At 29.7% G+C, this 135,208-nt stretch overlaps 1 protein-coding gene across 1 annotated transcript; it reads left to right on the forward strand.

Annotated features, from left to right (window-relative positions):
- The first annotated feature begins 14,546 nt into the window (after positions 1 to 14,546).
- Positions 14,547 to 121,462, forward strand: Abcd1 (ATP binding cassette subfamily D). Its single transcript, XM_075372661.1, has 11 exons — positions 14,547 to 15,526; positions 74,487 to 74,725; positions 92,843 to 93,015; positions 97,388 to 97,562; positions 99,644 to 99,756; positions 105,883 to 106,033; positions 107,352 to 107,595; positions 109,580 to 109,810; positions 111,669 to 111,794; positions 115,605 to 115,674; positions 120,907 to 121,462. The coding sequence occupies exons 1-11, from the start codon at positions 14,889 to 14,891 to the stop codon at positions 120,931 to 120,933; spliced, it is 2,187 nt and encodes a 728-aa protein (XP_075228776.1). The 5' UTR covers positions 14,547 to 14,888; the 3' UTR covers positions 120,934 to 121,462.
- Positions 121,463 to 135,208: the final 13,746 nt, after the last annotated feature.

A 135,208-nucleotide genomic window follows, 5' to 3' on the forward strand; every position in this document is an offset into this window, starting at 1 on the left:
CCTTCTTCAGACAACGCGACCATTTAAAAAAAATCCTCGTGTAAATCGGTCCAGTAGTTTTTTAGTCTATAGCGCACAGATATACCAGTACTGCCACATATATATATATATAGAAGAACAAAGTCTGTTTGTATATTTGTTTGTTTGTTTCGAAAATATCTCGACACCGGCGCCACCTAGCAGGTATAGATTTTGCAAAAATGTTTCTTTCCACGTAACTAATATATATTCTGAATATAAGTCAAATCGTTCCATAAATACAATTTTTCTAAATATCTCAACTCCAGTGCCATTTATCGGGTTCATTTTTAACAAAACTATTTCTTTTCACATAACTAATATATATATTCTATATATGAGCCAAATCGGACCGTAAGTACAATTATTCGAAATATTTTGACCCCAGCGCCACCTAGCGGGTTCAAACTAATACAGAAACCTTCGCGGGTGTGCGCACAACTCACCAAACTTTCATCGCAATCGGATGAATGATATAGGAGTGCATAAGGGACAAACATTCATTTTTATATATATAGCTGATGAAATAATAGAACTTATATGAACTCGTGATAATGATTCAGTCGGTCAATTAACTCACGTGTTTATGACGTCACCACCCTATTGCTGGGTGAGTCATTATTTGAAAATACCACTATACGGTAACTTTTATACAGCGATTTTTTTTTTTTAAATCCTATTACTTTTGTAGGTTCATATTTGATGATAAATTGCGGTATTTATTTAGATATAATAATTATCATTTACTGAACAAAACAAAGAAAAAATATATACAAAGGAATTTATTATTCATACGATAACCTATCAGTATTAAACTTTAACAGCTATCGAATAAATTGACGATCGTCCCGTGTTTTTAATTTATTTTGTTCGATAATTATATGATAAAATAATTTCATTATTCATATTTTTGTAAAATTATTATATTCATTCCGTTGAATGGAAAAAATATGTAATCGACTTTTATTTTACATTATTCATATCTTAAAGTTTTTCTCAAATTATATTTAATTATACATTTAATAGAAAATACAATTTTATTATATTACATTCCTTTTTAATGTTAATTTTTGATTTATTATTTTATGTAAATATAATAAATTAATTCAAATACAAATATACCGCAGTAAACCTCAAGGGAATATTTTAAAAATTATTATATAATCCGCAAAAATCGAATATTATTTTTAATTACATCATAGTCTTATTTCAGATGCTATTATTATTATTATTGTTGTTGTTTTTTTAAGGATTATTAATTATAACTTGTTTTATTTGAAATGTATTAGTAATATTGTGATTTTGATTTTATATGTTTTCATCTATGTGTTTTTATTATCACTCAGCTACCGTATTTAAAGTTCTAATTATTATTTTTTTTTTGTATTTGAATAATTTTTTTTTTTGTCTTCAGTCATTTGACTGGTTTGATGCAGCTCTCCAAGATTCCCTATCTAGTGCTAGTCGTTTCATTTCGGTATACCCTCTACATCCTACATCCCTAACAATTTGTTTTACATATTCCAAACGTGGCCTGCCTACACAATTTTTTCCTTCTACCTGTCCTTCCAATATTAAAGCGACTATTCCAGGATGCTTAGTATGTGGCCTATAAGTCTGTCTCTTCTTTTAACTATATTTTTCCAAATGCTTCTTTCTTCATCTATTTGTCGCAATACCTCATCATTTGTCACTTTATCCACCCGTCTGATTTTTAACATTCTCCTATAGCACCGCATTTCAAAAGTTTCTAATCTTTTCTTCTCAGATACTCCGATCGTCCAAGTTTCACTTCCATATAAAGCGACGCTCCAAACATACACTTTCCAAAATCTTTTCCTGACATTTAAATTAATTTTTGATGTAAACAAATTATATTTCTTACTGAAGGCTCGTTTCGCTTGTGCTATTCGGCATTTTATATCGCTCCTGCTTCGTCCATCTTTAGTAATTCTACTTCCCAAATAACAAAATTCTTCTACCTCCAAAATCTTTTCTCCTCCTATTTTCAAATTCAGTGGTCCATCTTTGTTATATCTACTACATTCATTACTTTTGTTTTGTTCTTGTTTATTTTCATGCGCTAGTTCTTGCGTAGGACTTCATCTATGCCGTTCATTGTTTCTTCTAAATCCTTTTTATTCTCGGCTAGAATTACTATATCATCAGCAAATCGTAGCGTCTTTATCTTTTCACCTTGTACTGTTACTCCGAATCTAAATTGTTCTTTAACGTCATTAACTGCTAGATCCATGTAAAGATTAAAAAGTAACGGAGATAGGGAACATCCTTGTCGGGCTCCCTTTCTTATTACGATTCTTTCTTATGTTCTTCAATTGTTACTGTTGCTGTTTGGTTCCTGTACATGTTAGCAATTGTTCTTCTATTTCTGTATTTGAACCCTAATTTTTTTTTAAATGCTGAACATTTTATTCCAGTCCATGTTATCAAATACCTTTTCTAGGTCTATAAACGCCAAGTATGTTGGTTTGTTTTTCTTTAATCTAAATTTGAATATATAATTATTTATTATTATTATTTATTATTATTATTATTGTTATTGTTATTATTGTTATTATTATTATTATTATTATTATTATTATTATTATTATTATTATTATTATTATTATTATTATTATTATTATTATTATTATTATTATTATTATTATTATTATTATTATTATTATTATTATTATTATTATTATTATTATTATTATTATTTATTATTATTATTATTATTATTAGAAACAAATGTTTCTAATGTATGGCCCACGGATGTCCTGAATACGCCATTTTTTGGATCTTTAAAACATAGAAATGAAATTGCTCATGAAATTGTCGATGAAAACCCGTCGGAAGAAAGGTCGTAAACAGTACAAAATCAAAACAAAAGACCTTTCAATCTATTACCAAAATTTTTGTGGTCTGCGGAGGAGTGAAGATATTTTTGTAGCTATTGTAACTGCTGATTATGATATAATAGCTATCACGTAGACGTGGCTTGGGAATCAGAATCTTGGTACTGAGGTATTTCCTGATTCCTTTATTCTATTTAGATCGGATAGGAAGTACAGTAAATCAATCAAAGGTGGAGATGATTCTTTAGTGGCGGTAAAGAATGGTTACACAGCCATCAGAAGGTCAGATCTGGAAATTGTTTCTGGAAAGTTTTTTGGGCAGAAATACCGCGTGTTGATAGTAGAAACTCTTATCGCAAATCATTATTTCTCGCCTTTTGCGCATCGCACCGACTTAAAACAATATTTTTATTGACTTCAACATCTTATTGATCCTACGAAATACGAGATTTTGATGGTTTTGAAGATTTCAATGCACCAGGAATTTTACGGTCTTCAAGAACTTTTGTACAGAAAATCCACTTCTTCGGTAAGTTTAAGGTAAATGAGATTATTAATTTCTTTGATTACATGAATTTGCATTTTTTCCTCCTATGACTCGGCATTACATTTTTATGAGACGTAATTGGATCTGATTTTCCCAAACGGTGCTATTGATTCTAGACTAACAACTGGTCTAGTTAAACCAGATTGCTTCCATCCTCCCTTTCTAATATTAATCAAAAGTGTTCAGATAATGCACCGTAATTTTAAATCATTTAATCTTAAAAAGGCGTGTGTTCTACTGTAGCCGAAGCTGTTCAAAATTTGCAGAATGTATTCTCTGATACCTTTAAGAAAAATGTTCTGATTTTTATCAAAATGAATTCAAAATTTCCGAACTGGTTTTCCCAACAATTAATATATGCCATCAAAACAAAAAATAAAACTCGCTATCAATGTAAACAGCCCCAGCTCTTATCTGATTACAACAATTTCTCTTATCTTCGTCGTAAAGTGAAAAATATAATCTGTCGTAACAAAAATAATCACATTCGTCAACGAGAAAAAATTTGTCGTCCAAACCATCCACATTTTGGAAATTTATCTCTAATTACTCATCCCCTAAATGTTCAGTCTCTGCAGTTATTTACGGTAAAAGCATCTCCGATCCTAAAGCTCTATGTTCTTTTTTTTGGTGAATATTTTCATTAATCAGTAATTGTCTGTCAGTAATTTCTGCCCTATCGGTTTCCTCAATTCCTTCTCTAAAATACTTATTTTTAAATTATTTATAATCATATATACAATAAACTTTGTCATCAAATTTTTGAACTCCAATATGAAGTAATTCTTTCACTTCAACGAATTTAAATTTCTTTCTTTCATCTATTAGTTCAGCGGTCAAGTGTAAAGATCAGATAGACGCTGTGTACTTAGGTTAGGTTCACCAGCCGGCCGCCGTGGCGCGAGTGGTAGCGTCTCGGCCTTTCATCCGGAGGTCCTGGGTTCGAATCCCGATCAGGCATGACATTTTTCACATACGCTACAACACCTTCATCTCATCCTCTGCGGAATGAATTGCTTGACTGCGAACCCGGAGGTAAAAAAAAACCAAGGTTAGGTTCACCAAGGTTTTTGGTAGGATGCCTCATTTCTTATTACTTTGTAAACTTCGCAGCTATGAACTTAGCGAGCGGTTTGTGTCGTGGTTCTCATCTTATCTTAAAGAGAGACGTTTTACAGTCCACTACATCGGTGCATAATCTGATGCATTTTTTCATACCATGTATGAATTTTCCAGTTGTCTAATGCGGGCTCCTTATTGTTTCTGCTTTTCATAAATGATGTTTCGGAAGTTATATCTGTAAAACACCGATGTCTTAAAGAACCATCATCGAATCTGTTCTGTTTATGATCACCATCGCCTCCAGAAGAATATTTACGCTATTCTCAAATGTCACAGCTGAATTATATTCTTCTGAATATCAACAAAATTCTTTGTGTCTCCTATTCCCGAAAGACAAACACGTGTATATTTCATTACTCCATGAGTCCCGTATTATAAGAAAAGAAATCGTGATTTCTTCTACTTGACTTCGAAATAAATATATGAGTAATCATATTAATAATACTGTTAATAAGACTAAGCGAAATCTCGGACTTATAAAATGATTATCCAGAACTTTCCAAGAACCCTCCACATGTTTGCTACTCTGTACATATCGCATGTCGGATATCATCTGGAATACGCTATAACATCCTGGAACAGAACACGCGCTTACATCGACGTGGATATTGACGGCTTCCAGAATAATTTCATATCATGGTTGCGTCATAAATTCCAGTTTAATCACCTTCAATCGACTTCAGTATGTTACCACTTTTATCTGTGAAAAGAGACTTCAGCGATGCCCTACTATGTTACAACTTAAAGGGTAATGGTGCTGCATCGAATATCGGTTTCTAAATACCTGACAGAAGACTATGCAACTTTTTTTCCTTTGGTTCTCGCAATGCAAAGATCGCTCGCTCCAGTTCGAAGGTGATTTTTTAGCACTGCTTCCACATTATGAAACGATATGGATTTCTTTGAACACAATTAAAACATTTTCAAGAAAAATCTGAAGAGAATCTGTTTCTAACTTTGACTCTGCTTGTCGTCTTAAGGCGTCGCTTCGTTTGTTATTGTACCCTTGTTCTTCTTACCGTGCATTACTAGTAGCTATGGTTGTTTACTTTATGTAAATTTAAAAAAATATATACTATTATTTTCTTTTACACAGCTCAAATGATGGAAAATGACCTCTTAAGGCTTTAGACTTAAGCAAGGATGGGGGTCTGCACTTTTGTTTGCTATGGGAAGCTATTAACAATTTATTGGCTCAAATATCGCATGGCTGCATTGGAAGACTCCGAGTAAAGCGACTCTTTAGAGCTTTTAGCAGCGCAGGTCAGAAACGCTATACTTCGTCATCAATGCGCACGTATACCAAATTAAAGATTTCTGCACGGTGAGATAGAGGTTAGGTGAACGTCTAGGGTTTTCATTGACTCATGTAGAGTGTTGGATATGTAAGACTCCACAAAACATAGATTTACTATCCTTCCTTTCTTCCTTCATCTTACAATTATAGGCCTATAGGTAAACACAAGTTACCCCCTGCGTTAAGGGAGTAAGTGCATTACACCCTCCAAAAACTAAGGCCCTATCAGCAGGCGAATTCCTACTAGACCAAAAGGCACTAGCACCGAAAGGCCATCGGTCGGTGAACTGAAGGGGAATCGCGTCGGGAGAAAGACGCAAACATCTTGCTAATATCCCACGAAATAATCCAAGTAACAAAACCCGATCTACAAAGGACCAGAACTCAATCTCCAACTCGACCGTCTTAAAATAAAACCAAACAGGTCTGTCATTAAACGTTACCCGCCCCATAATTAGAAAGACCAGCAACAAGAGACCGATGTCCAGGTTCTGCGATTAATAAGGTGGTAAAATAGCCACCGATACTCTTGAGTCCCGTTCGGGTATGTCACTTTTTCCCCTTTTTTATTTAAAGAGGTGGAAAAACCCCATTTACGGGCGCCTAAGCAGTGTCGGGCTCTCTAACAGGTTCCAGAACGTAAACAGGTAACAGGACGTATGTATACCTGCGCACTACCGACTAAACCTCCACCTGTGGCTTTCCCCTTCCTGGGACTGCTTATAAAACCATTTCATCAGAAGAAGGGACAATCGCCCACACACACAGTCGTAAAAAGAAATAAATGTCACACACCTCACAAACAACACCACTGGAAGCAACACATACACACGTCAAATACTAACGCCGACAACATGACACAAGAACCCTGCAGAAAACAGGACAAAGCTTCTAACATCCACAACACCCACGCGTTACACACCCACAGAGCAGTCAAGACAGAAATCTCAAATAGTCATACCGCTTACCAGCGGCCACCATCGGACGCACGAGCAGAGAATCCCCGGCCTCATCGCCCCCAGGCGACCCCCATACGTACGGAGGACCCCCTAGGCACTCAGCCGAGAACCTCACCTAGAACACCGATAATTATGGGCACCATTTTCATCCAACTCTGCCTCGGTTCTCCTCGATCTCATTTCCCAAGTCCTGGTACTTGGAAATCCTTTCAGCTTATTTCCATTTTATGACAACGCCAATAATCCAGCTGATCTTCTCCTGTTTCATGACCGCAACGATGACAGGGCGATAATGCTCCACTGCTTTATCTGTGAGGATATTGCGATCACAACTGATCTTACAGCGCTCATTCTTCAACACAGAAACCGGAGCGTATCTTAATTCAGTACGCTTATTAAGGAGTTCTAGGTCTGGGACGATCTTCTGATGGAGGATTCTTGCTAAATTGTTGTGACGGGATGTGTTGTACCCTTTCGGAGCTAATTACTGGCATCCCCGATCACGTGCTTCTTTGACTCATTCGCGGCGTCACACAGACGATAGCGGTTTGAAAGTAACGCGGTATCCTTGACTATTCGTTTCTAATTAACTTAAGATGTCGAATAATAATAGTTATTATGTTAAAGATAAAAATAAAACTTTGTAATATAAACACAATGTCATTTAAAAGAAAATCTCAATTTGTATTTACAATTTAATGAGTAATTTCAGCGTACGGTTAACCTTCATGTCTTATATATCACATGAGTATTACGAATTAATAATAAATAACATTTATTTTTATTGCAGTGTTTTGTTTTTTTTTTTTTACTGCCAATTAGCATAAGTTAACATAATTTATGTCCAACAGGATTTTTTTCGAAAAAAATTATGACGTAGAAAGTTTAACATATTTTATACCAAAAAAAAAATTAAAAAAGTTATACTGATTATGCATGCGGATTATTACTCCTTTATTATTTACAAGAAAGTTATTTCTACCGCTTACATTTCATTAGCAATAAATTAATGCATTACTGTAAATATTTTCATTAAATTTAATTGTTTTTAAATTTATAAATTTATCTTCTTACTGTAGTACAATATTTATTTATATTAAATTAAAGTAAAATGCGGTGTTTTTATTTTATTTATTTTACTTTTATCTTATTTTATTGTTATATCTTATTTCATCTCTTTATAGTTATTGGCCTACTTTAATTTAAAAAATTGATGTTTTGTTGATTAAAAAATTTACAGTTCTTTAATTATTAAGTCTGTCAGATAATTTTTTTTTTTTTTTTTATAAGGTATATTATTTATTATAATTATATTAATGTAACTAATATTTTTAAATATTTTTAACGTAATATATTTATTTATAAATAAGAAGAGCTATTACATTGAATTTAATCGAAACAAAATTGTAAAAACCTTCGATCATTTTATGACATTATTTTCACAAGCCGGTTGCTTTAAGTTCAAATTGGAATAAGTTAAAAATATGAAATTAAAATAAATTACCATTAGAACGATTTTTTCTTGCTTAAAATTTTATGGAATTACAAGAAACGATGAAGCATTTTACCATTTCTTTCACGGCAATATGTTGAATTGTTTGGAATCACAATTGAAATTACAAGGAAACGAAGAAGATGGCTTGGGACAGAAATGGTTGTAGACAGAAGTAGAGTAAGAGACTTGCTGCCACGTAGAAATCCAGATGATTACGCTGATGAAATTATGTGTAAAATAATTATATCGTTACCTAATTAATTAATAAAAAGCTAGATTACCCGTGTTTTCGGGTAACAGATCTTATTTATTACGGTATAAAACTAATAATCAAAATTTAAAAAAAAAATTTCATATGAAAATTGCTTTAAACTTTATTTACGTTGATTCTTGTCCTCCAGATATCTTTACTGAAATCTATTTACAACCTGTATACAAGAAAAAAAAATTGTTGAAAAAAGTGGGAAAACACCCCTTATCTGAAATTTTTTTAAGCATTTCTTTATAAATTGTATACAATCCTATTTCTTTAAAATGATTTGCTATCATTCATCCTGAGTTTTTAAATTAAAAAAAACCTTTACCGAAAAAAGAAGCGAATTTAGGTTTATGTCTTATTACATTTTTTAAAGTATATCTGAACGATTAAATGCTAAAATTTATTTTTTTTTTATTTACAAGACAGAGCGGCCCACAAATTAAGAAATATCAAACATTGTTGGATTTTAAAGTTGTAAATCCCTACGTCCAGTAAATTTATATTTTTGAAGTGTACTTAAAACAGGTAATCCTGTATTAACTGTAAACCAGACAATAATCGAGATAACGGATAAAAATCGACGTTTACTTACGCCCCAATTTTATATTTACTCACTAAAGTAATCGGGTAATATATATATATATATATATACACATAGAATCGACCTCAAAATTCAGTAAAAACTTTGATAAAATATCCATAAAGATCGACCCCAGTACGTTTTTAATTTTAATGAACATAAGTGCGTGTACAAACGTTCAGACTAGTACAACATATTCTGATCTGTATGCCGCGTTAGAAAGTGAAGGAGCTCCTTTCTCTTAAGTTCAAATAATACTCCGGACTATGCAACGTGCAGCTAGTACATGAAACTAGTAAAGTAGTAGTCTTGTTTGGTAAGAGTGATTAATATTATCTTTCAAATACAGTGGATTCCGGTTAATACGACCACCGGTTATTCGGGTCATTTTTGTTAAAACAGAAACATATTGGTACATGTAAAATTACGCCGGTTAAACGGTCCAAAATGTCGCTTATAAGGCCCACTAGCTCGTTCGTTTATTTCTTTTACTTCTAATCACTATTTTATTATTGATTTAATTCGCTTGACTGTTGTTGAATGTTGTATTGAGGAAGGCATTCCTTCTATCACTGATCTGCACAGTAAGGTAGTGCATGGCGACTAAGTGACATCATGCAGTTATGACGAAGCAAATGTTTTTAATTTTCTTCACTACGAGTCCGTTGTTTATTGTGTATGGTACTTTTGTTATCGTTTTTCCGTATTTACTTTTAATCGTTTTTGCTTTTCTTTTTACTTTCGTTAATCGTTTAATTTCTTTGAATCACTTTTATCTTTTTACTTCGAACCGATGATTTAGTTAAAAGTCGGTGTTCATAATTTATCCGATTTGTCGCCATGCCGCCTAAAGGTATGACATTGGCAGAAAGAATAGCTTTGCTAGACAAAATAAAAAGTTATCCACCAAACACTAGTCGGCGTAAACTTGCAGAACTACTGGGAACATACAATAGCTCGGAGAAACTACAGCAAGAATAAACTCTTCGTAGTGAATGGTCTAAAGAAAGTGAAGGAGAAGGAACTTCTCAAAAATGAAAACAGGAAGAAAAGGACCCATTCGTTAAGAAAGTTTAAATGAATGGTTTTCTATCGTTATAGTCGAGAAGTAAGTGTAAGCGGTCCTTTGCTAAAACAAAAAACAGAAGAGCTTGCAACAAAACTGGGACACTGTGATTTCAAAGCAACAAACGGTTGGTTGTCGCGTTGGAAACTGAGACGTAAAGTAAAATTTAAAAAAGCTCACGGTGAAAAGGCAAGCGCCGATATTGACAGTCGAATCGTGGCAGAATTCTAAACTTCCTGAAATAATGAAGAAATATCTCTCGATGACATCTATAACACAGACGAAACGAACCTGTTTTATTACGCTACCCCGGATGGGTCTCTCTGTTACAAACGCATCGCGTTACCTGGCTCAAAAAACTATCGAATCGAATTACTGTGTTTTGTCGCACGAATATCTCTGGCAGTGACAAATTAAAACATCTTGTTATCGGTAAATCAGGTAAATCACGATGCTTTAGCGGGTTAGAATGGAAAGTTTACCGATGCACTACTATTTTAATAAAAATCCTGGATGACGAGTCTAATTTTTCGTGATCGGCTGAGTGCATGGGACAACGAGTTACAGAAAAAAATCAAGAAATATTTGCCTGTTTATTGATAGTGCTGCCCATCCTAATGTAGATTTACGAAACATTCAAATTGACTTTCTGCCACCGAATACGAGTTTAATTCGACCGCTTGACATGGGAATAATAAAAAAATTTTAATTTATTTATCGAAGTAAACTAATAAGTTACATTTTACAATAAATTGAAGGAAATACGTTGCCTTCTTCGGTTAAAAAGATGTTAAGTAGTATGTTAAGTAGCACTATCAAAAATTGCTTTGCCAAAAGTGGTTTAAAAGACAATGCCGACGATGATACTAAAACAATCGATGTTGATGACGATGATTAAGTTTTTGTAGCACCAGGTTCAAAATTTTGAAGAGTTTTCAAATATAGACGAAAAAATACAATGCTATGATGAGAATGAAACCGGTGATGAAGAAATAATTAAAAATATTACTGGTACTCAACAACAGGATGAAATTGAAGAAGATTACGATTACCTGCACAATTCATTGACGGATCTCAGCAGTATTTTATACAAGAAGGTAATGAAGGAAGCCCGCCGCTAGAACTACGTGTCTGTGCGAAATTTGTAGAACGCCAAGTATTAAACGGGAGACGAGAAAGCAAAGAAAAAGAATTTTTTCAAAAAATTTAAACAAGTAAGAGACATTAAAGTATTTTTTTTTTTATTTTACTGTATTTTGAACCTTAATTTTGTTTATCAATCGTTTTCTTTTAATTATGTAAGATTACAAAAACTATTCAGTAATGCACTGTACCAGATCAGTAGTTCTTTTTAAATGTAAAAGGCCTGTTTTTATATGTGGCTATGTAATGTAAAATAATAATAAATAACGTATTGTATTTTCTTAAACACATTCGGTAGAGTATTAAAATTTTTATTACGTTGTAATTTATAGTATTGTTCCTGTAATCTTAATATTAGAAATAAAATTCAGAATAGAAAATCGCTAATTCCAATTTAATAATTAGAATACACCCGTATACCGTATTTCTTCATAGATCCTCATTTTTCGTTAATATCACCTAATAGGACAATTGAGTCCCGGTCCCGAAGTGGTCCGATTATCCGGAATCTACTGTATATAAAAGCTGTATATATTCGTAAACACAAATGAATGGAAATTATAAAATATTTAATTTAATAAAAATTTATTTTAAGAATGGAAAACCTATTTTCGAATCTTGAAATTCTTTATGATTAATTAACATTACTTCGTCGTAAGTCATGATACAATATAAAGACAAAATATATAAGTAACAGGCATTTTTATTTTTTTTTAGCCAATGATGAAAGCGAATGATATAGGCGATTAATTTCTGTAATTTTTTGCAAAAGGATTATAACATGATATAAATGCTATTAAGAATGTATTTGTAGTTTTAATAACTTCATGCGCATAAATATATCATAAAATGGTAAACAATAAAATAACCATTAAGAGTGTAAAAACTATTTTTATGGCAGTTTAGATTGTAATATGTACTTATAGAGTTCTTTTATAAGCTGAATATCTTTAAAGGTAATTAAGAGCTTTTCATCGATTATTTTTGTATTTTATACCTACACGCGCATAGTAAATCAGTTTTATGTACAAAAACTTTTGTTTACAGTAATTTATGCAGATATCTATGATTTATTGTATGTATCAATAACGGTTTAAAAACGAAATTTTTAGATAACAAGCACAGTAATGTCCTCTTCATTTTATTAGAAAATTAATTTTGTCCTATCCCTCGCGTAGTTTTCGATGAAGTTTATACCAAGTATCATAATTAGGGGGTAAAATGTACTGAATTTCCTAAAGATATATTTATATTTGCATCATTCCACGCGTATAGAGATCATGTTCCTATTGAATGAAGGTATAATCTAAGGTATATCCCGGTTCGAGGCCATACTTACCGTTTTATATTCGCTAACAGTCTACCCGACTTAGATGCACGAATGCTCAATTGTCATATTTTCAGTATTACTGTAAATAAATCTTTACTGGAATAATCTAAAATGTATTTATGCTAATCCTCATACGCAATATTAATACGATGCATATATCAGCCTTGTATAAAAAAGAATCTCTGCTATACTATTCGGAGACAATCCTGAATACGCCTGAATATCCTTTTTACACTACTGCTATCTAGCAGTACAAAAATGTATGCAGATGCGGGTTTTTTCCATTCATACCAGAAGTGAAAGGAGAACTTTATTTATCTCATATTGATTGAGATGTCGAGTATGAAAAAAAATACTTTACTCGAATGACATTCACGGTAGAAATTATAGCAATTTCTTTGATGACTGTAATAAAATACTAATACTGTCGACGTAATCGAATAAAATGTTTTGTAATATAATTGTGGAAGAATGTAGATAATTCAATTTTTCCATACTGAAACATATTTGTAGAATTTTTAAAATTATACAGTTCAAACTTTATTAATCCTGAACCATTCAATTCCTTGAAAATGGTCTAGTAAGTAGATTAACTTTTCCAGTGCCTACCGACTGTAATGTCCTGTAGAATATGTTCCCGATATCATATACACTTTGTATGTGTAAGATTAAGTTGTTCAGTAAGTAAACCAACTTCTAAATATCATGAAAATTATTCTGCTGCTCTTGTACAACAGACAATATTGTTTATGTTATATTGATACATTGTCTTGTACGACATTTTTGTGTGCTCTTGCCAAAAGAATTTTTTTTTTTTTTAATATAATATGGATTAAAATTTTGTTTTAATTCTGCATGTTGATAATATTATTTTGACACGTTTTGTATAAAACAGGAAAAATGAAGAATAAGGTCAAGGTTTTAAAAGATTAGTAATTATTTCAGTCACCTTTTGAACCTATTATAATTATTGGTGATTAAAATGTAATTGAAACAATACTTAAAAAGGAATTATAAAACACATTAATGTTTACTTGTAAAATGTATAAATGTATGTAATAGTTCAGATAAGTAAATTTGACTTACATCATTGAAAATAATTCTGTTTTTTTTTCATCTGACTGTTATTAAATAATACATACAGTTAAAAAAAGTAGATTTGTATGACATAATTGAATCGTATATTAAAAAAAAATTAGTTAGTGGCGGCTCATAGCTAAAATTAGTAGGGTTGCTGCTCCAGAAGATTTTTTTCTGGGCCTTTTCAAGGCCACGGTTAAAGTTTTCTGTAAAATAAAAGAACCGAAAAAATGAATCAAATAGAACAGCTGGAAGCAGGAAAATAATCTTTGTCACATTCAAGAATATGGTACACGGTTTTTAAGGACAACACACGCGGAGTAAAAAAAAACTATCTTCCACCAACACTCCAGAGTCGGACTGCGGAAGCGACAGTGCTTTCTCTCCCTCGCAGCCTCGCGTGCAGCTTCCTGTGTGCGAATACGCACAATAACCAAACACCCACACCGCTGGAACTGTGAATCGCATAGTTCCATACAAAGATTTTTGTATCTGTTTCATAAACTGGGGAATGGGTACTGACATTAAGCTTAAGGATTACATATTGTACAAGTATAAAAAAAGAATTAAAGAAAAAAGGACTTATTATATTAAATGTTATCGATAATATGAGATCGAATAGGGAGGGTGCTTCAGTTTCACAGTGCCTATACGCGAGCCGCCACTGATTTAAGTATACTTTAAAAATTAAAGCTAAATTAAGTCAGGTAAGGCAATCTGTGGCTGGATGGCGAGAGCGTTTCTGACATCACTGAGTTGAGTCGTGGTGGGAGTAGTCATTGTCAGATAGTATGCGAAACAACCTCATTGGTTGTGGATCGTTCACAGAACGATTCAGTTAAGGTTAGTCGAGCCGAAGCTGTTGTCGATCTGTGGCAGTGTCGTTAGATCAGCTGTGTGAACTGCGACTACGACTGTAGTAGTGAGCGAGACCTTGCCTTGCGCTGGGCTAGTCGAGACAATGGTTCGAACGCATCGTTTGCGATTATTAATTCCGATGCAAATTATAGAAGTGTGATAAATTATCGTGTGAAATACCAGTTTTGGTTTAAAACTATATACACTGGTAGTCTGATGTATTACATTTCCGTATAACCTTTCTTTAAGTATTAGCGTAAAAACGTTAACCTCAAAATGCCTTCTGTGATATCAAAATATATAGATGAAACTACACGAAAATATAATATACCTAAAGAGTATATTACGAGAGGTATCGCAGCCGCACTTGTAATATCGTACGGTGCCAAAATAAGTTATCCGTTAGTAAAAAAGGCGTGTTCTAGGACTAAACGGTTAAAAAAAAATGATTGTATGTGGAGTGGTAATGGTTTAACGGAGTGCAGTAGCAATATTTCGGATTCGGATGAAGAAAAAACGACGAATAATAATAAAATTGCTATACCTAACGGAAATGTACGTAAAGGTAAGAAAGTTATGATAAAAGAACAAACGAAAACTGACAATATAGTACAATCACCGGGTTTTAATAAAGAATTCATTATACAATTGTACAAACTTATACGATTAATGATACCTAGTGCTTACTGTGTAGAAACAGGACTTTTGGCTGTGCATACTTTAGCTTTGATAACGCGAACATTTATGTCTATTTATGTTGCAACTATGGAAGGGCGTATGGTTAAATTTATTGTTAAAAGGGATGTGAAAAACTTTGCGATTATGCTTTTGAAATGGCTAGGTGTTGCATTACCTGCTACGTTCCTAAATTCTACAATACGTTATCTTGAAAGTAAACTTGCTCTGGCGTTCAGGTAAGATGAAACAATTTTGAAATTTTTATTCAATAAAGTTTATGTTTTTATTTTATTGCTTGTAGTAAAATGATGAATGAGATGCTTTCATACCTATATAATGCACAAAGCATATTAAATGCAGATTTTTTTTTGTAATGTTTTATCATTAATAAATGTAACTAACTCCACCTGATTTGAATTAACATAGATAAAGATAAAAATTGCTATAAGAGTTAACTTGGTCAAATTATAGTAAGCATTTACTAAAATACTCTCTTCTTTTTTGTAAATAAATCTTATAAAAATCTGTTTATATATGTAGCCTTTATAAAATTGTTTTAAAATTTTAAGAAGTAGTTTCAAGTTTATTAATTTTTTCAAAAGTTTCTGGTGTGGTGTTCCTACAAGTTAAAAAAGGTGGAAAACAATGTAAAAAAACTACATTTTGTGCCCTGTTAAACATTAAACTATTTAGTGCAGAACATTTCTCACCAATTTGTTAAATCTTTTAAAAAAATAACCATTCATTGCCAACATTTGTGTCTGATATTCTTCAAATAGAGTTGTTTATGGTAGATTGACAAATATCAGACCAAATTGTAGAGTAAAAAATTATACTAGTATGTTTGTACTGGTTACTAAAGGTTCATGCAGTTTGAACTTACTCTTTATGAAAGTATTGTATGTGCATGACTGGGAATTTCCTCCTTTTTTTTATTATACGAGAGGTTAATGAAGGAAAACTGAAAGGTCACTTTTATTTAATTTTTATGCATTATATAGGTAAAGGATTAAATGCTACAGAACTGCTAAAGAATATATAAAATAGCCATTCACAATTAAGCAAAATTGAAATAAAAAATTACTGTTTAGTTGTTGCACTGCATAATGTCTACTTGGTTTCATTAATAACTTGTTTTATGTTTAATTTTCTTTTTTAGTGAATGTATTGAAACTTTAAAATTGTCTTTTTAACTTTTTTTAAGTACTTTTTTATTGAACTGATATTTGTAAGAAATAAGTAGAGTAACTGAAATTGTTGCTAATTTTTTTTTATGGTTTTATGTTTTAAATTTATGAGATTACATTAATAACTTGTTTTATGTTTAATTTTCTTTTTTAGTGAATGTATTGAAACTTTAAAATTGTCTTTTTAACTTTTTTTAAGTACTTTTTTATTGAACTGATATTTGTAAGAAATAAGTAGAGTAACTGAAATTGTTGCTAATTTTTTTTTATGGTTTTATGTTTTAAATTTATGAGATTAATAACAAGAATAATTTAAGATTATGGGGTCAAAAAATGTTTACTTTTACTTGTATTTTTTTTTCTATTGGATCAATAATTAACTATTCAGAACTTAAGTGAATATATGTGTATAATTTAATTATTTATATTTAAAAAATTTTTTCACAGTTTATTATATCAAATATTTTGAGATTTTTGTTCTACTTAAATTACCTGTTTAGTTGTTTCTCACTTTTTTCTGAATAAAAAAACACTCTTAGTAATAAATTTAGTTGAGTCACACTATTAGTAAACTGAATATTAATTTTTTTTTTAATGATTATTGGTCATTTGAAAATAAATTATTTAACTGCAATAAATTGTCTGTGATAATCAGTTAGAACCTATTTATTTTTTGTTTTTATTACCACATAAGCTTGAAGCTGGTCTGTGGGATGTGAAAATAGATTTTTGTAGTGTATGAAAAATGCCATTCCTGACTGGGATTCAAACCTCAGACCTCTGGATGATAGACCAGTCTATTTTGGCTTTTAATGAAGCCAAAATCGACTTATCTTATTATTTTTTGGTAGTGACGTGAATGCCAGGTCTTGAATTACTTGAAAAACATTTTCACATGAAATCAGAATATGATAGATTCACTATTGGCCATATTTGTAAGTATTTTAATTAGTTTTATGGATCTAAGTTCATAATGTTTCAGTCAAGTTAAATACAAGCTTTTCAAACATTCTAAAATTTAAAAAATGATTTACGCTAAATAAACAGACTTGAGTGTCCCATATTTAAAGCTGTTACCAAGAGCTTCATCAGGATGATATTACAAACATCCATAAGAAATATGGCTGAAATGACAGAATGATATCTCTTACAGAACAAATGTAATCTAAATCAAATAGAAAGTTATAAGTAGTGATACAATTTATCTACAATCATTTTCTTTTTTGTACTTTATGTATGTAAAAATTTTAATTCCTATTTCTGCAATATTTTGACTAGAAACACATTCATTTGTATTATGCTAGTTCAGACTAATGTTATATTTATCCTTTAACATCTCATCATTTAATGCTTCATTTCTTAATAATATTAATAGTATTTTTAATTTTTATATTGGATTAAATGATTTTTCATGTATTACTGTAAAATAATGTGGCTTCCTAACTAAGCCCAAAGAAACAGTTCACCACTTGGTAGAAAAAATATAGCTGTAAAATTAAAGAAAGTATTATTTATTAAGAATAATAAGAATTAACAAACATAATTAAAATAGAAGTGGGAATCACCCAATAAACATTAAAATTATTAACAAGATGATAATTAAATTTAATCAGGAAATTAGGTATTAAACAAGAATGTATAAGTAAAATTAACATGTTTCAAAATAAATTAATAAACACGGATTTAAATGTTTTATGAATAAGGCATGAGATTCTTCATCTACATCCCATAAATGATCCTTGATACATTGCTGGCTTGGAATAAAATTGGAAAGAACATTTTGATAGATTTATTGATAACATATAGAAAAAACTGAATGAAATGTATATATCTTTTTTATTGATTTTTTGTTAATAAGTAAAATTTGTTTTAAAAAGTAGATAAAATAATTTATATAAAAGTATTTTTTTTTTCAAAAATAAGCTGACAAATTTGTATTTTCTGTTAAAATTACAACTACATATCAATCAAAGTATAATTAAATGAATATATTAATGTTAATTGTTTAAATGAAGGAATATATTAAAATTGTTAAATGGATAGATTGTGAACAAATGTAAAAAATTAGCAAGTGTAATAGTAGCCAACAAAAAGTTCTGTTGTGAAATAAATATTTTTATTTTATTGTTTATATTATTCATTTTTGTGACATTTATTGCTATGGTGATTAGCCATTAGTTTGATTCCATCCAAAGGAAATTGCAAATCGTTTTTTTTTTTTAATTTGTTGATTTATTAGTGCAATATTATTTAAATTTCTCATATTTAATGGTACTTTCCCTTTACATTATAATAGTTTTTATTTTCTAGGGTTCCAGTTCATAAGATATTACATATATTGTAAAACCATGACGTTAGGAAATGGGTTTTACAGCCTTATGAGGTTCTGCGTGTATTATTATTTTGTCAGTTTATTTTAAAAGATTGATTTGTTGTAATAATTTTTTAAAAACTTGTTTTCCATAGAGATGGACATCAAAATTGAATGGTAACATCTCTGTGTTTCATTCAGATAATTCTGGGTAAAATTTTCATTAGCATTGGTATTCTTCACATGTTACATAATTCATTTATGTTAAAAAGAAAAAGAATTAGAAGGGAAGCGTATTTGTTGAACTGAATAAATAAATGCTCAAGTCATTAGCCAGTAAATACAAATATATGCCATTATTTGAATAAACAGAAACTACATTGAATATTATTTAACTCAGGTGATCTCAATCATCAGTTTATTAAATGTGGCTTCAACCATTGAAATTCTTTCCATATTTGATAATTTTTTAACTTTTATAGTGTTATTATATGGGGTGATTCCAGGTATTTTGGAATAATCGGGTTATAAGGAATGTAACTTATTGTTTCACTTTGTAACCATTATGGTCTGCTTTATTATATTTTAACAATAAAGAATTAATATAAATGTATTACCTGCACTACATTATAGCTGTTAGATTGCATTGTGTTCAGTGCAAAATAAGGAATTTTTTTATGAATTAAATAAATAAATATGGATTAAAATTAAATAAAAATTTTATCAATTTTATTCATGAAAAAAAATCCTTAAACAATTCATTTATTGTACTTTTATTTATACAATTCATTATTACTTATTGTTTAAAATGACACTTATTATTTAAAATTCTTAAAAAATGAAACTATAAAAATTAACCTAATTAATTATACATAAAGACTAGTTAAGTAATTTTATAATATTATATACATGTTAATAATTCAAGTTATGTTGAACATGTAGATCACCATAACTTACACAAGAAAATATAAAAAGAAAATTGTGCGAATAAAATAAGGAAGTCAACAAAAGATTCAGTTTTACTTTTCTTTCATGGTTTGATCGATTAACCAAGTCATGACAATCGTTGTGTGAAATTGTTAAATTGCATAAAATTTTTATTGTCATACCTTGCTTATCCAGACAGAATTTAACTGGAACAATTGTACATCTACCTGCTTCTCCTTGTTTATATTTTTAATCAAAATCTTTTTTTCACTTCTAAAATAATATAATAATCGCCTATACACTTCCATTATTTGTTAAATTTCCTTTATCTTTATAAATAAAAAAAAAGAAATAATTTATACTAGAATATTTTCCATTGTGTTCTATATTTTTTTAAGAGATATTATCATGAATCTTGAGAAACCATTGCAATTAATTGAATATAATTAATAAAAAAAATGTAACAAATCTAAAAACATAAAAAATATTAATGTTAAGTAAGAGAACATTTTTTTCATTATATTATATTTTGTTCAAGTCTTCCCAAATCAGCTGATTTGGAAGTCGAGAGTTCCAGCATTCAAGTCCTAGTAAAGCCAGTTATTTTTACACTGATTTGAATACTAGATCGTGGATACCGGTGTTCTTTTGTGGTTGGGCTTCAATTAACCACACATCTCAGGAATGGGTGAACTGAGAATGTACAAGACTACACTTCATTTACACTCATACATATCATCCTCATTCAACCTCTGAAGAATTATTTAAACGGTAGTTACCAGAAGCTAAACAGGAAAAAGAAAGGTTTTAATACCTATCCGACCAGGTTGGCCAAATCGTTAAACTCGCTATCACAAATCAGCTGATTTTGAAGTAGAGAGTTCTAAGGTTCAAATCCTAGCAAAGGTAGTTACTTTTATATGGATCTTAATACTAGATCGTCGATACCGGTGTTCTTTGGTGGTTGGGTTTCAATTAACCACACATCTTAGGAATGGTCAATCTGAGACTGTACAAGACTTCATTTACATTCATACATATCATTCTAAGTTCATCCTCTGAAGTAATACTTACGGTGGTTCCAGAGGCTAAACAGAAAAAAGAGAGAGAGGTTATAATACCTTGCACAATTACTGAAAATCACGTAACACTGACAAATCAGAATAGAAGTTAAATATTTTTGCTTTTACTGTATGTGGTAACTTTTAACTGTATTGCATATAACAGTATAACAGTGTAGTTAGCAAAATAGCTGCTGCGATATAAAACATAGTGTCATCTAAATTAGCTATCATTCTGTTCAATTCTTAGCTATGGTCAGACACTTTTTCTTTATTTTCAACTTCTGTTTGATGGATAAAGGGTGCTAGGAAAGTTTTTGTAATATGAGTTTATTTTTTATAATAATTTCCACTACATATTATATACTTCTTCATCCTTCGAAACCGGTCTTTAAAGAAACCCTGCCTTGTTTCATCAGAGATCTGCGCATACTCATCATCTCAAACCCTTAGGAGGTCATCATTGCTCATAAAATTCCACCCTTTCAGTCTGTTATTCACCTGGTGCAACAATGAGTAGTCACGTGGAGCGAGGTGAGAACCGTAGGGATGGATAGTGCTGTAATAATTTTATTCCAATGGTAGCCAAATGCTCACCCTGATGTGCTGGAACATTATTGTAGTGAAGAAACTATATGTCCCTCCCTGAGTTTAGACACAATTTCTTCAGAGCTCAACAGCTTTAGGCAGGCATTCCTCAATATACCACTTCTTTGTAACTATCTTCAGAGTATCCAAAACATCTCATTCTAAAACACCTGTCATCCCAAAAATATGCCTACCATTCTCTTCTTCATTGATTTGGGTTTTCATACAGCCATGGGCTCCTTTGCAAACCCACACCTTGTTCTGAGCCTTAGTCCAGGTGTCGTAATAGTACAGCCAGGTTTCATCATCTGCTACAATACTGTTCAAATAGGCAGATTTCCCATTTTCAAACTTTTTATCATTTCTTGGTACCAATAAACACAACACAGCTGATCATCAGTCAAGTTACATAGCACTCAAAGGGTACAAAACTTTCTAACGAAGGTGATCTCTCTGAATAGCATGAACTGGTGATGCAGTAATATCCAAAGACATATATATTTGGAGGTTGGTCACACACCTGTCTTGTTTCAATCATTTTTTTGTACTTCACACCAATGTTTTTCCCTCAGTCACAGACAAAATCAACTTGACCTTGAAACATCTTAAAGCCAAAATTTCCTCTTTCACATTCTTGGTACCACCTAATATTGTTATATGATGAGGACAAACCTCTCCAAACACAAGAGTCATTTCCTTTAAACCCTGATACACTCTTAACCCATGTGCAAAATTACCCAGTATTTAGGTTTTGACCATGACATCACTACCTCTTTTCACTAGTGCAGCTAAGAAACAAACGATATTGAGGTAGTGACTAGAGCGGCTACAGTGTAGGTTAGAACCTGTCTAAACATGTACTAACTTGCGATGATCCGTTTCGTCATAGTGCAAAACTTTTCTAGTGCTCTTCGTATAAAGAAAAGTATGCCTAGAATCTAATAAGAAATACAATGGCATATCTTATACTAAAAGTTTTCATAATAAAAACTCCAGGTATTTAAAAAAAAACAGTTACTTCTATTATTCTTATGAAGTGATTTGACCATTGTACTTTAATATAAATGCTATACTTTTTATCATTTGGTATTTTAACTAGTTTGATTTGGTGGACATTTTAATTTCTTTCTATTCATCGATCTCTTAAACAGCATACATCTTGAATTATATAGTTCATGTATTTTAATATTAATCTTTTGTTACTGTTTTTATTGTTTACACTTGTTTTAATTCCAAATTCAGCAACCTTTGTTGTATTTCTATTTGGCTCACCTTTATTTACAAGATGTTTCTCAAAATCATGTTAAAACATTTTCATTTCATACTCAATTTTCACCTACATAATAATTTCAGTACTTCTGTAGTATTGTATTTAAAAAGTCTACATTCTTGTTTTTTTCCTGTTGACCATGTTTCACTTACATGAAATAAATTTATTTCATGCAAATAATTTTTTTAATTTTTCTGTAATTTTTAATTGCAGAGAAATTAAGACATAAGATTTAAGATAGAGAATTTAGGCATAAAATCTATAGTGGCTTGTAACAGCATGCCTTTTTTTGGCTGGCTTGATGCTATTCTTCATTCCTTTTTTTCTTTTCTTTTTTTTTTCTTTCTAATTTTGGATCTCAAACATTTACAACTTTCAATATCCTGGATTACGCCTTTCTTATACATCAATCTTTGTCTTCATTTATAATTTTTATCTTCTAGACATCCATATATTACAAAATTAAATAAATCGGCATCCTTAAATGCATTTGTAGCTTATCAATCTAATTTGTCGCTTTACAAGATTCTTCCAAAATGTCTTCTCTCTTATTAGTAGACCTTTTCATTTCATATGTTATCTACTCACATAATTTTCAATGTCTTCCTGTAACACCACATTGCAAAGGCCTCTGTTATTATTAATTTTTCATTACATTATCATAATGTGGTATTCTCCTCTCAAATATTTTCAAGAGTTTCTAATTCTTTAATGCCAGGGAACTTATTTTTTTCATAGAAACTCTGGTTACGTGTACTAATTTGCTTTTGATGTTTGCGTTACTTTGTTAAACCTCAGTAAATTAAAAAAATTCTTCCCCTTCAGAATTTTCTTAAAATTTTGAACATCTTATTCCATTCCCAATTATCAAATATTTTCTCCAAATCTACAAATAATGATGCCTGCTTTATTCTTTATAAAACTGCTTTCTAAAATTAATCCGATGGCCAAAGTAGCCTTTCCTACACATACTATTTCTGAAACTTTAACCTTTTTTTTTATCTTTTATACATCTACCATTTATTAATTTCTACCTGAATAAAATTCTGTACCTTCAGGTATATTGTATTCTTTATCATAATATTAAACTTTATATCCTTCCATATTTATGCATAAAGTTTATCCGTTTTTTTTTTTAGTACTAAATATTCCTCCTGCCATGAAGCAATACCATTTATTAATTCTTTTTAACTCATTCTCTATTTAATTTAAACTGATAAATTTTCACTAGAAAAAATAAAATTTATAAACTCTGAAATAAATTTTATAAAATTTGTTGTTAATTTTTTTTCTAATTTAATAGTTTTGAGTTAATCTATTACCCTTAAACAGTATTAATGAGTATGTTATTGAAATGTTAGTGTTTAAATTGGTACTATACCATTACTTACAATTAAAAAAATTTTCTGTTAACAAATTTTATAAGGTTTGTTTCTTTTTGTTCATTATTTATTTATTTTAAAATTTATTTTGATTGTTAGTTTCTTATTGTCATTACAAATGACATTGTAAAACATTTATGTATGACTGCATTCATGTGTAATCAGCCAAGGTCATTGTTAAGAGTATTACATTGTGGTTATATTTGTAGAAACTATGGAAAGATATGTTGTGCATGGCAAACAGCTTTTATGTAGATAAAAAAAGTAGTTCTATTTTCAAAATTAAAAAAATATATACAGCATATTTTCCTACTCGTACCTCATACTTAATATTGGGTTATTTCTGTGAATTTTTGCTGTAATTTGTAATTTATTTTTGTCAGAATAAAATAATACTTTAATAATCAAGATAATTTTTATTTGTCTTTCATATTTCAGTTAAGTTCTCATTATTTGATTTACTTTTCTTCTTTTTTCTGGTACACTGATATTAATGATATGTTGTAATTTCAAGCTTTACATAACTTTGTCCAGTCCTATGTTTTTCAACTCTAATTTTAGTTCTAATTATTTTACCTTTTCTCTATAATGATGCAAAAGGAGTGCAAAATTATTATGTTAATTTCAGTATGTATTCACACTGTTGGAAAACGATAACTATTTGAAAAATTTTTGTGTAGTTGAATTATCAAACTTTCAAAGAATTATCGCTATTTTCCTATATCTAATAAGAGAACCACCGGTAAAGATAGATTATGAAAAATGTTTCCTATAAAATGTGTTCAAAATTATGTATTTTTTAAGAGCTTATTCTTTCAATTTTTTTTTCAGCGACTTGTGCTTCTAAATGTGATATTATTCTCAGAATTCTGTAAAGATTCATCCTGAGTTAAAAATAGAGTTAAAAAACGTATTTTTTTAAAAATTAAGGATTTTAAAACAGTTCAGTAGCTCCTGTGAAAGTTTATTGTGTTATATTGATAATCAGTATTTGACCAAAGCTTAAATTTAACTTATTCTCAATAAAATCCTAATGTTTGGTAATTTCCTATTATCAGTGTATCATAATCATTGACTAAAGATAGAAAATAATAAATATCAGTTTTGAAGTATGGCATTACTTAATAATGTTTGAAGACAAAAGAAAAAATAAGTAGGTTTGATAAACAAAACTGTTGGATCTTGGACCCAGTGTTGACTTAATTATAGAAAAATTTGTTGTAGATTGTAAAATCATTCAGAGAATACAATTTGAATGCATGGAAGATATAGTTTTGAATAAGGTTGCTGCAGATATGTTAATGTTAAGTTATTATAGGAAGATGTTGAGAAGTATAAGTCAGATGATTAATAAGAAAAAATAAATAAAAATGATTTTATGAACTGCTTTTATCAACTGACATTGCTGTTGTTTGGAGTTCAAAGTTCCTAGAGATATTTATCCTTGATGATATTTTTTTTAAAGGTATATTCATTATTATTTTAGACATGTTTAGTTGCAGTATAATTAATTAATAATTCATACAAGAGTGACTGTGGACTGTGGGTCTCCATAGTATTGATATGTGTTTTTATGCCATATTGTGGTATCATACATGACTAAAACTGTGCCATGATCAGCATGCTTTTTTTGTACTTTGTAATTTTAATCTAGTGCATCATTGTATACTTTTTTTAAATATATTTAGTCACAACACTCGGATATATCATTCCAAGATAGTCATTTTTTTAATCTAGCTGATTAATTATATGCTGACTTCATGGTATTAGAAAATAAAGTAACTAATTTTTTTTTTTAACTTTGTATCTTGCCAGTGAACTTAATATTTCATATATATATATATATATATATATATATATATATATATAAAATACAAAATATAACCACATTAATGCAGAATAGATAGTGTTATCTTTATTCTTATTTGATTCTCCTGAATTTTTTGAAACTTATTTCAAAGGAGACCTGCCTGTGTTCAAACAAAGGAATAAAAAGATGTTAGTGTAGTTCTCATAAAATCAGTTAAAGATTTCTTTAATTGTAAGTTGAAATTTTGCTAATGATGGATTTCACACATTTTATTTTTTTTGTTACTATAATATTTTAACTGATTGTAAAATATTGACTAGATCTCTCTCCCTTTATAACATCTTTATATTTTTATTAAATGGAGGGTTTTTATATTAAGGTAATTTTTTTACCCCCTTTTCATATTTTTTGTTTGTTTGAAAAGGTGGAATTTTATGCGCACAATTTTATAATAAATTAAAAAATTACTTATTTTTTAAATAATAAGAATTCTTTTTGGAGCTATTTTGTGACTCATCAATGATGATGAGTGTATTTTTTTTTTAATGTAATCATATTCTATCATGCTGATGAATTATCTTTTTTCTTTGTTACCCACCTTTTCTCAGATTTTTTTAGGGATGTGAATAATTTGTCAGGCTGGACTCCTTTCTAGACTTATCTTTTTACGTATTAATAATTACTTATTTAAATGGACATTTACTGTAACTAAACTTCTTAGGTATCAATATACCTAATCCATTCTGTTTATTTATTTGAAAAAAGACCTTTATTAGATATGACATTTGAATACATTAAGATATTATGGATAAAAGTCAGTTTTTGCCTTATAACTATAAAATACTAATTTTGTACTTCTTTCACTGAAACTTTTTTTGGGTAATGGAACCTCTACTGAATACATATATATTAATATAAACCTGATAAACTCGTATGGCGACTTTTTTATAAACGTTTAAAAAAACTAAATTCCCCATATGTTGAAATAAAATTAGCCTTGAATGAAATTAAGTGTACTAACTTAGCATTTACATGGTGTATGTAATTGCAGTAAATAAAGTGATATTTTTTTATTTTGTATATTATTATAATTATTTATTTTATTTTTTATCGGTGATTATTATCAGAGAAAAAGTTTTCAAAATTAATGAAAGACATAAGTCTATAATAAAATTTAGGAAATCATTAAATTCTTTAATTATTTTTTAATTTATATTTCTATACAAAGTTTCAGCATATGTTTGCTGTAGCCCAGTTATCACGATTTTACTAATATTTCATATGTATAAAAATGTATTTTATGGAACCGGTCGGTTATCTCTCAATATTGAGATGGAAGTACGTAAAGTATTTATTTCTTCCTTTATTTTATATAAAAAAAGATTTTCTTACAATAAGGTGATTTTTTTCTGTGATTTATAAATGAATGGGTGAACCATAAGCCCTATTTTAATTCAACCTTTTGGCATTTTGTTTGTTTATATATTTGTGATTCACAATGGTCAAATGATTTTTCCAATTTTTGTGAAATTCTGCAATAAGGTACCTTGCTATTAGGCAGAACGATGTATGTGTAATGATTTTTCATAAAAATGTCCATTTGAAACTGGTTGCACTAACTTTCTTAGATAATGCAAAATAGATGTACGGTTTTCCCTTTATTTGTGATGCAGTGTTTCCTTTTATACACTCTTCCTTGGGTAGTATGGGTACTGTTTCATGTTTGCACCATGATTGACTTTAGATAGCACTGTTTGGGTTGATTATCCAAATCAGTTACAATTGACAATTGTTGGTATCAAAAGTACCAAAAGTTAATTTCAAATCCTTCACAAGTTAATTTATATATATATATATATATATATATATGAAAATTTGTACTTTGCTCTTTTACTTTACTTAGTTTACACACTTATACTACAAGGAATATTTTTTAAATCATGTTTTTTTTTTCATTTTGCATGATTAATAGCAGAATAGAGTTTTATACATAAATTATATTTTTTATAATACTAATAATTTTTGGAACACCCCGTTATCAAGGAGCTGCAAAATTAAGTTACATTTTTTCATTTCGTTAAATAAAGGCTATAACAAAAAAATATGAGTAATAAAAATACAAGAAATTTTTAGTTTCTAATTCTCTCTATTCCCCTCCATCCACCTCTGTAATTAATTTAAAATTTCACTTATGTTACATATATTACGTGATTTCCAAGTTGTACAGCGAACCTTGAAGTTTAGGTTAATATTAATAAAAATGAGAAAAACAATGCCAACAAGTGTATAAGTTCTTAAAGAAACATGTTGCACTACTGCATGATTATGATGTTTTTGTTTTTTTGCATAGTCGGTTGGATTGTAGTGTTACATTTGCCTCTGAATCTCTAAGTTTGAATTTGTATTTTATAATGGGTTAGGGGGATTAATCTTTACCAGAAAGACACTATAGCCTTATTGTACTACAATAAGATTAATATCTTATTGTAGTACAATCGCTGGACAGAACAACAGAATCCTACATAGGTGGCCTAACATATTACACCAAGGAACCGTTGGCTTTACTGATCCTAGTGTCTGAAGTTGAATCTAGCAAGATTTGACATAGCCCTAAGAACTGAAAAAAAGGAAGAAGAGATTGTAGATAAGTAAAAGAGAGTGGGTAGTGAGAAAAGACAGTTTCAAGCAGAATTGTAGTAAGAAATGAACAGTCCCATCCAGAATATACATTCAAGGCTACTCAAGAAGCTTCGAGACTACTCAAGAAGAAGATTGGGCAGTACCCAATCTGCCCAATACCCCAGAGGAGATGTAGCCATTTTTACCTAAAAAAGAAACAGCAAATCATTGTTGATAATTTGTTGACCAAATTAAATACATGCTTTCAAAAACAGAACATCTTCACCCATCTGTATGGTATGTTCACACCAAACAATCGATCATCAACCTGGAAATAGTGTAAACTACTCATTAAATTTTCAGTTCCAAATACCAGGTATTAAGTTTGTTATATATACTTTTTAGAACTCTGCAGTATTTTATATTACTGTTGAAGACTGAAGTGAAGTAACTATTGGAATATGATCATGTATTGTTTGGCCTTTGGTTTTGTTAAAGGAGCTCTGTGTGTGTGTGCGCGCGCGCGCGCGCGCGTATTTTCATTTAAATCGAGTAATGTGAAAATCTTGATATCCTGTGTTAAATGCTTGAGAACACTTAGGTAGAGTGTTTCTATATTTGTGAAAAAGGAAGAAATGTAAAAAGTAAAATAAAAAAAAATGCATTTTAAATTTTAGAAAAACATTTAAGAAAGTTTATTAAAAATGAACCTGTCGCATATAATGGACCTATTTTTGTTAAACGTTTTTTTGGTGTTCATTAATTTCCTTATCTTCTTGGTAAAGTTGCTTTTTATCCAACTTTTACATGGTGTTGACACAGAACCTATTAAAATTGGCAGTGCTTCAGCGATATGAAATTTCAATCCTTTTAATGAAAAAAAAAAATGTTTTTTGGGATCACAGCCATCTATTCAGAAACTTTGGGTTTTGAATTTTGCGGTGTACACATTTCCTTAAAAAATATATAATATATATTTTTCACTCCTTAATAGAAATGTTCGTTATGTCTATAAATTTCAGTGGAGTGTTTAGATTTACATAATTTACATCAGCTGACCGCTACTTTTGAACAGTGACTGTTTTTCTTTAAATTGTACAAAAAAGTATTTTCATCCTGAATACCCATGTACCAAATTAAAGAGAAAACTAGGAATAATGTTAATATTAAAAAAATTTGTATTTTCTGATGTCAGATGACTTTATCCCTTTAACTTTATTTCATGTGCGGTAAAGAAGTAAATATTATATCATTGGTGGAGGCATTAATAAATGTAACTATGTAGGTATAGTTGTGGGTAGAGTTATCAGTGTTGATAGTTGTGTTTGGAAAAGTTGTGAGTTGCTTTTATGTAAATCTTAGAGAGTATATTCTGTTGTAATAACAAATACATTAATAAACTGTTTCTTGTTTTAAATGCAAATTTTCAATCATTTTTACTGGAGTAAACGTAATTCAGTAATATTTTGATTTTTCTCCAATTTACTAATGTAAATTCTTCTTATGATTTACTGGTCACCAGCTATTTTTCTGAAACATAATAAACGTGGTTTATAAAAAATATGAATTGTGCAGTTAAGCTACTATTGTTTTGTAACTTTTCCATAATATGTAACTGTGATGGAGTTGCTTCTTATTGTAATTTAGATAGATAGATTTTATTAATTGGTGGATTTAATTTTTTTTTATATTTTTGAATTGGGCAGATTTTATTAAAAAAGAAGCTTCATTTATTTTGAATGATTTTGTTGTATAATGTTATAGTTCTTATGTACAACAGAATCTGTAGAATGTATTTTACTTAACTAATTAATAAAATTATTACAACTTGCCTTTTATGGGAAAATACTTTTACTACTGTTCATTTTATTTTTCAGATATTATCAGAAACAATAGACAATATGACCTTGAAATGGAAATATAATATAATCTGGGGTATAATTTTCTACTAATAGCAGTAATTTTGCTATCGGTTATATTTTAATAACTGGAAAATTAAAAGTTATAGATAATACCAGTGTTCTTTGGTGGTTGGGTTTCAATTAACCACACATCTCAGGAACAAGTCGACCTGAGACTGTACGAGATTACACATCATTTACATTCATACATATCTTCCTCTGAAGTAATACCTTACGGTGGTTCCGGAGGCTAAGCAGAAAAAGAAAAAAGTTATAGATAATTTACATACAAACATATGTGTGCCTGCCTGCATATTTAAATATCTTGGGTAATAATTGTAATAGTAGTTTTAAGATTTAATTTATCAAACATGGTACCGCTGATATGTTAAATGAATAAATTTACTATTAATGTAATCCACCTTACCAGCACGTTGATATGTATTCTAGATCTTTCAACATACATGGAAGCCATCATCTGGAGTTAAAATTAATACATTTAAAGTCAAAAGTTTTAAAAATCATAGTTAAAATTTAGAAACTACTATTAATATTTTTAAATTATAATTATTTTTTAAAGTTTTGACTTTAAATTATTAATTTTAACTCCTGATGGTGGCTTCCAAGTAAGCTGAAACATCCAGAGTACATATCAACGTGCTGGTAAGATGGATTACATTAATTGTTAATGTATTTATTAATTTTAAGATATTGAATTAAAACCGGAGATGCTACTTTTTGGCTATGTTACCGTTTGATTATATAACTAATTTTTTTATTAGTTTCAGTTTTGCCATCTCTTGTATGACTGGTTTTTTGTACTTTTCCATTCTGAACCCTTTTATCTTTATTTTAATGATTTTTTTACTCTACAATTACTTTATCAAATTAAGTAAGTTAAATTATTTAAACTAGTAGTTTCTGAGAGATTTTGCAACAGATTTTTTCTTCAATTCATTTTAAAAATTTCTTAATATGAACTTATTCTTTAAAAAATGTTCTATATTATGTTATTTCATCAGTTCTGTTCTTTGGCTTCCTTGTTAACTTTTTCATTTTTTTTCTATAAAAAACTAATTTAATAAACATTTAAGAAAAAAATTTATGAGAGTTGAATTTTGTAATAAAAAAAATAAAAATAAAAGCTTGATTGGGATTCAAAGTGAAAATTTTCTGGACGTCCCCTAGCTTTCCAGTACAGCCATCAATCAGACATATTCTTACAAGTTAAACTTGCACAGTTTCCTAAATGGTCCTGATTCACAATGGTATCTCCTTGTTTACATATTACATATTTTGGAAAGGGGTAGATACCACTTTTAAACAGGTGTTCGGAAACCACAATCCTTTTGTGCTCACATCTGATTGAATCCTGCCTTAAAACTAAATTTACTACCTTAAATGCACCTTTAACATGCAAATGGTTATCTTTCTGAGCCTTTTAGAAACATAACTCTTAACTGAAAACTTAGAACTGGTGTAACCATCACCTTCAGTACAGACATGTAGCCATGCTTTTTGGATGATAGGTGGTTTCTGTTTTATCTAAAGCTAAGATTTAAACAATGTCTTTTACTACTGGCTTCTGAATCCTTCCATTTAAATCAAGTCTTGTTAATTTTATGACTAGACAAATGTTCAGAGGAAATCGGAATCTAAAAGATATGTGTATATATATATATATATATATACACACACACACACACACACACGGACACACACACATGAGGTTTGTCCCAAAGTAAGTGTGTACTGGTTTTTTATTTAATTATCTGTTGGACTTACTTGAAATTTCAAGTTACCTCCTTTGAAGTATGATCCTTGGGAAGCAGTTCCAACTTTTCTACCACTGTTCATAGCAGTATCGAAAATAATTTTCCTTAAGCGTGTGTAGCTCATCGGTTACATTTTTTTTTGTTTTTCATTGTCCTGAAATGATGGCCCTTCAACTTCAATTTCAACTTAGGTAATAGTAGAAATCGCACGGAGCTAGATCTGGGCTGTAGGGATGCGGTGGAAGTAGGGGAATGTCTTTCTTCGCCAGAAATTCTTGAATTGAAAGTAAAGTGTGAGCTGGCGTGTTATCATGGTGCAGCATCCAATCATGTGCAACGTCCGTTTGGACTCGCCAGACCCGTTTTCGAAGTTTTTCCAAGACATATTTGTAAAAGGTGCTATTAACTGTCTGTCCTGTAGGTACAAATTCTTTGTGCACAATGAGTTGGCTCGCACCACTTCCACATTTTCATCATTTGTTGACCAGGTTTGTCTTTCAGAATGAGGGTGATCTTCAACATTTTCTCAGCCTTCTTTGAAAGCTTTCTGCTACTTAAAAACTGTAGTTCTCAATAGAGTGGCATCTCCATAAGCTTTGGTTAAAGAATCAGATGTTTCTGTGGCAGACTTGTTGAGTTTCACATAAAATTTTATAGCATTACATTGTCCAATATTTTCCTCCATCACAAAATAACGAGGTTGTAAACAATGACCATACACAAACAGCAATAGTGCACGACTGACTCAACCAATCCAGTTGAAACAAGTATGAATGTGCAGCCAAGATCCACTACCTATGTGCTGTTATACATACAAGTTATATATACATAGTTGTTATATATACAAGGACGTTTTACGTCCATACCTATTCGTCCGTAGGAAAATCAGTACACTTACTTTAGGGAAAAACCGTGTATGTATATATATATATATATATAAACCTTTTTATTAAAATTATACATTACCATACTAAATATGGTTATAATTTATATTATGCAGTTATTAAAACTTCATACAGTTAAAAGTAGTTAAGAACCTTTAATTAAATGTAGCACTTATGAGAAATATTTCATCTTCAGTGTAAATAATTAAAAGCATTATTATGTAAGAATTAAAATGTCAGTGAGATAATCTTTATCAGTGTTTATTGCTTTGTCTATCTACCATGCAGATAATGGAATCCCATTATCATTAATGAAATTCTATTATAGTCCATGGTAAAGAGGTGATAGAAATGGAGAGAGGAAGTTATAAATTCTGACAAAACAAATTCAGTTGATATTTTTAATTTTAACGTAGTAATGCCTTTAATTTGGCAGGTGTAATTTTCATGATTGTAATTATTTATTCTGAGAATAAAATACAAGTATTTAAGATTTTATTATTGTATGTTGTATTTATATATATATATATATATATATATATATATATGTATATATATATATATATATATATATGTATATATATATATATATATACAAACTTAATTACATGTGGTATTTGAAAAACAGTTAATGTACTAATCGATGGATGAAGCCATTACTGATCAAAATCCATCAGAGCAAAAAGAAAATATAAATCAAAATAATATACTTTGTTTTCATTTTCATTTTGTTAGGTAATTAACGCTTTTAATATTTTTTAAAATCAGTATTGTATTTAACAATTTATCATTTTTTCCTCAACTATTTCAATAAATAAAAGAGATGTGTATGTATCTGGTACAATGATTGGAGAATGACTTCAAATTATTTATTTTGTTTAATTATTTATAGTGCAGTTTTGTCTGCTTTTAATTAGCGTCTACTTATTGAATTTAGATTAGAGATTAAGGTGAAACAAATTATATTGTTATTTAGATTCACTTCCTTGTTGTTTTTTTAATTTATTTTTATTTAAAAGGATCAGTGGGAAAAATGCTAATAAAGCAGCACAGTATACTATTATGAGTAACTGCTGAGTAAGATAACATTTAACTAGTAACCAAACTTGTCGCAACAACAGCTTTTAGTAATTGAATATTTCTTGTTTGGTACTGCTAACTCTTACTGTAATTTCTATAATCATTTATGTTTATGTGTGTATATATATATAACATATATATGTATGTATATATATATATATATATATATATATATATAAAATATATAATTTATGTGTATATATATATATATATATATATATATATATATATATATATATATACACACATACACAAATGTATGTGTTTATACATTTTATATATATACATATATATAAAACTTGTATTTTGTTGTTTGTTGATGTGGGTCACTGAATTACATAAGTCATCTTCTAATCGTAAAAAGTCATTGTTTCTATAATTAATGTTATTAGCTTTACTACCAGCAGTGAAATATTATTATTTTTAAGGTGTTATGTTTTTACTTCGTCAAAATAATAACTATTTTAAATTTATGTCATAATTAATATCAAACTTTTTTGTATGTGTGATGATTACTGGTGCTCTTTCAAATTTATCTATACACATTGCAATATTATTATTAGATAAAAGTTAGGATGTGCTGTTATTAAGTTAGTAGTAAGGTATGGAGAAAATTGAATTCTCCCTTTTGATTTTAAAGGTCAGAAGATTATTAAATAAATTTTATATCATTATTTGACATAAATTAAGAAGTGAGTTAATGAGGAGAATATGGGGTTATAATTTAACAGAACGTGATTTAACAGAATTTTAGCTTAAAACTATATTTTCATTATGATAGTTAATTTCAGGTATCTTCCATTAATTAATGCGACTCTTTCAGCCTGCAATCCGATACCAGTTTATACATCTTATTCGATAAGTTAATAATTGTCATAAGAATAAAAAGATATATCGGATAAGGGGTAATACTCTTAGCCGATTCCAATATTTTTATTAACCGGTTCAATTAAATAATTTGAGAAATTTTCAAAATTACTGTTTGTTCAAACTTTTATGTAATTATTTCCTTTTGATCATTTTTTCATCCCGACATTTGTTTTTTTTGTTTTGTTGCCAATCGTTTATTTAACGTGTTGCACGTTTCTATTTTTGTTTTTATTCTGTTTATATCTATTATTAACTCTGCCTGTTTAGTTCATTAAATGAAAAGAAAACCATATACAACCTCACCTTGTGTACGCTTTACATTCTAATTGTTCTTTCCTTTTAGTTTTATTAGTTATATATTTATTTAAAACCATTTTATAATTGAAAGGAGGGAGTAATCATTCTACAATCATACCGTCTCAGAATGTCATGATAGTTCACCGTCTTGTACCGGGCGCAAAATCCATGTTAATGCTCATAAAGGTGTTTTAATTTTTGCGATATTATTTCTCCAGGCTGTTATTTTATATAGCAAATGAGAAATATTGATATCTGTAAAAAAATTGGCCGCTGCATATATATATATATATATATATATATATATATATTATGTTATTTCTTAATATTTTCAGTTAAACAAGAGTACCGCTAGAAGATGTTTGAAAAATGTTTCTAATTAGTTTCACCGCTCCTAAAGAATACAATTTTATTTTATTTTTTTAACTTTTTTCTGTTTTAGGTTAGTCTTAAATTTTCAAAAATTATTTCCTCTCTTATCTGTTGAATGGAGATTGTAGAGATCGGCCTCAAAGTCACTTTCTATGTAAAGAAATAAATTGTTTGTCGTGAGTCTATGTAAAATTTGTATACGTAAATATTATTTTAAATTACATCTTTATGTGTTCCTTCAATTTTTGCGTAGAATTTTATCAGTTTTCAAGCGCATTTAAATGTTTTCTTCCATGTTGTAGGATTAAGGTCATAAAAACCTTAATTGTCTGCTATCAGACAGCAGGTTTCAGCTCGGCATTCTTTAATCGCTAATGAGAGATCCTTTCCTTGATTATGTCCAAAGGAAGTAGTCACAGGTCGGTAAGTTTCAACTCCTAGATTACCACATAATTTCAAAGCCTCTACCAACCCGCCACTCCTCAAAATGTTCATTTAAAAAATCCCCTTACTGATCGAGCATAATGAGCTGGAACTCCGTGTTACATAAAATGTCTGTTACTTCCATACCAATCGTTCGAAACAAAGAGGAAAAAAATACTCTCAAGTTTGAAATCCAAGTCGCGAACTGACCTGGTGGAAAAGGCTTTTTCCCACTTTCAGATGGTTACTTCCTTATCAAAACCGCGCTTAATGAATCTGTTTTCATTTGTGTTTTGACATATATGCACCCTAATATTAACAAGTCTATCTTCAGTTGAATACTTAGCTGTATCTGCCGTTTTAACTTAATGCTGTACAAATCAAAATTCTCACTGAATACTTGAAAAATAACATCAGTTTCTAACAAACATTGTATTTTGTTGAATAAATTAAAGACGGCTGAATAATCTTTATAGTAACGGATGACATGCAATGTTACTAACCTTTATGTTATATCGGGCGATTCAAAAAGGACTTCACTACTTTAAAAGCGTATAAAAATCTATTAAAATAACTTACAGATTCGGTTAAGGATCATTTCATAGAAAAACTCTTCAAGTTTGTCGCCCAAAATTCACTTTGGTTCGATACGGCTTCCATTTGTAGCGTGACATACACCCCACCTGAAATAAATTTCATTCCAGACTGTAGCCAACAGGTCGGGCGTTACCTTTGAAGCATTTCCAGATAAACATACCGTTTACGGTTGCCCTCTGGAACAAGAACGGGCCGTTCAGTCTTAGTTTACTTAGGGCACAAAACCAGTGGTGACCTTACGGCTATCACAAATGCGCTGCAAAATTTCTCGAGGGTTTTAGCTACCCCATATCCGACAGTTATGGGGGTTCACCGTGCCGTCGGTGTGAAACGTTGACTCGTCACTAAAAAAACTACTTGTTAAAGGATTCGTTTAAAAACGAATTATAATAAAATTGTAATCTTAAGCGAACGAGTAAGTTAATGTAATAATAATGAAACGGTTTGTCAACGTGTAATATATATTAGATATATTAAGCGATGTGTATTTTTCTGTAGGGTTGCCTATTTGAAATGTTATTGGCAGCGAGTCAAAGGTTTGGTTTTATTAAAATTGTACCTTCGATGTAATATCACTTTAGAATAAATATTAATATATTAAATTTAGCGATTATGCATATGAACAGTGTAAGTTGTACGAAGAGAAGTCCATATATATAATTATATGAAATTAAGTGTTATTTTTACTTGTACCTAATATTTTATCTAAAAGGTTATTTAATTTTTAATTTATACACTTCCTGTCGTTAGATGTACGATGTAATTTACAGATTTTAATTTATTACGTTCCCTATTACCGCGTATTACTTTTTCCACGCTTATATAATGTTTAAATTTTAAAACGTATCGAGTAGAAAGTAACGTAGTTTTTATCGGTATAGTACAAGGAATATGGACTTGTTTACTGCGGTTAATACTATTTATGCGTCAACAAATTACAGCCGGTTTATAAAATTGTTGCATTTCATTTGATTAAAATGAAATACAGAAGCGTTCTCTCGGGGGAAGAATAAAAAGTTTTTCCTATTTTAATCGGTCTTCGGTTCCTCTTCCACGTTTTCTCTTTCATTTTTTTTGTTTTATAAATTAATTTTTGGTTTTTCAGTTCCTTTTTACTTTCCTGTCTAGCGCTATAGCTCTAGAAGGGAAAGTATTGTTCCGATTCGGGCGTATGCGACTTTCACCGGATCTTTCTTTCACAGGAACCCAAAAAATCGGACTTAAAATTTTCTGGATGTTAATGTTTGAATGTACATGTGTGTGCTCGCTATTGACCTCTAAATCACCTTATATCTCCAGAACTACTGGACCTAGTTTGACCAAACTTCGTCAGATTACTTCTATATATGGATTCCGTGAAATTTTCAACTTAAAAGGTCATGGAGGTGAGTCTATAGAGCAAGGTCACTCAGTATCTCGAGATTTCGACAAATTAAAATGCTGTTGTAGTCTTCTATGTTGTGACGTCACAACGAGCGGTAGAATTAAATAAATGAATAATATTCAGTGTAAAAAAGTAACTCGGTCTCGCTGGATCTCAAACTCGATCGTCCGGTCGACTCGGTACACGGTGCGTTAAGCCTCGGTGTTACACCAGTCCGCCGACCGTACAAGCGAAATTTTTTCTATCTAAGTTATGAAATTGCATTAGTTTAGTTAGTGCCGACCGTCGCCGTTAGTACTGCCACACCCGCGCGAATTAAATACGGTATCCGCGCGCTCTTTAGTTAGAATCGTTGAATTAAATAAACGAAAAAATATTATATTTAAATAAAATGATTAATATTTTAAATCGAGTTGTGTGTGTAAGCCGAGCATCAGAAATAACCCGCAGTCCTACAGCTGTGTTGTCAGCTTTTTTATTTTTTTGTTGGTGTTTTCGAGTAGTTTTTTAACGCGCATCATTTTTATACAGATCAGTCGTAAAGTTGAAATATTTCTGTAGCGAAATAAATTGACAAACGACCGTAGTATAACTTGACTTTCGTACTACTTTTTTTCCTGTTTTAGTCTCCGGGAATTACCGTTCATATATTACATCAGAGAATGAATTGAATTGAAAGAGGATGATATGTACGAGTGTAAATGAAGTGTAGTCTTGTACAGTCGCAGTTCGATCGTTCCTGAGATGTGTGGTTAATTGAAACCCGACCGCCAAAGAACACCGGTATCCACGATCAAGTATTCAAATCCGTATAAAAGTAACTTTCTTTACTAGGACTTGAACGCTGGAACTCTCGACATCCAAATCGGCTGATTTGCGATGACGAGTTCACCACTAGACCGACCCGGTGGGTTTTAATGAATGTACTAACTTTTATATTTTGAATGAAGCGCAAATTTTAACGGATTGCATTAATGAACCGTGAACTGTTTGCCTCTGTCACTGTGTTAGCTTGGTTTGAACTGAACGATACAAGTCAATCGAATGAATAATATTACAGTAACAATAGAATTAAATTTACGCTAAATAAAATCAAATATTAAATAAGTTTAAAAAAATTTCTGTTCAATAATAATGGGCTTCCGGTGAGGAAAGTGTTTGAGGCTAGAGTTGGCACCTCTTGCGAGGCTGGACCAATTATCATATCGACTGGTAACAAACGGAGTGCCCCTGGGGCGCTGTTATATATCTGCAAACAATCGTCCGAGTTTCAAAATTCAAGCGGGTCAACCAGATGAAGAAGCGTAGTGCGTCGGTTTGTTTGCTGTATGTACCCGCTTCTTATTTTGATTGAAGCGCTTCATGTGTTAAAAAATCGCAACTCAAGAAACGGCTAAAAATGTTCAGGATTTTGAAGCTTTTCGTTGTAAAAGTTTTTGTTGTTAGTACACTAAATTATGCGGCAAAAATATTTAACGAAATCATATGTAATGAAACATAAACAATGTAACTTTTCGCGGCGGGCCGTAGGCCCACCTTTTTTTTAAGTAAGTATGAATAACCAACGTCAGGAAATTATAACACTTTTTGTCAGCTTTTTTTGTTTTTCAGTTATCTTTTTTTATTCTCATTTTTGTTAGTATCCGCTGATGATTGTTTTATAATCGAAATGACCGTCGGGTTGTTGTTGTAAAGTAATTTTTTTAACGATTTTTGAGCTTTTTTCCATTTTAGTCATATACTTGTATAAATGATTAGGATGAAAATTAGTTTAAGGTTAAAAAACTTGTTTACTACGTTCTGTTTTACAGATAGTAACATTTCCTGTCCTTGTAAATTTGTGTGTGTGTGTGTATGTATATGTATATGTGTAATTTTAATTACTTGAGTACTACTAATTTATCAAATGAAATATACGTGGATTTTCATGAATGCAAAGACTTTTAATTAACTTATAAAAGTATTTCACTTGAATTATTAAATTTCTTCTTTTTTTATTATTTAAACTAAATATATTAGCCTATTTTCTCTCTGTTTACAACCTCCGCTAACATTGAGAGATTTTTGGTGAAAATCCTCGACCCTCAGTCGAAGGTCGAGGATTGCCGCACCGATTCTTAACCGCTTTTCAATTCTTCATCATTTGTTAATCGCTTGTCACCCGCTTAAATTGTTTTTTAATAGATAGAAATAATAATTATTATTATTCTACAATCCTCGTAAATCTAATTCCATATTTTACAGTTGGCGACTGAAAATTCTACTATTCAAATTTTCCTTCCAGTAGCACAGTATTCTAACGGTACAACTTTTGAAGCGTTTTACATTAGAATTATACCGTAATCGTTATTCTTTATCGTAAAATCGGTCAGACACCAAATCGATCCCAATAAATCTGCGTCAACTTGTATTACACCTTTATTTCATTTAGTAAGAACAAATTGAGATATTATCATGTTTTATACGATCCGTCAAAAGTATGGAACTACTAGATATGCACGGGCCATCGAATAAACTTAAAAGTTTAAATGTAGGTAAATTCGTAACTTGTGTTGTACAGTTTTCTGATAGATCTTTAAAGAAAATACAATACTATTATTGAAATTATTTATTATTAACGAAAGTTTTAAAAGTCAATTTTGAATAGAAAAATTAATGCAAATATTTTATTGAAATAAATTATAAACAAAATTTTTCAATAATAATTAAAAAAAGTATACTCTGTCTGTACATTTACCAAACGGCAGAATTAAAAATCGTAGCCCACCGGTCTGGTCTACTGGTTAACTCGTCATTGCAAATCAGCTGATTTCGAAGTCGAGAGTTCTAAGGTTCAAATCGTAGTAAAGGCGGTTACTTTTATACGAATTTGAATACTGGATCGTGGATACCGGTGTTCTTGGGCGGTTGGGTTTCAATTAGCCACACATCCCAGGAACGGTCGACCTGAGACTGTACAAGACTACACTCGTACATATCATCCTCTGCATTAATATACAGTATGTCTGAAAAGTTCCCGAACTAAATTAAATAAAAATACATATTTAAAGATAAACGAATTTACTCGCAACAGCTATCTAGTTTTACACTCGTTGTAGCGCCGGTAAAGCCCGTCAAATGCTCTGGAGATATCACTTTGCGGGATCGCCTTCGACTGCTCGATGGATAGCCGGAATGTCGTCGAAAAGCGGCCTTTCATCTTCAACTTGAGTTTTAGTGACAGAAAATGGTCTAACGGGGCCAATTCGGGTGAATAGGGCGGGCGGGTTAAGACAGTGATTTGATTTGCGGCGTAATAACGTGTTAAAACTGTTGCCATGTGTGCCGGGGGATTGTCGTGCAAAAGAGTCCGACTGCCCGGATCCCGGTACTCGAACCGGATTCGACGAACGCCACGCATCAGGCGTTTCATTACTTTCAAATTTCTAATTCACGGTTTGACCCGTCGGAACAAATTAACGATGAATCGGTTCCTTCGAGTCGAAGTATGCAATCGAGCTTCGTTTTCACTCTTGATTTTTGCAGCCTGACATTCGCCGGTCTTTATGCTCCATGACACAACAAAGCGGCAGATGGACGCTTCGTTTGTGGATCGTTCTTGAAGCACCAGTTTTCATCCCCGGTTACAATTGTTTGGAAAAAATTCGGGTCGCTAACGGTAGTTTAAGGCTCCTGGAATAGACGGAATACCTGTAGAATTACTGCGCAGTGCAGGTGAGGAAGCGATTGATAGATTATACAAACTGGTGTGTAATATTTATGAAAATGGGGAATTCCCATCAGAATTCAAAAAAAGTGTTATAGTTATGATACCAAAGAAAGCAGGGGCAGATAAATGTGAAGAATACAGAACAATTAGTTTAACTAGTCATGCATCAAAAATCTTAACTAGAATTCTATACAGAAGAATTGAGAGGAGAGTGGAAGAAGTGTTAGGAGAAGACCAATTTGGTTTCAGGAAAAGTATAGGAACAAGGGAAGCAATTTTAGGCCTCAGATTAATAGTAGAAGGAAGATTAAAGAAAAACAAACCAACATACCTGGCGTTTATAGACCTAGAAAAGGCTTTCGATAACGTAGACTGGAATAAAATGTTCAGCATTTAAAAAAAATTAGGGTTCAAATACAGAGATAGAAGAACAATTGCTAACATGTACAGGAACCAAACAGCAACAATAACAATTGAAGAACATAAGAAAGAAGCCCTAATAAGAAAGGGAGTCCGACAAGGATGTTCCCTATCTCCGTTACTTTTTAATCTTTACATGGAACTAGCAGTTAATGATGTTAAAGAACAATTTAGATTCGGAGTAACAGTACAAGGTGTAAAGATAAAGATGCTACGATTTGCTGATGATATAGTAATTCTAGCCGAGAGTAAAAAGGATTTAGAAGAAACAATGAACGGCATAGATGAAGTCCTACGCAAGAACTATCGCATGAAAATAAACAAGAACAAAACAAAAGTAATGAAATGTAGTAGAAATAACAAAGATGGGCCGCTGAATGTGAATATAGGAGGAGAAAAGATTATGGAGGTAGAAGAATTTTGTTATTTGGGAAGTACAATTACTAAAGATGGACGAAGCAGGAGCGATATAAAATGCCGAATAGCACAAGCAAAACGAGCCTTCAGTAAGAAATATAATTTGTTTACATCAAAAATTAATTTAAATGTCAGGAAAAGATTTTTGAAAGTGTATGTTTGGAGTGTCGCTTTATATGGAAGTGAAACTTGGACGATCGGAGTATCTGAGAAGAAAAGATTAGAAGCTTTTGAAATGCGGTGCTATAGGAGAATGTTAAAAATCAGACGGGTGGATAAAGTGACAAATGAAGAGGTATTGCGGCAAATAGATGAAGATAGAAGCATTTGGAAAAATATAGTTAAAAGAAGAGACAGACTTATAGGCCACATATTAAGGCATCCTGGAATAGTCGCTTTAATATTGGAAGGACAGGTAGAAGGGAAAAATTGTGTAGGCAGGCCACGTTTGGAGTATGTAAAACAAATTGTTGGGGATGTAGGATGTAGAGGGTATACTGAAATGAAACGACTAGCACTAGATAGGGAATCTTGGAGAGCTGCATCAAACCAGTCAAATGACTGAAGACAAAAAAAAACAAAAAAAAACGGTAGTTTCAACGAAGTCTTCAGCGCAAGAAAGGCGCACCCGTTTTTATTTTATTATTTTAAGAAGTATGGAACGAAACGAGACCCGAAGGGTAAGATGAGGTTGTTCAAGCAGGAGTGCAACGTTTTCGTCGTGAACCGCTTCGTTCGTCATCATCCAACGACTCTCTACCGTCTTTAAACCGCTTCCACCACGTGCATGTTGTAGTACGAGATGCGGCTTCATCACCGAATGGGAAAATGTAAAAATTAGATCGGTTATAAAGTAAAATAAAAAAGGTTTTAAGACATATCGGAGATAAGAAAACGAGTTGAAATTCTCACTAGATGAACAATTACTATCGTAAGTCGTATGAACAGAAGAACCCTAGGCAGTCAATTTACTAATGGAAGGACGAATCGATCGGTTCAGAAAGTAGGTAATTTGGATCAACGCTGATTGTTATTAAATCGAATTGGGATTAACTGTTGCTGCCAGTACGGTCGGTTTATTACGGACCGTTTACAAGGCCGGGTTGTTTTGATATGGACTCCATAAAAAAAAAGGAACATCGAAAAATAATACGACTACTTTTAATTAACCGCATCCAATCCACATAAATCTTGTTTTCTAAAAATTTTGGTGATTGTTTTTTTTTTTATTAAAAATTATTATAAAAACACCCGTGAAAAAATCGCTTCCGAAATAGTAACTTAGTTTTGTTTTCATTATCATTATCTATCTATGTGCTCCTTCAAGTTATTGATGATAGATTGCCGTTTGAAACGCTCTTAGTAATATATTCTGTTTTTCTATCTGTTATTCTAATATTTTATTATATTTTAGTACATTTCTTTTACCGATTATCTTTCTTTCATTGTAATATCGTTCACAACATATGAATTTTGGCCGTTAACGTGTTCTGAAAATGAAATATGTATCCCTGCCAAGATTTCAATACTGGTAGAAAATAGATTATCTTATTTAAAACGATTTAAAACTTTACAATTTACAAGTATATAATCCTAGAGAGAAGGGAAGAATGGTAGACTACAAAAAAATCACGAAAAGTCGGTTACCTTGAATCCAGTATTAACTTTTGTACAGAGTTATTTTTTGAGGGGGAGATTTTTTCAAAATGGGTTTTTGTGTTACATTTAAGCGATTGAAATAAATTTTTATTTTCGGGAAAAAAGTTTTAAGTCGTTTTCCTGGATCGTATTTCACCTTTTGATAGGAATAATGTTTATAATAATGAAATTCCTTTTTTATAAGAGAGGAAGAAAAGTGACAAAAATCGGTGAAATTATAATGTATTTTTAACGTTATTATGCTGCCAGGATGCATTTTTATATCGCACATAAACACTCACAAATATATTTATGGTGTCCCACGAAGAAACGGAGAAAATTTCAGGATACGTTCTACTGGTGAAAATAATGAAAAAAGTTCACATAGACGTAGGTCTGGAATCGCTTTGTTTTCAAGTTGCAGCTAGTGAAAGATTTCACCCGGATTTTTGCTCTTCTAATGAAAAGAAGCCCTACTGTAATTTTTGAGACCCAAATTAAGGAGTAAAATTGGTGGTTTCTTATGTAATTTGAGCTGGGAAATAGGATTAAGTAGGTCCCAGAACTGTAACTACAGTAGTTTTTAAGATATCCGATGTAAAACACAAAATTCGGTGTCGAAAAACAAGGAAGAGCTACGTGAAGCTGACTCGCCAAGTGGCGGTGACCAGACTTAGAATCGGTCACACGCGAATAACAAATTCATATTTGTTAACCGGCGAAGAAGACCGATGTGCGGTATTTGTAATAAAGCAGTTGCAGTCAAGCATCTAACGGAAGAGTGTACCATATATGAGGACCTCAGACAGAGATTTAGTCTAAGAAAAAGTATTGCTGCTGATTTGGGAAACAGAAATGAAGAAAACGTAGTTGCGTATCTGCATACCGATGGACTATTAACAAGCCTATAAGGAAATTCAAGCTGTGTAAGGAATCTCTAAGCGAGGTAGTTTTATTCTACGTATAAAAAAAGTCTTAAACCGTGGCGCGTATAGGGCGACCTAGGTCGCCTGTATCCAAGAGCGGGGGAGTCAGGGCTTATCCGATGATGGCACGGGAGACCCTCGAGGGTTGACGGAGGGCGCGAGGTAAAGGGTATCGCAAAGACATGCCTGGAGCCAGGTAGGTCAGGACCGGGAAGGGCAACCTCCTCGCCAAGAGGTTCTTTGGCCGTCCTAAACAGCGGTCGAATTGCTCCTATGACGCAGGGGGGGGACCCCGATGGGTTAAGTCCTACAGGACAATTAGGGAGGAGGTAATCAACTGCGGCGACTGATGTAATGCTTAATGGCGTCGCCGGTTGCCCCGGGGGTGCTTAAAAATAATATAAGGGAGGAATAAAAATGTTGGTACCCCTTTTAAAGAATGTAACGAGGGCTAAGTCCGTGCCCGTATAACAAACAAAAAAAAGTATTTTTATAAAGGTGAAAACGAAAAAAAAACTTTTTTTTTAGGTTTGTAGTTCAATAGTTTTGCTAAATGACTAATAAATGGGGGTAATCTGTTGTACGCAAATTTTGAACCTTCTGCAGGCGGAAAGGATAAAGTTTTTCTTTCGGTAGGATGCACTACACTTTGTTTTTTGACAAACCAGTGCACATGAAATTTGCCTTTATCGGTGCCTGGGCTACACGCTGAATCACAGGATGTTCATCATTAACACGATGATTTACTTGGTGTTCAACAGAAAACCATCGTGTTGGAAATGACCCTTTCGTTCGTAAATGCTGATACACCAAAGACTGTTTAAAAAGAATAATACGATTTTCTGTATATTTCGTCTTTTTGTTTGAATTAAAAACCGGTTTTAAAATTTTTATTGGGTGTATTTACATTAATTTTCTCAGAATTAAATTCTCTACAAGTGTTGTTATTAAATCTTCCGCATTTATTAGTCATTTAACAAAGTTATTGAACTACAAACCTAAAAAGGCTGTTTTTCGACAACGAATTTTGTGGTGTTTTACGTCGGATATCATAAAAATGGAGTTACAGGAACTGTAACGCCATTTCATTCCAGAGTTACTGTCTGTAACCGGAGTTACAGTTCTGGGACCTGTTTTATCCTATTTCTCAACTGAAATTACCTAAGAAACCTCCAACTTTATAACTTAATTTTGGATGTCAATAATTATAGTAGGGCTTCATTTCAGTAGAAGGGCTAAAGTCTTTCGAGTGAAATCTTTCGCTAGCCGTAACTCAAAAACAAAGCGTTTCCAGAAATACGTTATGTGAACTTTTTTCATTATTTTCACCGCTAGTACATGTCGTGAAAGTTTCTTTGTGGGATGTTCTGTGTATATACATTTTTAAAAGAAACGCACTGTTTAATACATAATAATCCGTTTTATGTTAGTGCGTTGTGTCTATCAGATTTTTCTTTTAATACAATAAATACATTATTCATTAAATAAAATACGCATTACTTAATGAGTAATGCGTATTTTAAGTTCATTCAACGTTTCACGCCTTCAAACTTTTCTTTATTTATAAAAAGATAAAATCGATAAAGTTATTGAATTAAAAAATGTTTTAAAATAATGTATAGTTTAATTACGAATTGCTTGATTTTTTTTTTATCTTCTGTTAAATGACAATATTCTTTAAAATCTGTACAGGTTACTTTCTCTCCCATTAATGAATAAATGAACTTTATTTTTATTATGGGCTAACATTATTGTTAGCATCGCCTTTTATTATTAGGCGATTACTATTATGCTGCATTATTATTCAGCAGATTTTTTAAAGTTACGCTGTTTCTCTATAATTATCTTTTCAAGTTGTTTTGTTATATGATAAAGGGACATCTTATATACTATGTTTATTTTTGTTATTAAAAACTGTTTATTCTTTTTTCTCGTTCGTTATTATATGCTGCAATTTTTTACTTTCTCCATATAAAAAAAGAAAGTTCATGATCGTAAAAAATGTCGGTATATATAATATTTTTTTAATGATTTACTTATGAAGTTTTATTGTTTATTTTTCCCTTGAATGATTTTATGTAATTCTGTTTTCCTGTTTGTTTGTTCTAATACCTAATTCTTTAAATATTTATTACATCCTTAATAATTAGTTGTTTGCTATATGTTATGTAATGTTTTTATCATTTTACAATTTTTCCCGTTTTCCCTGTAATTCCTAAGGCCAAATTAAAATGTATACCTGGACGCCTTAAGAATTTTCTTCTTTTTTCAAGAGGTCGTCTCTGGACTGCTTGAACAGACTTTATTTTTCATTTGAGGTTGTAATCTTCTGTCATCATTTTTCTTAATCTTTCTTGTGTGTTCTGTGATTCTCCTGTTGTAGATTCCTCTTCCGCCTTGAGCCACTTTAAAGTACTTTTTTCTTGAAAATTTCTTCTGTTATTTCGTTCTCTTTAAGATCTTTCCTACCTGTAGAAGTTGATTGTTTTTACTTCCGAGATTATCAAAGACGTTAAGAATTTTTCTTGTCGGTTTTTAAAAAAATTTATTCTCTTCAAAAGATCGAAAAAAAATTATTCTCCATTTTTTATCGCGTCTATTATGTTTTCAATTTTTCTATAAATTTCCTCGTTTGATCTTAAAATATGTTTATTCTTTTCAAACCTCATATTTTTCTTTGAATTTCTTTTTCGTTTTCCAAAATATTCTCTGTAGTCTGCCTTGACTATTTAATGTTAGAGTTTCTGCTGTTAACATTAAATAACGTTCTGCTCTAACGTAGAGACTTTCAGGTTTTGCAACAGTATTGTAATGTCTGAATTTCGCTTTGTAAAAAATCGATTTTTTATTGTAAAGATGTTTGGTTATTTGGAAAGCATCTTATTTTCATTTTTATTCTTTAAAGTTTTTGTTTATTTTTACACATATAAACGTAATTCTAGACTGTGGTGACCGATGTTCTTTGGTGGCCGGGTTTCAATTAAACACTCGTTTCAGAAGCGGTCGATCCGAGTCTGTTCCAGATGACGTGTTTACCGGTATATTTAACTTACATTGCGCTACGTCAGGCTTGGCAAGCCGGTAGCGGCAATTGTATTTGCCGGCAGTACCTGGAAAACTGGTTAGAGAAAAACAAAGGTGATCCTTTCTTGACGAAATTCAATTGAAAACCTCTTCGTTTTTTCATCGTTGAAAATATTATCAATTTTTAATATTTTGTTATTTCAGAAGTTTATTCGTTTCCTTTTTTTTTAAAATTAAATTATAGGTGTTTTAGTTTTATTTAATACTTATACATCTACAGACCATATTGTATTTACTGCTATTTACACAGAGTACGTAATTGTTTTATACATCAACAGTTAAACGTAAATATGAATAACAGTATATTTGTTTATTTTAAATTAAAATTTTTTATTTTTTTATTTTTAAATCGCACCAAAATCGACAACATTATTTTATATATATCGTAAGACTTTTTTCTTTAATAGTAACTTTTAATTTTAATATTAAATATTAATTCTCTATAAGAATTTGTATCGATTTTTATATTAGTTGGGCCCGTTTTCGTACTAAAATTATATAATAATAAAATGATTTATTAATTGGATGATATCACCAAAAGGATTATCTGACTTTTGTAAGTGAAGAACCAAAAGAAAATTCATTCAACCGTTTTAAAATTTTATTATATCGTTCTTTCAATTAGCTATTTAAAATATCACACCTACGATTATATTACTTTATAAAACACAGTAAATCATTTCGAAATTAAATTATTTGGTAAAAAATCGTCTGACAAAGACAGTATTGAACCAGAGTGAAGAGCGACATTTATCAAGGTACGGCCATTTATGCAGAATGCTTGAAGAAGGAATTTCTCAAAAGGTTTTGGATTTGGATTTTAGCCCGACGTAGAAAGCGGAAAGATTCAGAAAGAACTGGATAGAGGCTGTAATACTGAATACGGGAAGAGGGGGGAGGTCTTCCTGATGATGCTTATGATAGATGGTAAATGGCATTAGCTATATCGAAAAACCGTATCATAATAATTACCGTAATAGTAATAAATACCGTATCCTGTCGTTTAAGTAGCGTTGCTCATCTAGCTAAGCTTATCCTAAAAACAGTTAAAAAGTTATTATAGAGGTAAAAGAAGTTCGTAGATTCCTTTCTCTTACGTTTTGAAGAATTAGAATTTAAATAACTTTCGTATTTGCATGTTTACTAATGAGCTTATTTTTAATTACATACACACAAATATATATACATATTTCTTCACGGTAAATATTCGGTTAGCAAGCCAAATTTTTCATACGCATTGATTTTTATCGATCTTGTTAATACGTGGACAAGATAAATTATCTGATATAATCTTTTATCTATTGACAGAAAGGGATTCCAAATATATATATATACATGAAATTTTTTCTGCTTTTATTTTTATTCCAGAAAATCTTTTATTAAAATACTTTACCATTAATTACAGTGGTCTACAAATTGGGAAAAAATTTGCGGGACAGAAACAGATAAGTGAATTTTATTCTTTATTGTACGCTGAATTTGAAAATGACGTCAAATTTTCCCTATTACCCGGTATACTTTTTAAACACCCTTCAGAAATTGCTAAATAATACGGAATTTTGAAAGTAATCATGTTTTTATGTATAATAAAATTTGTAATTTGTTATAAAATTTTTTTTCCAGTACTCGCATTTAATTTTGCACATTACATAGAAAATTTTATAAAATAGATTTATAATAGATAAAACGTACCTAAAGCGTTTTATAAATGGAGTCTGTAAATTAACAAATAGCTACTTTCTTTTGTGTACGGTAGTCATTTTTAATGACATCCGGCAGCCTAAAATTTCTGTAGTTCAACAAAAGATTTTGTACTAAAAGATCACACAAATTTTCTGCATTGTTATTTCTAAGAATATCATGGATTACATCCTTAAATGACTTCTGTGCCGCTATCTCTTTGTTATTCGCTGTCAAAATTTTCATCGTCGAGTAATTTTCCAGTTTACGTCCAATAATACCCCTTCTTTTAATTTGGCTTAGCTTAATTTAGGAAAACTCTTACGTTAAATATTTAAATCGAACTCTTTCATTATTCAGAGCTTGTAACAAAAATCTTCATCGACCTGAATTTTATATGTAAATACGGCAAAATAAGACGCTGACGGTTGAACAAAGGAATATGCTTAATTTGTTTTTGTCCAGGAGTGAAAGCGTTTCATTTTAGTTTTTCTTTAATCGCATAGTGTTCACTTGTTGACTGTCCACAAAGAAACAGCTGTATTTTATTAAGCGTCAAAAATGACAAAATAGAACGTTTTAATTAAACGTTCTGTTTCGACTTAAAGAGTCCGCTTCAAAATCGATGGATAATTTACAGTCAAACTGTTGTGTAAATAACAATTGTTGACAAATAAATTTTTCAAATTCGTATTTCTGTAAAACCTTCTGAATTTACCGAACTCGTTTGAACTAGTGGAAGTGTATTTCCTTAATGAATTTAATATGAAATTTTAAAACCCGGGAGTGAATGTCCTATAATACGTAGAATATACATTCTTGCGAAGAACTCTTAATTCCCGTTATTTAAAATATGGAAATCTATTTTACCTTAACATCATTACAACCACTGTTAAAACCAGTGTCGTTAAAAAGTCAACTTCATTATTCCGAATTAGCTGAACAAATAGATGCGTGTAGAAAGATCTGTCAAATAACAAAAACTGGAATATATATATATATATATATATATATATTCATCGCTCAAGGCTTAGGCGTTCACGGGCTAACCTTGAGCTTATCTGTTGAATTAATCTTGTAATAAAGAACGATTCCGATTAACAGTTTAGTTACTTTTATGGTAGAAGAGCTGTAATAACGTTTTGGCAATTTTAACCAATTATCTAAAGTTCTTTAAGACAATTTTTTTTTAACTTTTGAGAAAATTTATTTTTTAATGATGAAAGATTTTTATTCTGCTAAATATTTTTTTTTTTTTTTTAATATTCATTCGTAAAAATAACAAAATCTTTAAACATAATATTTTTTTTTAAACATAAGAATTTTTTGTGCATGCAGAAATTTGTTGTTCACTGTTATTACTAGTTACGAATATGTTATTTTCTTTAATGATCATATCACGATTCATATTATTTCTGCCATTTTTTTTTGGTTTTTTTTTTTAGGAAATTACGAGGGCGGCTGCTAATGACAGCCAACCAAACTGATTTATTATTATATCAATTACGCAATTATCAGTTTTATTGATTGGTACCTTTGAAGGTCGTGATTAAAATTTTAAATTGTAAATTAGGTTTTATTTTTAATCCATCATATTAAATTTCAAATTGAGTTATTCTGTCTGTAATTTAGTTATAGATTTTTGAATTAATAATTATTTAATTATTAGATCTAATTAAATCTAAAAATCTTAATATTATTACTAATATCTTCTCAAAATATTTAATTAAAAACTATAAATATATATATATATACACTAGTACACCCAGCAGTGATTCGCCATTACCAGACTTGAGTATATATATAGATGAAATGAATAAAATTGAAATTCAATTTTTTTCTGGCTTTACTATTGTTTAATAATTTATTTCCATTTTAAAAATTTCCACTTGATATTATCGATAACATTTAATATAATGAGTTCTTTTTTCTTTAATTTTTTCTTTCTGCTTATACAATATATAATCCTTAAGCTAAATGTCAGTAGCCATCCCCCAGTTTATGAAAAAGATACAAAAATCTTTGCGTGGAACTGTGCGCTTCACAGTTCCAGCGGCGCGTTGTTTGGTTGTTTTGCTCATTCGCACGTAGGAGGCTGCGTGGGAGAGAGAGCACTGTCGCTTCCGCAGTGCCACCCTGGCGTGCTGGTGAAAGGTAGTTTTTTTTACACCGCGTGTGCATGCTCCGCGTTCCTTGTTCGTTCCCCTTTCTAGTTTAGTCGGTGGAAGGAATATGAAAGCGGTTTAGTTGATTTTTCAATAAAGATCAGAAGGTCATTTCCACCACGATCAGAGGGGTTGGAAAGCAAGGGCTCTGATTGCCAAATCTGTCCAAAAACAAACGGAAGGGCGAAAAGAAGGTAATTAGTAAAACCTAATTACGTATTTGTTTCTGTGTACATTGAAATTGAAATTAAACACCGTCGGACTGTAGTGGTTTTAAGCGGACGTTTTGTTAAGTTATCATCTAATAATACTTTTCTTTCTTTTTCCTGTTTAGCCTCACGAATTACGTTCAGGTATTAATTCAAAGGATGATACGCATCAGTGTAAATGAAGTGTAATCTTGTACGGTCTCAGTTCGGCCGTTCCTGAGATGTGTGGTTAGTTGAAACTCAACCGTCAAAGAATACCGGTATCCACTATCTAGTATTCATATCCGTATAAAAAATAACCGCCTTTATTAGGTCTTTAAAGCTGGAATTCTCTATTTCCACATCAGCTGATTTGGGAAGACACGTTCACCACTAGACCACCCCGGTGGGTTAAGCATCTAATATTAAAAAGTATTATCTGTATTGACATTTTACTATTTATTCGGTTAGACCAAATACGGTTTTTAACCACAATGTACTTAAAAACCGTGTACCCGTATTCTTGTATATGATGAAGTGTAGAATTACAATATCTTGCTTCCAGCTATTCTATTTGATTTTTTTTTCGGTTCTTTTATTTTACAGAAAACTTTAACCACGGCCTTGAAAAGGCCCAGAAAAAAATTTCTGCAGGAGCACTCCTACTAATTTTAGCTACGAGCCATTTTCATAAGGTAACCGAAAAATTTGACTCTTATTTTTCTAATGGAATCTGAAATTTTCTCAGTTTCAGTTCTCAGATGTATTTATCTTTATTACTTTTACATTTTCATTCGGTTTAAACTAATTTTATTGGTACTAGAATTTATTTCAAGATTTTCCGTTTTTCTATCGCATTTATTTCACCTGATTTCAAACTACATTCTTGTACGTACAGGCCTTCTGGTTTAATTGGTGTATTGCATTAACTGATTTGGCTTTTATTAAAATAATTTTTTTTTATAAAAATATCTTTTGTCGGTAGGCCGATTCCATTTTTCTTCTTATTTTTTATTATATGAATAAAATGTTTAAACTTCTCTTATTATTTATAAATTTGCTTACGTAACTGTTAAATTCGTTTTTTAATCGTTTATCATAATTTACATCGTATAATGTTACAACATCATTGTATTGTATTTTATCGTCAGAATTTGACATCGGATTTGTGGGATGTAAATGCATTACCTAAGGCTTTGAGTCACCTTATTGATAATAATAATTACGATAAAATAATTTTTTTATTATCATATAGAGCAATATTACTTTCTTTACCTCCCACCTGTGTAACCATTTCGATCCGCTGTAGCCGCTAATTTCTTTTTCCTTCGTTAAATATTAACTTTTTGTAGAAGGTTCTCGATTCCACCCGTAAACATGTATGTTTAAGACGTAACCAAACGGGTCGATTTTAACGATTTATTTTTTTTTTTTTAATAAAATATTTTTTTCCGGTGTCACTCGTAAGTTTTTTCCAATAACTTCTATGGAAAATTTTTTAGCGAAAAGTTTTATTGCCCCCACAGATGGTGTGAAATTTTTAAAAAATTTTATTTATTTTTTCTATCGTTGCTTTTTTCTGGATTGTTATAGTGTTGTGATGTATAACCTGATGTTATAATATTCGGTGTATTTTTAGCCGAGAATTTTAACAAAATTACTTTGAAAACTTCGTAAAATTATGTTTTATTATTAATTTAAAAAATTATGTAATTATTTTATTATTGTATTCTGAAGATCTTTACTTCATGTACGGTCACGTTTGCGTAGTTTCTGTGCATTATTTTTCTTTTAACCAGATTGGTTTCTCTTTTCTTTCATTCGGACAACCGATTTTTTACGGGTCGTAATATATTTTTTTAAAAAAGACTAAAAAGTGTAAATATGTATTTAAAATATTTATAAAATCGACTTAAAACCGCCCTAAATGAAAAAAAAAATTTTCATTTTTTTTTTTAAATTTATACTTTTTGAAGTCAGCATCAAATTAAGGGTTAATAAGTTATTGAGAGTTTTTTTAATTTGACGCAAACTTCAAAAAGTCTATAAAATCTAAGAAGAATGGAAAAATAAAAATATTGTATTATTTTTTTTAATTTACGTGGGTGTTTTAACTTTTCTTTATTAAATAAATCTGATATGGACAACAGATGACTTCCTTGTACGACAATTAAATTACATTTACACATTTTTTTAAAATGAAAAGCACATAGAATTTTACTTCGTTAAAAACTTCTGATATTTTTTTAATCTTTTACTTATTTGTTATTGAATTGTTATTTATGTTAAAAATTTGTTTACAACGAGAGGTTATTGTTTACAATAAGAAGTTAATATTAATAAATCAATATATTTAAATTTAAAAAAAGCGATCTGAAGTCTGATTCAAACCGATGTGCCTTCCCCTAAGATCCAATTATTTTATTAATTAAAATTTTATTTGGCTATAACTCTGGAACCGATGAAAGTAAGTACCGCTTATGATATGTCGTTAAAAAGCTCTTATGAGGGCTTATTACTGCAGTTAACAAAGAATCCAAAATCCAAATTTCGTTTTTGATTTTGGGCTCAGTCGATAACAATCAAAAGGGGAGGTGCACAAGTAGATGCTACAACGGTCCTAAATCCAACATTTCATCGTTCTACTAATCTGATAATCTTTTTTGAGTTAAGCGAGATACATACGTACAGACGTCACGCCGAAACTGGTCAAAATGGATTCAGAGATGGTCAAAATGGTTATTTCCGTTGAAATTTGGAAACCGAAACTTTTCGCGATCACAATACTTAAAGTAAAAAATGAATTACAAACTTCCATCAGTTATATATATATATACTTTTACTCTTTTTCTAAAATGAAGATAATTTATTTCCTCTTTCTATAATAGCATTGACATAATTAAATAAATATTATCGGTAATTGACATTTCTTTTTGTAGGAAATGATTTAAAAAAATAACTTTTTCTCGTGGTTTAACAAATTAACCTTATTTTCCTAACAAATTCCCTGCTGGTTTGAAGTACTGCGCAAAGGTTTTCTCACAACAAAAAGACACATTGAGTTGTTTCTTTACGACTACACTGTTTATTTCTTAGACTCGGTCTTTCTTATGACTGTGATATAGTGCGTTCGGAAAGTCGCTGTGCAGTACGGTTTAGAGTTATGAGGTATATACTGTTCTTTCGGCATTAGGTCGGCCACCCTGTGGGTTCGTTGGCTGTTGCTCAGTAATAAACCAAGACGTTAGTTAAGTTATGATCGAATGTGCTTCGTACATTCGTGCTGTTTCACGTATCGGAATCGGTTGCGAGAAACGTAACGGTTCTTTACGCATTATTCTCGTCGATCAAGTCTTTCGTAAAGGCGTCAAGCATACTGATTTAATGAAGCACAAGTTTTCTGAAAGGTTTCGGCTGCGGCCGAAAGTCAACTCGTAAGTTAGCACGGCAGCAAGATATCGGACTTGCTACATAAAGCTGTAAGAAGAGAACTGAAAACTTTCCCCCACAAATTAACGTGTTCGAGAACTGAAAACTACAGATCATGCCAAAAGACTAAATTATTATCGACGGTTTAAACGTTTTATCGACAAAACTTCCGTAGGTATCCTCGGCATTACGTTTTATTTTTTACAGATAGACCGTTGTTTTCATTCGGGAGGGTATATTAATTAACAAAAAAACACGATTGTGGTCGACAACTAACCCCCGTGAATTACTGGATCAGTCTTTAGAAGAAGCTGAGTCTGGGTCGGTGTGAGTAGAACGCGCATTGTGGGGCCAATCTTTTTTGAAAATACAGTTAATAGTGATCGTTATTGTGCTGTTTTAACGAACTTCATTAGTCGGTTAACAAAAGTGGTAATCAATCACGGTCGGTTCCGACAAGATGGCTCTCGGCGCACAAATCTAACAGGTCCGTGCCTTTTTTACTAATTGTCTTCGGTGAACGAATCATTTCGAGGAATTTCTGGTCTACACGATCGCCCGATCTGACTCTCTAGATTACTTTCTACGGGAGAGGCAGCGAACAAACAGTGTTTCACAATAGAACACGCACGATTTAAAAACTAAAAACCGCAATATATGTACGTACAAAAGAGTCCAGTATGTCAGCCAGTTGTTGCATTGTGTTTTTGTTGGAGGAAGTCTTTTTCAACACCTTTTATAAACTATTCCAGTTATTGTAATATTTATTTCCATAAAATAATGAAATAAACATTTTCTTTTATATAAATTATATAATAAAAAAAAATAAAAAATTGTCGTTATTATACTTCTATAATTTCAGTGCACAGCAACTTTCCGATCGGTCTGTAAATGTAAACAACCCGAGGTAAAAGTGTAGTTTAATAATTAAAGAGACTAATGATAACAGCAAAAAAACTGTTTAACAGAATGTACTGAAACTCTTCGACGTTCAAGTTGGCACCCTGGACATAGAAAATATTAGATAACAATTTCTGACATAATTTCTTTTATTTCTAAATGCTGTACTGTGGAAGAACTATTTACTAAAAGATTTTTATTTTCTGAAAGTGTAAAACCGACAGAAAGTCATTCGTGGATGATAAAACAGAGGCTGATAAAAAATTTATTAACAGGGAAAACTTGTATAAGTTTATCGAACAGTTCAAATCTGGCAAACCAAGTTGACAGATTTTCATCGTAATGGAAGGCGAGGGAAGTTTCGACTGAGGCTTTGCAAAATCGCATTAAACTACCTATTCGCAAGAACAGACGAATAGAAATTTGAGAAACTTCTGAAATTTATAGCGCCAATTTCGGCATCGTTGTATTATTCATGATAAACTGAATTACCGTAAAACGTGTTCGAGGTGAATTCCAAGACTCGATTCAAAATCACAAAGACACCTGAATTCACATTTGTACAGAACTACAAAACAACGGTTTTTAGCTGAAAGTAATGTATTGTTTTTTGTTTTTTTTTAGATCGCGTAGTAACTTGTGATGAAACTTTATTCATAATTTTGAGTCGGAATCCAAATGTCAGAATATGGAATGGAAAGATCCGAGTTCGCTCGCCAGGAAAAAGATAAAAATTTACAAGTTGGTCAAATTACAATTTACAATTTGGCCAATTTACAAGTTTGGTAAAGTGATGCTAATAGTGTTTTGAAGTTATAAATGTCCAATTTATTGTGATTATTTGTAAGAACATACTATAATCAATATTGTATACTACTGTGACTATTGTTAGAAAGTAAAGTGATACCCGCAAAAGGAGGAAACGTCCTGTTCTCTTTCAAAAAGGAGTTATTCTTTTACACGGTAATACCCAACCCCATACCACTCAGGGAAGTTGTATTTTAAAGGTACGTTGGGAGATAGTACATCTACCTTACAGCCTGATCACGCATCATCAGCTTTTTGTTGTACAACAATTAGACACCAAGGTGAATAATTCTTTACCGGTGGAATAAGAAATTTCTCAGAAAGGTACGTCAAGTGCCTGAATGTTGCCGGGGATTTTGTTGAAACGTAACCTTAGTGTCATTATCATTACATAAATAATAATTTTACTACTCGTTTGTTTCTTTAATCAACGATTCTCGTACAAGGGCAATTAATTATAGTTTTACGTTACGGTTTAATGCCCGTAATACAACGTAATATTGAAGTATGGAAACGGCTTCATATTTCGTAATTGAGGGATACTTGGAGACAGAAACATGTGGGAAACTACATAGATGCAAAATTACTACAATTATAGTGTTTGAGATTTTTTCCGCCATCTTGGATCCGTTATATTTCTTCCTAATGTGTACATTGCAGTCTGTTCGACTAGCGAACAATAAGCAACTTCTCCCCTCTACGGTTCAATGAGATGTGGATGATCTGTATGACATATATGATGTGTAGTCTTGTCCAGGCTCAGGCCAACCGTTCCTGAGACGTGTGGTTAATTGAACCCCAACCACCGGTATAAAGTATCCACTGTCTAGTATCCAATTCCATATAAAAGCGACTAACTTTTACTCTGATAACCTCAGAACCTTCGACTTTTAAAATCAAATGTTAAACAACTGATTTGCGATGTTAATCGCTGATCCTTGGTGGATCATTCACCAAATCGAATCAATTTTTTTTTTTTTTTTAAAGGAAGTTGTACGTAGGATACATGAATTTTAATGTAAACGTTTACGAGAAAAATGATAATGAAAACTGTTTCACAATAAACGGCTTCGTTTTCGAGTTTGCAAAAATCAGAATTGCAAAAACGGAAAAATCGCGGTAGTCATAAAACAAAGTAAAATCTCCGTAGTAACTTTTTTATTTCGTATTACCTTCAGAATTACATTCAATAACAAACTTTGAACGGTTTGTGGAAATTAATGGCCAAAACACTAATAATAACAGCCTCCATAATTGGTGAAAAAGGTAATCAATTTTTATACCTCATTTTACCTAGTAAGCCTTACATAAAATGGTTTTATTCTTCATACTGACATACATCCGGCACTTTTGAACCGTTATGATTATGAAAGGCAACTGAACAAATCGATGAATTTTTTTTTTTTTTTTGCGAAAAATATGTAAAAAAAGACAGTAAGGTTACAAAGATTTTTATCATCACTGAGAGTTCATTAAATTTTTCTTTTTTTAATGTGAATTATAATTTGTGCAAATTTTATTATTTTAATGATATCTGTACAATAAGCTTTATATATATATATATATATATATATATATATATATATATATATATATATATATATATATATATATATATATATATATATATATTCTTTCATTGTATTCTTAATTAAGAATTAAATTTCCGCACAATTAATAACCTTGTTTTGTTCTTTTTTCTAATGTACTTACAACATACATTTTTTAAATTTTAATTTTCTAAAACCATTGTTTTATATCCGCTAATGCATGCGGGAAGTAATTTTTTACTTCAAAGTAATATTCACGTGTATCTGTGCTTCAATTAAGTTTTACAAACTATTACACAAGTTTATGATATCTTTTAGTCGTTTTTGCCGACTTATCTAAAAAAGGTACGTTATTACTTACTGGCGCACGGTAGTATCGGCGGGTGAAATTGAATTTTCTTTACTTTTGAGGTATGTGGATTATGAAAATACCATTCACGTATAATATTTTTGGCTCGAAAAATCTCCAAAACTATTACATCAATTTCATTGAAATTTAGATGTTCTGTAGTAATACATCTGAAGTTGGCGTGTGAGAATTTGATGAAGATTGTTGGATCGGTTGTGTTGAACTTCAGTTACGCTCAACCGTTCCAAAAAATTTGAAATTTTTGTGGCTCAAAAAACTCTAAAACTACTACATCAATTTCATTGGAATTTAGGTATACCGTAGCAGTGCTTCTTAAGTTGTGGATGTGAAAATTTGATGAAGATTGACAGAGTCGTTCTTGAGTTATGCTCACTTTAAGATCGACTACCTCAATTTGAGGGTATGTTGACTGTAAAATTATTCTTTTTTTACGAACCCCTCTTTGGCTAGAGCAATTCTCTGGCTGTGGTCAAAGAGAATTCTTTGGACATTATCATACTTCCAATCGTTATTTATTTTTTCGTACATTCGTAAATTCATTTTTTTTTTCATTTTTATTTAACCTTTTCAATACTCTTTATTCATTGAAATGTTTATGTAGATATTCATTCTTTAAGAGTAAATCGAAGAAAACGTTTAATCTAATGGAAGCGGATTCCTCAAAACAATTGCTTCTTTCGTGATTTTATTTAATATAAATATTCCCCGCAAATATATTTTACTCAATCCGTATGTTATAGCGTACCTATAGAGTAGAAGAAGTGTTAGGAGAAGACGAATTTGGTTTCAGGGAAAGTAAAGGGACAAGGGAAGCGACTTTAGTGTTCAGATTAATAGTAGAAGGAAGATTAAAGAAAAACAAACCGATTTATAGACTTTGAAAAGGCTGATAACGTAGGCTGGAATAAAATGTTCAGCATTTTAAAAAAATTAGGGTTTAAGTATAGAGATAGAAGAACGCTTGCTAACAATTACAGGAACCAAACTGCAACAGTAATAATCGAAGAATATAAGAAAGAGGCCGTAATAAACAAGGGAGTCCGACAAGGATGTTCCCTATCCCCGTTGCTTTTTAATTTTCGCGTAGAACTAGCAGTTAATGACGTTAAAGATTAATTTAGACCCGGAGTAACAGTGGAAGTTGAAAAGATAAAGATGCTACGATTTGCTGATGATATAGTAACTCTGGCCGAAAGTAAAAAAGATGTAGAACAAACAATAAATAGCATAGATGAAGTCCTACTCATGAACTACCGTATGAAAATAAACAAGAACAATTCGAAAATAATGAAATGTAGAAGAAATAATGTAGATCGACCATTAAATATAAAAATAAGAGAAGAAAAAATTATGGAGGTAGAAGAATTTTGTTATTTGGGAAGTAGAATTAATAAAAATGTTCGAAGCAGGAGCAATATGAAATGCCGAATAGCACAGGCGAAACGAGCTTTCAGTCAGAAATATAATTTGTTTACATCAAAAATTAATTTAAACGTCCGGAAAAATATATTTGAAAGTATATGTTTGGAGCGTAGCTTTATATGGAAGTGAAACTTGGACGATCGGAGTACCTGAAAAGAAAAAAAATTAGAAGCTTTTGGAATGTGCTTCTGTAGGACAATGTTAAAAATCAGACGGGTGGATAAAGTGACAAATGAAGAGTCGTTGCGGAAAATAGATGAACAAAGAAGCATTTGGAAAAATATAATTAAAAGAAGAGACAGACTTATATAGGCCACATATTAAGGCATCCTGGAATAGTCGCTTTAATATTAGAGGGTCAGGTAGAAGGAAACAATTGTGCAGGCAGGCAACATTTGGAATATGTAAAACAAATTGTTAGGGATGTAGGGGGTATACCAAAATAACGACTGGCACTAAGTAGGGAATCAAAAAAATATGTTACAGTACGTAATAGTTTGATAGTATCCATTTGAAATTCTATTTCTTGATGTTTCTGGATCCCCTTGGTTAAATATATTAAAAGTTAGTTTATAAAATACGTGGTATTTTCGTTTTCTTTGTATCGTTCAAATTCCTTTCTTTTTTTTTCGTGTTTAGCCTCCGGTAACTACCGTTTAGATAATTCTTCAGAGGATGAATGAGGATGATATGTATGAGTGTGAATGAAGTGTAGTCTTGTACATTCTCAGTTCGACCATACCTGAGATGTGTGGTTAATTGAAACCCAACCACCAAAGAACACCGGTATCCACGATCTAGTATTCAAGTCCGTGTAAAAATAGCTGGCTTTATACTAGGACTTGAACGCTGGAACTCTCGACTTCCAAATCAGCTGATTTGGGAAGACGCGTTCACCACTAGACCGACCCGGTGGGATTCAAATTCCTTTCTGTTCTACGATATTGTCACGTGGTTCGCGGTTCGATCAGGATATTGAGAGGTTGATAATTTAGAATGTTTATATAATTACAGTTTATTGGTTTAACGTTCATAATTAATTATCGGTTTAATAATAAGAAGAAATAATAACAGCGGTGATAAATATAATAATAATAAAACAATTAACGAACACAAATATTAATATAGTCATTACAACCGCAATAATAATAATATTAATAGTAGCGAACGATAACAATATTACTTGTCAGTAACAACAAATCAAACCTAACAAGGTACACGACATAATACATAATCAAAACAGTAATTATGACATAAAAATAGGGCGTAATCAACAAACAATAACAATCAAAATATTACACATCAAATAGCGATAAATGTCATTAGTAAATAATAAATACAGATCACACAAAAGATAGAGTTCAAAATAAATAATCGTTCTGAATTTATTCCAAGTAGACATTTAGAAAATTAGACCTATTAACAAAAGAAACCGCTGGTCTTAACCCTTTTTAACTACTAGTCTTGCATTAACAAACGATCGTGTACTGTTTACTTGCAAATACCTTTGCCGTCTACCCTAACGGTTTACGAATGAAGTTTATCGCATTATTTCTTTCGCTTATATACTTATAGTTTTTACTGTAACTCACCTATAGTATTTCTCGGTTACTGGAATTACTTGTGGCGTCATCTTACTCGTATCGAATTGGATTCAAGACTCTCCTCGCTGGACCGACGTACTGACGTCTCGCAGAACTCCGCCGAACCCACACAACTCGCAGCCTCTCCTCGCAGAACTGCCCTTGTGGGACTGACGTCGTAACGCCTCGCAGACTGGTTCTAATAAAACTCTTTTAGCTGGTTTTACTGGACTATTTATACTGTTAGCGTTTTTACCTGTAGGACCGAACCCGATTCGAAGCGTGAGAACAGTTGACGGAGGCTTTTGTTCCCGTCAATTCCAAACACGGTCTCTTCTTACCGTACATCAGGTGTTTATTGTTTGTTAGCGGGCAGTATAACAAAGGCTGTACTTCACAAAAAGGGTACTCCTTTTTGTACCACTCTAGATTCCTTCGATTATTACATTTTCTATTGCTTTCATAATAATCGGTAGGAATCCGTTACTCAAGCCCGCTATACCGGACTTGTTACCGTATTCTTTTTCAAACTTTACATATTTGTTTCATCGTACTTCCTCGGTTACGTATTTATATAATTATTTTGCTTCCTGTCATAGTTCTAGAGCTATGTTGCAAGAAGGAAAGTATCGGTCAAAAAATGGGGTATGAATCTTTTTTTCATTTCTCGACGTTTCATGATCCAGGAACCCCAAAAACAAAAAATGCGAGTAATATTCGTACGTACTTGCGTCGGTGTGTTTGAAGCTTAATAACTTTTAACTGAATAATCCGATTTTGTACGTTCATGTATATGGGGCAATTAATTGGTAAAATTTTAGGGTCATTATCTCCAGCAAGGGTAAATTTTTTTTGGGGTCAATTTTCTCAAAATCTTGCAAACATAACCCGACTTTATATTAAGCTCAGTACTTGCGTGCGTGCTTATCGTACCATTTAAAAAATATTTTGCCCCGAAATCGAAAATTCTAAGGTTAAATCCTAGCAAAACTATTAAGGATATTTTAGTTATATTTAGTTGATATTGTTATTTATTAAGGCGGTTATCATGACAAAGGCAGTTCTTTGGCGGTTGGGTTTCAATTAACCACACATCTCAGGAACGGTTGACCTGAGACTGTACAAGACTACACTTTGTTTATGTTCATACATATATCATCCTCATTCACTGTCTGAAGCGCGTAATACCTTATGGTGGTTCTGGAGGCTAAACAGAAGAAAGAGAGGTTGTGCGTTAAACGAAATTATCCTATTTATTTTTTTAATGGAGAGGATATTTTTTGTGTTGCGCTTGTGTTTTTTTGTCCGAAAATCCGTTGGGTATTATAATTAACGGAATTTTTTTTTGTCGGATAATTATCGGCAAAAATATACTTTTATTTCATCTGTATTTTTTATTGTTTGTACAATATTTATGTTTATTTCTTTAGTTTGCCGCTTAGGCCGTCAGAGATCTTGCTTTTTTGTATTTTTAAACGATTGAAACTCGTTCTAGTTACTGTAATTATCGCGCGTGCGAGCGTACGCACATACATACAAAAAAATTAATCGTTGGTGTTAGCAAGAAAGCCGTGCCCGATCAGCGGACGGACTGGGAGACTAACTGTGACTTCTACCCTAGGAATCTGGAATTATATCAGAATATTTATGTAACTCCTTTTTCTTTTGAATAAAAAAATACGTTTAAACTAGACTCGTAATGTAAAAGCTTGATATGTTGTGTTCGCGTTTTGTTTATTTACGTAAAAAATAAAAAAAATTACCCAGAAATTGTAAATAAAATAAATAATTTCACACAAACCTTTTATTTTAAATTCTGTACATAACTTGATCGGTCGTCTGTCAACCGTTAACGATAAAAAATTAAATAATTTTCTCTCTTACATACACACACACGCGCGCGCACAGACAAACTGTTCTTCCACTGATTAGAGAATTCGTTTATACTTCATTTTATATTAAAACTTGTTTATTAAATTGGTCTGAATTACTCGTGGTTATGCTTGTATATAATTTTGAAAAATTCCCGTACAAGTCACTCATTAACCCACCGGGTCGGTCTAGCGGTTAACGCGTCTTCCCAAATCAGCTGATTTGGAAGTCGAGAGTTACAGCGTTCAAGTCCTAGTAAAGCCAATTATTTTTACACGGATTTGAATACTAGATCGTGGATACCGGTGTATGGTCTCAGGAACGGTCGAACTGAGAATGTACAAGACTACACTTCATTTACACTCATACATATCATCCTCATTCATCCTCTGAAGAATTATCTAAACTGTAGTTACCGGAGGCTAAACAGGAAAAAGAAAGAAAGAAAAGTTACTCGTTGACTTTTTACGGGTTCTCGATGAGACACGGGTTAATTTTAGAAATGAATTTATTAATTATTAGTTAAATGTAATTCTAGTTTTGAGTTATCAATACTATCTTTTGAGGAAGAACTTGTATCAAATTCGGAATTGAGGAAGATTTCGAACTTTAGCGATGTAATTTTTACCGATCTTTCTTAAATTTGAAAAAATCGGGTTCAGAATTATAATATTCGACAAATATTACGTATTTTCTATTTAAATGAGAAATCAATTAGTTATTAACTTTTATATTGGAGAGATCATGCTGAAAAATGAATGGCTTTCCCTTAAAAAATTCTTCTACAGAATGCTTTTGTTGTTTAGATCGACCAAAAAAGCGATGGCTAAAACAATTTAGTCAGATAAATTTAGTTGTTTCTATATCATTATTTTTGTTCGATTGATTTCGGAAGTCTTCAGACATTTAGTACAGCTTTCTTGTTTGGGGATCCGTAGGCGGTTGTGTTCGTTATTCGTGAAACGAGTATACATGTAACTTATTACATTAATGAATATCCAGACTAAGTTGTGTTTTAATTAGAATCCAATACCGATTTCTGACCTGGGACGAAGGAACTGTTATCGTTAAATTTAAAATCAGCCGGCGCATGCAACTCGCTCCGGAAAGGGGAGAGTATTGCTTCCTCCAAACACTAGGGCCCCAGAAGGCGTATTCCTGTTAGTCTGAAAGGCGCTTGCACCGAAAGCACTTCAGCGAATGGACTGAAGGGGAATCACGCCGGAAGTACGAAGCTCATAATGCGCCAAGTCTCCCTCGTCGATTATTTCTCACTGTCTAAAGGACCGGAACGCAAATAACAAATATGTCCGTAAATAAAACACAAAAATCTATAACCACCGCTAAATAAATAACGACCCGCCCGATAAATCAAAGACAGCAGCAAGGGACACTCGTCCAAGCTCTGCGACTAGTAGGCAGGTAATAAATCCCTGCTATCCTTGTGTACCGTTCCCAAATATAAAATACAACATCTGGCTCGAACTATTAACTTCCCGCACGTGAATGCTATTTCTAAATCTGCACCGCTCCAAAATTCAGTATTGTTATTGTTTCATATAATTTTTTCAAAAGTCTTAATTTCGCTGACAGATTGTAAGACCTAAAAGTATTAAGTAAAAGAAAAACTTGCGTAATATTCGGTAAATATATATTTTTTTTTTTGCCTGATGATATCGTTATTCGATCTATCATTAAAATATATCCACAAAGTAAGTTATTAATAATCAATCCTTTTTTATATTTAATTTTAAGAAAATATGGTCATTTACCACTAAAACTTCATGCTGTAAAAAAAAATCATCCGTTTTCTGAAATAAGCGTTACTATCCTTCGAATAATAAAACAATTTTTTTTAAGTAAATTTTTCTTTGGATAGATAGCAATATTATCATTATAATAATTTAATGACATTTAAAACGTTTTTAATGATACGTTATAATTTAATTTGCTTTAACACAAAATTACAATTTTTTAGTAATTAAAAAAAAAAATTATTAATCTTAACAAGTCAATACACAATTTTTTTTTTAAATTATTACATTTTTCTTTTGATTTTTAAATAAATGAGAAAAAAATTAGATGGGTTAGGATGAAATCAATCTTAAAATTTATTACTGGAAAATATTTATGGGGCACAATTCAAATTGAATTACGATAGTTTTCTAAAAAAATTTTATATTAATTTGTAGTATTCATTCGGTTAATCTGTCAGTAAGTGTTATTATTTAATATTAAGCTATTTTAAGTTAAATTCCTGTTAGCCGAAGCAAAATTATTACTAAATAAGCAAGAATTGAATATATTTGAGCAGGATAATGTTTACTATTTCTGTTTGTTGGCAGTGCACAACGCGGTTGTAAAAGATTTATGTACATATAATGATAATCAAATAATGTTATAGCTAGCTGGTTTTCTTTTGTTTTTTATTCTATGTATGTGTGTGTTTTTTTTTTATGAATTTTATTTAATAGTAGTACAACCTATTCGCTGTAGAAGCTACCTTTTTAAATATTTTGAAACAGATATGGCTAATTTAATTCTTTTTTAAAAAAGCTCTTTTGTATGTTTTTAAATGGAATGTTTATTTTTAAACAAACTTCTGCATTCTATGTCTATTCATACGATTTTTTTTTCTTCTTTTTGTTAGAAAAGAAGGAAATTATTACGTTTTTTTTATTAACAAATTTTAAACAAATGTATTTTTAAACTTTAAACGTTTTCATCGTATTCTCAAGGCGTAATTTGACGACTACTGCAGTAATGAAACAAAAACTAAAAAGAAAAATAATGATTTGGTACCATTAAATCATACGTAGTAAATAAAAAAAAAAAAAAGATTAATAAATATAGTTTAGACATAAAAACTTACGTTTTACGACATAAAAATCTACCAGTTTCGTATGTCTTTGAACTGACATAAAACGGTATGTTATAACTGGGAACTTTTGTTAGAAAAAAAATTTTTATATCGATTAAACTTCATAATTTTTGCTTTGGTATTAATTTTATTTAATAGAAGAAAATCTAATGGATTATGAAATATTAGGTACAATAAGTACACTTTCTTTTTTTTAAGATTTTATTAAAAAATGAATGAATAATTTTTATATTTAAGAACATATTATTTATATCTGTTCTTAAAAAAAAAATCTACTTTAACTCTTATTAAAAAGTGATTTTTTCCACTTAGTTTTTTTACTGCTGAAGCAAGTATTTTTTTACCACCTGGAAAAAAGAATATAGTCTTTTCGTATTTATTTGAAGAAAACGTAATGGTATTGATTTAGAATGAAGTCTGCACTTTACGCGTAGAGATTTTCCCAGACATTTCGTAGAAAAGTACGGTATTATTTTTGATCGCATGGTTGAAGTTGGAGGGGGGGGGGTGAAAATGAAATTTCTTTATGTTTTGAGGTAAGAGGAACACCATGTTATTCACTTAAATTGTGGTTTCCTTATATTTATTTATTTATAGCATACATTTTTGCGGGTCGAAAATCTCCAATCTACCATAACAATTTCATTGAAATTTAGTTTATGCTATAGTAGTGTATAGTTGTGCATGTGAAAACTTGACGAAGATTGGTTGAGTTGTTCTTGAGTTACGCTCAATTTAAGGGCGAAAAACTGAGCGGGGCAGATTCGAAGCGTAGTTCGTTGTGATGCTGCAGGTTGGAACGTTGAACCCACCGGGTCGGTTTAGTGGTGAAACGTCTTCCCATATCAACTGATTTGGAAGTCGAGAGTTCTTACGTTCAAATTCTAGTAAAGGCAGTTACTTTTATACGCATTTAAATACTAGATCGTGGATACCGCGGTTCTTTGGTGGTCGGGTTTCAATTAACCACACATCTTAGGAACGGTCGAACTGAGACTGTACAAGATTACACTTCATTAACACTCGTACATATCTTCCTCTGAAGTAATACCTGAACTGTAATTCCCGGAGGCTAAACAGGAAAAAAGAGAGAAAGGTTGGAACTTTCAAGTTTCTTTTTCTATGGTATCTGCTGTGGAATTAAACACGATATAGTTTTTAAAATACTGTAATTTTTTTATTTTGTTACGTCTTTTAACGCGTAACTATTTTTTAAGGCTCAAAGGTCTTTTTTTTGTAAAATTTTAGATTAGAATGAGTTGATACATTTGTAAAAGGAAACAAAATAGAATAGCGGAACTGCGCTAGAATTTTTTAAATTTCTGTATTGTCGCATTCTGTACTATGAAATTACATTAAATCTAGGCGAACCTTGTTCTCCCAGTCGCCTACAGTAAAACTTCCCGTTCTGCTCGTAACAGTTACAATAATTAAAAAATAATCATTTTCCACATTACTTACTTGAATTTTTATTTTCCATATCGTTTTCTGACTTTGGTAACTTTTTCTTAAAAAGTAGCCATAGAGGAACTGAATGTGCTTCGTTCGATTTCCTATTTCCGTTTAAAAACGGACATTAAAGTTTGAATTTTATGTTTTATTTTCTTTTTGTAAATCACGTAGCCGTATTTACAGAATTTGATTTAGTCAGAAAGTGACAGTAGATTATAAAATAAAAAAGATGCGGTACAATTTTCTATTAATATAAGAATCAACCGAATAGAATGCCAGAAATATGGCTATTAAAAAAAGTTGATTGTTTTTGTAGTTAACATAAAATTAAACCCGTAACCAATTGAAATTAGTTGTACAAAATTCAACATACAATTGAAAATTAAGTAATTTAACCTATTAACACAAAATAATCGAGTATTAAGTAGCATTTGAGGGCAATTTTTAACAAAATACAAAAAGAAAAAAAAGCAAAAGTAATAATGAAATGAATATTTATTTTTAATTTATTGGGCTTTGTTTTCAGTAAAAGATATAAAAAGAGATGGTGCATCTCTAATGTTGAGTCAATGAACCTCGTTTCCAAGTGCCTAAATATTGAAGAATATTAGCGTATTGAAAGTTTGTATTCCGATTAGTATCGGTTAGAGTTGTATTTAAATTATTTTTAAAATTGTTTAACTTATTTAATTTTGTGGATTTAAGAACAAATAAATATTAATATTTATAAAATTAACAACTATTAATTTTATAAAATTAATCTAAAACGTTTATCTTTTGATTTTTATTACATCATATGGCTCCAATTAAAGAATTAAGTAAATAAAACTAACTTTAAAAAAAAATTAAAATTGACCACGACGATAAATTTTCTCAGTAATTATTTGTGTATCGCATTTAAATGAAAAATACCAAATCTGGAAGAATTTGAAAATTTTGACTAAAACCTTTAGTTTATTCTGAAAAAATAAAACAAAATATTAATAATTTTAAAAAGTTCAAAACTTTCAAAACGACAAAAATGTTCATTAAGTTGAGTTCCAGCCTAGTTATGGCCCAGACTCCCTCTATTTCAGTCTCCCTTTGAGATACAATCCCATATATAATTTCATGAGACCCTGTTTCCAAAAACAAACCAGAAAAATGGAAAAGTGATTTTTACACGCTTACTTCTTCTGTAATGTATACTGCATTATACCTGCCGGAAATTTGCTTCTACTAATGCATGATGCATAGCTTCTAGATAAAATAGACACATTTCACTGTCTTTCCCGTTGTTTGTTATGGCTGTGATGCGTGTAAATCACCTGAATAGAAGCACTCTTCGTAGTTGATTTCTTTGAGAGTAATGATTTTCTTGTACAATTCCTTTGGTAAACAGAGTGAAGATTTCACTTGTAGAATTGATTGTCCTCTGGTTTTCGGCTTGCCGTTATGAAACAGTATCCAATATTCAACAAAAAACCACTTCAGTCCTCACTAAGTTTACTATAGGGTAGTGCTTGTTGATAGCCTGAAAATGGCTATACCAGTTTCAGGAGTAACTTATACTTCATTAGGTCTTCTATACATCATTTCAAGTCTCCTATGACCTTTTTGATTATGACATATATATTTTAAAACTGCCAGGAAAGTAAAACAGAAACACTTCAAAAAGAACTGTAATAAAATTTGAAAAATAATACTTTTTCAACTATTTTTTAAATTAAAATTTTTAGAAGTCTATTTCAGATTAAAAATAAAGAATTTTTAACAATTTTTCTAACTCTTAATTTATATTATGCTATGTATTATTTTGTTTAATATCCAACACAAATAGTGATGACAAAAAAAAATTCAAAACAATCTATGTACAGAATGTACTTTTTCATTTTAAAAAAGTTTAACTTAAATTATGTTGAAAAAATTTACTACAGAGAATTTGTTCTATAGATTAAAAGTATTTTTTGAAATCAGTTCATTTGGTGAAGAAAGGATTGTTTAGACATTTGCAAAAAACATTTAGAGTTTGTATTTGTAGAAAACTCCCGTTATGTAGTTGGGTAAAGATACTAGCAACTGCATGTGTTGTTGATTTGTCATTGTAATTAATGTTGGTGTTTTAAAAAACATTCTACGTAATTAATTTCATGACAGACATACAGCTTTTGTAAAAAATTTCTCACCATTCTTATGTTGATAGCTTTAAAATTAATAAAATTAGTCCAGCAGTTTTCATACAATTATAGTTAGGTGTGAGTATTGCATATGTGCTTATTAAATCTCATAAATACTTGAATTTTAATTTCTTTTTATTTTGATTAAACATTTCTGAATATTAGACATGGACATTTATATTGCGGTGTGTGTGACCTCTTTTCACAGTTCTTTTTTGATTATGAAAATTATAAATTTGTCTACTGTAAAAAACCTTTTTAATTTGAAATAAACTTAGTTTCAATCGATTTTGAATTTTGGTAAAAATTTCCATCAGATTTTGAAATTTGTATAATTATTGAAATAATGTTTTCCTCTTTATTTAAATTTGAAAAGTAAGTATAAACTTTATATATGTGGTGTACATGAGAGTTTTTAGGCATCATATGAAAAACTTTTTTTTTAATCGCATTAATTTTGAAGAAAAATTTATATGTCCACTACAATTTCATCTACGCGAGGCATTAAAATAATAGATGGTTATTTTTCTTATAACTTGAAAATCAAATTTTCTTTTAAGCGTTTAAGAAATCTGATCCCATTATCTGATAACTCATATTATCTAATGAAAAAAAGTAATTTTTTCAGGATTTATTTGAGCTAATGAATCCAAAACTGCTGTACAAGGATGTCAATGTCTTGGACCCATTCTTAGTAAAAATACTCTGAATAGGTAATAAGATTATCAGCCGCTATGTAAAGATTGGCCTCAAAAACGTTTTTGGGTGGAATTTTTTTACTTCTTGTGGACAGAAATCTCTTTCTCATTTCCATTCTTTTCCCTCAGTTGTTGATCACTTCTTCCCTGATCTGTTTTGTGATTGATGGCCAGACATCTGGTGGATCCATATGGAGGACAACATTTTGAATTACTGGATCTTTTGTATTTTTATGGTTTAGTAATGCAAGCTCTGTCTTTAGATCTATCCAATGCCTGTAAAGGTAGCCCGAGCTCGAACTGAGGTGCTTATCTTTATAACCGTGCCTGATAATTTTTAACAATTCGTTTGTGAAAACATGTGCTGAACATGATAAGATATTATTGTCTGAATTTCCATCGCCTATGTGTATGTTAACTACCATGTGGTTTTAGATTATTTAACATGAAACATCACTTCTAAGAACAGGTTAACAATTTCTAAAAATAATAAACATCGTGATCCTGGCTTACTAAGAAAAAGTATGTTCATCTTTAAGAAAAATATACGGTTGCTTTTCATACAGCAAGTCCACGTATATGCAGCCCTACAAGTAACACATTCTCTCTTTACCGTTAGTACTGGTTGTATAACTAACATTACTATTTCAGAGAAAGCAACTTGGACTAATGTCTTCTACATCTTTGTTTCTTTACATATGTCACAGTCTTAGACCGGGTCAAATGATTTATAGCAATAGATGTACATTGATATACTAACTTCATCTTTGGTTGCGTAACTTCAATACACATCAGCATATTGTCTACCTCCACAAATGCGCTAGAAGTCATTTTTTTTTTATAATAAACAATGAAAGAAAGAAAAAAATAAAATTTTTATAATCAGACAATCTTAAAAAGAAAATACTAATGATTTATTTTTATCTTTACTATTCTCTGATAAGTAAAAATGTATGAACTCCAGTTGTTTACGAAAAAAAATTTTAACTTGTCTAAGTAATGGCAAATAAAGTAGTTATAATAAAAACTATTAATTGACTTAAAAAAATGCATTATTATTATTATTAATGTGATTAAATTTCTGAAGTTCCTAAGCCACAGGTTTTTAAGTGATATTTTGTGATAGCTCTTTTTTTTTTAAATGTCCTTTCATCAAATTAATTGTGGGAAAATGACTCGTATGTATGTACCGTGTGAAAGGGCACTCCCACTTTTATGATTTAGTTATTTTTATTATTTTGCTACTTTTTATTTAAAGACTTATTTTTTTATTTATAACTTTTTTTTGTTATTATTTCTAAGATGTTACATTCATTATTAATTAAGGTTGAAAATATGTACTATTACATCCAGTGGCCATTAATGCAGTTTTATTTTATCTTAAATAGGAAATAAGCTGACAAACTAGTCCATGAATTTTACAATAAGAATTTACTATTTTCTATCATAAATATAGGATTACTATTTTTTATTTTTCCTTATTTCAAAAGCCTGAGAATGTTATAAATTAAATTAGTAGTAACTTCAGTAGTTCGTTACGTGTAAAGATGATGATTGTAAGATTAATTAGTGTTTTTTCTTTTCTTTTTTCTTTAATAAAAGGTTATTCTTTTTTCAAAATTACTATTTACACTTCATAAGAGACTAAGCTCATTTATAGTTCTGTAGTTGAACTTGTTTCAAACTTAGACTAACGTTATTAAAATTGTGCCTTTAATTGTCTGTTCAAATGACCAAACTGAGCACATAACATAGCTATTTATATCTAGTTAAAAATAGCTGTGTACCTTTCCCCGCATTTGAATGTGTGTTACAGCAGCACTGAACAGTTGTAAAAATTTGTTTTCAACTCCGATCAGAAGCAGATTCTCTTTTCTTCATACCCTTTCTGTTTGTTATCCTTTATTCCTTTCTCCTTGGACTAGTGCAATGGAAATTGGATCAGCACTCCTGGTTTCATCTGTATTGCAGTTACTGATGTACCTACTGGTAGCTATTTAGGGCAGCTACATCTTTGTTGAAGCGTATTGTATACTTGTAGAACCGTCTGGTCATTCTGTTATCTATCTGGAGGCCTCTTAAATCAATTGATCAAACATCTGATTAATCGAACCGTTTTAAAAACATAACTAGTAAATGCAATACCAGTATAAAAAAAGTTTAAACGTTTTAATATTACATATATTGATAAGAAAGATGAAACATGTTTTGCAGAGTTTAAAATAATTTAAACTCTATCTGAAGTAGTTGTACAGTAGTTCTTAAACATCTTGTAGGGAGATGCATTTTCATTGTTGTAGTTTCATTTTGTTTTAAAAAAATTATTGATAGTAATCGTTTCAAAAAAATGTAGAATGTCGAATGAAAAATAATTATATTATTATACAGATATTTATTTAACTTTATTTTATCGATATTATCGTCATTAAATTTAATGAACAATGTAAAAAATCATTAGAAATTGAAAGGAAAAAAATGATTGGAAAATTATATACTGTAAGACTTCCAGTAGCTAACTTGTCCTGTTTAAAAATCATACAAGCCAGTTTTAATTGTATATCATTGGCTAAATACCAAAGTTAAGTACGCTTAACTTTGGTGTCCAGTATTATAACTTAGCTTTAAACTTGGTCTTTTCATCATAGGACATCAGTGTTTAATCCTATCAGTAGCTAATTGGTGCTGATGAGCCAAAACTGTCTTCTTAAGTGATTTTTTTTGTTTTTTCAAAATTATATATGTCATGTAGTTTTACAATCGATTTCAATGAACATTTACAAATTTTCAGGTTTCATTCAACACAAACTGAAATATGTTTTTTCAAAGAATTGTGAAGAAAAGGTGTATCAAAAATACTTTTTTTTTTTGTTTGTTGATTTTGCCATGTATGCTTAAGGCTTGTGTATGGGATATGGAATTGGAATTTCGTTATGTATGAAAAATACTATGCCTGGTATGCCTGGTACCGAGATTTAAACCCAGGACCTCCAGATGAAAAGCCAAGATGCTACCACAAAGATTGGCATATAGCATTTTTATCTTTAATTTTTTATTTTTAATATAGCCTTACTTTCTTTTATTTTTATGTATTGTTTTATATTTTTGTTGCAGATCTCGTCTCGTAAATCATTCGTATACGCTCTACTTCAAAGATCAGACATATTATAGGGTTAGTAACTTGGATGGTCGTATAGAGAATGCTGATCATCGATTGACTGATGACATCACTGAATTCACTGCATCTGTTGCGCATTTGTATTCTCATCTCACTAAACCTCTTTTTGATTGTGCTTTAATTGCAATCGCATTAACAAGATCTAGTCGGAAAATGGGTGCTGCTGTTATACCAGGTTGGTATAACTTTTTTTTTTTTTGGTGCGGCCAAGGACCATTATTAACAATATTTTTCTAGGTTTATTGTTTCTCTATTTGGTCCTTTATTCTTTGTCTAATTTTATGCATTCTTCTGTCCATCAGTTGTTATTTTGGATATTTACTTTTTTCTTAATCCCTTGAAAGTTTTAAACAATTTTCTAACTTCAGAATTTTATTCCAAAGATTATTTATCAATTTTATCTATTTCTTTTTGAAGTTACCTTATCCATTGGTTTCTGGTTTTTGATTAGTCGACTGAAAATTTGTGTTGGTTAATTTTTTGGAATTCATTCTAATTAGATGTTCGTAAAATGCTATCTCTTTATAATTTTGACTGAAAATTTGTTTTTTATTAATTTCTTCATCAGATCTCATTTTGTATTCAGTGTTTATCCATTTTTCATCCAAAAGTTTTTGAAAAATTCTACTTTCATTTGTTTCTAGAATTTAATTTTTGTTCTTTTTAAGATAATTAAGCATTGATCTATGCAAACTGTGTAAAAAATTACTATTTTGAGCCTTATCCGTTACATTTTTAAATAATTTTTGGTGGTCTTAACCTTTTTTAGCAAAGTCTGTGGTCTAACTAAATTTTATTTTTTAAGTCTGATATTTCATTATTATTATTGTTATTGTTATTTTCATAGTCAATTATTTTTCATAAATATTTAAATTTTTTAACTTGATTAATTTTTTCATTAATGAGGTCACATTTATTGTTAGTTATTAATTCCATTTTTTCAGTGGATATATGAAATCAGTCTTGGCAATTTCTCTTAATTTGCAATTTGATGTATGGCCAATTCCTAGAGTATCTGTAAACATTGCTAAGTTGTCGTTGTATGATAAAATCAGTCTCATTTACATTGTTTTTATTCAAAATTTAATTTCCAGTTTTGTTTTTTCTTCATTCCTGGTTTGAAGCAATCTTAGTTGCTGATTTGAAGTGTCAATGAATCAAATTGTCCATTGTGCTTTTTGCTATAGCATTACTGCTCTATTACCAGCTGCGAGCCCTTGTTTATTTTCACTCAAGATCATGTGAGCATATTAATTTTTGCTAGATAAATTTAAGATTTATATGATTAAAATTGACTGAACTCTTTTGAACAAAAAGAATCTTAGTAGCTCATTTATGAGTTTAATCTGAGTTTTTAATCTTTTACAAACATCCTGTAGTTTCAATGTGCATTGAATTATCTTAACAAAAATATATTCTCCACTCCCTGATAGAGGTATTATAAATTTATAATATAAACTAAACTATTATTTGTAGCAAAAGTGTAAAAAAATATGCAGGAATTTTCAAGCACTACTTCATTTATTTTAGGATTCAAAGTGTATATTCAAAAAGAAATGTACTTCATTCCTCTAAATACAACCAATTAAAATGTGATTTATTTTTAATACACTTACCACATAAACACGGTAATTTCCAGTAGAGATGTTATCATCCATTTATTAGTTCATATGGAAAATGATTGTTATAAGTCAGTTATTAAAAATGTATTAAAGAATTTATAAGTGTTGTCTCTGAATGGGAAGGAGAGTGTTTTTGTTTAATTTGTTGTTTTCTTGCTAATGTTTTCATATGATGTTTGTTTTTGTGTTTTTTAATGTTTTCTTTCTTTCATTTCAATATTTTAGTTAATGTCTGTTTTAATAGTGTGTATTTCTTCCATGTTATTATTTTGATTATTTAAATACTTTCTCCTTTAACTTGGATGACCAAAATTAAAGACCTGATAATAACCGAGTGATATTTTAGTACTTGTTACTCATAACAAGTTATGTAAGTTCTTAACCGGCTAATTATAATCATATATACTGGAAGAGATTGTTCGTCTTGAAATCAAAACTGCTCCAAGGAAAAGAGAGAGTGTTAGAAAGATGGGAAAGATTGTTTTTACATATAGCTTGTTATCATGTAGACGGATATAGAGTCATCTGGTATTAACTGTGTAGAACAGTGTTACCAAAAACTATACACACTGATAAAGCTGTCTTCTGTGATGGGTTGGACTATCTGTTTTAGATTTAGAGCTACTGCATCGATTCTAATCCTTTTTTACATTTACAAATTAAACAAAATCACTCTTTTTAATGTTCAAGTTACTTGAGGATATATGTATGAAGTGAATTACAGATACTTGAATGAAGTATTTGACTAAATCTGAAACAGAGTACTCTAAATTAACATATAAGTCAATTGTATAAATGAACATAGAAAACTATTTATAATTTATACAGGCGTTGTTAATGAAGTCATTATATTAATTAGTGTGTTACTATATGATATGCTTAATCTTTTTAACAAATAAACTTGAAAGTAAGATCTCATGAAATCACAGATTAATTAGTAGTAGGAGTGTTTACAGGAAATAGATAAAAATTTATAATCTCTTTACAAAACTATAAGTCTAAATATATAAGACATAATAAAATCAAATATTACAAAACTTATATGAGTTTATTTTTGTGTCTAGAAATAAAATGTACTTAAGAAAATAAATTGAATTTAAAAAAAAATTCTAAGAATAAAATAAATTTTTATTTTTAAGTATTTTTTAAAATATTTTATTTTTGAAAGCACAAAAAACTAAAACTCTATTTGTATTATAACATTATTATATATTTTTATATGTATATATATTTATTTCTCCTAAAATAACTTTTCACATTCGTCTATTTATTAATGAATTAGCTAATTTATAAAACTTCAGTTCACATTAAATTAAAAAGTTTATGTATATTTTTCTTTATTCACTTCCCTGATGAATGTATTGCAACAAATGGTAGTTCCTTTTCAGTCCAACTAAATGGGAAAACTCTTGTGTGAAGCTCAACCACCAGTTTTTAACTACCATTGATGTAACATATTTGAAATCTGAAATATTTATTATAAAAATAATCCTTGTAACTAATTTATAATCTTTTTTTAAGTTAAAATGATCAGAATAAAGTAAAATTGATTACCATTATAAATTACATGATGCTTTGTATGCTGTATTGACAGAGCAGAGTAAAAATGCCTTCTAGGTTTCTAAATTTTTTTTATATACTAGTTATTATTTATTTGTAAAGGATTAGGATGTAAAACTCATGATAACTGGACGACTGGTTTGATCAATCATAAAGATTCCTTAGAATGCAATAAAATTAAAGATTAGGTGGACAGAGGATGACAGGGTGCACACAGCTCTATCTAGTACTATTTTCTTAGGCACCGGTGTGATTTCTTCAGAGGATGAGTAGTTTTAGAGTGAATTATAATAACATTATTTTGAATCGTATGAGGAGAAAAATCTTTAACTACATTAAAATCTTGCAGTTATTACATCTTATTTATCATCTATTCCTCATTTCCAAGTTTCCTTGGATTTGGTCCAAAAAGATGGCTATCTTTTTCTTGGTATACACATAAGGTTTTACATTCATTTTCATTTTTTAGCATCTTCTTAGACAACCTGTCATCCATTCTACAGTATTTACGTCCCCAAACCACTGAACATTTTTGTTTCTATTCCAGCCCTATTCCAAACTGTTTTCCAAAGTGTATGTTAAAAGAGATCCATAATACATGTACTTTTTATTTTTTATTACTATATATCCTTCTCCTGCACTAAATCTTTCATACACTGATAAAACATATTTGACTTTTCTTGTTCTGTGTAATTTATCTAGTTTGCCTGCATCCAGTTAATTTAATTTACCTGCCATTAAAAGTTTTTATTTAATGTTATATCTTAGTTTTTCATCTCTTTTTTGCACCTCTACTTTGCATCAACACAAAACATAATTTTGTTATGTTCTCTTTCCATTACTAAATACTATTTTATAATTCCTTCCCCCTTATTTTATTCATTAACTATTTTCTGAGTACTGTTCTTTATAAACTCCTAGATAATATCATCCACAAATAGTAAGTTTTTAAGTTTTAACAGGAACAGATATTGTAATTTGAATAGAATGTTTTTTAAAGTAAAATTTTCTTTATCTGTAAAAATGTTTAACAATTCAGATTTTTTTTAATATTTTTAAACTAATGTTAATGTTTCCTGCTCTCTCTCCCACCAGTATGTATAGGTGGAGGTTGTTGAAATAATCATAATGTAGTTTTTTTGTTAATTAAGAACTGGTTTATTAAAAAAAAAACTTACGTAAACCTAATAATACAATAATTTTATCTTTGTAACTCTTTATATTTCATACTTAGAATAGACCTTAATAAATTTTAAAAACTGTTTATAAAATTAATATGATGTGGCAACCAACCAAACTGATAACTTTTATATGACAAAGATAAATTGCTATATTTGTTTTATTGTTCCTTTGTGCCGCTTTCCGTAAATGAAATAAATTAGATGTTATTTTACCACATAAGTTATCAACATATTTTTATTCCATAATACATAATTTGTCAATAGTAATTCTTAGAAATTTATAATTTTATTTGATGTTAATCATATAGTTTTTGGATTACAATTTTTTTTTTTTTTATTTCATAAAAATTGGTCAGGATTTACTTAAGATTTAGCAAAATAAATAAACAAACTAAAAGTCAGCGGTGCTAAAATGCCGATAAGTTCAGTATACTGCTGGAGGTCACTGTTCTGTTAATAATAAGTAGATTTCACTATGTAATGACTGAATAAGTGTCTTAATAATTTTATAATGTATTTTTTTAATGAAAAGCAAAAGTACAATCTTATTAAAAGTAAAAGTACTTTATTAAAATTCTTTTTTATTCAGTCACTTTTCAATGTTATTTATTTCTAATACTATTTATTGTTCAGTTTTTTGTTGTGTTACTACCATGAAAATTACTATAAAGAAAGAGAATAATAAAAATAAAAGTGATCATGTATTATATGTTACGGACAATTTGATATAGCTTCAATCGTAACGAAAGTGAAGAGCATTATGGTTTTGATGAATAGCTGTAGTTTATGGTAGACAGGAAAGAGTACTGTAATGTTTGGAAACTGTACTCTTTGTAGTACCATAGTAACATTACACGGTTTATTATTTCACGGTTACTTGTTACAGTTTTACTCTCTCTGTTGTTTTTTATAGCCAACTCTGTTAAGAGTTTGCAACATAATGTGTACTATGCCATCATACTGTGACGATGATGAAGAGTTGTCTAGACGTAATACTGTATTAGTACAATAACTACTGCGTGATAGAAAGTAATTCAGTACAAAGTACAATAGAATTGATTTTCTCTTTTAACAATGGAATGATATTTATTTATATATTTTTGAATATGAGTAAACATTTTTAATAAATTTTTTATTGTTATTATCGTTATCTTACTTATTGCTCTTAGAAAGATAATGTCTTTAATTGAATTCTTTTCTTTATTTTATTTAATATTCTCAACAATTATAAATGTATTATTTATTCATTTAAATATTTAAATATCAGTTGTTTTGTTACATTATAAATATTTTCATTTTCTCCCTTTAGTACTAGAAAGCTTTAAAATTATAGAAAATTCAGTCCAGAACTAACAAAATGTTTACCTGATTTTATGTAACAGTTTAAAAGTAATTTTTTAAAGGCATGCTTTAACACTGACATTTTTTACTAATAATAATTTAAGAAGAATGAAGTGATTGTTAAAAAGAGTACACAAAAAAATAATCAAATACAATAACCAGTTTAAAAACAAAATACATTTCTTTTTTCCTCCATTTTCCTTGCTTTTGTACTATATGAAGTATTAATATCATTAAAAAAAATAGGATTTACCTGATTTTTATATTTATCTATATTTTTAAGATGCCATGAATTCTAAAACCACCAAAATGTTGGTTATATGTTATATATTGACCTCTAATTAGCTTTGTACCTAATAAACGTTTTTTCTTCATGAAGTTCTAGCACGGTGGATCATATATTAGTAAGTTTTATTATGTTTAATTTTTTTAGTAGGTGGACAAGGGAGATTTTGATTAGGCGTACATTTCAAATAGGGTTGGATTTTTAAAATTTTTACTCATTTTGTCTTTTTTAGTTTTTAAAAAAATAGTTAAAATACCATTGAAAATATTTTTGGAAAAATCCTGTACTTGAAAAATTTATTTTTCCTTAAATTATTCTAACTTTAAATTGTTTTAAGAAAAATTGTTTTTGTTTGTTAGGGTAGAAATAATTTTTATAACTTTTATTAAAAAGATAGCATTAAAATTTATTTTTTATTCTAGCCGCTCAAAATATTATCTTCTGAAATGTTTTTATAATTATTTTTTTTTTATCTGAAGACAGGGAACCCTAGAACTGAAATAAATTTGAGATCATTTTTTTATTTTTACTGATTTAATAAATAAATTAAAAATTTTTAAGTAATGATTTAAATAAAAAAATAGGCAAATAAATAACATTGTAAAGGTAATAATAATTTTCAACCTTATTATCAGAGTAAAAAAACTATGCACTTTCTGAGATATTTGATTAACATTATTGCTAAATTTAAAAAAAAACTTGCATATTTGTCTTTACTTCCACTAATTTTCTGAGCTTTCAACCAAATGGTGTGTTTATATTTAACCAACAACCTGTTGTCATTGCATATCATAAGTATAACTGTTAAAATTTTTCATAAACATATTTTGACTGACATTTGAATCTCGTTCAAAACGTTTCATAAACATTACATTATTTGATTTTATGTAACAAAATATTTACATGTAATAAGTTATGAACCAAATCCTTTTTACCTCATTAGAGTTAAAGGTTTCCAGTTTTGTTTGTTTGATTATAAACGATAGCTTGCATTACGTTTTTGGCAGATTCAAAGTTAACATTGTTACTTCAACATTACATAACAATAGGTTTTAATTTTAACAGCAAGCCAAAAAGTTTTGATTTATCTTCTTAAAACATTTTTTTTTTAGATTTCATCATCATTAGATGTGCTTCATATTTGTTTTCTAATATTCATTTAAGCAAACAGATAGTATCTGTTGTGTTGTTTCTACATTAAAGTTCTTCAATATTGACAAACCTAATTAAATTATTTTATCTTTATTAAGTGAATATAAATATATATATATATATATATATATATATATATATATATATATATATATTGAATGTTCATTAAATGAACATTAAGAAAAATGTTAATGCAATTTATTTTTATTTTTTGATAATTTTCCATGATCTTTTATCACCCATTCGTGTAAAAGAAACTGTAATCTGGATTTTTTTGAAGTTTTATATTTTTTGAGAATATTAATAAATCTATGTATAATTTTGTTTTTTAATCACTAGCTCTTGTATGTAGATACATGTGTTGACCTCTGTTTAGCTTTCTATCTCTACTTTCTTTTTCCGTTTAGCCTCCAGAACCACCATAAGGTATTCAGAGGATGAATGGGGGATGATATGTTTAATGTAAATAAAGTGTAGTCGTGTACAATCTCAGGTCGACCGCTCCTGATATCTGTAGTTAATTGAAACCCAACCACCAAAGAACACCAGTATCCACAATCTAGTATTCAAATTCGTATAAGTGTAATTACTTTTACTAGGATTTGAACCTTAGAACTCTTGACTTCAAGCTCAGCTGATTTGCAATGACGAATTCACCAGTAGACCAACCCATTGGGTTTACCTTTTTATCTCACGAACAACTTAACCTACTAAATTTGGTGAGGTCCCTTGTCCAATAGGGGCGAATTGATTCTTTTTATTTCTTTCTAATCATTTAGGGCTTTAGAAAGACATTAAAGAAGTATTGTATCTTATAAGAAATTGGAAAGTATTACCCATGTGAGTTTTTCAGCTGATCAATATAAGAGTATAACATTGGAAATATCACATTATAAATTATATTATTGAACAGCTTTGAAAGAGCTCCCTGCTACTAAAAATCGTAATTTTATAAATTTTTTCTTTTTCCTTTTTTATCACTCAGTCGTAAATTTTTTGTTCTAAAATAGTTGTTTTTGAGATGAAAAAAGAAAAGAATGTTAGAACATACAAAATAAGCTCTACCCTTAAAATCAGGCATTCTATACATTTTCTAAGTTTAGGGTGTTTTAGTTATAGATTTAAAAGTTTTTTTTTATGAATTAGGCATTATGAGGGAGGAAATTGTTTGCAACCTTTGTTATAGAGGTAAGTCAGAGGACAAATTAACAGTTTTGTTTAGTTGATATTTTTTTTTGTTAATACCTTAAAATAACAATAGAATTATTTTTTGATTATTCTTTAATGTTATTTTGTATCATGTTGTTATATGGAAGCCTGTACACAATTTTTTCATGTTCTGTGATCCCTTGTGTTTAGTGCTCTGAAATAGGTTCTTTTGTTACATTTGCTTTTTTTTTCTCTTTTAGGTATCAATATCATCATTTGGTAATCTTTCCATGAGCTCCGGCTCCTACATTCGATAGAAAACATTTAAATGATGCAGTTTTGTGGCTCTCCTCAAATCTAATAGTTCCATTTTATTTCCTTTGTAACAATTATAAATCCCTAATTTTTTTTTTAAATCTGTGCCTAAATAATAAAGGGCTGCCATTAATTTTAAATCATTCAAAGACTGCCAGCTTGTTTCATATTCTTTATTTTTTCTATATATCTATTCTTTTTTGTAGCCCGAAGGTTCTTATAAATTTTGTAGAAAATATGCTTCTCAAAACTATCCTGAGTATTGCGTATGAGAGATTATCAGTCCATAATAAACTGTTCTCATTACGTTGTGATCAAGCCTACGTATTAGTTTTAGAGCAAAAATATTTTACTTTATTTTATTGAAGATATCGTCTATATGATTATTCCAAGAGAGGCTATGATCAAATATTATAACTAAAAACTCTACTAGTGATGACTGTTCTGTAACATCATTCTTTTTAATCTCAACATATTTTACTGCATCTCCAGTTACCTATTCATATGCTCCAATCTTCGACTTCCTCTGCAGTTTTTACTTTCTGCATACCCCTTCATCTCAAATTAACTGATACATAGTCCCCCAGCCTTGTTTGTCTCTGCAAGATTCTAGCACAAATTTTTCTCTCTTCTACTCATATTATGACCTTTTCATTTTTAATTTTATCTTATATTTTCTTATTTTGTGTATTTAATTTTAAAGCTTATAAAATTAGATTTTTTCATGTATTACCAAATTATGCTGAATAAGATTTTGAATAAATGAACTTATATCTCTGAAGGTATTTATCTCTAATGTGTCTATGTTAACATCAGATCGTATCGGTTATGTATCATCTTCATAAAGTATTACTTGATTTTTTATCACTGTTTGTTGTGCTATTAATATATTATTGTCATTCAGATGAGTTTTTAACCTATTGAATGCTTACTCTTTCAAATACTTTTGAAAATGATGGAAGTAAATGTATTGGTCATTTTCTAATCTAATTCTTTCATTATGTGTATGTAAATGTTAAATTTTTGTTAGTTCCATTTTCTGTTCAGGAATTATTCCTGTTTCAAATGAGTTATTAATTAAACTGCTAACAGACCTATTGTTCTTTATAATGTTGTATGACTGTACATTATTATATTTCGTTTATAGCACAAAATTTATTATTTTTGGAAATCTAATTATTGAATATCTCTTCTATATGACTGGTTTTAAGACATTTTAAAGTAATGTGGTAATAAAATGTTTCTTACAAGTCATTCCCTTATTGTGTACATCTGATTTGTTGCTTAAGACAAAATTTTATTTACAAATCCCCAATACTGTTTATTGAATCGATAAAACCTGTTAATGTGAAAATACCTAATTTTAATCCACTGTAATTAGAAGAAATGTTAACAGGTATAAGTAGAGATTCCAAGACCCATAAACCAGTTCTTATAAATCACCAAACTTAAACAATACTATGTCCAGTTGTACTACTCCTACTAAAACAGCAGAGAGATACACTCTGTGTTATAGATTCCAGATTAAATTACTCCATTTATACTTTGTTATTTCAAAGAGGTGCTTGTTTTTATGCTTTAAGAAATCATTTAATTATTTAGATCTCATCATTCTTTCAGGGATTATAAATATATTCCTTTATGTATAATTTTTATTTTACAAAAATCATTTCTGATACATATTTAAGAATAAATGAATTTCCAAATTAAGTAGATTTTGCTGAAGTTAAAAATTAATATTTTTTTAAGGATTTTTTAGTATTTTTATTTAGAATGTCTATAGTCATACAGATAATAAAACTGTTTGTATGATCAAGAAGGTAATAGCTGGTGAATCTAAAATTAATGCATGCAATTTACTTATTAAAAAAGATAGGGACGTTGAGCAATTTTCATTAAATTATCATGCACAGTTCCTCAATGAGTAGTAGCCATAGCTTATTTATAAACTTATTCTCTACTACAGTGGAAGATGTTAATATATATGAAAAAGGGTCTTGCTCCCCTCTGATGAAAAATAATTTATCAGCATCTATTCACACTCAGAATATATTTTATCGACATATAGAAATAAGCCCATAAAACTTTTCATTAACTGTTTGAAAACTTTTGAAAATATTAATGGGTACTTCTGATTCCCTCTGGAAAAATAATTCTTGTTTACTTGCGTAGATATAAAATATTAGTTTCAAAGGATTTTTAAAGAGAAATAATTAAAAATCTGAAGAAATATTATTGAAATCACTATTGCAGCCTGTTCTCTCCTTATAAGGAAACTATTTTATCATTATTCACTCACTGAATATACATTTTAGCTGAAATCATCAGGAGACAGTATAATTAAAGCAAATAAAACTCAAAAGAATTTTAAGGGAAGCATTTTCTTTAAATGAATTTTAATTGTGGACAGTTCCCATCCACATTTAAGTAAGAGCTTATAGCTGGAAAAATGCCAGTTAATTCAATTAATTTACAGATTATACATTAAACTTATAATAAAATAATCTTCTACAATATGAAACTATTTTCAGCACCTGTGGTTCGTTAGACAGTGATATCCCAATTACTTGTTCACTGCAATTAATAGTAAAACAATTGTAAGTTTAAATGGCTGGAATAATCCAGCTATCTGTTATAACTTCTTAACCCACCTATTAGGTTAGATGAATTTCTAACACTCCTCAGTATCCTAGCTAGGGATATCCTAGGGAATAGCTAGAAAGTTTATAGGATTTTTGTGTATTTTTGTTCATTAGACAATTCTTGGAATGGGCAAAAGTAATTAAACTTGAATATATTCTTAGGCAACTAGTAATTGGAGAAAAGTAAATTTGTTGCAGCATATCAAAACCACTGATTACCCTAATCATCAATTTTGCTGGTCCCTCTTTGGGTCATCCATTTCCTTTATTCTTGATCTCCTTTTTTTGGTGGTTGTTTAGAGTTTGGCTAGACATTTACTGGTTCTCTGGTAATTTAGTATTAATTGGTATTCAGTGTTATTTCTAGTAATTGAGTTTCTACCACTAGTCTACATAATTATTAAGATCACATACCTATAACCCCCTTGACCTTTTAAGTTGAAAATTGTGGGATCAATGCTCCATATAGAAGTAATCTGGCCAAGTTTAGTCAAAATCGGTCCAGTAATTCTGGAGATATAATAACTTAGAGTATGACACTGAACACACTCACACACGTACATATGAACATTCGAAAAATTTCCATCTGGTTTTTTGGGTTCCTTAGGTGTGAAAACATCAAGATCAATGAAAACCACACATGCTCAAATTGGACAGATTACAATACTTTCCCTTCTACTGCTATAGCGCTAGATGGGACAGTAGTAGTATTAAATTTATTGTTATTTATTTATTACGATTATATAAGTAAAATGTAAAGGGTCATTGCAGTGTTATAATGATTACTATACTTGTACATTCTGATATTATATAAATTTGAAAAGTTAAATTTTTTATAAATTTAGTACTGTTTGAAATGTTTCTTTTAAAAAAGAAAATTAATATGCTTATTCTTTTTATATGTTTTTTAAATAGTTTACTTTACTGCCTTATTAAAATTAAATAAAAAATTTGATATTATTTTATGTATAATAGTATTATATTAAGAAATAATAGTCTCAGTTAAATACTGTGGAAGGATAGGTTATCTCTAGGTCAAAGTTATCTCTATAAAATATTGCCCTTGTTCTACAAATTATTTCATTTATATTTTGCACATTGTGTGCACATGCGCATGCGTGTGAGTTTACTTAACTCATTGCTAGAGAGGAGATAAATTTTATATTTTGATATTATGTAACCTATGTTATATTATTCATTTATTTTACTTTTTAATGAAAGTTATTATGCGAATTAAATATTGTTGTAATAAAGTGTTAATTCTGCAATTAAAACTGTGAAATATTCGTTTAGGTTTTTACAAATTGACTATTTTATAACTTGGTTATCATCAGTGAGACATTTTCCTCTAAGGAAAGTCCCTAACATTTACAATCTGCATATGCATTATTTTTTATTTTGTATATTTTTTATCAGAGCTGTTAGTATTTTTATAATAAATGGTTCAAGAGTGAATCTGTGTTAATCTGATTGCAATCTTTTAATGTATGATATTCTCAGAGAGGGGTTGTTCGCAATAAAATGTAAATTTTCAATATTTACTTATAGTGTATCCACATTTCTAAAAAACATTATTATTAGAAATTAAAGCCAAAAATTTTCAACAGTATTTTTTGGATTGCAGGAAAGATTTTTAAATTTCTGAATGATAGCTCTAATCCTCTGAATAATTTGAATAAAATAATATTTTATTATTTACATACAGACTAAGGTAAGTTTAAGCTATTTTTTTCCATGTGATAATATTTGGGAAAAAAAAATTGGTTAAACCTTTTATCAATATAGTAGACAAAGTATTATAAACTTTTAATAGATTTCACATTCCTTCTGTAAAAATTTTTACCCCAAAATTTTTATTGAATGTTTGGCACCATAACCAAATGGTTGTTGTAAATGATTGAAATAAAATACCACTCATTCCTGAAAATTACATAACGCTGCTAAGCATGACTAAGCTTACAAAGATTACTAAGGAAAATGAGGTGTGAACGGAATGGAACACAAGGATGGCAGGAGTTTCTTTCTCCCTACTAACTGCAGAACCTGGACAAATGTCCCTTGCTGCTGTGTATTTCTATTTTATCTGGCGGGTTATCATCTGTTTTGTGGCGGTTATAGATTTTATTTTAATGGATGGATTTCTTATTTTTGTTTCGGTCCCTTATGAGAAACAGTCGACTGGGGCTGATATGGGGATACTAAGCGTGTATGTGCTTTGTACTTACGGCAGTATTCCCCTTCAGTCCGTCCTCCCTTCCATGGGGGCCCTGGTGTTTGGAGGAAGCTTTCAGATACACGTGTGTCCGGGAAGGGTTTGGGGGGGATCGCATGGACATCGTCATTGTGCTGGTTTACTGAAACGGACATAAAAAGGAGGTAAGAAGGTGTAAAAAGGTGTATTGCAAGAAAGATATAATAGACCTTGTTCAGGACAATATGACTGACTTCTCATGTTTCAACCTACCTACTTATTAAATTTTTATAAAATTTAACTTTTTTTTTGAAGCGCGGCAAAATCGCTCCTAACGTTCCCGCTCACGCGCGCGCAAAAAAAACCCTAATAATTTTGAAAAATATTAATTAGGATAGTACAGGTTTAGATTCAGATTTTTTCAATAAAATTTGAAAGTTAACAATTTATCATTTTGAATAATTAAGTGGTCTAGTAGTAGTTAACACTGATCGGGTAAGATATATTTCCGTTAGTAATAGTGACTATTGATTAGGTTGGGATCAACATAATACCAAGTCAGTTGATTTGGTATAAAAGGTTTAAAAGAAATTCTATTTCACTTTGTTTAATTAACTAAAGATTTCCACTAAGTTGACCATAGACAATGAAAAGGGCCCGGCCAGGTAGCAGCGTCTTATCTATTTACTGTTGAGCATAATAAAACAAAACCATATGTTCAATTATTATTAAGCACTCATTGGGACATTAGATTTTATCTACATCTATACTATTGTAGGATATTTTAACAGGGTAGATTAAATTAATATTGGTTCATGTATTTTTTTACATTTAATTTGAATAAAATACAACACACTAAATGTTTAGTTATTTGTTAAGCACTAGTAAGGGTGTTATATTTTCTAATTCAGTAATATTTTCTGTTAATGAGATGGAATAAATAAAATTGATTTAATTTTGGTCAAAAAAATAAAAGACCGTATGTCTATACATTTATGAGCTATTACAACTTTACGCTCAATTTGAGACTTTGCACATCTCTTTTAATGACCTCTTTCTTTTTTTAAGGAGTAAAGTAATTTTATGTTACCTTCTTCATCGAGTTGAATACCCTGTTGCACATATCTAGCCTACCAAAGTTCTGGCAATATTCAGTTCTACAAGTGATGTTTTCATTAAGTTCAACACAGAAACCGATTTCATAATGAACACTGTTGCTCTCAGAAAAAACAATTTACTTGGATAGATAGTGTAAAGTAACAAATTGTGGCTCATTTGATGAAAGAGAATGCATTATTGATGGAATATCTCCTTATGATAGAGGAAAGATAAATAAGTATTTTAATTTTAACAGAAGAACTTCTATATTTGCACATTGTAAAACGGCTGGATTATTTTTTTAAATTCAATATAAAAATTAAAGGAACCCAAGTAAGAAGGGAAAAAATTCACCCAGAGTTAAAGGAACTGCAACATTAATTTGAAAAAAATATTTAAAAATCCTCCGAATAGCAGTTCTATACCGGATCATAATTGAAAAACCCTTATGGCGGAGGACTGAGAACACTTACATGACAGCATTATTTATTTCTGAGGTGGCTGAATTTAATAGTAGTGTGCCAATTCTTTTTTTTCTTTCTGGGCTCGTTAAATATGCTGTAAAAATTTTCAAGCAGTCCCTCCAGTAATGAAGGAACGTAAACATTTCCAAAAGATGTGTAGAAAGTAACTTTTTATTTTATCACGGTATAAAGTATTTAGATGTTTGTTTTAACCGAAATTTACTTATCTGAGAATATTCTAGCGTACAATTTATTGACATATACAGATTTATAGGATTTTTATTTTTTAAATCTCGTGTCTTCATATTTTGCTTTCCTGGCTATAGCGGTATATACCGGTATAGTAGTTATTACTAAAACGAGAAAATATATAGATCTGTCAAAAACAGAACTAAAAATATAAAAAAACCCGAATGGGATCTGCTTTGGAATTTTTGATGCGCTATACCGGAAAAAAATGATGAGTTCCTTGATTCGATCGTTACCGGCGATGAAACGTGGATTTCGTATTACACGCCACACAGAAAACGTCATTCGAACACGTCAAGTGAATGTCGTCGTTCTCAATCGCCAACCAGATCGACAAAGGTCAAGCCGCAACCGTTTGGACGCAAACTGATGGCCACAGTATTTTGGGATCGGTTTGACATACTGCTGATCGATTTCATGGAACGACTTATAAAAGCAGAAGCCTGCTGCGAAACTGTACGTTAGTTTCGGCGCGCCATTCAAAATCGGCGACGTGGGCGGCCGACCGACAGCGTCGTCTTGCCGCACGATAATGCACGTCCACATGTTGCGGATCCTACACGAGATTTACCGAGAACATTTAGATAGGAAATTTACGATCGCTTACCGTGTATAGTCCGGACTTAGCTTTTCTGATTACCATTTGCTCGGGAAATTGAAAAAAATTTTTGAGCGGTAAGCAATTCGCAGGGGACGAACTTAAAAATGCTTTAATCGGTGGTTAAATGAACCGGTGGCAGAAGAATAGGATAAGGAATATTGAAGCTGGTGTATCGGTACGATAAATGTCTTAATTCATGTAGCGATTACATAGAGAAGTAGTATAAGGTATGTAGTTAAAGAAAAATAAAAAAGCTTGTGTGTACGCACGTAAGAAGTTATACTTCTTAAGCGTTAAAAAAATAATTTTTTATGCATTCAGACAAATTTGAACCGAGTCAAACGATCGATAGATGACATTAAATACCATGAATGGAAGTTTGAATAAATAACACTTAAATTAAACGATATTTATTTTATGCATTTTAAAAATTATTAAAGTATTCGTCGTCGTATAAAACAAAGTTCATCGAATATATTTCGATTAGTTTAGTTCCATTAATTCTTCGGATGACGATTGAATAGGCACGAGGGTTATGATATGAAAAATATGATACAAATAGTTTTATTTTATAATAGTGCATTTTATCAAACATTTTGTTTTTGGTAAATTAAAAATTATTTATGCAAAATCAAGAATTTATCTGCTGAAAATACACCGATCGGTTTCTACTAACTCGCCAAAAGAAATAAAACTTCAGAAAAATTTGTCTTTTTTAAAGTTTGTGCCTTGAGGAGGTATTAAACAAAAATTAAAAAAAAATAATAAATTTAAATAAAGTGTAAATGATCTGTGAAAAAGTTTTTTATCCGATGCTTCCGAGTTCAAAAAATCTGTTTTTGTTGGACAGACGTTTGTGCTTATGTATTTACGTTTGTATGTTGGCCTGTGTTTGGTCTTATAACTCTGGATCCAGATGACCAATTTTCTTCAGACTTGATAGACAGGTACTACCTTCAACGAGAAAAATTTATTAGATTTTTGCAAAAATGGAAAAAGGTTGAGAAAGATTTAGCCAAAGTAGAATTTCAAATATTTACCGGGGCGCTTTAGCAAAAACTTTTTCTTACAAAAGTTTTTTTATCAACATCACAAGTTACTAAAAATGTTTATTTCATATTCACCCCCCTCCCCAAAAATGACGATATATTTTTCATTTTTTACCTATATATTGGTCCAGAAAAAGAGTTAACGGGAGTCTTTTGTATTTATATTTTCTATATCGGTAGGCCTTTAAACCACTTTAAAAATGTTTTGCTCATCCCGCTCTAATGGTCTGTTATAACAAAAAATAATTTTATAATTTTTTAAAAATTTATTTAAAACTTAAAAATCTTAGTTTTTTGATAGCCCTTACTCTTTACTATTTAAAAAAAAAAGTAGCCAAAAATGTTTAATCCTTTTCATAGAAAATTACAACTTTGTTTATTTAGAATTACTCTGTTTTAACTTTATACTTTTTAAACAATTAAATTTTTTTTTTAGACTTATTATCACCACTTAGGGAATATTTTTTTTTTTAAATTAATTTTACATCAATGCGTCCCTTTGAGTAAAGGAACTCCCAAAATGGAAAACATTTTTTTTTGCAATTTTTAATGCCCAAAATATATTTTGTTAGACTATACAGTAACTAAAATAACTTATAATATCCCTCCTCTGATCGGGGTAGCTCCAGCATTTATTTTAATCTATTTAGAATCAATTTTAGTGAATATTTTAATTGTTAAAAAAGCTTCCTGGTGCATTAGCCTCCAAATTTTGAAATTGTGATGCTAATATACTAATATTAAAAATTTTGGTTATCGCTTGATTATGTTAGCATCTTGGCTTCAAAGATTTAAATGTATCAAACAAGTAATTTTGTTTTTAATAAAAAAAGCAATTTTTAATTAATAACTTTAAAATTTATTGCGATACATGTTTTTTTAATTTTTTGATGAAGAAATAACTGAATATTTTTGGTTGATATTTTGTAACGCATTCATAAGTTGTAAAAAGAAATCACGATTTTGGTTACTGTTTTTCAATGAAAAAAGAATTATTTTATCACGAAGATACAAATAAAGCTTTAAATGATTGATTGTAGCCAGAAAGTTTTTTGAAAAATGAATTGCAAACTTGATCAGCATAGCCGGGAAAGCTATGCGATTCATTGCCAACTATTTTCTTTTTTTTTCTGTCATATGGTTTAAATTTTATTTAAAAAGCCTCCATAATGTATGTTCCAATCTTGTCACAAAATTATACATCAATGGAATAACACACTGTTCCAATAATATTGCTCTGTTTTTCCCTAATTCCATCCGTAAACCAAAGATCTGTAAATCAAATACTTTTATTTTACCTAGTAATATACACCATTTTCTTAACTACATCCATCTGTTATTGTTGGCTTTTTAAAATTATTTAGCGATTGTTGTTACTGGTATTTGTTTCAGGACCGTTATTAGCTGTAGTTGTGATTACATTAACAGCACAAATATTACGAGTGCTTTCACCAAAGTTTGGAGTGCTAGTAGCGGTTGAAGCTGATAAAAAAGCTTACCTCAGGCATATCCATTCAAGAGTAATAACAAATGCAGAAGAAATAGCGTTTTATGGTGGACATAAGGTAAGCATTACAAACATTTAAAATACTTGTTTAAATAATTATCGTTCCATTATATTTTTAACCTTCATTGCTAAAGTTCAGATATTCCTCTCAAGCTTGTTCCTTATTTATTCCTAAACTTTGTTGCCACCACCACTCGGCAAACCACCTCCGCCAGCCCTAAACTTTTAACTACTACTTCCAAGGTAATTGGTTGACTGATCCCTTTTTAACTCTCTTTCCTCTAATAATGTTTCGTTTTGTCGCACTCAATTAAGCTCTGGATGGATCTAATCTCTAAATTCAGCTTAGATCAGCCTAGTTGTCTTTGTTCCTCTGAATTTTCACTTTCATTCAACCCAATTTTGAATTTTTTTTTTTTGCAAATATTCCGGTCTCAAACTCTTTACTTGGATTTAAAAGCCTCCACTTCTTATTTGGTACAATTGATTCAGTTCTTTTCCAGTTACAAAGTCTATATCAATCCAAAACTTTCATTTTAGCTTATTTTAAAAAAAACTGTTATTTCTTTTTTTATGTCTGTATTTAGAATTTGAATCATTTGAAGCAAGATATGTAAATTAAATTTCAAAGAATGTTCTATTAGTGACCATTTTTTAAATTAATAATTTTGTATTTTGATATGTTGAGTAAAAATATACAGACCTTAGGATTTTAATCGTACAAAATAAGTTTTATTTGTATTGTCATTTTCCAGTTTGTGTTTATGATAGGAAATGAAGGGGGAACATCCCTATCGGTTTTTAAGTTTACTTCTTCAGTTTTGGTTAGATATTTGTAAAGTACACTATTTGTAAGTACACTAATCTACACCATATAATAATAATAATAATAAATGGATAAAAATCAGTTTACATAATGAATAAAACTGTCTATGGATAGTTGATTTTTTCTTTGTTTATGAAATTTAGTTTATTAACTGGCTGTATTAAGGAATGCTGAAATTATAGCATATTTGAGAAAACAATTTTTACATTTAATGTTATTTAATAACTAGATAATATAACATAATACATTAAAACGTAAAATTATAGGTAACTTGATCTTTATAACCCATTTTATTATATAAATTTAATTGGATTTGTTTTTTTTTGTCTTTTCAACTTGAGATTCCTCACTCATATTCTTTCAGGCAGTGAAAAAAAATTTATGTTCTATTAAAATTCCTTTGTCAAAGAACTAATTTTGCTAAATTAGCTTGTGTGCTTCTTAGTTTTATTGTTTAGTAAAATACAATGTATCAAATATTGGATAATCTAATGGTTTTTGGTTGTGTAACACTTTTTAATGCAAATTATCAACATTGTGATAATTTGTAATCTGTAAAAACGTAGTTGTTTTTACAGACATATCTGTTTTGTTGTCATTATCTTAATATTTATTGGATAAATAGTGCACATGTACATTAAGTTAATATTTTTAATTAAATAATTTTTATTGGTGTGTAATGAATTTTTAAAAAAAATATATTTATGAAACTTTTCATGTAAAGGAATGGAGATAAAAAGTATTATTAAAAAAAATTAAAACTGGTAAGTTAATATATGTTAGGTGCTGTAACCAAAAAGGTTGTAGTTGATCTGATATGAGCTGTTAGTTACTCCCAAAATTAGAATATCTATTCTTGAGGCATCCCATTTGCTAAAGAAAGTGAGAAATAAAGTAGTTTCCTGTTGTCATCTTCATTGAGAACTTCAGCATGCCAAGCCCACCAAAATGTAAGAGTTGTTCAACTCTGTAAGTAAACCTTCATTTTGTTCATAGTGTGTACTAACTGTATAGTTAAGATCATTATTCTCAAACAAAAATGTTGGTGCCTTTTGTATCACAGATGCTTATAATCAGCCATATGAAAGACTGAGACAGCTAATTTAAAGTAACAAATTAATGTGCCCCTTCAGCCAAGAAAGCTAATTGTTGTGTTACAAATACCAGTAACACAATAAGTTAAAAAAAACCAACATTAACAGATGGATTTAGTTGAGCATGGAATACATTGTAAGTAAAATAAAAGTATTTGATTCAAGGTTTATAGATGGAATTAGAGAAAAATAAAGCAATATTATTGGAACAGTGTGTTATTCCAGTGATGATGTATGGTTTTGAGACAAGATTTATTCATACATCATGGAGGCTTTTTAAATCAACAAATTAAGAAGCCCTTTCAGTCAATAGACTCATTATATACCTCTTCTTAGTTTAATAACTGATAATATGCATATCTTTTTAATATCGAACGTTTTTTAATTATTTTAAAGCATCTTGATTTTGGTGAAAATCAGTTAAAATTACTTTTAACTGAATTTTAATTGACTTTGTTACTGTTTATTGGCTGTTGAGTTTAAATTGACAACACCATTTCTAGAAAACTGGTTAGTCTGAGGCTGGAAAATATCAACTGTCAAATTGGACTTTTATCCTGTTATTATATTTTATTATAAACTTAATAAAATAATAAAAATTTTCTGGAAATATTAGGGAAAAATATATAAGTTGTATGTTTGAAGTTTGCCTTTTAATTTTGTGCTATAGCAAACTGTAAGTGAATTTATATAATGTGAAGAAATTAAGAATAATTTAGATGAAAACTAGTAGAAAAAAGTATATAAATAGTAACAAGTATCGATAGCATTTCAACCCCCAATCCTCTTTATTCCTTTGCATGTGCATGTAAACAATAATAGTTCATGAAATAATTTTTAGAAATAATGAATAAAAAGAAAGAATTTGTATGTATTATATAGTTTGCTTCTCAGTGTCTAAGCATATTCATAAAAATAAATATTACAATCTGAAATCATTTATATTTCCATCCACTTATGTTTTTTTGTAGGTTAGGTTAGTTTTCCTAAATTATTTGTTGAAAATCAAAATTAGCTAAAAGTTAATATGATTGTATTTTTTTTTTCCATTGAAATATATAACAATAAGCTAGTGTTTCTATGTTTAGAACTTGCCTACCTTTCTTAGCTTCAATTTTTTTATCACTTTTTGATGCGTTTCAAAACCACTCCATTATCAAAGGAATACAATAAGTTTTGACTGTGGAGTGGTTCTGAAATACGTAAACAAGTGATAAAAAAATGAAGCTAAGTAAGGTAGGCAATACTAAACATAGAAACTATAGTGATCTTAGAAGAAAAGATAATAGTAATTATTATCTTAACAACAACAATTAGCTCGTGTTTTTTCTTGACATTTCATCTGTTTGAGTTAGTGATGTGGTTACAGTCAAACAGATTTTCTGCTATTTTATACAAAATAGCAATCTTTTTACAAAACTTTCCATTTTGAAATGGAAAGTTGTAAATCTTTTGGGAATAATACAGTGTTAGCTCCCCCATACACTGCATGGCTGTTTGGATATTGTTTTATTACTTTGTAAATATTAACTTGTAATATTTACTGTAGTTAAAAAAAATAGTATGTAGTGGAAGTTTCTCCTTGTCAGTAATCAGGTCATTTCCGATATTCCTGGAAATAATGTCTATGATATTACTAATACAGAAAGATTTGTTTGACAATGCTAAACCTTCTACAATCATTTACAGTCAACAATTCTGATTTTCTATTGTACTTTAGTTTATATTATGTTCAGTTTTGTTGTATTGTTGAATGTGTTAAATTCAGCACAAAATGAAGAAGATCCATTGTTCGTAGATGATATAAAATATCTAAAAAAAATATATATTTCATAAGAAATTAAATATCTACAGAGTCAAGTATTGGAAGAATCAAATCTAATGCTCTGTGACACAGAAACTAAGTATTTAGAAGGTTCTCAGTTTGATTCCTGATTAGGGTGAAATTTTTTGCTGTTCAAAAATTCATTTCTCATTAAAATAAATAAGAAGTGAGGAATTGTGTGGAGCATAAATTTTTAATTACTAGGAAGAGTATATATATTTTATACTATTGTTGACTAGAGGGGTCTACATATAGTACACTCCTTATTTGTGATGAGGGAACTTCTACTTTGCTATATTTTTAGATCTTCAGGACAGGGTATACTTTTTGTTGTAACCCAACAACAGTATATTAGCTTGGAGATGGTGTCAAGAAGATGTAAGCATTAAAATATAATTGCTTGTATAGCAATGCTTGTAAAGCAATTATATTTTAATGCTAACAGCTTCTTGAGACCATCTCCAAGCTAATATTATTGTCCAAGCTATATAATTAATATATGTAATATATATATATATATTTATAATATGTTTAACTGGACAATTATAGTAGAATATTAATATAATTTATTTGAATACAGTCATTTTTAATTTAATTATTTATCTACATAAATGTTATGTTGTACAATTATAATATCATATATATTGATCAATTTATAATTTTTTATTTTTTTTTTTATTTTCAGGTGGAATTAAAGCACCTAGGCAAGGCATACAATTCATTAGTAGTACATAAAAATAAATTATTTATTAAGAGACTATGGTATGTCGTATTAGAACAATTCCTTATGAAATATGTTTGGAGCGGTACCGGAATGGTCATGGTCTCACTTCCAATTATAATGGCAACACGAACATCAAGTTAGTAGTTGTTTTTTCCTTGTATGTTCATAGGGGTTTTTATTGTGTTAAAAATAACTATAATGTAAATTAAACATTTTTTTGTTAATATCTGTATAATGTTTTTAATTATATGTGATCTTTTTTCTTCATCAAAGCGTTATTAAATATGATAGAAAAATTACATTATATTTAATAAATTTGGTTCTGTTTGCCCTAAAACAAAATTAATAGTTTTATATAATTCTCATCACTGATTTATTATGGACAAAATATCATTGAAAAAACATTTTTAATGTTAAATTTTTTTTATCGATGCCTTGTTACAGCAGAGATAGTGGATCACTTTTCCAGTTTACAGTGTGTATTATGAAATCTTATTTTATCACACTTAACCCTTTACACTAACTTTTAAAACAGTTAATGTCTTTAAAATTCAGTAGTCAGTTAAAATCTTCATTTATATTTTTCTTTTTTTTTAATAGTTATAGATCTACATCTGATTGGTCAGTTAAGATTTCTATGGTTTATCACTTAGTAAAAGCTCTTGCATTAGAAGATATCTAACCTGAGTTAAATACAGAAGCTGCTATGAGTAGCTTAGCAATAAACATGATCACTATTTTCCAAAATATAAAGTTTAATTTCTCAAAACTCGTTGAAGTTTTGGAAAATGTTAATATGTTTTAAGTTTTGCGCAATACTAAATTTTTGATAATATGATCTGCATTTAACATGACATATTGAACAATAACATTTAAACCTTATTGAAAAAATAAAAAGTGTTTTTTAAGTTTTCAGCATTTCTTATTATCTCCAGCTACCGTTTTAGCTAGAAGTAGTTAGTTGGAGGTAATTTAAATTAATGTATTATCAGATTTTTTATTATGATAATCCAATAAAAAACATTTATGAAAATTTGTCTGAAACAGTTGTTACATAATTGGATTTATATAAATATTTACTCGATACATGTACAAACTCCTTATACACTACCTGAGGGAACCTTCAAAACATTTGAAACTACTTTTTCCGAAAATGAAAACCGTTTTCAATAGTTATTTTTTTATTAGCTCAAAATTATAAGGCATTATTTATATTGTAAATATACATTGTTTACATTATTAATTATTGTAATAAGTCAAATGTGAGATGATTGATTCAGAAGCTAGCATGCTGATTATAACACCATTTTTCCAGCCGGCTTATCTTAAATTTAATATAAGTGTCAAAAGAAACATGTTTTATCAGCTCTTTTATAGCTCTTAAATTATGTTTAAATACTTACAGAGCTATAATTTTTATTTGGATTTTCTGCTTTAATTTTGTCTTGTTGTGAATAAGCAGAATTTTTGTACATTTTTAGTACATTCCTTATACTACATACAAGTCACAACAGAAAAGGTACTATTTTTCTTCCTTATTCTATTTATCTATCCCTGCTTTTTTAATCAATGCTATTCATGTTAGATATCTGAGATGGAAAAGATGTCAGTCAAAGTTGGCTCTCTCTGAAAATAATCTTGAAGCTTTATATCCATTCCATTTAGTAAACAAAGTAAAAGTATTACATACAGAGTTAGTTGTTGAGTATTTGGATGACATTGTCATGCTGATTTTCAATATTATATCCAGATTTCAGTGAAGAAGACTAATGGTAGTTACTTCTCTATAATGTTTATCATACCATTTTGTTGTTCCTGAGCATAGCTGTGCCGCTTTTAGAAGAAACTATGGTCTCATATCTGATTGTAACCATTGTTGTTGTAGATAACCATATTCTAAAAAAGGAAAGGAAGTGTAACAAAAAAACATGATTTTTGTTGGAAGAAATAGAACTGCTGTATAAACTTTTCTCAGTTGTCAGATTAAGCCATAAAATTATAAATTGTAATTTTTATTCATCTGTTTTCCTATTTTGAACCGACCTGTTGTGGTGCATTTATTTTAATTTTTACTTTAATCATAATACTTAAAAAGAATTTTTATGATTTTTAATTAATGTTTGAACGGTTGTATGAAATTACAATATATTTTTATTTTATTTCCATTACTGTATTTTGTTGTTTTTATTTTTTTATTTATTTATTTTTTTTTTGAAGATGGCAGTTCTACTGAAGATGGTATAAGTGAGAGAACACAGTATTTTACCACAGCCAGAAATCTTTTATTATCAGCAGCTGATGCAGTAGAACGGTTAATGTCTTCTTATAAAGTTAGTAAAATATAAGCAATTTTAAAATTATTAATATGTATGTAGTAATGGAGAAAATTATTTCAGTGTTAATGTATTTTTTATTTTATATGAATTAAATCAGAGATTTTATGTGGTTGTGTCTAAATGCTGTTTAATCTTCTATTATATCATTGATAATACTACATTCAAATGCAGGTTGTTAAACATATATATCCAAAAATTGAAGCGTTTAATTTAATTTTGTACCAGCAATTCCTTATAAATTTTTACTTATGCTGCCTGACTCATTTCTGTAGTAAGTATGATATATATGCATGTGTGATTGTGATTCATGTAAATAATTAGTCAAAAATTATCTCTTTCATTGACGTAGACATTGATTAGATTAATTTTGTTTTTCAGTTTTGCTGTGTGTTTACATCTTCTTAAATGTTTAATCATTATTTTTATATTTTGCTGAGATATGCAAATGCTAGAAATTTGTAACAGTTCTAGCTTGCTTCCTAGGGACTTAATTATAATTTAGAAACTAAAATTCCACCATTATCCTCGCAAGGAGCATGTATTTCCTAACCTTGTTCAAGTAGCCAATCGATTCTTCTTTTAAATTGACAACAAAATTTAATAATAGAAAAATATTAACATTGTACCCATCATCATTAATAATGCACTGGAATATTTATGCTTTATATATATTTAATATATTTTATTTTCAATATATTACTTGATAATTTTAGGTTTACTATAACGATCTCATTCTAAGCCAGTGTTTAAATTTTATTCAGCTTACTTAGAAGCAGAGTGAGTGTTAAACTTCTGCCATTATTTTATATTGCTATAAAACTGTATGCAACTTAAAATCCTTGATGCAGCACTTTTACAAATATAAAAAAAATTTACAGTTAAGAATAAGTAAAAGAATTACAGATCCATGAATCTTATGTTTGACTTTTTTTAGGAAAACAAATATCAGTTTTTGATTGATAATTTTTTCGTCTGAGTTTTACTTTTATTATGGCTTCCAACAGATGAGTTTGTAATTCTAAAGCCTTTGACTCTGGTTTAGTTAAATAAAATAATGATTTATGATGTTAATATTGAAGTAAACATTCAACTATGTACATGCTAGTAGTTACGTTAAATAAAGCTTGCTGTTTATAATTGTTTTTGCGTAAATGCATAAAGGCTTTTTTTATGATGTGTATCTTTTTTGCAATTTTTAATTCTACTTCTATCTATAAATCGTAGTACGTACGAGGTGTGATCAAAAAATACGGTGAATAATTTTTTATTAAAAAAAGTAATAAGGTTACATAGAATTCGATTTAATCTCCTTCAAAGTACTGTCCTTGGCTAGCAATGAACTTATCCCAATGTTGACTCCATGACTGGAGGAATTTCTGGAAGGCGTCTTTCGGAAGGGCTTTCAGCTGCTCGGTCGTGGCCCTCTCAATATCAGCAATGGTGTCAAAACATTTTCTTTTAAGCACAGTTTTAATTTTTGGGAAGAGCCAAAAGCCACATGGTGCCAAATCCGGTGAGTATGGCGGATGTGGACAGACAGGAACACTTTCTCGGCCAAAAACTCGCAAATGAGAAGCGAGGTGTGACATGGTGTGTTGTCGTGGTGAAGAAGGAAGCCATTGGTCCATTTTTCTGGTCGCTTTCTTCGTACGTCGTTTTGCAAACATTGCAGTACACCCTTATAAAATTCAGAGTTTACAGTTGTTCCCCTTGGAACGAACTCTGATCGCACTATGCCCTCACTATCGAAAAAAACAACGAGCATGACCTTGATGTTGGATTTTGACTGACGTGCCTTTTTAGGGCGAGGAGATGAACTGGTTTTCCATTGGGAACTCTGCATTTTGGTCTCAGGGTCACAGCATAGACCCAACTTTCATCTCCAGTTACAATTTTGGCCATGAAGTCCGGATCTGCATGAAGACGACCCTTCAACTCCGTGCAAATTGACACACGATTTTCAAAATCCATGTTGCGCGACAGACACAATAAACACAACCTCACTCTAGCAGCCAACTGGCAAGCTCAAATGTGTTACAACGTGTCCCTGCCTGTCTCAGTTGATCACGCTATTGGACAAATTACAGCATATGGATGTAGCGTCGGCAGTTGCCGCTATAAAAATTCATTCACAGTATTTTTTTATCACACCTCATATATATTTTTTGTTATAGTCAGTTTATTTTTGTCTTTCATTAAGAGTAATACAATTTAAGAAATTGGTTTGTATTTTTACTTTTAATTTACATAAAACAATTGTGATTAAATTTAACCTTTAATTTTGTCTTCAGTAATTATAAATTTATTACTTATTTGGTGTTAAAACTAATTACGAATACTATATATCCATACTGTATTTCACAGTGACATACTAAGAATATAATTAATTAGCTTTGTAATTAAGCAACAATTATTGAAATTAACGTTTCTTTACCATTTGTTTTACAAACAAGGTGGCAGCTGTAGTTTTTATTCAAAACTAATAATTATCATATAAAATTAAAATAATTACTGTTTTGTTATAGTGCTTTATTACCTGATTACGTTTATTCTAATTGATTAAAATTACCATAATTAAAACCTACTCATTTTAGAAAATGATTATAAATATTACTTATTAACTGTGACATAATGAAAAATGACTGTCCTTCAATTAATAATAATTTAGACAGATCTTTTGTGTTCAGATTTTACATTACCTTGCTGAATAATGTTTCTTTTAAAATAGTCATGGAAAATAATTTTTTTGGGATATTATATATTTGATCATGTCATTTTAAAATAAAATTAAAAAAATCTTCTCTTTTTTTTTTATACAAAGATTTAATTAAAACATTAGCATTTATCATTAGCCACTAATAAATACCAACAGCAAGCAACTGCCTTCAGTTTTAAAAAAAAAAATTTTTTATAACTATTGGTCTATAGTAACTTATTAATACAGCTTTTGCTACTAATTAATACAGCTTCTGCAGTTTATATTCTATCCTTAACATTACACACTTAGTTTTCTATAATTTTGCCCCCTGAGATATCGATTCATTAGTTGTAAGTGATACAGTTTACCACCTTAAAAGAAAGAAGCATACAATTAGATATTAATCACCAAGTGCAGGTAATATACTGTTGTGTAGTGTATATATATTAGTTTCTTATTTTCTACAAAGAAGATTTCAATTTTTTGATTTTATTTTATTATGATTTTCCATATTCATCCATTGTAATTCCAAAGTATAAAACCGATTAAATCAAAGGTATATTAAAAAAGACTATCAACATTAATGAAAAACATGTAATTTATTAAACAAATAGCATTTTAGTAATAACTAAAACTACCAGACAAGACATAACCAAAGGTAGTCTGTCCGACTGACAATTTACTTGTCTGAAACATATAAATTAAGAATAAATTGTTAAATTAAGGAAATAAAACTTATAAAACTAATTTGTATAGCTCTGAGCATTCTTATTTGAACTAAATACAAACAAGTAGTAACATAAACTGCAGTAGAGACTTCTTTGTAATTCAAAATAACATGACTCCCACTATAATTTACTTTCAAACACAACTCATCCATTAAAATTTCCTCATTTGTTTGATGAAATATATAGATAATAATACAACATTACGTGTGACATGAAAATTAAATAATACTAATTAAAATACAGTGTAAAATTTACATTATTCATAATATAAAAATTGACAGATTTATTTTCTTCTTCCATCAATTTTTGTGTTAATAATTTGAAAAATCATTTAAAAAATTATATATTTTTATTCACTGTATTATAAAACCAATTATATTTAAATAATTTCATATAAATCAAAACATTATTTAGCTCCTTTTTTCCTAATTATTAAATATAAAATTTCAGTAGAATGTTAATGCTTAAAGAATAATTATCAAGTACAGTTTCACAGATTATTAAAAAGAATTAAAATAACATATCTCCAAACTGATTTTCAGGTTAATTTTATTGAGATCCCTTCTAAATTTTCTAAGCAGAGGCCAGATGTAATATAATTCAAATGGCACTTTTAATCATCAATACCATAATGATTTGTACTAAATCCTTTTACATCATTACAGATATTTTATTCATTTGGATATCTTCTTTAATAGAAATTGTGTAAACTTTAGTCATCATATTGCATTGTATATCTATTTCATTAAATTAGTTTGTGACTGCTGATTCATTCATTAGCTGTAGTTGATTGTAAAATTATACAATTGCTTAAGCTTTCTGCAAAATTTTGAAATCCAATAGATTCTTATTTACATTTACTAATAAATAAATTGAAATAGTGAAACTTCTCTTATTTAAATATATCTAAACAGAAATTTTCATTAACTTAAAAAATTATATTATCTGTTGTTTTGATACATCAAATAGCATTACACCAAACATTTAATTCACAGATGACAAATAATAATATTTTATTATTTTTACAAAATGTGCTAACTATTTCTAAGTTTAGTACTGCCTACTTTTCTAAGCTTCATTTTTTTATCACTTGCTGATGCGTTTCAGAACCACTCTTTTGTCAAAACTTATTGTACAGGTATTTTTAAATATCTGTTAATCTTTTTATAGCTTTTGGTCAACATCCTATTTATTTGAAGTCATGCCTTACCTGGCCTTCTTCTTGTATATTTGTTATTAATGATTACACTTATCTTTTAATTTTATTTATCTATTTCCTGTTTTCAATAAATTGAGGTTCTTGAAAAGGACATCTGCTTGATTGCTGACCTGTTCATTTATGATTGTTTTATTGTTACTTTCTAATTTAAAGATTTCTAGATTTTCTAAAATGTTCATTTTTCTTACTTTATCACATTTGTGAATTAGTTTCATTGATTTTTTCGATTTTAATTGGGATATGCTTATCTTTTATTAAATGTGTTGCATTGTTAGAGACTGTAAAAATGCCATAAATGCAGAAAACTGCAAATATAGAATGGAACTAATATTCATTTAAGGAAGAATGGTTAGGTTCTATATAAAATGAAAAAAAAATCATGCGTACTTAGGATGATGTTATTGCTGAAATACAGAAGGCAACATTAATTATAAACACTGATTTAGTACAGCACATAGATACACCACACAAAAAATATTTAACAGTATACAGTATATTTCCTAATTTTCTCATAAGCACTTACCGAACTGTTTGATTTAAAAACTCACTACAGTATGTACTGTATTAGAAAACGGTATTACATGTTCAAATTGTACTTGGTTATCGCCTTAAAAAGTCAAGAAAACAACAGTACAGTACTACGTACACTAAAACTAAAATTGCTGTGAAGGAAATTTACAAAACTAACCTACAGTATTTTGGTTGCATTTACAGAAATTTGTAATTTTTCCTTGTCTCGCTCTTGTTTTTAAATTCGTGTGAAGTTCTGTATATTCTTGCATGGTATCTTCAATTTTGCACCTATAGATTAAGCTTCTATTCAAAGATGACAAACTGAATAAGATCGTGGGATAGTTTAATGCCTTCGGTGAGCATTTTGACATTTAACTGTTATCCAGGGATTGTATCTTCTACCTATTCACATTCATATTCTACCTGCACCATTAAATCTTTTAATATTTTTATTTTTTAATGTCACTACGTAATGTAATGTACACGAATATGGAAAATTTTAGCCGCAAATATAGAAAAGACATTGCAAAATATTGCACCACAAATAACAAAATCACGAATGTGAGAAGTGCAAATAAGGAGATTTCACTGTATTATAATCTGTAGAAAAATACACTATAAAAATTTAGACATATCTCATTGAAATATTGTAATTTGAGATTTCATTAATCCAATTTTTTAGCACTTCTACCCAGATCTTTCTTAGTACATTCTTCTAAGGAAATTTAAAACAGAATAAAACAAAAAGTTTTATTCTGTTGATAGATATCAATTATAACTTCATCGTTAGACTAATGTTGTAGTTAATTTCACTGTTATCCTTTAGATGAGACAATTTAAACATTTCTAAGAATCTATTGAAAAAAAAACTGTGTTCTAAAGAAAATTAATTATTGTGTGTATTGTAGTTTATTTTATAATTTTGAATTATTATTGTATTTATCATAATATATTTCTTATAGGAAATTGTGGAATTGGCTGGATATACATCAAGAGTTGGTGCTATGCTTGATGTTTTCAATGACTGCAGTCAAGGTGTTTATCATCGAACAATTGTTTCTGCTAAAAAACATCCACAATTAATCTATAAAGATGGTCGTCTTCTTGTCAGAGGTAAAACTTTTACATTGCTTGTATTTCATGTCATCTTATTTTAATTAATCCTTTTTTTTGTATTATAAGTATGTTGTACAAAAATAAGAAGAATAAAAATATGTAGAGTTTTGATGTAAAGAAAAAGATTGAAATGGTATAAGGGATGAGTGATGGTAAGACGATATTGAAAATGTTAGAATCGGGAGGTAAAAGAGATGAGATCAAGAAGTTCATCGAGAAAAGTTACTGTATGATGTTAAGGTAATTTGGAGGATGGATGTACATGTAGAAAAACTTTAATGATTGAAGATTCTTAATAGGATAGAACAGGATAGAAATCTTCTATGATCGATTTTCCAACAATGTATACTGAAAAAGCAGAAGTAAAAAAAAAAAATAGCATAGACAATTTATGGTCTAAACAGTTTTTTATATATTTAATATTAAATGAAATATAAACCACCAAATTCAGTTAATAGATAAAATTTACTTTAATAGTTTAAATTTATCTGGTCATTATGTTAATGAATTATTTGAATTATAAGGAAAAAAGTGTGTGCGCGTGCGTACGTGCACAAAGGTAGAATTAACCTCTTTTGACAGCTAATAAGCTGTCAAGCTTATTAGCTTGACAGAGGTTCTCTATTGCTCTCAAAACTTGTTACGGAACAAATAATGTGCCACAAATGCGCAGTTATTATGTGTAAGATGTATTATGAATTGTTAACATAAATAAACAATATTAAGTTACTATTAATAAATGTAATAAAATGCTAATCATATGATTTGCCCAATTGTTTGATATGTACTACTATTAGAAATAGACATTCTGTTGTAGTACATCTAAATTCAGTATTATTGATTAGTTTTTGAGAATAATAAAATAAAATTAGTAATATATTTTTTTTTAAATTAAATTATGAAAATTTGAATGTTTATAAAAAAATAAAATGGCCTTCATGTGGCGTATAAGTTATTATGATATATACTTTTTCATAATACTATTCTCAGTTCTCAGTATTAAATGTAAAAACAGTGTTCTTCTACAATTCATACATTTCTTAAGGAGATTTATTAAATAGTGCTGCTGGCATTTGCAGTGAATTAGGATTTTGCTACTCAATTAAATTACAGCTACATGTATACGTACTATTTTATTTTATGTTTTTAACATTTTAATAACTTTGATCATGAACCACAAGATTAAAAATATTATGAAACTATTTTAGTTTTTTAATTATTATATTTTTATTTTATAGTTTTTATTTATTTTATTATTATAAAGCATTCTCAATATTTTTTTTTTGTTCTGTATAATTTTTTTACTGTTTTACAGGTATTGTTAAGGATAGTATTGATGGCAGCATAGAATTACGGGATGTACCAATTGTCACTCCAAATGGTGATGTTGTTGTTCCAAGTTTGACCATCCATGTTGCACCTGGTGATCATTTACTGATAACAGGACCAAATGGTTGCGGCAAGTCATCGTTGTTTCGTGTTCTCAGTGGGTTATGGCCTGTTTATTCAGGAGAACTACTGCGACCATCAAATTGCTCTATGTTTTATATTCCACAAAGGTAATTACTTAATCTTAAATATTTGTATATGTATGCATGATACCTTTAACTTTATTTTCAATGTATTTCTGTGTTTAATTTCACTGAGTAAATTTATTTATATATTTAATACAGTTAAATGTAACGGATGTATGTGAAAACAGTTATTATATACCTACATTTATTATCTGCAGAAATGTTATGTCTTTGTGATTAAGCTGTATCTCAGAATTGGAATCTTTATTTGCCTAAATGCTTATTAATAAAATTTTGTTAAGAAATTCAATTTGTTAAATCTAGAATAAAATGAGTAACTAATAAGTACCGCACAACTACTTGTTAGATTTGCCATCTCTTGATTATCTGTAATTATTGTTCCTTCTATTTCCATTCAATCCAACTCCTTCCGCTTTCATCAGTTATTTTGACTATATATATGTTACCTATGTAACCACGGTGGTTAACATCTTAACCACCAAAACACAGTAACACGTAAAAACTAATATCAATAGCCGACTTTTGACTTTTTTGTTCCAGTAGTTTTGTTGCAGTGGAGTTCTATTATTTATACAGATTTTGTGGTTATTAATTTTATGTTTTCAAAATTTTAAATTTTTTAATATTTTTTTATGTAATTATAGAATTTGTGTACTAATTGGCGATGCGGGGTCCTGCAAAAGTCAACAATTGGTATTAGTTGGTTTTTGTGGTTAAGTTGTTTATAATGAATTTAGCACAGTGGTCAGTATATTGATTGTTTGAATTTTCAAAAAAATAGTAAATATATATAAATCTAGTGGTGAGTGTTAATCATTCACACGAAAACTACTCAACCTACCGAGCTAAAATTTTGTTTTTATACCTGGAATGAACGTAAGACTACTGCCTTTCAAAATGTTTCACCATTTTGAGATGGTGCCATTTTGATAGCTTGCAATAACAACCAAATTATGTTCCTTGTCGATATTCAACTTTATTATGATCAAAGTATTGGTCAAATCGAATTCAGAAATCACTTGCAGTATTTGAAATAAAATTTTCTATAAAAAAAGTCTGTTTATCTATTACAATATCTTTTGGTTATTGAAAAAAGTACCAAAGGTATATGACATACATTCCTTTTGACTTACCCTTCCCTTTCCTTCAGTTCCCACTTAAGGTGCTTTTTTGATGACAATAAATAAGTCACAATGCCAGATGCCTCCAACTGGCTGGTCTCCACGTGAAGAGTCAGTGCTTCTCACATGGGCTACTGTATGTGGCTTGCTCCAAAATCTCCTGTGAGAACAATCTACATTTACACTCCAGAGAGAAAAGCTGTATATAAGTCCATTCTTTAGGTTATTTTGTTCACAAACTGTTCCATAAAAGAAGTTAAAAATATAAAATAAAAAAAAGAGAGAAATGAAGTACGGTAATCTCCTCTTGATGTTTGTTGGGTAATGCTAAGAATCATGCAAAATTCTTTTTTACCCACACGAATTACAACTAATCAGTTATAACTTCTATTGTTAAAGTGAGGGGGGGGGGGGCAACTATGCTGATACCCATCTACTTTAGTTCACTCACAGTTTTGAGTCTTGTGCTGACAAACTGTTGCTCTGAAGAAATTACAATATTGATGGTTTTTATAAATCGATCAGGCTTTAAATGTTATTTATGAATATTATTCTTACAAGAATGAGGATAATGAAAGTAGTGGGGGTTCATTAGGCAGGAAGTCATTTGACTGGGTACTTATTTATAAATTTCTATAATTACTTATTGTTTTTTATATTTATTTCATATATAAGTCTTTGCTTATTTATTTTTAGCAATATTTGTTAATTTTTTAAACATCTTTTTATAATTTTTTTTTGTTTCTCTACAGTAAATTCTTTCCCCTTCTTATCACCTTACTCTATCCCCTTTATCACCTTTACATCTTTTACGTAAGCTATTCTTTGTATTTAAGGGTAGTTTGATGTTTTTATAAATTTTTTTGTATATATTAATATTTTTCCAGGCCTTATATGAGTCTTGGAAACCTGCGAGAGCAAGTGATCTATCCTGACACATTGGAAGATTGTAGAATTAAAGGTGTTACAGATCAGTTCCTTGAAAAATGTTTAGAACAAGTTTCATTATCGCATCTTATTGCTCGGGAAGGAGGATGGGATGCTGTTGCTGACTGGAAAGATGTTCTGTCTGGTGGAGAAAAGCAAAGAATGGCAGTTGCTAGGCTATTCTATCATAAGTAAATAACACATTTTATCCATTTTTTTTTTCAATAGTTTCTAAATAAAATGCGATTAATAATTATAAACATGAATTATTTTTCATAATATACACTAGTTATAAAAAATGTTATCATCATTCATTCTAGTAAAAATTATAGTTTTCTATGTTTTCAGCCAGTTAACCTGATCTTACAGATTCCTTTATTTCAGTTCTGCATTATTTTATTTAAACTTTTGCATATCTCCTACATCCTATACTGTATTGTAATCTTTCTTTAACTTTGGTGAATTATGTTCTACCGTACCATTTAAATTGTTTTTTTTTCTTTTTATGATTTATTCACCATATAAGCTTGAAACTTGTGCATGTGAATGTTAAATGTCTCATTTTATTATATCACATTATATTGTTTTATGACTTATTTTCACACTTATCTCTCTCTTAGGTGAGATTAAGCATCTTTATTATTCAGTATTTCTAATAATTCAGTATTCGTTTCAGACAAAAAATTAATTTTTCTTTTGATTACTGTTCCAGCCCCAAAATTTTTCTGTAAGATCCTTTTTTATTTTTCCTGTATACAAATTAAAATTTAATGGGTTAGGCTAGTTCATTATGCAGTTTTGTTTGCCTTTCCTGGTTTTTTCTTGTTTGAATTGTAAGAAATTGTTCTACAATTTTTTATTTTTAAAATCTTTAACACATTTAAATTATTGTTAACTGTGGTTCACACTTTTTGTGAATTTTTTTAGACACTTAATATTTAAAATCCTATTTGAATATGACACCTGACTATTTAATTATTCAGAACTCCATAACTGGCATTAATGTAAGAGAAATTTTCAATCGGATTTATATTTTATTACATTCTTTAAATTATTTAAATATATACTGATTTTTAATACTGTGTTTTTGATTTTAGTTAATTTGATTAAACGTATTTTGATGTTTAACATCCTGACATTGTTTTAAAATCAATGTATAGTATTTTTTACGACAGTTTTAAAGTTCTTTTCTTATCTTTTCCAAATCCTTTAAAAGAAAATCCAAAAGCACTAGACCACATCAGAGCCAAACAATAAGTTGGTGTGTCCTAAGCAGCACAGATATAAAAGGGTGACTTCTTAATAGTGATTAACTCTGACTGATGATTTTCACAGTCAATATAGAATCACACATGCAACAACTTGTTTTTAAAAGGATTTGGAAAAGATAAGAAAACAACTTTAAAAATGGCCTAAAAAAATACTATACATTGATTTTAAAGTTATGTCAGCATGTTAAATATCTAAATATGTTTAATCAAATTAACTAAAATCAAGATTCCATATTAACTGTGAAAATCATCACAGTAAAATCATCATATTATGGTTATAGAGTTAATCTGTTTTAAGGTTTATTATGTTTTTAATTTTATCGTTCTAGGGATGTGTTCAAATACGCTAGTGTTTGTTTCCTCTCCTCACTGATATATTCTGCTAGTTGCAGGTTAATTTCAGTTTTCTTTTACATGTGTTTCCTTTTCCGAGTTGCTGCAAGAAAAATATTTGTTTTAGTAAAACTATTGCAGCATTCTCTTGTTTATCTTGTTTTGTTAATTACTACAGATATTTACCCATTAAAAGTAAAATATGTCTTTGCCCGTTACTTTCAAATTTGAATTATTTATTTATGAATGTGCTGCAAACACTTGATTTTCCATGAATAAAGTTTTGTTATATTTTAAAAATTTTATAAAAGTTGCTTTCATCATTTGAAAGTAAAAGGTATTAAAGGTAATTTAAAAGTCAAAGGTTTGTAATGTACTGTTGCTGAAAAGGAAGATAATAAAATTTTATGTTTTTTTTTTGTAACTCTAATTATTGTTTTTTCAGGCCTTCTTTTGCTCTTCTTGATGAATGTACAAGTGCTGTAAGCATTGATGTAGAAAATAATATGTATCAGTCTGCCAAAAATGAAGGAATAACACTTCTTACCATTACACACAGGCCTTCATTGTGGTAAGAATTAATTTTTTTTTAATTTCATTTAGCTATTTTTATTTTATTTAATTATTTTCCAGCTGTAAAATAATGAAATGTAGTTTATGCATGTGTATATGTTATTTTACAGAAATTACTATTTTAAGATTCATATTATTCTCCTGTACTGTTAAATTATACTTTAAATTCTATTAATATAAACCACCTAGTATAGATTATTGAGATAAGATATATCTTACTTTAATTTTACCATGAAAGTACTTTCCTGGAATCTCACATCCTCAGTCATATATGCAATATGCAGTTTAGTTAAATATTTCAGTCATGACTGAGGATGCGGGATCCCATGCAAATACTTTTATGGTAAAATTAAGGTAAGATATGTCTGTCTTCATAGTCTGTACTATGCCTAATTCACTTAGCTTATAAAGTTCAAGTTAACAGACGCACATACGAGTGTTCAGGTGACCAATTCATAAGCATCTCCTGTAAATCCTGATACATATAAAAGAAACTATGTGACATTAATATTCAGGAATCATGCACTATTATATTTCACAAAAATTATACATATATTTTAAATTTAAATAGATCAAAACATTTTGATCCATAAGTATTTTATTTCTTAAAATTATTTAGTTTCCTTGAATTTTTTAAGAGTTATGAAACTGCCAACTGTCCACTAACAGCAAATAACTAATATTTTAGGTTAAATTTGTATGATAATAAATTCAATTTAGTTTTCGTCATCTGATTGCAAGAAATCTGTAGTGCTATCAGCAGCATTAAGAGATACAATGAGAGGCTCAGTTATGTTTTCTTATTATATTATCCAATTCCCAATAATTTTGTTCAACAGAATCTGTTACATGTTTTATGCAGTTTTCCATTCCTGCTGGCTTGTTTTATCCATGGCTTTTAAGCTTAAATTTTTAACATCAGATATTTTAAAAGTAGTATCTTCTGACCCTACATGACTTTTAATCTGTCCTTAAATTAATTCAAATGGGTTAGTTCATAACGATGGTGAGGTAATCAAAGCACGGTTTTACCACTGGATCTTGCTAACTCATCAATTTTAAACACATTAAAATTACTTTTAATACGTGAAACCCTTTGTAATAATTCAACATTAAATTTGTATTCTTCAAAGATCACTCTTTTTTAACTAAGCAACATTTTAATATCATTCTTTACGGCTGGAACTTTTTCCTATATCACTGCTAATATGCATAATTATGAGACGCCTACCTTTACCCAAAATGGAAGCTTATTACCAGTTGATAAGCCACAAAGAAAGGCTTCTTTTGATGAATTCACAGCTGTATCTTTCCAAACATAACTTTTTATATGACCTTCGTTAAGTTTCACTCATAATATACTCTACAGCCTTCTTGCCTCATTTTCTTTATTTCTGTGAGGTAATGTCTTCGCCATATAATATCATCCCTTTCAACTAAAGCACTTTCCTGACCCTGTTTTTTATAATTAAAATTCATAATTTTTAAAAGTTGTTCTTCAGAAATCTGATAGATTGTCATCATTATATACTACCCGTAACATTTTGTCTATTATTGGCAGTTCGTTCCAAAAATAAAATTCATGTATTTCTTACGAATCATGTTTTTATAGAAATTGTCAACTTTTTTTCAATTAACCTGCAGGGTTCTGTTTTCTGAGGAGATTGTAATTCATTAGTGAATACTCATAAATCAACACCGTTTGATTACTCTATTCACTTTTGTGAGCATTTAAAATTATGTGCTTTTCCACACGGCTTAAGGACTTTTTTCACTGCCTATTTTTTGTCGGGATATCAATAATTATGCATTATTATCAGCTGAATCTGTATCAGACATGGTGTCAAAATAATGGTATTACTCAAGTCATACAGATACAAATCTAGGAATACACTAAACTCACGTTCCAGTAAACATAAAAAACTGGTTTATATTAACTTTAAATAACATTAGAGTAAATAAATTATTAAAAGAAACACAAAAATTGAACATGAGAACAGAAGAGTGATCAAATGAAAAGATCAAGGGTTTTAATAAAACTGAGAAGACATAACATGATATTAAAAGTTTGATCAGATAATCTAATTATACGTTGGCAAATATTTGAGTGATGATTATAGTGTTATAGATATAGCCACATTGTGAATAGGTACTGATGCACAGGACATGACTCAGCAGAATCATGACAAACTCATTCAAACAAATGCAATGTTTGTTTATTCTTCACTCTGTAAGCTATTTGATAGTTTATATTAATAGAATTTAATATATATATATATATATTTACCATGCAATTGAGCATCATAGCAGTATAATAAATTATTATCAATAATAACAAAATATCACCCACACTGCTTCTTTGTTTCTTATAATGTATGGAGTGCTTTAGTATTAATTACTGTTTTATCTACTGAAATATAGAAATACTGGAATGGGCACTGCCTATGTCCAACGTGAGCGGGAAACGAACATGAGACAGATAGATTTAGAGGTATAGTTTTCATTGTCACAGCGCATGCGCATTGTACCTAACGTACCGTCCCTTCAGAAAGTGATTCCATAAAACTTAATTGTAGTTAATATTAAGTGATAAAATCTCATAATTCTATTTAATTAATAGAAAAATTTCAATGCTTATGAATATTAAATGTTGAGTTAATCATTGTATCATATAAATGTTTTTATAAAAACTTTCTACAATAACTTGAATTATGAAAGATAACTTGTGATTTGTGATGAGAGAGATCGTCACAAAATTTTTGAACAGACTGTAGACAAAGAGAGGTATATCTCTAAATCAGCTATCTTTGTTGGCACGGATTTCTAACGCTAGTGCCCATTCCAGTATTTCTATATTTCAGTGGTTTTATCACATATAATTATAGAAAACCTTTTTGTTAAAAAATGAAAATTGAAAAGAAGTTTATTTCATCTTCTAGGTCAGTTAATTAAATGGCACTTAAAAATATATTGAAAAATTATTGATAATTTAATCCAACATTGTAGAAAGATACTATATATATATAAATATAAAAATAAATTTAATATGATCACCTTCAGACAGAATATGAGGATGACAGTATTTTGAAAGCTGCAATAGATGATCCACCATCTGTTTTGATAGTGATGTGTAATTTAATATATTTCAATCAGTATAGTAAAGTAAGTTCAGTTCAATGGACAACATGCATAATTGCTTTACTTAAAATTATTTTTATTTGATTTTAATTTGATTTTATGCCTTAACGTCATATTTTTACATATGTTAAAATTTTTACTATTTAATTTTTAATATTAATTTTAATTAATTTTTCATATTTTAAATTTTGTTTTAATTTTTAATTTAACTGAATAAAAATGTAAATTCTTAAAATAAAAAAGATTAGAGATTTTAAATTTTAAATAAAATGAATAAATGCTTGATAAGTTATTATATTATATAGTGCATATATAGTTGAATAAGGTAAGTCATCCTACTTTATTTACTCTGTACTTTGGTTGATTTAATAAAGTAATGTATATATGTTAATATTACATGAAATATTACCCACCAAAACATAGTAATTAAATAAGTTAAACTTACTTTATTAACTTCCAGTAATTGATTTTCACAGTATCCCGTATCTTCAGTTGGTATTAAATTTTATATTTATTACATAAAACTTATTCTTTTTAATGATTTAAAAAATGACAAATTATATATATATATATATATACAGACATAAAATATTTATTTATTAAACATACTGACATATCTGAGATACATGTCAGATTTGTGTTATAAATTCTAACAGCTTGATGTTTACAGGAAATTTCATTCACATGTTCTTCATTTTGATGGAGAAGGTGGCTGGAAATTAAATGCTCTAACACAACAGGTAGGTTTAATTTCATAGTTCAATTTTATTTTTTACCTGTAAACATTTATTAGACTGTAGTAATTTATTTAATAATTAATTAATCAACGCTACTGATATTGAAGTGCTGTTCAGTTTGTGGATTAACAGTGATTAACTTAATCCTGTAATATTCATATCTATATTTAAACTTCAAAATCAATGACACAGTTTTAACTGTCAATAACATTTTAATGCTGTAGCACTAGCTTTATTATTGATGAAAAAAAGTTTTGTTCTGATTTTTTTTAACATTGTTAATGTTCTAATGTGCCACAATCTACATTTCAATATTATTTAGATTGCCTGAACTGTTAGACTTGCAATATTTACATATATAAAGCTGACTTATTGACATCGTATGAATGGGGATTTGTTTTTATTTTATGTTAAAATTAAGTTTTTCACATGTAACATCATGATGTTTCCTAGTGTGTAAAAACAATCCCTTTGTTTTTCATAATGAAAAACAATTTTGTATTTTTCATAATGAATCTTACTTTGAGGGGGTTCACAGTTGTCCAGCCAAAAAAAAAAAAAATTGGTACATATGTAGTATATGATCTAGTAAACATGATAAAAGTAATACGATACACCTCTCAAGTATTCTCGAGAAAATTAATTTTGAAAATTTTATAACTTTTAAACTAATCTTATATACTGATTGGTTAGTGAGTTGCACAACCGAAACAGTAGTAACTCAGGTTATTAAAGTAGCAGTTGGAGTGATGCAAGTCTCGAGTTTGACTCTCTTTATGAACAATTCCTCTCCTTCGATTCCTTCTACATCAATAAATGCATTCAAGATATAAGAATTTAACATCAGTTGGAATCAAACTGTCTTCGAAAGTGTTTCATCTACTTGTTTTGCATTAACTTCTCATTTTATAATTATTTCTGTATTCAAAAATGGATCAAATACGTCCGAAATTTGTTTACGATTGCTAGGGATACCAATCCTAAACAACCAGAACACATTGAAAGATCAGCCGACAATGAAGTTTTCAACAGAAAATTCACAAAGCTGTTGGTTCATGCACTTTCCATCATCATGATCCATCATGGATTAGGCTCACTGGCCTGTTCCGGCATCCATCACTTTCTTGGGCGTTCTATATCTCTTCTCCCCTCGGTTTGTATCTCCTTCCATACTTGAAAAGGAAGTCTACAAAGCAGCATACGTATCAAATGGTCACTCCATCTTTTACAATATTCCTTTAATGTAACCAATAATGGCATTACACTTAGCTGTCTTCTTATCTCCTCGTTCCTTATTCAGTCTACTCGAGTACTTCCTTTGACCGCTCTCAAAAACCTCACCTCAGTCCTGAATGTATGACTCATCCCAACTCTGCAAAACCCACACTTCACTACCATAAGTAAATAGGCATGGTCATTGTTTTGTAGAATCTTAACTGAGTCTCTTGTTTGGCCTGTTTCCCTAACATCCTGCATATTAAACCACAGACTCCCCCAAATCGGCTCAGCTTCTTATTGACATCTGTATTTCTGTCATGTGATAGATCACATCCAAGATAATTAAAAACTCATACTTGTAAGAAGATCTACCCTTCCAAGATTATTTTTGAGCGTACTGACTATTTACCTTTGAAAGCCATAATCTTTGATTTCACAGGCAAGATTTTCATAACCGATTGCTTACTTGTTTGATTTAGGAAGTTGTAACTTATCTTCAGTATCAAAAATAATTACGGAGTCGTCTGCATACAATAAAGAATTTAAGTAAGTACCATCACAAAGCCTAATGCCTGAGTCAACCTGATGTTTCCAAGTCATTAAGATTTTATCCACATAAATACTAAAAAGTAGTGGAGACATTGGACAACCTTGTCACACTCTTATTGATCTTTAATTTTCCCATTATTTTATTTCCACCATAAGAAATCACTATGGTTGTTTCAACATACATTTCAGCAATAGCTGCTACAAGATGTCTCCAATATCCATTTCTAAGCATTATATCCCATACCATGGGCCTCTGGTCGTTATCAAAAGCTTTTTGCCAGTCTATAAAAACCATTTGAGTTTCATAGTTATATTCATGCTTTTCTATAATTTGGGATAAAACAAAAATTGCATCTATACATGATTGACCTCAGCAAAAACCCATTTGCTCTTCTGCAATCAAATAATCTGTTATTGCTAGCAAGCGCTGATTCAAAATACAGGCATAGCATTTATAAGCAGCATCAAGAAGACTGATCCCTTGGTAATCCCCTGGCTGTGATTTTAGTCCTTATAAATAGATATTACTTTTGAAGAAGCCCAAGCCTGTGGCATTCAGTGTTTCTTTCAACACATGTTGTAAACGTGTAATAACCTCAAATGAAAGAACAAGCCACCATATTTTATAATCTCAGCATTCACACCATCTAAACCTGTTTGCTTTCTGACTTTTTAGACTCTTAATGGCTTTCTGAAGCTCATCCATGACGATATCATCAACGTGACAGTCACCTCTATTATGTTTACTCTCACTGTGATAATTCTATCACTCTCAAATTTATAATCTTCAATTCTTGAAGCCCAGCTCCTATCAACATATTTGGCTACCCCCTTGCCAGTTCTCTGGTCCTGTTGAATCCCACTATACAGCATAATGTAACTGCCCACATATTTAGTACCTGATAGCTTCTTTTTAGTGTCTGTAACTACCACCATTTTTATCTTAGTATTGTGAAAGAGCTTTGCTAATTCCATCTCTTTATAAGACAAACCTGTCATTCCAAGTTGCCACTTTTACTGAGTCCATAATCCATTTAAACTTTTCTAAATTTGACTTTTCCAGTTTACTTTGCTGATTATTCCAATTCTGGTCCGAAGCTAATGGATGCTTGCCAGTACTGTAAAGATTCCTCTAGCCATGTTATGTGTGCTGCGTAGAGTAAAGATTGGTGGTGTGGCTGCCGCCTCTGTGCTTCCAGACTCGCAGGATTATCATTTAGGGTTTACTCCCTTTGGCTTTTCTGCCCTTTCCACCATTGGGAAATTCTTCCTCTTCTGCTGTAATTTGACCTGTTCCCAGTTTTCCACTGGGTATTCTATCATCCGGTACCTACCATATCTGGTGAGCATTCTCATATCTGCCACCTGGGGAGGTGCCCAATGGGAGACCGCAAAACTCTGCACAGGCAATTGCAGAGTTTTTTTAAGAATAAAAAAATCTTGTTAAAAAATGCCTCCTGAAAGAATTTCTCTGCTTCTCTCGTTAGTGAGAAAGAATTAGTGAAGCAGTAATTAATGTTTTAAAAGAATCCCATATTGTGATTGATCAAGATTTAATTTTGCTAGATGAAATTAATAACAAAGGACTTAGCGTAAAAAAAAAAAAAAAAGGCTAATTAAGCTACAGTTCTTTAATATTTTGTTAATAAAATTATTTATACAAATATTGAAAAAGATAAGATACTCCTTAAAAAATACATAAATTTTTTTTTAAATTCAACTTCTTTAAAAAAAATTATAATTTTCAATAATCTTTATTGGAAAATATGTTATGTTAAAATACATAAATTTAAAAAGAATTAAAGAAAAAATATTGTCCAGAAAGCTCTAGTTGCTATTTTAATCGCCTAAGCTACCACTGCTTAAATGGTTCGACTCACCAATCTGTGTATAAGATTCTTAGAAATTCTCAAATTTTCATAACTAATTTTCTCAAGAACACTTGAGGGGTGTATTGCATTACTTTACCACATTTGCTAGTAGATAGTATACTACACATCTACCAAATTTTATTCAAATCTATGAGGGACTCTTACGGCCCCTTGTAAGTTTCATTATGAAATGTACACTTCAAATTAACTATTTATAAGTAATTCCTGTTTTCTGAAACAAATCAAACTGAATTTAATTAAAAATGTAGAATTTAAATAAAAATTATGCCAATAATTAAATATTTTCAATGAACAATTATTCTTTCATAATAAATTTACGTTTATTGAAAATTCTTTTGAACTTTTTTTAAAGACTATTAATCACATTGTGTTTTAGTAAAGAGGGACTCACTTTAAGTATATGTTTTTAGCTGTAAGACACTGTTCTTCTAAAAACTTAGAGTCTTAAGTCCATTTTAAAAACTTTAACTTAAGTCCAACAAATTATGAAAGAATTAATGATTTCATTAAATTTCTAATTTATTTTTAAACTTTCTGTACTTTTGTCCTGCTGTACAAATTTTATCCTAAGATCCATTTTTTATAGTTCTGAAGTGCTGACTACTGTTATTATAGTTTTATTTTTGTAATACAATTTATTTCAAATCAATGCTCTTAATAAAATTATCTTAAACAGTATTGCAGTCTATACAAGAAGCCTGCATTTTTTCTAGCATATGATCGAATGCAATATTTTCACATTTTGTACAATATTATTATTACACTTAAGGTACTATCCAAAAAACTTTATCTAGTCAGATTACCCAAGAAAATATAACAGTATTTAAAAGTTGGTGTAAAGTTAAAACATTCAGTGGATTGAAAACTTGTGTACATTATATATTGTCACTCAGCAATGTTTTTATGAACAGGGATGGCTTCTCAAAGAATGTGACATACATTACTTTTATCAAAATCGTACACGCTTATAATTTTTCCTTGCACAATTACAGTAGTAACGCTTTTCATACCTTATATTGATACAGTATGTATAATATAAATATTAATACTAATATTACTATTAATAATAATGTACACAGTGTTATTAATAAACATAGTATAAATAAATACTGTATATAAATACAAATATGTGTTACAGTCGTATAAAAGGTATGACAACATCTTTATGTTTTTCTTTTGACAGATCTTATTCTTCTTTCAATAGTAGCTGCAAACTGTTAACAATTATTTTCATTATTGTTGTTTTAATATTTAATTACAATCTGTTGTGCACACACCTGGCTGTACTTCTACGTGCAGTATCATTTTAAACTTAATTTATTGTTAGCAAACCATTGTGTAGTATACTGTGATTTACTTTGCAGAAGCCAAGAGGACAAGCTATAAATGATACTAGTATCATTGCTTTTAGTGTTCAAAGGAATATTCTTTTAAGATTTATAATGTTACCCATCAACATTGTGATCAAATTATTATTATTTTTATTTGGATGTGTATTGAGTTTTGCTGTACTGGTATTTTTTATAAAGTTTAAAATTTTAGATTATTGTGATTAGAATTTTCTTTTTTGTTTCAGGAAAAAGAATCCGGAGTTTTAAATTAATTATTATTATTATTAATCCATGTGTTGTGATTGTTGAAAAAAAAATAGTGTTATTTTATAAATAATGTATATAAATTTATATTAAGTTATCTTGTTTTACATATATATATATATATATAAAACACACATGGATCATTTAAGTATGCAATGTTTAAATAGAAGGGTGTATATTTTTCTTGTATAATATTACTTGTTCTATTGGATTATCACTATATATATATTAAGATTATTGTATATTAATAGTAGTTATAATTATATATATATATATATATATATGCATACACATATTTATATTACACTTTCACAGATTGTTAGTATAAATCTTAACATTATTAGAAAACTGAATCAGTTTTATAGTAATAATTATGTTAATTGTAAACACAGCATATTGTTAGATTTATTTTTTTATAAATGGGCGATGTCAATTTTTATTTTTATTATAGTTTTAATATGGTATTATGTATAATATAGGGTAAAAAAATGTAGCATGTAAAAAGTAACAATAAATACCTGATGATTTTTTTCTTGATTTCAACATCTATTAACCTTAGAAGTGGCAATAACAGTAATATCACAGCACCATCAAGTTTAGAAAACTTTTCTATCATAGAATTCACCTAATACTTATTTCTTTCAAAAGGATTTCTTTACTTTATACTGTTTATATATATATATATGTTTTTCTAGAACTATAGTCATATTCATTAATAATAAAATCTTGTAAAAGATTTACCAGATAAAGTGAATAAACTTTATTTTGTCTTCCATTCACATTTGCTATTATTATTAACAGCAAATGTGAAATAACAATTTTTTCTTGTGGAATTCAAGTTAATTTCTATTACCTTTGTTTGCTAAGGTTTTCTTTATAAGTCATTTTAGCAGTTCCAAAATGTCAGTATGTTTTGTTCAAAATAGTGACTCATGTGTGATTTATCATATATGAATTGATTCATCATGTGAATTTTTATCATTATATGACAATAAAAATTAACTGAATTATAAATAAAAAACAAAATTGTCAAAAACAAATTGAAGCAAAATAAAATGATAAATTAATTGTTTATCAGATATGATTCAGGAATGAGAAGAATGATATTAATTGTGATAGATCATGACTTAAGCCTGTTACTGGGGAAAATTAGTAATTAACTAATCCTTGCAAAGCAAAATATGATTTAAACATAATATTTTATTACCTTAAATCTAATAAAAAAGTAATTATTAAATAAAATACAATACTTTAAATAGAGTTTTTAATTATTAACGCACTGCAGTTTATTTTTGGTGACAGCTCTTGTAGCATAGAATCCTGGGTAATTTTAGTAATTACATAAAATAAAGTTCCACTTACCAATAATTTTAAAAGTATATAACAGAGTACTTTCAGAGCCGTTACTCCAGCATCAGCGATTTCTCAAAAGATGTTAATTCAAATTCAAAGTATAGTTCTATTTATTTGACTATTCCTTAGAATAGTCGCAAAGATCTTACAAACATGACATTTCGGTCTTATTAACGTACAATTTAGTTTTATTTCTTGATGACCGACTATTATGAATGTAACAATTTTAATTTAAATGCAGTTTCACATATGAATTTGAATTAACATCTTTTGGGAAATCCCTGATGATGCAGTAACAGCTCCAAAAGTACTCGGATGTATACTTTTAAAACTGTTGGAAAGTGGAACTTTATTTTATACAATTGTATTAATACCAACGGTGCCAAATGCTTAGTAAATTAAATTTTAGTAATGTTTGAAGATGTAGAGTAGTAAGGATTTAATGAGTATTAAATTGAACAATGTCAAATTGTAGAGAAAATCTTCCTCTTTAATTTAATATTTCAAAGCAAAATTTTATTAACATTTTTTCCAATTTTTCTAAAATTATTTTTTTCAATGAATTTTTACACTTAATGGACCTTCAAATTAAACAAGCACATACACATCTTAAAAAATATTCATATATATATTTTGAGAAGAAAATATATATAATTGAAACGGACATGATTGAACTACATCTGATTGGAAAAAAAAACATTGATTCAGTATAATTTGCTTTTGTATGAATGCAACAAAGCATTAAAATTTAATTCAGTAATATTAAAATCATAGCTAATTTAAAGACAGAATTATTTAGAACAGCCTGTTGTTGTCTTAAACTTAGTATTACTAATTATATTGCAGTAATATATGCATTAAAAAGGTAATTTTTAGTAAAATATCCACATGTAATAATAGAAAAATAACTCAAAATAGTAAGATGTCTGTCCCTTTCTTAATCTACTCATGTAGTTGTAATTATAAGCAATTAAATCCTAGAGAATGCAATTTAATTTTAGATTGTGATGCAGTCTACATAGATTATTTCATAAATAATAAATTCAAGAACTAATTATTAAAGTCGGGAGACTAGTAGGAAATGCCCTACTAGATTAAAATTGCTATGAAAGTCTGAAGATTAGCATCAATGTTCTATTCTCTTGGTAGCTGGTGTTTGATGTGTATAATGTTCCACGTAAAATTTTCAATTTATATGTTATTTAATACAAATTAGTTTTTCTTAATTAAATAAATGTTCTACTTGCAGTAACTGCTGATTAGTAGAGTAGGTGATACGTTAAGGTAATCTACATTATTTTTCTTCTTCTTTTGTTATGGCCGCCTAAGGACCACATAACAATTCCATTCCTTCTGTTTTATTATTTCCTTATCTTCCAGTACCATTTCATCTTTTCGCTATGTAGTTTTTCCTTTCCTCAGACCACTTTGTTCCAGTTCTTTTATCTTTCCTATCTGGAATCCTTCTACTTTTCGCATTTACCTACAAAACATATCGTTTTCTGTTATTTCATCCAGTTTTATGTTTCTTTCTAGATTCTTTTTTTATTTCTTGGATCCAGTTTATTGTTAACTTCTTTTCCCAGAGGTACTTGATTGAGATTGCTTTGTTAACCTGTTATCATTCATTCATTCTTATATGTTTTTATGTACTTCATAATTACTTTTTATTTTCCAGCCTTCATTGGTTTTTAATGGACACAATATTTTTCGAACAATTTTTCTCTGTAACAGTTTTAATTTATCTAATTTATAACTAAGAAATAGGCATTCACAAGCATATAAACATTCTAGTTTAATTACAGTGTTATAATCTGTTATTTTTGCATTTTTTGTTATATTGTTATTCAGACCATATGACCTTTTTTCTATGAATTGTATTATCTGTGGGAGATTTCACTAACATTTTCTTGAATTGTCTCTCCTAGATATGTAAATTTTTTAACCTTTTTATCTGACCGATATTTGTTAACAAAAATGTTGGTGTACTCTAAATGTTGGACATGAATTTAGTTTTCTCTACAGAAATTCTTAAACCTTTTTACTAGCTGTTTCTTCTAAAAGAAGATTAATTTCTGTCGCTGCGTCTTAGATTTTCAGAGAGAATGGCAAAATCAGCTGTAAATGCGAGACAGCTTACTAATATTATTTTTATTTTTATAAATAATTGTTTAACTCTGTTATTAGTGCTTCAAATTATTTATTGGTTAATGAACAATATTTTGATGTAGAATTTTTAATAATAGTTTAACAAGTAAGATATCCTCTTTCAAACTGGTTGTCCTGTGTTTTAAGATGAGAAATTTATCTTTATTTCCACTATCATAAATATTACTGTTTGTTATTAGTTAACAAGGCTAGGATTGGAGATTTGTAAATAAAAAGATTTATATCATTAAGGTAATCTGTGGGACGGCTGATCTACATATTTCTCTAAGATGTAGGTTAATCATGCATTTTAAAACTTTTTTTAAATTATAATAATAATAATGTTTCTGAATCCTATTTGCTGTTGCTTTCTTATATATCTATCCCATAATTCACAATATATTCAAAAAGTGTAAAATAAACATTACTTAAATTGACCAAAACTAGTTTATTTGCACAATTAATTAATTACACTGATTTAACTTATTACTTACTCAGTCATCGACAGAATTAATTAGTACTTAAATATACTAGATTAGTGTATTTACAAACACTGATTTCATAATGTTAAACTTTATTTAGCAGTATTACAATATTTACGTAATTAAATTACTTGCAATGTAGTAATATTACAATAACGATGGATGAATCTTTCTTAAAACCATCTTCACCATGAAAATTTACATTGTTAACCCTAAAATAATATAATGGACCTTATATTGAAATTTGTTCAAACACTTTGCTTAAATAACCGGTAGAATAGATGAGACTGTACAAGATTACACTGCATTTAGGGCATTCATACATATCATCCTCTGAAGTAATATCTTACAATGATTCCAGAGGCTAAACAGAAAAAATTCTATGAAGTGATAGAATAGATATCATGTACGGGCTGGGCGGGAAGTTCCTTTACGCTAGTTATGAAATTATTTGGATAGGTAGGTACAACTTACCTTCTATATATCTAAAACCATGTGGGTTCTGCCATGTTCAAAGCACAGCTGTATGCATCTCCATGTCTGGTTGTTCATTTGCAACAGCATGTCAAGGATGATCATTTCAAACAGCATTATGGGGCAGCTCATTGTTGATGAATGTGGGTTTTCAGATCTCTTCTTTTATAAAACATAAAGTGCATTGTCAAATGTAGTGAGGTCAGGGCTTCTTGCTGGCCAAGGCAATGGAGCTGGTGACTCTTCTGACCTGTATTTGATTCAAAAAAATTTCATTGTGGCAGCATCTGTGGACAATCAAAGAAAAATATGCCGGAGCACTGTCTTGCTGAAATATAATGATGTAACCGATCCCTTTTACCGCTAATTGTGGAAGCAACCGTTCGTTGATCATTCTCAGATAATTATGTTTATTAACTCCACCATCAAAAAAATAAGGACCAAGGAGATGTTCATCTGTCATACCAAATCATAACATGAGGTGGATGGTGTTCAATTTCATAAATGTGAGGATTATCTTTTACCCAGAAAAAACATTTCAGTTACAAGAGCTTTGATAAATCGCACACCTATCTGAGAACATGATTTTTTTATGGTTTGCTCTCGAAAAGCGTTCAAACAATACCTGATATGCAAAAACACATCGATCAAGGTTTTCATTCAACTCATTAACTGTGGCTGGATGAAAACATTTAACTTACAATTCCTTCCACAATGTCAATCTTGGAATGCCTAATTCTGCAGAATGTTTGCGTGTTGATCTCATCAGTGATCACTGAATCAGTGCCTCCACAGTAGCACATGTCTCAGCTCAATTGTTCAGTATCCCACTGTGTGACACATCAAGAACACTTCCCATTGCTAAAGCCTTCTTCTCCCATGTCGGTAACGTTTGCTGTGATTGTGACAATTTCCCAAAATGCACAAAGAAGTTATCCATAATGTTCTCCAATGTTTTACCAGTGTGTGAATGTTCATGGACCTACACAGAAGGTAACAAATGCTCTTCGACAGTGAGTACACTCGTATTGTTCCACATTCGACCATGACAAATGTCATTCCATAATAAGTGAACATACTGGATGATCCCCATCATGGCTTATCCTCCCCATCTTTTCCAGCAGCTGAATTACATCAGTGGTGAGAATTGGCAGCAGTAGAGCCCGATTAGGCTGAATTTATTAGTATAAAAGGACTTCCCACCTACATAGTAATTTCCACTATTATTAATATTTCAATTTTTTTTTTTGAAGTTGTAATTACTTACTAATCTTTAATTAATTTGGGAAGGTTTTGTTAAGCACATAGTCATTTAAAATACTGATTGAGGGCGTAGTATTGTTTTTTTAGAAGATTTTAGAAAGGCTGATTTAAATCTACACCTTCAGTTGCCAGTTGCTCCAGATAATAAAAAGTATTTACTACATTAGGTACTTCTTTGACATTAAATAAGCACTGCTATAAACACTGTCATGAAGTTTATGCTTGCAATTTACAAATAAGCTAATAAGCTTTTCTTCTAGAGAAATAATCATTAACCATTTATTTATTTAGTCCAAAAACAATAGGTTGATGCACAATTACAGTTTTTCGATATAAAATATATTGAAATCCAGTCTTACTGGCATTTAAACCCAGAACCCTTTAGATAAAAAGCAGAGATGCTACCACTTTGCCATGGAGGTCAGCAATATTACATTGCAATTGTGTGCTGATTTGTCGTTGAATCTATAATTGTTGCAAAATCCTGCATCGTGATGCCTTTGACTTTCTTTTTAGTACTCCATGAAGTTGTGATCATTTTACTTTAATGAATGACGACATTTTCCATATCATAGCTGAAATATAATCACATAATATTAATTTTAATATACATTTTAGGTATAATTTCTTTTAATATCTTTATTCAAATTCTAGTCATTTTTTATATTTTTATTAGTAATTTGATGGTCTATCAACTGCAACCATACCCATAGTCTTTTTCTAACCCATTAAAATTCTTGCCTTTTGTAACTTACTAAATAGATGAGCAACAAATTTTTTTAACATATAGTAAAGAAAATGTTAAAATACAATGTGAATAATTTAATTTGTTCATTTTTTTGGTGGTGTACAGTATTTTCTTGTAATTTAACAAAAATCATTTTAGTGTAGTTTTTTGATAATACATGTTATTGTTTGACAAATTAGAATAGCATATGCAAAGAGGTTAATCTTTTTTTTAAATGTAACCAATATATTGAAAATTCATTGTAGTTAGAATAATTTGTTTTTCAAAACTATAACGAATAGTTTTCTACTCCAGAAGTATTAACTGTAACTTCTAAGGTTAAATTGTTAAATTATCCAGTTTTAAATTTTTTGAAATATTTTATTTTAAATGCACCTTTTTATAATTTTTCTTTACTTGAAATACTTTTAATAAAGTTTACCTTTTTTCTTTAATGCATTATGTTAAATTGGTTATTAATAATTTTAATATTACTCTCTTCAAATTGTATTTTATCATAGTTCTTTAATTAATTTGGTGCTTTTTAATATCGCTACAAAGTTTTGTTTCTTAAAATTGTGTCAATGATATTATTGTTTTAATTTTTTATTACCATCCAGTCATGATTATTGGTTAATATATATGCAAACATCTAATAATGTTTAATGTCATGTAATATTTATATTTTATGTATTACTTTTCTGAATATAATTATTATCATAGTAAAAAACCCATATGTTTTTGAATTTATTTTACATTAAGTAAACAGTTCAACTGTAGTTTTATGTTTTTTAAAATATAATTTTTTTAATTTCATCTATATTTTACTCTTAAAATAATTAATTAAACATTTTTTTGAACTTTTATAATAACAAATGGTTCTAAATTTATAGTATATTGTGAAAAGCAGTTACTCAAAATAAAAATTTATAATAAAAATCACCAGTCAGAATGCTATCAACCATCATGACAAGAATAAATCAATTTTGGAGATATATGAATGCACACTCGAATATAATAAAGGGTGATTATTGATTATTCAGCGCATTTCAAGTATTAATAAAAAATTACAAATCAATGTACATATGAGGGACATTCAATAATTAAAGAGACAAATTGATGTAGAAAAAACTGTGTATTTTTACAAAATGAGACTTTTACTACTTCTCAACATAATCCCCACCAATATTAATACACTTGTCCCAACGATGAACTAGCCTTTTTATACCCGATTCAAAGAAGTCTTTGTCTTGTTGTTGAGCCACTTTTCCACAAATTCTTTGACCTTCTTGTTGCTGAACTTTTTTTCACGTAATGCCTCCTTGAGTAGACCAAACAAATGAAAATCCAAGGGAGCCAAATCTGGACTGTAGGGAGGATGTGGTAGTATCTCCCAACCCATTTTCCCAATGTTTTCTTGAGTCAGTTGGTCGGTGTGAGGGCGAGCATTGTCGTGTAGCAATATCACATCTTTTCTTTGAGATCCACAACATTTTTCTATCATTGCTGGCTTTACTTTTTTCATCAGCATGTCTGAGTAGTAGACAGTGTTTATTGTATGCTGATTTTCCCAAATAATCACAAAAGACGACATCTTAGGCATCCCAAAAGATGGTCAACATGACTTTTCCCGCTGATGCTTGCGTTCTGAATTTCTTTCGAACAGGTGAGCTGGTGTGCTTCCATTCCTTGCTTTGTCTTTTGGACTCTGGTTCAAAATGGTGAAACCAAGTTTCATCACACGTTAAAATCTTATTTATAAAAGGGTCACCTTCCCTTTCATAGCGTTCTTTGAAGTCTGTACACACTTTAAGTCTGCTTTCTGTGTGTTGTTGCATTACCCACAAAGCACTTTCAGGACCCACCTTGCACTTGTTTTTGCTGTACTTGAGTTTGTTACTAATAACATTATGAACTGTGCCAACACTTACTGTAACTGTTTTTGCTGTATGTTCAACTGTAATACATCAGTCTTCATGAATAATGCCATCAATGCAGGTTTCAAGCGGAGTTGACACGTCAACTGGCTGGCCAGGACGTTGCTCGTCAGTCACTGAGGTTCAATCGTTTTTGAACTGTTCTACCCGCTTATAAAAATTTCTGTGGTTCATACAACTTTCACCATACTTTTGACCATCACAATACTTTCACCATCATTTGAGAAAATATTTTAGCCGGTTTTTCAACTTCAGAAAGCTAATAGAAATCCATAGATCACTGAACATTGTTCAAGTAATGTGGAAACTTCAAGTGAACACGCTATCATTAAATGCAATATTGAGGTTATAAACAAAACAATTTTTATCCATCAGCTGTTCTCAGATCATCCCAGTGATGCCAACCTAAAGTCATGAAAGTTCAAAACTCCTCCTAAACTGTTTCATTTCTACATCAATTTGTCTCTTTAATTATTGAATATCCCCCGTACATACATGTTTTATTCTAGAAGACAGTATCTCAAACAGTTTTATTTAACTTCAAACAAGTTTCACATGAGCACCTTTTGTGGTAAATAATTTGTCTAGATGATATTCAATTTCTCACCGCACATTATGAAGAATATTTGGAGATATTACATTAATTACACCCTCACTTGTTCGTTTTAGTTTATAACATTAACAACCTTCGTTGTATTCACTCTGTTTTTGACAAACCCCCAAAGAAAAATAAACTGGCGTAATGTCAGGGGATTGAGGTAGCCAGGGAAATGGTCCATTACGGCCAATCCAACATTCAGGAAATTGTTTTCAAGTAGGTAGCCCCTAACATGTAAATCTCTGTGTGGTGGTGTGCCATCTAGTTGAAAGCAGATTTTGGGTTGTTGTTTTTGGTACTGCATACTCCTGTTCTCTAGATATTTAGCACTAGTAATGGTTGGCTCAGTGAAGAAGAATGGTCCTATCATTTAATTAGCAGTCAATACACATCAAATGTTAATTTTTGGGATCATGTAGTGTTTGGGTTCTTACTAATCCAAATTCCACATTTATGACCGTTAACGTGATCAGAAATATAGAAGGTAGCTTTGAGAGAGAAGATAATTTTTCTAAAAATACATTATCATCAAGAATGTCTGCAGCATAGTTTATTCAACTGCATGCACCAATTGAATTTTGTATGCATGAAGTTTTAGGCGCTTATGTAATACTTTCACAATTTTTAATTGCGGTATTTCCAGTTCTAATTTCACACAAGTTGATTTACCCAGGCTTCTCTGAAAAGTTTCTCTTATTCGATACATAACTTCCTTGGAGATCGGAGGTCTTCCAGCACCTTTTGTGTGCTACATTTCCTGTATTCTTAAACTGCTGATACCGTTTAATAGAGTCCATTAGGAGGATCATGACTGTTCTTTAAATGAAAACATCTATGAACAGTAATAACAGATCCACTTTCATGAAACCATAGTACACACATTGCTTTCTCCTGTACAGTAGCCATTGCTCAACTGATGATCCTCTCTATCATTCCATCGTGCCAAAATTATCATTCAAGATTATCAGTAACTCTAGTTACTTACATTAACTCTACACTTACGTTACTACATTACTTTGCTCACTATTTACTAACCCCTAAAATACGCAGAATAATCTATATTCATTTACCTGTATAATATAGTTGCTAATCTATCTGTGTGCTCCCATCCATAGTAATTCCTTATTTATATTTTTGTTATAGCTGGAATAATAATTTGTAAGTTTGTTAGCGTACCTCCAGTAGATTAACTTTTCTGAGCATGTCAATGTGATTTACATTGGAAGTTGTTTATTGAAAAAAATTAGTGTAAATCTTGGTACACAAATCGTCTGCATGTAAATTCAAAGCTCATTTTCATGAACGATTATAAAAAGAGGTATTATATAAGTTGAGTTAAAATTATTACATTGATTTTATTGATGGGTAATATATTTATTGGTTATTTCAGGGTTGTGGCAACAGTGAGCTCAATTAAAAACAGTTGATTATATAATTAACTGATTATATAATTGTTATTAGCAGCCATCATAGTGAGCTGATACTACTATTATTAAATTTATATTTTATTTATTGATGTAGTATAATATTTTACATATGTGTTCAATATTTTTATAAATGAGTATTGTAAAACATACAAAGTTGATTTATAAGTTGTAGCTTTTTTATCTATTACTACAAACATCATAAATATAACACTGTAGAAATACTTGTCTGCGATTAGTGTTTGAGTGAAGATATTGTTAAAAGAATGTTTTGTTGCAATCTTGAATTTCAGATACATTCAGTAAAGTGGATTGATCCATGAAAGTGGTTACATTATTATAAATCATAATCTTGCAATGCACTTAAATGGAAGAGTGATAATCCTCAGTCATTAAAATTTATAATAATGGCATTGTTGAACAAACTGTTTTTTTTTCAAATTAAACTCTTAAGTAAAATTTGATTCTTATTTTTTTAATTATGTTTTTGGTTCCAAAATCTCAACTTGTATACAGAGATTTACATGTATTAAAAGTTAATAAGAGAAATACAATAAACTTAAAATAATAACTGTATTATTAAAAAAAACCTCAGGAAAATTTATCCTAAAACTGGATTAAAAAATAAAATTTTCTTTAGTTAAAAATTGTTTTTTTTCTTTTTAAGTGTACTTTAATGCAATTATTTTTTAATACAGTAATGGACATTTTATGCTGTTCAAAATTTGTAACTTTTATTAATAAACATGTCCTAAGGAAAATATTAATGTAATCAGCATAAAGCTGTATTTATAGCTTTATTTAATAAAATTGTATAAAAAAATAATTTTATTGGTATGAAGAAAATTATAGTAATTTCTTTTTTATCATAAATAATTTTGCGATCATTATCACTATCGTAATATTTTAGTAAGTTACCATGAACTTCATATTAATATATTTCTAAAATAATGTATTTTGTCATGTTCTTTCTACATATTTGTTCTTCTTTTCTTTATTATTGTTGTTAATATTACAATTATAATTTTAATAGAAATAGTTTGAAATTGAGTAGAAATATTTAAGTAAATATTTGAAAATCTTGTAAGACAATATTTCAGATTTCAAAAGTATATTCATCAGTATTTTGTTTACATTATGATGATAATTATTAAGATTTCTAAATTATACATCTCTGTACAATTTCATTTTAAATGAATAAAAATGTAATGTAAAATGTATATATTTAATTAACACTTAACAGAAATGTTACATTTTGTTAATTTATAGTGACTTTCTGTATTTTATTCTGAATTCATTTAAATCCCATCATCATGACTTTTTTATTTTTGTACAGATATGTAATAAAAGTCATGAAACAAACTTAAAAATCCTGTTAGCCCAACATTTCATTTAGTTTATGTATACCCATGTTGTTTGGAAAGAATCCTGTTTACATCCATCTTTGCAGATGGCATATATAACAGGATATAGAACACTTCAATCAATAATTCTGTAGTTATTTTCTCTGCCAGATTTATTTTTTTTTTTACACTAAAATATCCGCAGGAATTAGGGAATTCATGCTTATCCTTTGTAACTCTTATTTCACATTGCACATAAAGTAATTTCACTCAGGTGCCTAGTCAACTTAGTTTCCTTTTACTGAACATCTATATATGGTTGTTAAGTTCAGGATGCATCAAAATTAACAACTTCTAAGTTACACATTTTACTACGGAATTTAACTTGTTCTTTGATTGATATTCTTATCACACATAGTTATTGACACACACAGTTATTGAACACTTATCACACATGTTAATTATATACGCCTTTTTCCTAGCTGATAGGCTGCTTTCTCTGATTGAAGATCATATAGTGCAATTTATTCCCTAGTAAATACTTTAAATTTTCCACACTTTTATTTATTTTTTCTATGGCTGTATTTTGTACATTTGAATTGCGTGACAGGAACCTGTATCATAATGAGGGTCATTATAAAACAGATTTTCATTATGAGATGGGTGTTCAACCAATTAAAGGCGTACTCCTTTCAACCACTGACCAGTCAGAAATGGGCATTGTTTAATGTATCAGCTGTTTTTTTTTACTTTGATTTTAATCCAGTTTAGTAGTTAGCAAGCAGAGGTTAATTAGTACATCAATAGGTAACTAAACTTCTATATAACGTTATCCTTTTGTTAATTATGTTGGTTTATGAGGAAGAAATGTCTTTAACACAGATTGATATTAAAGAAAAGGCAGAACTTATGACTGACTAATAACCTATTGCCACACAAATGTAATGTTTGTTTAATGTATTTATTGAAATTTTTTTTCTAAATATTCTATAAACCATGTATTATATCATTGATTTAAATCAGTAATCCCAATATTTTCTCAGCCATAAAAAAAATTATAGTATGCAGTTCTCTATAATGGCTATTAATGCACTCTTTTAAGTTTACAACATTCGCCAATGCCCGTGTATTACGTACATATTTCATACTCTTGCATTAATGGCTATCATTATAGGCTTGTTACATAATTTACTATTACATATCATAAGAAGGGACTTGACCATCTTGTTTTTTTTACATAAGAAAACATCTAACCTACAATTCACTACAGTTATGTAAGCACAAACATACAAACTTTGGCTCACTTTGGGCTCTTTTGTAGCTACTTAACATTAGTTTTTGTTTTTAGGATCTCAACCCCTAAAATAATAATATTTGCTGTTGTAAACCGAGTCTTCCTAACGACTAGAACCAATTTATTAATTATTATAAAAGGTGGCTAAGTGGCATGCACAGTAGCTCATAACTTAAAAAGATATTCAAATTAAACAAATATGGCTTAAAGGTAAATTTAATTTGCTATAAAAGCTTAATTTATTTCTTCACATAGTCACCATTTATTTACAGCTACACATTTCTCCCACCATTGAACCAGTTTTCTTAATTAAGAATGCAGATGGCCTTTCCTTTATCCATGATCTCACTGTGTCCTTTATTTCATCATCTGTGGTGAAATTAATACCTTTAATATACATCTCTAATTATAGAAAAAAGTAAAAATTACAGGGTGCCAAATGTGGTGAGTGTGGCGGATATGGAATAGGTTTAAATTTGAATCTTACAAGAGCCTCAGTAGTAAGATAATTGTGTAGATAAAAGCCCAGTGCAGATAATGTGTAGTTGAGTACAATCAGCATCTTGGACCACTGAATATGATGCACACCTCATAACGTGCTTTAATGTCTTTATATATTCCACAGAATTTGCAATCAACCTGCCTTCTAGATAGTCACTGATGTATAGCGCTTGGAATTTCAGAACATTGTCAAGAGAATTTTTTCAGAGGTTTGGGTTTTGAATTTTTTTAAATGTGGTGAATCACACTGCTGATATTCCACGCACTGCCACTTTTCTTCCAGGTTTTAAGTTTTGCCTTGTCTTTTAGTTGTCTGGGTTGTCTTACTTTTGTCTCTTATCACATTATTGAAAAGAAAAACAATCCTTTCATTGTTTGTTCTTTTTTTAAGCTTACATGGTACCCACTGAACAAAATTTTAAGTAGCTAGTTGTGTAATAATGTGTCTTACTTCTTTTATTATGCCTATCTGGTTGGCAACGGATTGTGTGATTGCGATGGTTATTTTTAAACCAATTAATTAATCTCCTTTTGGTGCTTCTCATCAGTCACATGAAATAGTCTTACTGCAAGGTTCATCTTCAATATTCTCTTTACCAATTTCTTATGCATAAAATTTTATTGCCATTTTATTCAACAGTTTTATCTCCAAAAATTGCTTTTGGAAGACAGTGAATTTCACTGGCATTCACTTTTTCTTAAAAATTTAATCATTGCATGTTGTTTTAGACACGTTGAC

The sequence above is a fragment of the Lycorma delicatula genome, chromosome 8, assembly GCF_047948215.1.
Source record: "Lycorma delicatula isolate Av1 chromosome 8, ASM4794821v1, whole genome shotgun sequence".
Classification (NCBI taxonomy): Eukaryota; Metazoa; Arthropoda; class Insecta; order Hemiptera; family Fulgoridae; genus Lycorma; species Lycorma delicatula.

What these genes read in the sequence shown, in the direction of transcription:
- Abcd1 (XM_075372661.1), top strand. Translation starts at nt 14,889, where the DNA reads ATGCCTTCTGTGATATCAAAATATATAGATGAAACTACACGAAAATAT. An exon ending in AAACTTGCTCTGGCGTTCAG is followed by an intron (nt 15,527 to 74,486) that starts GTAAGATGAAAC and finishes TTTTTGTTGCAG; the next exon opens with ATCTCGTCTCGTAAATCATT. An exon ending in GCTAGGCTATTCTATCATAA is followed by an intron (nt 109,811 to 111,668) that starts GTAAATAACACA and finishes TTGTTTTTTCAG; the next exon opens with GCCTTCTTTTGCTCTTCTTG.